This window comes from Pseudophryne corroboree, chromosome 2, assembly GCF_028390025.1.
Source record: "Pseudophryne corroboree isolate aPseCor3 chromosome 2, aPseCor3.hap2, whole genome shotgun sequence".
Taxonomy (NCBI): Eukaryota; Metazoa; Chordata; class Amphibia; order Anura; family Myobatrachidae; genus Pseudophryne; species Pseudophryne corroboree.
The window spans coordinates 609744786-609870381 of record NC_086445.1 but is presented as its reverse complement, the minus strand read 5'-3'; the positions used below and the strand labels follow the sequence as shown (position 1 = coordinate 609870381).

Here is a 125596-nt window from a genome sequence, read left to right as displayed (position 1 = left end):
ATACAGCACACACACAGGGAATGCTCTGATAGAGGACAGGACCCCACTAGCCCTTTGGGGAGACAGAGGGAGAGTTTGCCAGCACACACCAGAGCGCTATATATATACAGGGATAACCTTATATAAGTGTTTTTCCCCTTATAGCTGCTGTATAGTTAATACTGCGCCTAATTAGTGCCCCCCTCTCTTTTTTTTAACCCTTTCTGTAGTGTAGTGACTGCAGGGGAGAGACAGGGAGCTTCCCTCCAACGGAGCTGTGAGGGAAAATGGCGCCAGTGTGCTGAGGAGATAGGCTCCGCCCCTTTTTCGCGGACTTTTCTCCTGCTTTTTTATGGATTCTGGCAGGGGTTAAATGCATCCATATAGCCCAGGAGCTATATGTGATGCATTTTTTTTGCCATCCAAGGTGTTTTTATTGCGTCTCAGGGCGCCCCCCCCCCCCAGCGCCCTGCACCCTCAGTGACCGAAGTGTGAAGTGTGCTGAGAGCAATGGCGCACAGCTGCAGTGCTGTGCGCTACCTTGTTGAAGACAGGACGTCTTCTGCCGCCGATTTTCCGGACCTCTTCTGCCTTCTGGCTCTGTAAGGGGGCCGGCGGCGCGGCTCTGGGACCCATCCAAGCTGGGCCTGTGATCGTCCCTCTGGAGCTAATGTCCAGTAGCCTAAGAAGCCCAATCCACTCTGCACGCAGGTGAGTTCGCTTCTTCTCCCCTTAGTCCCTCGATGCAGTGAGCCTGTTGCCAGCAGGTCTCACTGAAAATAAAAAACCTAATCTAAAACTTTCACTAAGAAGCTCAGGAGAGCCCCTAGTGTGCACCCTTCTCGTTCGGGCACAGAGATCTAACTGAGGCTTGGAGGAGGGTCATAGGGGGAGGAGCCAGTGCACACCAGATAGTCCTAAAGCTTTCTTTAGATGTGCCCAGTCTCCTGCGGAGCCGCTATTCCCCATGGTCCTTACGGAGTCCCCAGCATCCACTTAGGACGTTAGAGAAATGTGAACACTTGCCTGCCGTACTGTGTAAAATGGAGGCACGTGCCTGCCGCAATGTGTAAAATGGGGACACTTTCCTGCCGCAATGTGTAAAATGGGGGCACGTGCCTGCCGCAATGCGTAAAATGGGGACACTTGCCTACCGTGCTGTGTAAAATGGGGACACTTGCCTACCGTGCTGTGTAAAATGGGGACACTTGCCTACCGTGCTGTGTAAAATGGGGTCGTGTGCCTGCTGTAATGTGTAAAATGAGGACTTTTTTTTTTTTTTATCGTGTGGTGGCCGTGATGATGAGATCAGATGAGGCCACACCCATCTTAAAGTCACACCCATTTTAACGAGGTCACGCCCCCTTGGCGGGAGCGCACGCATCTTTGGCGCGCGCATACTTTTCCTCTTTATATCTATGAGGGGGGGGGCGCATTTTTTCTTATGTGAATGGGGGGGAAGGGCGCATTTTTAAATCTCGCACTGGGAGCCAAATTGGCTAGAAACGGCCCTGCCTGTCCTCCACTCCACAGTATTTTCTTTGTAATAAATGTAATCTTAATCTGTTGCCCAAAGTACCCTGTTAACTGGCAATGACATTTCCGCATGTATTCAGTCAGTATGATCCATGTGGCTGCACCACCCCTTAATATCCATTGTGAGAGCAGCCATAATCACTATCGGCACAAATTTGCACCTGGGTGCAAATTGCCAAATCTTTGTGTATACTTACCCAGTGTCGGACTGGGGCTTGTATTGCCCACCGGGGGAATACAGTGGTAGGGGCCCATGTTTAGGGGTGTGGCCAGCCACCACATAGGTTTGCCTAACCATTTTACAAGTGTTGGTCCCCTAGATAAATATATACAGTAAATACTGTGGTGCATGCAGGATAATGTACTGTACCAGATTAATAACAGTACAGTCTGAAACCTGATCCCTAGAGGAGGAGGAGGGCCCCCAGGCAGTAGGGCCCACTGGTGGTTTCCCCTGTACCCCTGTGGGCCAGTCCAACCCTGTACTTGCCTCTGACGAGGCTCTGATGAGACTGCAATTCCACCTACATGCCCACATCAAGCTTTTACTAAATGTGAATGTCCTGTTGCCACCCAGTCACATCCAATTAGCCGCTAGGTGAGATCCGTTTGACCTTCGCACTACTCTGGACAGCCCAGCAGAGATCCATAAATGCCCCTCATAAATATGCATAGTGCAACTAAATCAGGTCCTTCTTATTCCTCCTCCAGCATACTTTATTATTATAAAGTTTTATTTTTACCTATAACATGCACCACTAGAGAGCCATACATTACATAGGATCCCTTCACGTAAAAACGACTTTTACTTATCCTGGATCAACGACATTATGGGCAACAAATCAGGTAGCAAAGGGGCAAAAAGGCCAATTTCTACAAATGTTAATAACTACTTGTAGTTTTTTGTAAGGGCTGGATGATTTGGGGCCAGTGAAAATCCACAAATTCTACATAAAAGACACTTGAATGTGATCATGCACTAACAAGGTAAAATTCCTTGCCTGAACACTAATAAAATACAATTAAAAAAAAAAAAAAAAAGCTCAGAGTGTGGAATTTTGTCCTCCAATGAATTTAACTACTACACTACTACACAGGTTCTCAAACTCGGTCCTCAGGACCCCACACAGTGCATGTTTTGCAGGTCTCCTCACAGAATCACAAGTGAAATAATTGGCTTCACCTGTGGACCTTTTAAAATATGTCAGTGAGTAATTAATACACCTGCGCACTTGCTGCGTTACCTGCAAAACATGCACTGTGTGGGGTCCTGAGGACCGAGTTTGAGAACCTCTGCTCTACTATATAAGAGTGACTATTTATGGGAGATTTAACTTGCTGCAAGGTTTCATTGGAACTGTACTCAAAATAAGGCCAGGGTTACCCTGGAAGAGAAACATAGCATATTTATTCTTGCAGTCAAGAATCCCTGCCGCAATTATAAATAGTCCTGATCACAATGGGGATATTAATTTTTATATGAATTTCCCCGCTATATATTAAATATTCCAGTTTCTGCATGAAGTGTCAGTTTATGAAACTCCTTGGCATCTGCGGGAGGCTGCGGCAGAGGGATGTCAAGATCCCTCTACTCTGAAAATGCCTCCATAGTCAAAAAGTTTTTTTTTTGAGATTGGTGCATAGAGGACAGACCTAAAGCTCTTATTAGCCTTTTGCATGATATTTCTGTAAAATTAGGCTTTTGTTACCCAGCTCAGATACTTTAATCATATAGAAACTGCAGTTTCTACATGGTTTTAAGTAAAGGGGAATGATACATATGCACCTTTTGTCGCATAGTAAAAAAAAAAAAAGTATAGGGTGTATTCTATACAGGATTCTAAAGTACACTAGTCCACCTCACTGTTGACTGGGGCATGAAGGGCCCACTGAAAAAATTCAGTGGTAGGGGCTCATGCTTAAGGGGTGTGGCCTGCCACTACAGACGCTTGGCTAACCGTTAGGTTAATTTTGGTAAAGTCTATAGAAGCGAACCAAATACCCATGTTTTATTAGTGGTCCTGCTCCATCAGGTTACATGTATTATAACAATGTCTAATTCCATTGCACAGTCTGGAATCTGACTCCTAAAGGAGTAGGGGTGCCTACAGGCAGTGGAGCCCATCGTGAATTTTCTGTGTACCCTTATTGGCCAGTCCAACCCTGATCCACCTAAAGCATGTATAGAGTACTAGAGATATGAATAATTAATAACCAACTAATACAAATAATTTCCAAACAATATAATAGTTTTTAAATATAAAAGTTGTGTGTTCCCTAGAGTCAGATATAGGATACTATAATGAGACAAAAAAGAAGAATCTTTATTATGGGCAAGCTTAATGGCAAAATTAATCCACACACCCTCAGCTGTGTATTCAATGTATGTGATTTCTCATTGATGATGATCCCTGCATCTCTGTGCATTAAGCCACACACACACCCTCAGCTGTGTATTCAATGTATGTGATTTCTCATTGATGATCCCTGCATCTCTGTGCATTAAGCCACACCCCCCCCCCCCCCCTCAGCTGTGTATTCAATGTATGTGATTTCTCATTGGCATCCTGCAAACTACAACTCCTAATCTGAATTCACACTAATGTACTGTATAATTTAGCAGTATATGTAAATGTATTTGTATAATATTAGTACTCAGGCTTGGACTAGCCCACAGGGGTACAGGGGAAACCACTGGTGGGCCCCACTGCCTGGGGCCCCACCTTCTGCTCTAAGGATCAGGTTCCAGACTGTGCACTTGACTTCTACATTAGACATATGTTACCTTATACTGGACTATGGTGTATTTTCTACAGTGCATTGCTGTTATTAATCTGTTACATTATCATGCATGCAGCAGCTGAATTTACTGTATATATTTATGATGGGGCCCAGTCAAACCAATGAGGTGGCAGGCCACACCCCCTCTGCAGACTGGCCACAACCCCAACATGGGCCCCTACAACTGCATTCCCCCGGTGGGCCCTACATGCCCCAGTCCAACACTGTTAGTGCTTGCTTGTAGCTGATATCTCTTCTGAAGAATGTAGTTTATTGAGCATACATGGACTGGTGTTTACTTAACACAGGGTAATTTAAGTCCTTTGATTAGATGTCAAATTGGCTTTAGCTGAAGCCTTTGTTAATTAGACCTAGTATATATTTGCATTCCGTTATGGGGCAGTTGTCTGAGTTTGGAAATATAATATACGAAGTTTGGAAATTACAAAGTTAGGAAAATTTTAAAATAACAGTTAAACCAACAGTTGAACAAACATTGAAAAACATTGGAAACCAGGTAATTTCACAATTTAACTTGCATTTTCCTTATGCACTTGCCTAACTATCTATACTTCTATTTAAAAAAAAACATGTACCACAAACTGTTTTTCCTAATAGCACTTCATGGTATCCTCTATAAAATGGCAACATCCTTCACTATTCCTGTTATTCATAACTCTGTACACATTGCAGCCTCATTAATCCACTCCGCTCTTATTAACACTCATGAGCTTTTAACCTATCTATGTACACTAACTGTAATATCCTCAACCTGTCACCATAAGAAACTATCACACACCTCCCCCAACTATACATATCTCTGTCGTCTTCTGCTTCTACTAGCTGGTGACATATCCCCAAATCCAGGTCACATCCACATACCACGCTCACATTCAGATGATTCACAACAGAATATAAATCCAACAAACCTTATAGACATCACGTCTCCCATCCCCTCCAAGTCACTAAACTGTGCTTTATGGAATGCACACTCTGTTTGCAACAAATGAACATCTATTCATGAACTGTTCATAAAAAACCCTCAATATGCTAGCTATAACAGAAACATGGCTCACACAATCAGACACTGCCTCCCCTGCAGCACTGTCACATGGTGGCCTACACTTCACACACACACACACACACACACACACACACACACACACACACACACACACACACACACACACACACACACACACACACACACACACACACACACACCACACCATTTTACCACCTGTTCCCTCACTCACATTTCCATCATTTGATTTCTATCTATCGTCCACCTGGTAAACAGAAAAAGGTTTCTGGAAGATTTTTCTGCTTGGCTCCCTCACTTTTTTATCCTCTGACATCTCCACCATTATTATTGGTGATTTCAATATCTCTATTGACAGTCCACAATCTCCCCATGCCTCCAAACTACTCTCTCTAACCACCTCTTTTGGCCTCTCCCAATGGAATGACTTCCCTACTCATCAGGAGGGCCATTGCCTTGGTCTTGTATTCATCAGATTATGCTCTGTTTCTGAACTCCCTAACACTCCTTTCCCTCTCTCCGATCACAACCTTATCACCTGCATGCTCTCCTCCATTACTTCAAACTCAATGTCCCTGTAGTCTACCAAACCGCCTCTAACCTGCAGAAATATTAACGCTATTAATTTTCAACAACTATCTACCTCACTGCAACCACTGCTCTCACCTATTTCTACATTCACCTCTCCTGAGACTGCTGTATCGCACCTTAACCAAACTCTAGAAACAGCACTTTATGAAGGGGCTCCGGCTACCATCACACTCCACATAGACTTAGATGTCAACCGTGGCACTCTAAATACACAAGACACCTACAAAAACTCTCACTTAAAGTAGAACGCCAGTGGCATAAATCTCGTAGTTCAAGTGACTCTCACATATAAGACCGTGTACCACTCCTATCATAGTGCTCTGGACACTACCAAACAAACATATTTCCAATCACTCATCTCTGCTCAAGCCTCTAACCCAAAGCAACTTTTTAATACATTTAAATAACTTCTTGTTCCTCCCTCACCCAACCCACCAGCCACTATCAGTACGCAAGATCTTGCTTCCTATTTCAAGGACAAGATTGATAAGAACCGAAATGAAATGGTATGCTCTTCCACAGCCAGTGACCTGCTCAGTTCTCTTCCTGAACCCTCTAAAACCTTCTCTTCATTTGATCCTACAAATGAAGATTTCTTCTCATCTGCCTACTCTACTACCTCTTCCCTTGACTCTATACCTTCACAAATTAGTAAAGCTCTGTCTGCTGTGCTCATCCCAACCTTAACTAAAATCTGTAATCTCTCTCTGTCTACTGGTATCTTTCCTTCTCTGTCCAAGCATGCAGTGATTACTCCTATTCTGAAAAAAACAAAACTCTGACCCTAATAGGCCCTACACACTGTGTGATATTACTGAAAGATATGGACAATCTTGTTCATTAACGAACAATATACTGTTAATATCTTTCAGTGTGGAGGCACCAACAATGAACAATGCACAGCCCCGCGCTCGTTCATCGTTGGTGCCCCGTCGCTTTTGCATGCAGGTCAATATGGACGATCTTGTGCATATTTGCATGCACTGCTATAGAGCCGAGGGACGGGGGGAGTGAAGAAATGTCACTCCCCCGTCACCTCCCCCCCTGCCGCCAGGTCGCTCGTCTGCCGTATCGGCGGTTGGGCAGCTCGGCGGCGGGTCGCAGTTTGTAGGGCCCAAGTCTCTCTCTCAAGCTACTGTCCCATCTCTTAGCTCCCATGCCCCTCCAAACTACTTGAGAGACTTGCCTACACTCGCTTCACACACTTTCTTAACTCTCACAGCTTACTGGACCCACTTCAGTCAGGGTTTCGTGCCCAACACTCCACAGAGACAGCATTGACTAAGGTAGTGAATTATTTGGTCACTGCTAAATCTAAAGGCCATTACTCACTACTTATTCTCCTTGATCTCTCTGCTGCTTTTGATACTGTTGACCACTCTCTTCTCATACAAACACTACAATCCCTAGGTCTTCAGGACACAGCCGTTTCTTGGTTCTCATCCTACTTATCTAATCGCTCCTTCAGTGTTCGTTTCTCTGATTCCACCTCCTCTTCGCTACCTCTCCCAGTTAGAGTACCGCAAGGCTCAGTCTTAGGTCCTCTGCTTTTCTCTATCTATACCACATATCTTGGCAAACTAATCAACTCTTTCAGATTTCAGTACCATCTGTATGCATATGATACTCAAATCTGCCTATCCTCCCCAGATTTGTCACCATCTGTATTGGGCTGTGTCACTGAATGCCTTTCTGCCATTTCATCTTGGATGACATCTTGCCACCTCAAACTTAATACTTCCAAAACAGAATTAATTATATTTCCACTGGCCAATAGTAGTTACCAACCTGATATCTCTATCACTGCTGAAAACTGAGCAATCATCCCTTCCTCACATTCAATCTGTCTCAAGATCATGTAACATACATCTAAGAAACATATCCAAAATACGACCATATCTTACACAAGACACAGCAAAAACTCTAATCCATGCTCTCATTATCTCCCACATTGATTATTGTAATAGTCTCCTGACTGGTCTTCCCAAACGTAGGCTCTCACCACTACAATCCATTTTGAATGCAGCTGCAAGGCTAATCTTCCTCGCTAGATATTCATTGTCTGCAGATCCGCTCTGTCAGTCCCTCTATTGGTTACCGGTATTCTACCGTATTAAATATAAAATATTTTTACTTACATACAAGGCTATTATCCAAACTGCACCAACATACATCTCTTCACTCATCTCAAAATATCTCCCTACCCGTCCTCTTCGCTCTGCACAAGATCTGCGTCTCTCATCCACACGCATTACTTGTTCACACTCAAAATTACAGGACTTTATATGGGCTTCACCCACTCTGTGGAATGACCTCCAAAGCACAATAAGACTCACCTCTAGTCTCCAAACTTTTAAACGTTCCCTGAAAACTCACCTCTTCAGACAAGCCTATCAAATTCCAGACCCACCCACATAACCTTCAGTGCTTCCCTATCTAATTACATCCTCTCTGTACAGTCCACATAACATCACATATCTTGTCTGTCTTTACTCTCACACCCTCCGGACACTTGGCCAACATTGCTGGGTGATCATATCATACAAACCATTAAGAACCTAGCAATCTGGTGGACTATTATGCAATAGGTAATATCTATCCTTGAGTATCAATGCCTATTTCCCTATCGATTGTAAGCTTGCGAGCAGGGCCTTCCTACCTCTATGTCTGTCTGTTTTTACCCAGTTTTTTTCTATTACTGTTGTTCTAATTGTAAAGCGCAACAGAATAAGCTGCGCTATATAAGAAACCGTTAATAAATAATAAATTCAATTCAATTATGTTTAAAGTAGACACACTTTCTGTCCAGCAAGGGGGGTCATTCCTAGTTGTTCGCTCGCAAGCCGTTTTTAGCAGCTTTGCACACGCTAAGCCTACGCCTACTGGGAGTGAATCTTAGCATAGTAAAATTGCGAACGAAAGATTCGCAATATTGCGAAAAGACATCTCTGTGCAGTTTCTGAGTAGCTCCAGACTTACTCGGCATCTGCGATCAGTTCAGTGCTTGTCGTTCCTGGTTTGACGTCACAAACACACCCAGCGTTCGCCCAGCCACTCCTCCGCTTCTCCAGCCACTCCCGCGTTTTTCCCAGAAACGGTAGCGTTTTTTCCCACACGCCCATAAAACGGCCTGTTTCCGCCCAGGAACACCCACTTCCTGTCAATCACATTACGATCGCCTGAACGAAGAAAAAGCCGTGAGTAAAATACCTAACTTCATAGCAAATTTACTTGGCGTAGTCGCAGTGCGATCATTGCGCATGCGCACTAAGCGGAAAATCGCTGCGATGCGATGAAATTTACAGAGCGAACAACTCGGAATGACCCCCAATGTTCTTTGATATCAGGGCAAGAAGATGTGTGCATTACACAGCAGAAGTGGCCAACTTCACTTTCCTTTCACAGTAGTCTCCTCTTGCTCTCTCATCACCATCCTCTAGGTATATAATGACGGTGAGAAAACAGAAGCATAAGGATCATGCACACTGGACTCTTTACACACACTACTTTAACTTTTATACAGAAGCTACAATTGAGAGAATATCTTGCAAGAACTTAAGGTGATATATACATCAATGAGGGTTTCAAGCTGTTTTGTCTCTATGGCTTCAAAGGGGTGGTATTCAGTATGCCAGCTGTTGGGATCCTGACGCACAGTATACCGGCGCCGGAACCCCGACACCCGGCATACCGTCACCTATTCTCCCTCTTGGGGGTCCATGACTGTGTACGCAGCGAGCCCGCAAGGGGCTCAATTGCACTCGCCTTGCTGCTGGCATTCCGGCGGTTGGGATCCCGGCGCTGGTAAGTCATACCACACCCCTTCAAAGTGCACCCCAGTAGGGATGTGGTCATTAGGTCGACCACTATTGGTCGACATGAATCACTAGGTAGACATGTACTAGGTCGACAAGGTCATTTATTTTATTTTTTTACTTTTTCATACTTCACGATCCGTGGACTACGATTGGGAATAGTAACCTGTGCCGAGCGCAGCAGTAGCAGAGCGAGGCACCTTGCCCAAAGCATGGCGGGCGAAGCGAGCCATGCGAGGGAACACTGTGCACTAATTGGGGTTCCCCGTCACTTTACGAAGAAAACGACACCAAAAAAGTAAACACACATGTCGACCTTTTCCCATGTCGACCTTGTCCATGTCAACCTAATGACCATGTCGACCTAGTGACCATGTCGACCTAATGCATGTCGACCAATAGTGGTCGACCTAATGAATGTCGACCTAATGACTCATACCACCCCAGTAAGTTCTAATGCTTAATTTATCTCCATGCAACGCTGCGTATATAAAAACAAAACCTCTGTCAAGCGATTACAGCAGAGGTTCCCTAACGCGGTCCTCAAGGCACCCCAACGGTCATGGTTTTAAATGTATCCATGCTTGGCCACAGATGACTTAATTAGCACCTTAGTTAATTTGATTTAACCATCTGTGCTGAGCCATGGATATACCTAAAACCTGGACTGTTGGGGTGCCTTGAGGACCACGTTTGGGAACCTCTGGATTACAGCTTAAAACTGTATGCCAGTAAATAAAATAAATGGTTTTCTTTGCACTTTGAGATGCAACAAATGTAAAACAACTGGATACAAAAAGATTTCTTGTATCAATTTACAGACTATTGCTTTTCTGTGAATTCCGCTTACACATAAGATTAACAGATTTAACAGATAAAAGATTCCATTCAGCTATATAAGGGATGTGTTTTTTTGTATCAACATAGATGTTCACCCATCAATGAAAAATTATGATATGCTTAGGATCTGCACAACTTCTTGAATTTAAACACTACTTTTTTTTTTTTCAAAAAAATTATTTTCTATATCTGGTTACAATCTGTATGTATTGTCCAATTTAATGTTATCCTTGTTTTGACTATCAAACAAGATACCCAGAATTGTGGCAAAATCTTGCTTGATTGTCTTAGGTCCGTACACATTAGACGATGTTGCTCTGTGAGCGACGTCGTCTAATGTTTTCCCCTCCCGGGCCGGCCAGTCGGCGGCCGACTGTACACACTGAGCGATATGACCGCTCATATCGCTCAGCGACGTCGCTCAGGGAGGGGCAATATGAGCGACGTTGCTCATTTTATCGGCAAGTGTGTATGGGCCTTTAGGGTAGTCTCACTATGTTTATCTAAGTTATTGTTGATGAGAAATAAGACAGAATTGTAAAGATCAAAATACATAGTGGAAGTGATACAAACATTACAATTGGCCTAATTCGGACATGATCGCTGCAGTGCGTTTTCGCACAGCAGTGATCAGGTCTGAACTGCGCCGGCGCCACAGTGCGCCAGCACATGCCAGACAGCCGAAGGCTGTCTTAGCCCTGTGATCGCCTCTGCCTGATTGACAGGCAGATGCGGTCACTGGGCGGGAGGGGGTGGGCCAGCGGTGTTTGGCCGCCGTTTAGGGGGCACAGTCTGGGCAACGCAGGCGTGTCTGTTGTAACGTCACATGCAGCCGTTGTGACCTTCACAGCGACAAGTAGCACCTGCCAGTGCGCTGGCAAGTTGCTACTCTTCCAGTACAAAAGCGCAATGCTTTTGTACTTGTGTGGGGGGTCGGGCCTGACATGCGGGGCGGACTAGTCCTGTGCTGGGCATCCCCCCGCATGTCAGTGTGCCTGATCGTAGATGTGCTAAATTTAGTACATCTATGATCAGGTCTGAATTAGGCCCAATGTGTGTTGCCTTGACGACCATTGTTTAGACCATGTTTAGTTAACACCATAGACTGTTTTTGCTTTCCTTTGTGTGCAGTGTGAATTAGAGGAAATAAATATTTTCTGAGTACCTTTGTAGTGGATTGGAGCTTCATTATACAGAAATTTAATATTTAACCCCCATCACCCCATATTTTACTGAATAAAACTATAAACTTAAGTTTTACCTTTTAAATAAAATTTGATTTCACTTTGCCATTAAGTGTTACCATACCCTCCAACATTTTAAACATAAAAATCGGTACAAATTAGGAAAGGGGGCGTGGTAACCGGTAAAGGGGGTGTGGTCACGCCCCTTATCCTATACTTTCAATAGAAGTTTGGAGAGCCAAAAATCTGTACAGACCATAAAAAAAAAGGTACTGTACCTGCCAAAAAGGTACAGTTGGAGGGTATGCGTTACCCTAACAAAGAGTCTTCTCTTCAGTACCATGAGGGTAATTCAGACTTGATCGTAGCAGCAAATTTGTTAGCAGTTGGGTAAAACCATGTGCACTGCAGGTGTGGCAGATATAACATGTGCAGAAACAGTAAGATTTGGGTGGGTTATTTTGTTTCTGTGCAGAGTAAACAGTGGTGCTGAGAGAGGGAGGGGGAGGGTACAAATTCCCCTGGCCCAGGTCTGATGGAGGAGCCCAGTAAGGGCCCCGAGCTTTCTCCCCCTTAACTGGCAGCAGGAGGTACAGCTCTTCTCCTAAGCCCAGCACACACTGCTGAGCTGGAGTGTGGCCATGGTGGCGCTTAAAATACAATTTTTTCAGTATATTTTCAAAGGGTCCATGAATAGGTCACAGCCCCTGAAAAGTACCTGGGCCCAGCCAGACTCTCTATTGCCCTTTATGTGTGTGTAATATCTATCTATCTATGCATACCTCCCAACTTCCCTGTTATTGAAAAGGGGGCGTGGTCTTGGTTGTGGCCTTGTGCGAGTGGGCGTGGCCTTGCCAAACGGCCCATTTTCCTGCCTTTTGGGGGCATGCCCAGCGCTCCCCGAGCAGCTGGGCAGCCCCCGCTCCCCTCCTAGCACTGAATACATGCCGTGCACGGGCGCACAGCATGTATTCAGTGATCACCGGCTGGCTTTGCAGAGCAGAACAGCGGGTGATCGAAGGCTCTCCCAACAGCCACCCCCTCACCTGCCCGCGGGACACTGCTGCCCGCTGGTGGGACAGCGGGACAGGATCCGAATAACGGGACTCAGTTGGGAGGTATGTATATGCCATGGCTTGCACTCTGTCCAAAATACTGTGCAATTTCCCGGGTGCCCTTAGTGGGATGACAGGTAGTATAAGCAGAAATACTGTGGCACTCTTGGGACTTACTAATGTAACAATATATTCTGGTGATGATCACTAATGTGCAAGTCAACATTTCAGTTTATTCAACTTTAATCATAGTAAGGAGGGGCCCCGGGAGGTTACTGTACCGGGGCCCAGGATTTCTCTTGGCAGCCCTGAGAGTAAATACTGGCTGCTTTATTTTTACACTGCAATTTAGATTTCAGTTAGAACACACCCAAATTATTTATCAACAGTTTCTTATATAGCGCAGCATATTCCGTTGCGCTTTACAACAGTAATAGAACAAAACTGGGTAAAAACAGACAGACAGAGGTAGGAAGGCCCTGCTCGCAAGCTTACGATCTATAGATCTAACTCTCTCTGCACATGTTATATCTGCCCCCCCTGCAGTGCACGTGGTTTTGCCCAATTGCTAACAAACTTGCTGCTGTGATCAACTCAGAATAACCCCCATGGTTTTGCACAACTGCTATCAAATTTTCTGCTACGATCAGGTCTGAATTACCCCCCATGTCCACTAAATATTTTTACTAGTTCCCAACTACTATAGTCTAAAGCAGGGGTGGGGAACCTTTTTTTTCTACCAAGGGCCATTTGGATATTTATAAATTCCTTCTGGGGCCATACAAAAATGATCAACTTAAAAATGAGCCTGCCCCCAGTAGATATGCCCCCAGTCAGTAGTTATGCCCCCAGTAGATATACCCCCAGTCAGTTGTTATGCCCCATTAGATATGCCACCAGTCAGTTGTTATGCCCCATTAGATATGCCCCTTAGTATCGATGCTTACACACGCACGCACGCACGCACACACACACACACACACACACACACACACACACACACACACACACACACACACACACACACACACACTAAAATAAGATTTTACTTACCGGTAAATCTATTTCTCGTAGTCCGTAGTGGATGCTGGGGACTCCATAAGGACCATGGGGAATAGATGGGCTCCGCAGGAGATAGGGCACTTTAAGAAAGAATTAGGATACTGGTGTGCACTGGCTCCTCCCTCTATGTCTCTCCTCCAGACCTCAGTTAAGGAAACTGTGCCCGGAAGAGCTGACAGTACAAGGAAAGGATTTTGGAATCCAGGGTAAGACTCATACCAGCCACACCAATCACACCGTATAACTCGTGATAAACTTACCCAGTTAACAGCATGAACAACAACAGAGTGTCACGATCCAGGTATCTGGACGCCATTTCTTACCCATCAGATGCCTCCTAAGGCTGGCTCAGCGCTCCAGGACCGGATCCCATCTGTTATCCTAATGTTCACATTCCTGCATCCTCTCCTGTCTCTCTGAGACGCTGTCACAGTAACGCCTTATTACATCTGGCATGGCGTCTCCCGCGGCCTCCGCCGCCGTCCCTGAGCTTCTGCATGCAGAGTGTCAGAGTGGCGATTACGTCAGCCGCGGCCTCCGCTGTGTCCGCGTGGTTGGATGTGCACTTGTCAGCCTGGCGTCTCCTGTCTCCAGTGGCCGGCGCCGCCATTACTGTTTTCATTACCACATGGATTACAAACCAAACTTCCCTCCAAGTGTCTGCATGGGCGCAGCCATCTTGGATTCTGTCAGCTGATCATTTCCTCCAATCTGTTGTCAGTATTGTTAATCTGCATAATTGCCTAGCCAATCCCTTCCTTGCTGCAGGTATAAATACACTGTGCCTGAGCAAGGAAGGCGTCAGTGCTTTGGTTGTCAAACCTAGTTCCTGTTTGTCTCTCTCCTGTGATTGTCTTCCAGGTTCCAGCTCCTGTCTCAAGACTTCCACCATAGAGACCCGCACCAGCATTCCACCTGCGGTGTAGCCTGACTCTCCAATCCATTGTGGATTCATCTGTTTCCAGCTACAACATTACCTGCTTCCAGCTCAGCTTCCAGCAGAGTACAGCTTCCCTTAAAGGGCCGGTGTCCTTTCTACACTTTACCACTCTCCACCGGTATTATTATTTCTCCGCTCTCAAGTTCTACATTTCAGTTCATATTTCATCGCTCCCAAGTTCATTTATTATTTAACTGGTTCCAGCCAGTATCCACTCCGTGCTAACAACAGTCTGGTTCCAGCCAGTATCCACAGCAGCTGTTTTACCTTCAGCAACCCAGCTTTTCCTGGAACACCAGCTGGCACAATCCTGGGTTATCTCCATTGCTACAGTCGGGCCTGGTAAGGACTTTCCATCTAGAAGATCATAAGAACTATCTCACACTACCAGTGCCCTGTGGCTCCTGCCATCCTGTAGTACCCAGGAACTGTATTTATTATTTGCTGACTTTTACGTTTTCTTTTACTGCTGTTGTGTTGCGGAGTTGTCATAATAAACATCATTGACTTTTATCTAAGTTGTCGTGGTCACGCCTTCGGGCAGTTATTATTCATGTTACTTACATGTCCAGGGGTCTGATACAACCTCCCAGGTTCCGGTACATCTCAGCCCCTACAACTGAGGCTGCCTCCCGTCAGCTCAGGCCCTCAGTTGTGACAGTAAGCACTGACCTAATGAATCCAGCCGGAGACCAGGATCAAGCGGCCAGGCCGATGCAAGAACTGGCAGCCCGACTAGAACATCAGGAGGCTGCACAGGGCCACATCATCCGCTGTCTCCAGGATCTCTCTACTCGGCTGGATGGGATTCAGACAACTCTCCGTGGATCAGGCGCATCTGGTGCGTCAACCACAGTGACTCCAGCTATAACCCCACCCACCTTACCCATTTCTGCTCCACGTCTTCATCTTCCAACGCCAGCAAAATTTGACGGATCTCCAAGATTCTGCAGGGGATTTCTCAACCAGTGTGAGATTCAGTTTGAGCTACAACCTGGCAATTTTCCCAGTGACCGTACAAAAATTGCCTACATCATCTCTCTTCTCAGTGGCTCCGCCCTTGACTGGGCATCACCGTTATGGGAGAGGTCCGACACCCTGCTATCTTCTTACACTGCATTCGTGTCAACTTTCAGGCGCATCTTCGACGAGCCAGGCCGGGTAACCTCAGCTTCATCCGAGATTCTCCGTTTACGCCAGGGGTCACGTACTGTAGGACAATATCTGATACAGTTCCAGATCCTGGCATCCGAACTGGCATGGAACGACGAGGCCCTGTATGCTGCATTCTGGCATGGCTTATCTGAGCTTATTAAAGATGAGTTAGCTACCAGAGACTTACCTTCTAAGTTAGATGAGCTAATCTCACTCTGCACGAAAGTTGATTTACGTTTCAGAGAGAGAGCAACTGAGCGTGGAAGATCATCTGCTCCAAAATCTTCTGCTCCTCCTCCTCGTCAACTGTCACCATCTAAAGATGAGCCCATGCAAATTGGCCGTTCCCGTTTAACTCCTGCTGAGCGCCGAAGACGTCTCTCTGAGTCTCTTTGTCTTTACTGTGCAGCTCCGTCTCACACCATCAATGCCTGTCCCGAACGTCCGGGAAAACTCCAAACCCTAGCTCGCCCAGGAGAGGGCCGGCTAGGAGTAATGATCTCCTCTCCATCTCCTCATGATTGTAATCTCCCAGTCTCGCTTCAAGTTGCTCAACGTTATCGGAACGTCATTGCTCTCCTTGATTCCGGAGCAGCTGGGAACTTTATTACTGAAGCCTATGTTAAACGGTGGTCCCTACCCACCGAGAGACTTCCTTCCTCCTTTTCCTTAACTGCCGTGGATGGCAGTAAAATTTTTGATACTGTTATTGCTCTAAGGACTCTACCAGTTCGTCTGAGAGTGGGAGTTCTTCATTCCGAACTTATTTCACTTCTAGTGATTCCAAGAGCCACACATCCTGTGGTCCTGGGCCTTCCATGGCTCCGTCTTCACAATCCTACAATTGATTGGACGACTACGCAAATCCTGGCATGGGGTTCCTCCTGTGCAGAGACATGTTTGTTTAAAGTATTGCCTGTCTGTTCTTCCTCCCCCAGGTCGTCTGATGTTCCACCTCCTCCATATCAAGATTTCACGGATGTGTTCAGTAAAGCTTCTGCTGATATCCTTCCTCCTCATAGAGAATGGGACTGCCCGATTGATCTCGTTCCAGGGAAGGTTCCACCTCGAGGCCGAACTTATCCGTTGTCTCTGCCTGAGACGCATTCTATGGAGGAATACATTAAAGAGAACCTAGCAAAAGGGGTTCATTCGACCTTCTTCTTCCCCAGCCGGCGCAGGCTTCTTTTTTGTAAAAAAAAAAGATGGTGGTCTGCGGCCGTGCATCGACTACAGAGGTTTGAACGACATTACCATCAAGAACCGTTATCCTTTACCCCTGATTACTGAGCTCTTTGACAGAGTTAGCGGAGCTACCATCTTTACAAAGCTGGACTTGCGAGGTGCATACAATCTCATCCGGATCCGTGAGGGTGACGAGTGGAAGACCGCCTTTAACACCCGTGACGGACATTATGAGTACCTCGTCATGCCCTTCGGATTGAGCAATGCTCCAGCTGTCTTCCAGCATTTTGTCAATGAGATTTTCAGAGACATTCTATACCGTCATGTCGTGGTCTATCTAGACGATATCCTAATTTTTGCCAACGATTTAGAGGAACATCGTTTTTGGGTTAAAGAGGTTCTGTCCCGTCTCCGTGTCAATCATCTCTATTGCAAATTAGAAAAATGCGTCTTTGAAGTCAAGTCCATTCCGTTTCTAGGGTACATTGTGTCCGGTTCCGGACTAGAGATGGATCCTGAGAAACTACAAGCAATTCAGAATTGGCCGGTACCCTTAACCCTCAAAGGGGTCCAGAGGTTCTTAGGGTTCGCCAATTATTACCGAAAGTTTATACGAGACTTTTCCACCATTGTGGCGCCTATTACTGCTTTCACCAAGAAGGGTGCTAACCCGTCCAAGTGGTCTGAAGAAGCCATGCAAGCTTTTCATCTTTTAAAACAGAGGTTCATCTCTGCGCCTGTCCTGAAACAGCCTGACATCGACTCTCCTTTCATCCTAGAGGTGGATGCCTCCTCCGTTGGAGTAGGAGCGGTGTTATCTCAGAGGGCTAAAGATGGCCATTTACATCCTTGCAGTTTCTTCTCCCGGAAGTTCTCCCCAGCTGAGCGCAACTATGCCATTGGCGACCAGGAGTTGCTAGCCATCAAGCTCGCTCTAGAAGAGTGGAGGTATCTGTTGGAGGGAGCTTCTCATTTAATCACCATACTTACAGACCACAAGAACCTTTTATACCTGAAGGGCGCACAATGTCTCAACCCTCGTCAGGCCAGATGGGCACTTTTCTTTTCCAGGTTCGACTTTAAACTCCAGTTCTGTCCGGGCTCTCAGAATCGCAAGGCCGATGCCCTTTCCCGCTCATGGGAGCAAGAAAATGAGTCAGAGTCTTCAGACAAGCATCCTATTATAAATCCGTTGGCATTCTCCACGGTAGGGATGGACTCTACGCCCCCATCAGGGAAAAGTTTTGTGAAGCCGATGCTAAGGAAGAAGCTCATGCATTGGGCCCATGCTTCCCGTTTTGCCGGACATACAGGTATCCAAAAAACCCTGGAGTTTATCTCTAGGTCCTATTGGTGGCCAACTCTGAAAAAGGACGTCTTGGAGTTGATTGCATCTTGCCCAAAGTGTGCCCAACATAAAGTATCCCGCCAGTCGCCTGCGGGGCAACTGGTTCCACTATCCGTTCCCCGTCGACCATGGACCCACTTGTCGATGGATTTCATTACAGACTTACCCATGTGCAACAAGTTCAATACCATCTGGGTGGTAGTTGACCGGTTCACCAAGATGGCACACTTCATTCCTCTCACCGGTCTTCCGTCAGCTTCCAAGTTGGCTCAAGTATTCATACAAGAGATCTTCCGACTCCACGGTCTTCCTGAAGAAATTATCTCAGATCGAGGAGTTCAATTCACAGCCAAATTCTGGCGAAGTTTATGTCAAGTCCTCCAAGTCAAGCTAAAGTTTTCCACGGCTTACCATCCTCAGACCAATGGTCAAACCGAGAGGGTGAATCAGGACTTGGAGGCCTTCCTCCGCATCTATGTGTCCTCCTCTCAAGATGACTGGGTTCAATTACTTCCCTGGGCCGAGTTCTGTCATAACAACCAGTATCATTCTTCATCTGCTTCAACACCATTCTTCACTAACTTTGGATTCCACCCTAAAGTTCCTGAGTTCCAACCGCTTCCAGCAACTTCTGTTCCCGCAGTGGATATCACCTTGCATCAGTTTGCCAATATCTGGAAGAGCGTACGATCAGCTCTGCTCAAGGCATCGTTCAGGTACAAGAAGTTTGCGGATAAGAAGCGTCGAGCAGTTCCTGCTCTCAAGGTGGGTGATCGGGTATGGTTATCCACGAAGAATTTGAGGTTAAGAGTTCCCAGTATGAAGTTTGCACCTCGCTATATCGGTCCTTTCAAGATTGAACAAGTCATCAATCCTGTTGCTTACAGACTCCAGTTACCTCCCTTCTTAAAAATACCCAGGACATTCCATGTTTCCCTGTTGAAACCGCTGATCTTGAATCGGTTTCATTCCTCACTTCCTCCAACTCCGAAAGTCCAAACTCAACGAGGCGTTGAGTATGAAGTGGCCAAGATCCTGGACTCACGTCACCGTTACGGTCAACTACAGTATCTTATTGACTGGAAGGGTTACGGCCCTGAGGAACGTTCATGGACCAATGCTTCCGATGTCCATGCTCCTGCCTTGGTCCGGAGATTCCATTCCAAGTTTCCTCAAAAGCCAAAGAAGTGTCCTGGGGCCACTCCTAAAGGGGGGGGTGCTGTCACGATCCGGGTATCTGGACGCCATTTCTTACCCATCAGATGCCTCCTAAGGCTGGCTCAGCGCTCCAGGACCGGATCCCATCTGTTATCCTAATGTTCACATTCCTGCATCCTCTCCTGTCTCTCTGAGACGCTGTCACAGTAACGCCTTATTACATCTGGCATGGCGTCTCCCGCGGCCTCCGCCGCCGTCCCTGAGCTTCTGCATGCAGAGTGTCAGAGTGGCGATTACGTCAGCCGCGGCCTCCGCTGTGTCCGCGTGGTTGGATGTGCACTTGTCAGCCTGGCGTCTCCTGTCTCCAGTGGCCGGCGCCGCCATTACTGTTTTCATTACCACATGGATTACAAACCAAACTTCCCTCCAAGTGTCTGCATGGGCGCAGCCATCTTGGATTCTGTCAGCTGATCATTTCCTCCAATCTGTTGTCAGTATTGTTAATCTGCATAATTGCCTAGCCAATCCCTTCCTTGCTGCAGGTATAAATACACTGTGCCTGAGCAAGGAAGGCGTCAGTGCTTTGGTTGTCAAACCTAGTTCCTGTTTGTCTCTCTCCTGTGATTGTCTTCCAGGTTCCAGCTCCTGTCTCTCCACCATAGAGACCCGCACCAGCATTCCACCTGCGGTGTAGCCTGACTCTCCAATCCATTGTGGATTCATCTGTTTCCAGCTACAACATTACCTGCTTCCAGCTCAGCTTCCAGCAGAGTACAGCTTCCCTTAAAGGGCCGGTGTCCTTTCTACACTTTACCACTCTCCACCGGTATTATTATTTCTCCGCTCTCAAGTTCTACATTTCAGTTCATATTTCATCGCTCCCAAGTTTATTTATTATTTAACTGGTTCCAGCCAGTATCCACTCCGTGCTAACAACAGTCTGGTTCCAGCCAGTATCCACAGCAGCTGTTTTACCTTCAGCAACCCAGCTTTTCCTGGAACACCAGCTGGCACAATCCTGGGTTATCTCCATTGCTACAGTCGGGCCTGGTAAGGACTTTCCATCTAGAAGATCATAAGAACTATCTCACACTACCAGTGCCCTGTGGCTCCTGCCATCCTGTAGTACCCAGGAACTGTATTTATTATTTGCTGACTTTTACGTTTTCTTTTACTGCTGTTGTGTTGCGGAGTTGTCATAATAAACATCATTGACTTTTATCTAAGTTGTCGTGGTCACGCCTTCGGGCAGTTATTATTCATGTTACTTACATGTCCAGGGGTCTGATACAACCTCCCAGGTTCCGGTACATCTCAGCCCCTACAACTGAGGCTGCCTCCCGTCAGCTCAGGCCCTCAGTTGTGACACAGAGCATCAGATAACCCTGATGTAACCATAACATAACCCTTATTTAAGCAATAACCATATACAAGTATTGCAGAAGAAGTCCGCACTTGGGACGGGCGCCCAGCATCCACTACGTACTACGAGAAATAGATTTACCGGTAAGTAAAATCTTATTTTCTCTAACGTCCTAGTGGATGCTGGGGACTCTGTAAGAACCATGGGGATTATACCAAAGCTCCCAAACGGGTGGGAGAGTGCGGATGACTCTGCAGCACCGAATGAGCAAACACAAGGTCCTCCTCAGCCAGGGTATCAAACTTGTAGAACTTTGCAAAGGTGTTTGAACCTGACCAAGTAGCCGCTCGGCAAAGCTGTAATGCCGAGACCCCTCGGGCAGCCGCCCAAGAAGAGCTCACCTTCCTAGTGGAATGGGCTTTTACTGATTTTGGAAGCGGCAAGCCAGCCGCAGAATGAGCCTGCTGAATCGTGTTACAGATCCAGCGAGCAAGTTTGCTTTGAAGCAGGAGCACCCAGCTTGTTGGATGCATACAGGATAAACAGCGACTCAGTTTTCCTGACTCTAGCCGTTCTGGCTACATAAACCTTCAAAGCCCTGACTACATCTAGTAACTCGGAATCCTCCAAGTCACGAGTAGCCACAGGCACCACAATAGGTTGGTTCATATGAAAAGATGACACCACTTTTGGCAGAAATTGTGGACGAGTCCGCAATTCTGCCCTGTCCATATGGAAAACCAGATAGGGGCTTTTATGTGACAAAGCCGCCAATTCTGACACACGCCTAGCCGAAGCCAAGGCTAATAGCATGACCACCTTCCACGTGAGATATTTTAACTCCACGGTTTTAAGTGGCTCAAACCAGTGTGATTTCAGGAAACTCAACACCACGTTAAGATCTCAAGGTGCCGCTGGAGGCACAAACGGGGACTGAATATGCAGCACTCCCTTTACAAACGTCTGAACTTCAGGAAGAGAAGCCAGTTCTTTTTGAAAGAGAATGGATAGGGCCGAAATCTGGACCTTTATGGACCCCAATTTTAGGCCCAAAGTCACTCCCGACTGTAGGAAGTGAAGGAAACGGCCCAGCTGGAATACCTCTGTAGGGGCATTCCTGGCCTCGCACCAAGCAACATATTTTCGCCATATACGGTGATAATGTTTAGCGTCACGTTCTTCCTAGCCTTTATTAGCGTAGGAATAACCTCATCCGGAATGCTTTTTTCTGCTAGGATCCAGCGTTCAACCGCCATGCCGTCAAACGCAGCCGCGGTAAGTCTTGGAACAGGCAGGGCCCCTGCTGCAACAGATCCTGCCTTAAAGGCAGAGGCCATGGGTCCTCTGTGAGCATTTCTTGTAGCTCTGGATACCAAGTCCTTCTTGGCCAATCCGGAACAATGAGTATTGTTCTCACTCCTCTTTTTCTTATGATTCTCAGCACCTTGGGTATGAGAGGAAGAGGAGGAAACACATAAACCGACTGGAACACCCACGGTGTCACCAGTGCGTCTACAGCTATCGCCTGAGGGTCTCTTGACCTGGCGCAATACCTCTGTAGCTTTTTGTTGAGGCGGGACGCCATCATGTCTACCTGTGGCAGTTCCCATCGCCTTGCAATCTGCGTGAAGATTCCTGATGAAGTCCCCACTCTCCCGGGTGGAGGTCGTGCCTGCTGAGGAAGTCTGCTTCTCAGTTGTCCACTCCCGGAATGAACACTGCTGACAGTGCTCGTACGTGATTCTCCGCCCATCGAAGAATTCTGGTGGCTTCTGCCATCGCCACCCTGCTCCTTGTGCCGCCTTGGCGGTTTACATGAGCCACTGCGGTGATGTTGTCTGATTGAATCAGCACCGATTGGTCGCGAAGCAAGGTCTCCGCTTGACTTAGGGCGTTGTATATGGCCCTTAGTTCCAGGATGTTGATGTGAAGGCAAGTCTCCTGACTTGACCACAGACCCTGGAAATGTCTTCCCTGTGTGACTGCCCCCCACCCTCGGAGGCTTGCATCCGTGGTCACCAGGACCCAGTCCTGAATGCCGAATATGCGGCCCTCGAGAAGGTGAGCACTCTGCAGCCACCACAAAAGAGACACCCTGGCCCTGGGGGATAGGGTGATCAGCCGATGCATCTGTAGATGCGATCCGGACCACTTGTCCAACAGATCCCATTGAAAGGTCCTCGCATGGAACCTGCCGAAGGGAATGGCCTCGTATGACGCCACCATCTTTACCAGGACTCTCGTGCAGTGATGCACCGACACCTGTTTTGGTTTTAAGAGGTCTCTGACCAGTGTCATGAGTTCCTGCACCTTCTCCGTCGGGAGAAAAACCTTCTTCTGGTCTGTGTCCAGAATCATGCCCAGGAAGGGCAGACGCGTCGTAGGAATCAGCTGCGACTTTGGGATATTCAGAATCCAGCCGTGCTGTTGTAACACTTCCTGAGAGCGTGCTACACTGATCAGCAACTGCTCTCTGGACCTCACCTTTATGAGGAGATCGTCCAAGTATGGGATAATTGTGACTCTTTGCTTTCGCAGGAGCACCATCATTTCTGCCATTACCTTGGTAAATATTCTCGGGGCCGTGGACAGACCAAACGGCAACGTCTGGAATTGGTAATGACAATCCTGTACCACAAATCTGAGGTACTCCTGATGAGGTGGATAAATGGGGACATGAAGGTAAGCATCCTTTATGTCCAGAGACACCATAAAATCCCCCTCCTCCAGGCTTGCGATGACCGCTCTGAGCGATTCCATCTTGAACTTGAACCTTTTCAGGTATATATTCAGGGATTTTAAATTCAATATGGGTCTGACCGAACCGTCCGGTTTCGGTACCACAAACATTGTGGAATAGTAACCCCTTCCCTGTTGAAGGAGGGGAACCTTTACCACCACCACCTGCTGGAGATACAATTTGTGAATTGCAGCTAACACTATTTCCCTCTTTATGGGGGAAGTTGGCAGGGCCGATCTGAGGTAACGGTGAGGGGGCATCACTTCGAATTCCAGCTTGTATCCCTGAGACACAATCTCTATAGCCCAGGGATCCACCTGTGAGTGAACCCACTTGTGGCTGAAATTTTCGGAGACGCGCCCCCACCGGGCCTGGCTCCGCCTGTGGAGCCCCAGCGTCATGCGGTGGATTTAGTGGAAGCCGGGGAGGACTTCTGTTCCTGGGAACTAGCTGTATTGTGCAGCTTCTTTCCTCTACCCCTGTCTCTGGCAAGAAAGGATGCACCTCGGACTTTCTTGCCTTTCTGTGAGCGAAAGGACTGCATTTGGTAATACGGTGCTTTCTTAGGTTGTGAGGGAATATATGGCAAACAATTTGACTTTCCAGCCGTAGCTGTGGAGACCAGGTCCGAGAGACCGTCCCCAAACAATTCCTCACCCTTATAAGGTAAAACCTCCATGTGCTTTTTTGAGTCGGCATCGCCTGTCCATTGCCGAGTCCACAGGACCCTTCTGACAGAAATCGACATAGCCTTTATTCTAGAGCCCAGTAGGCTAATGTCTCTTTGGGCATCTCTCATATATAGGACAGCGTCTTTTATATGCCCCAGGGTCAGTATTATAGTATCCTTGTCCAAGGTATCAAGATCCTCCGATAAGGTATCTGTCCATGCTGCTACAGCACTACACATCCAGGCCGACGCAATTGCCAGCCTTAGCAGGGTACCTGAATGTGTATAAATGGATTTCAGGATACCCTCCTGCTTTCTATCTGCAGCATCTTTTAGGGTGGCCGTATCCTGTGACGGCAGGGCTACCCTCTTGGATAAGCGTGTTAAAGCTTTGTCTACCCTAGGGGCGGATTCCCAGCGTAACCTGTCCGTTGGCGGGAAAGGATACGCCATAAGCATCCGTTTGGAAATCTGCAGTTTCCTATCTGGAGATTCCCAAGCCTTTTCACATAACTCATTTAACTCATGTGAAGGGGGAAAGGTCACCTCTTGCCTTTTTTCCCCATACATATAAACCCTCTTGTCAGGGACTGGGGTTTCCTCTGTGATGTGTAACACATCTTTCATTGCTATAATCATGTAGCGGATGGCTTTAGCCATTTTAGGCTGCAACTTTGCATCATCGCCATCGACACTGGAGTCAGTATCCGTGTCGATATCTGTGTCAACAATTTGGGATAGTGGGCACTTCTGAGACCCTGACGGCCTCTGCGCTGTAGGATCAGGCATGGGTTGAGACCCTGACTGTCCCAAGGCTTCAGCTTTATCCAACCTTTTATGCAAGGAATTAACATTATCATTTAAAACCTTCCACATATCCATCCAATTGGGTGTCGGTGGCGACCCCACATTCATTTGTACTCGCTCTGTTTCCACATAGCCTTCCTCGTCAAACATGCCGACACAAGCGTACCGACACACCACACACACAGGGTTTGCTCTATTTGAAGACAGTTCCCCCACAAGGCCTTTTGGAGAGACAGAGAGAGAGAGTATGCCAGCACACACCCCAGCGCTATATGACCCAGGAATCACACAGTAACTTAGTGTTAACCCAGTAGCTGCTGTATATCAGGTTTTTTTTCACCAAATTTATGTGCCCCCCCCTCTCTTTTCACCCTCTTTCTACCGTGATTCTGCAGGGGAGAGCCTGGGGAGCTTCCTCTCAGCGGAGCTGTGGAGAGAAAATGGCGCTGGTGAGTGCTGAGGAAGAAGCCCCGCCCCCAGTATATATGCTGCTTTTTGCCCTGAGGTTCCCAATTGCTGCCCAGGGCGCCCCCCCCTGCTCCCTGCACCCTACAGTGACCGGAGTGTGTGGGTTTAGTGTGGGAGCAATGGCGCACAGCTGCAGTGCTGTGCGCTACCGCAGATGAAGACTGGAGTCTTCTGCCGCCGATTTCGAAGTCTTCTTGCTTCACACGCCGGCTTCTGTCTTCTGGCTCTGCGAGGGGGACGGCGGCGCGGCTCCGGGATCGGACGACCAAGGGTGCGTTCCTGTGTACGATCCCTCTGGAGCTAATGGTGTCCAGTAGCCTAAGAAGCAGGACCTATCTTCTAGTGAGTAGGGCTGCTTCTCTCCCCTCAGTCCCACGTAGCAGAGAGTCTGTTGCCAGCAGATCTCTCTGAAAATAAAAAATCCTAACAAAATACTTTCTATTTAGCAAGCTCAGGAGAGCTCACTAAGGTGCACCCAGCTCGTCCGGGCACAGATTCAAACTGAGGTCTGGAGGAGGGACGTAGAGGTAGGAGCCAGTGCACACCAGTATCCTAATTCTTTCTTAGAGTGCCCTGTCTCCTGCGGAGCCCGTCTATTCCCCATGGTCCTTACGGAGTCCCCAGCATCCACTAGGACGTTAGAGAAAAGAAAAAAAAACCACAATACTCACCAGCCCCGCTCCTGCTTCCGGACCGTTGCCCTCCGCCTGGCCGCTCGCTACTCAGAACTATGGGAGAGAAGTCATGACATCTCTCCCATAATACCGCTCAGCAGCACACGCACACTGCCAGAGCCGGAGCTCAGGAGTGAGCTCCTGCCTCCGGCTGCTACTGAGGGTAAGAAGCAAGGCGCCCACTAGCATACCTCCCAACATGACCCTCTCCAGGAGGGACAGAATGTTCTGCTCCTGGACTTCCCCCCTTAATTTATAATTGCCATCACCTATACTGGAACACATGTCTTGTACATTAACCTATTCAAACAGGTGATGGCAATCATAAATTAAGAGGGAAGTCCAAGAGCAGAACATTGTGTCCCTCCTGGACAGGGTCATGTTGGGAGGTATGCACTAGCATACCTCCCAACATGACCCTCTCCAGGAGGGACAGAATGCTCTGCTTCTGGACTTTCCTCTTCATTTATAATTGCCATCACCTGCGGTGAAACACCTTTCTTATCTATTAACCTGTTAAAAACAGATGCCGGCAATCTTAAATTAGGAGAAAAGTCCAGAAGCAGAGCATTCTGTCCCTCCTGGAGAGGGTCATGTTGGGAGGTATGCACTAGTAACAAAATCTCAGCGAGCGCCCGGCTAGGTGAGCCTGGCCGGGCCGGATCAAGTGGCTCTGCGGGCCATATACGGCCCTCGGGCCTGAGGTTCCCCACCCCTGGTCTAAAGCATGGAACTACACATCCCAACATGCCCTGCCTTAGTTTTAGCATACCTTAATAGCAAAACTGTGGCAGGGCATGATAGGATGTGTAGTTTCACAGCAGCTGGAGGGCGACAGGTTGAAGACCCATGGTCTAAATCTCTAAACAATCTACAACACGTATGCGTTCATTTATGCAGTTACAATTTAGTTTTAGGCTTACTGTCAATCTTAGTTATTCAGCGACTGCTAAACAAAAAAAACCTCCCACGTCACATTCGTATAACCTCCACTAAGGTGTGAAGAACCTCTGCTATTACTACCATTTATGCAACAACAGTTTACAGGCTGCAGAATATTATTCATTTCAGTACAACACCTTTTGGGGGCGCTAAACCCGGAAAGGACACATTTTGTCACCTCTATGGTAGGGTCAGAGCTTGGTAGATGCTAGAATCAAGTGGGCTAAGGGACCTTTTCCGTAAGGGGGAGGAGTTACGACACAAGGGGGAGGACCTAGGCCAGCGGGATAGTTCCTCTACTATCCACGCCACCAACTATTACCTTTAGTAATTAGGTGGTGAGCGAAGCGAGCCACCGTGCCCGAAGCGTGGCGAGCGAAGCGAGCCCGCGAGGGTACTTTTCGGGTACCCTGTTCGCCCGTAGCTCCTTCCCCTGGTGACGTAGCTCCTCCCCTCAATACGTCACAAGGTCCCTTCAGCCCCTCCGATATAGAACCAACCGTCAGAGCTTGTCGCTGTTCCTGTCACGTGACGCAGCCTGACGTCTTTCTGCAAGTGGTGAAGGAATAGATGCTGACATTTTGTTGGAGCCAAGTTTTTAAAGCACACTCTGTAGAGTATAGGAAAAGAGACGTCAGCTACGGAGACAATTATAGCGGTTAGTAGTTTGGTCTCTTGTAAATGTGAACTGTGCAGTCTTTCTGCCTGTAGTCTTGGCCATGGTGATGGTAGTTTAACTCCGGAAGAAGCCAATTTAGGTGAGTCCGTCTCTGTTTTTATTATTTGTCCGCAGCACGAGCTGGGCCAGAGCCGGGGTGGTGAATTATGTGTCTGCAGACTGCGGTCACGTGTTTTAGCTTGTTGTTAAAACGGGTTACGGCTCTATTGCTATGATCAAATACAATGTGAATGGGTAATCGAGCTCTGTGTATACCAGGCCTTACGGGTTTTTCTCTTAACTAGCCTGAAGAGCAGCAGTGTGGGCAAAATATCAACGTTAAGTTGTTACTGCAGGTTTGGCATAGGTACAACCGTTTGGCATAAGATGTTATATCATATTTTGTATAGGCTTTGGTAATGAGAAGCCCCATATTACCAGGGTGAAGAGGTTGTCACAATTGAATAATATAAAAGCTTTAAAAAAGAATAATAAATAAAATATATATATTTATAATTCCTCCACCCCCGTAAAACAGAATGCACAGTTGCCAGTACTTGAATGTCGGTTTCTGAGGCGACAGATATTATGTAGATGCTTTTAGGCACATTACTTGTGCTTTACTACTGTACTTTGGACTCGTATCTCGTCGAATGGTCGACATTCCCAAACTGTTGACAGGTTCACAGTGTCGACATGTGAAATGTTGCCATGTGAAATGTTGGTAGTTTCATCATGCTGACTGTTCTGCTGCTGGGGAGGTTAGGGTTAGGTTGCGCGTGTGTGGGGGGGGGGGGGGTTGCGATGGGGAGAAGGGAGAAGTACTCGCCAGAGCTTGTAGCATCACAAATCCACGCTGAAAGTGACTGTCACATGGCCGCTGGGACCTGGAAGAAGACACTACAGCCGCCAGGGTCAGTTTGTTGACAGTTCATCATGTCGACATATGATCCAGGTAGACATTATAAATGTCAACATGGCACTGTTGACATGCAAAGCATGCCGACATGCTAGATGTTGACAGTTCAACCCTGTCAGCATTCTCCTGTCCACTCTGGGAGTAAAGCTGGTCAGATATAATGCCTGATAGACATTTTATCTGACAGCCTCACACCTCGGATATTATGCACATACATTGTGAGATATCTATCTATAGCCACAGGCTCTCTGCATTCCTCCCCTAGGGAGGAGACCTTTCACCCAGTAACGGAAGTGCGGCCGACAAGTTTCTCTTTAAACTTCTTATTTCTTCTAACTTGCTTTTTAATAGTCTTTGTATGTTCTTCTCTCCATGCTTAGATATGACCCGTTCAAAGCAGACTGGGAATCACAAAAGTGACAAAAATAAAAAAAAGGCAAAACTTTGGAAAACCAAACGGCGGGTAAAAGATTTGGACCAGATTCATGAAGATCTTCGTCCACAGAATGCCCATCGTTTACTGAAACAGGAAATCGATTACAATGTTCCTGGTAATGCCCAGCACTACTGTCTACATTGCGCGTGAGTAACATTTGATGAAAGTATCTAATAAACTCATGCCTTGCTAGCATGTGAAAAGCAACCTGGTGCCACCTCCCTTGGCATCATACATATAGCTACAGCAGACTTTAAAAAAAATGTTTATTCTGTATCTAAAAAGATTTAGGGGGGAATTCAGTCAGCCTGAAAAACCTCGGGAGTTTTTCACGCTTGTGCACAAAGTCCCCCCCCCCCTCAAGATATTCTTCTACTGTCAGTTTATTCTTTTTACCTTTTGCTTCTCTGAAAACCCTAAGAACAGCAGTCGAGGGTTTTTTTCATACTCAATAGCTAACAGTGTTTGTGAAGGTTGTCACAGTACTGTAATTGTTGTACACTGCCTAGTGCCATATTATGTATTGTACTTTCTGCTGCGGTGTACACTGGGGTCCAAAAGGATTAACATTGGGGTGTAGAGTAGGATCTTGATCCGAGGCACCAACAGGCTCTCAAAGCTTTAGACTGTTCCCAAGATGCACAGCGCTGCCTCCCCATAACCCTGCCTCCGTGCACAGAAGCTCAGTTTGTAAGTTGGTGCCATACAGTAAGCAGGCAATCAACAGGGGGGCTGCCTCTTGCAGCCCATTTATAGCTTAATTTGAAGAAAGAAGAAAAGAATACTTTCAAGATTTCAAGGGCTGCAGCGTTTAATGTCAGATAGACATACTTTGCTGCAGCTCCATCACCCCCTGCGGCGCTGTATACTCCCGCGCCCTGGTTGCCGGGTAACTACAGCGGAGGCTCCGGTCTACTTCTGGTTAGTCACACACACCCGCCACTGCCCTCCAGGATCGAGTGGCTGCAGGTACATGGGGAGGTAAGGGGTCTCTTTGGCCACTGTTTAACGCGATCCGGCGCGGCAGTGGGAGGTGGGCCGCGCGCTGGCGTGGACACGGTTACTGGGCAACCGCTCCACTAGCCACCAGGGACACTGGGCACAGGTGGGTGTTTTTCCCTCTAATAAAACCCCATTTCTCTGACGTCCTAGTGGATGCTGGGGACTCCATAAGGACCATGGGGAATAGCGGCTCCGCAGGAGACTGGGCACAAAAGTAAAAGCTTTTAGGTCACCCGGTGTGCACTGGCTCCTCCCCCTATGACCCTCCTCCAAGCCTCAGTTAGATTTTTGTGCCCGAACGAGAAGGGTGCACACTAGGTGGCTCTCCTGAGCTGCTTAGTGAAAAGTTTAGGTTTTTTATTTTCAGTGAGTCCTGCTGGCAACAGGCTCACTGCATCGAGGGACTAAGGGGAGAAGAAGCGAACTCACCTGCGTGCAGAGTGGATTGGGCTTCTTAGGCTACTGGACATTAGCTCCAGAGGGACTGATCACAGGCCCAGCCATGGATAGGTCCCAGAGCCGCGCCGCCGGCCCCCTTACAGAGCCAGAAGACAGAAGAGGTCCGGAAAATCGGCAGCAGAAGACGTCCTGTCTTCAACAAGGTAGCGCACAGCACTGCAGCTGTGCGCCATTGCTCTCAGCACACTTCACATTCCGGTCACTGAGGGTGCAGGGCGCTGGGGGGGGGCGCCCTGAGACGCAATAAAACACCTTGGATGGCAAAAAAAATGCATCACATATAGCTCCTGGGCTATATGGATGAATTTAACCCCTGCCAGAATACACAGAAAAACGGGAGATAAGGCCGCCGAAAAGGGGGCGGAGCCTATCTCCTCAGCACACTGGCGCCATTTTCCCTCACAGCTCCGTTGGAGGGAAGCTCCCTGGCTCTCCCCTGCAGTCACTACACTACAGAAAGGGTTAAAAAAGAGAGGGGGGCACTAATTACGCGCAGTATTAAATAATACAGCAGCTATAAGGGGAAAAACACTTATATAAGGTTATCCCTGTATATATATAGCGCTCTGGTGTGTGCTGGCAAACTCTCCCTCTGTCTCCCCAAAGGGCTAGTGGGGTCCTGTCCTCTATCAGAGCATTCCCTGTGTGTGTGCTGTGTGTCGGTACGTTTGTGTCGACATGTATGAGGAGAAAAATGATGTGGAGACGGAGCAGATTGCCTGTAATAGTGATGTCACCCCCTAGGGGGTCGACACCTGAGTGGATGAACTGTTGGAAGGAATTACGTGACAGTGTCAGCTCTGTATAAAAGACAGTGGTTGACATGAGACAGCCGGCTACTCAGCTTGTGCCTGTCCAGACGTCTCATAGGCCGTCAGGGGCTCTAAAGCGCCCGTTACCTCAGATGGCAGATATAGACGCCGACACGGATACTGACTCCAGTGTCGACGGTGAAGAGACAAATGTGACTTCCAGTAGGGCCACACGTTACATGATTGAGGCAATGAAAAATGTTTTACACATTTCTGATAATACGAGTACCACCAAAAAGGGGTATTATGTTCGGTGAGGAAAAACTACCTGTAGTTTTCCTGAATCTGAGAAATTAAATGAGGTGTGTGATGATGCGTGGGTTTCCCCCGATAACAACTGATAATTTCTAAAATGTTATTGGCATTATATCCTTTCCCGCCAGAGGTTAGGGTGCGTTGGGAAACACCCCCTAGGGTGGATAGAGCGCTCACACGCTTGTAAGAACAAGGGCTCTACCCTCTCCTGAGATGGCCGCCCTTAAGGATCCTGCTGATAGAAAGCAGGAGGGTATCCTAAAATGTATTTACACACATACTGGTGTTATACTGCGACCAGCAATCGCCTCAGCCTGGATGTGCAGTGCTGGGTTGGCGTGGTCGGATTCCCTGACTGAAAATATTGATACCCTAGATAGGGACAGTATATTATTGCCTATAGAGCATTTAAAAGATGCATTTCTATATATGCGTGATGCACAGCGGAATATTTGCCGACTGGCATCAAGTCTAAGTGCGTTGTCCATTTCTGCCAGTAGAGGGTTATGGACACGACAGTGGTCAGGTGATGCGTATTCCAAACGGCATTTGGAAGTATTACCTTATTAAGGGGAGGAGTTATTTGGGGTCGGTCTTTCAGACCTGGTGGCCACGGCAACAGCTGGGAAATCCACGTTTGTACCCCAGGTCGCCTCTCAACATAAGAAGACGCCGTATTATCAGGCGCAGTCCTTTCGTGGGCAAGCGGACAAAAGGTTCCTCATTTCTGCCCCGTGACAGAGGGAGAGGAAAAAGGCTGCAGAAATCAGCCAGTTCCCAGGAACAGAAGCCCTCTCCCGCCTCTGCCAAGCCCTCAGTATGACGCTGGGGCTTTACAAGCAGAATCAGGCACGGTGGGGGCCCGTCTCAATGAATTTCAGCGCGCAGTGGGCTCACTCGCAAGTAGACCCCTGGATCCTTCAGGTGATATCTCAGGGGTACAAATTGGAATTCGAGACGTCTCCCCCTCGCCGTTTCCTAAAGTCGGCTTTACCGATGTCTCCCTCTGACAGGGAGGCAGTTTTGGAAGCCATTCACAAGCTGTATTCCCAGCAGGTGATAATCAAGGTACCCCTCCTGCAACAGGGAACGGGGTATTATTCCACACTGTTGTGGTACCGAAGCCGGACGGCTCGGTGAGACCGATTCTAAATCTAAAATCTTGAACACTTACATACGGAGGTTCAAATTCAAGATTGAGTCACTCAGAGCAGTGATTGCGAACCTGGAAGAAGGGGACTACATGATGTCTCGGGACATCAAGGATGCTTACCTTCATGTCCCAATTTACCCTTCTCACCAAGGGTACCTCAGGTTTGTGGTACAGAACTGTCACTATCAGTTTCAGACGCTGCCATATGGATGGTCCACGGCACCCCGGGTCTTTACCAAGGTAATGGCCGAAATGATGATACTCCTTCGAAGGAAGGGAATTTTAGTTATCCCTTACTTGGACGATTCCCTGATAAGGGTAAGATCCAGGGAACAGTTGGAGGTTGGTGTAGCACTATCTCAGGTAGTGTTGCGGCAGCACGATTAGATTCTCAATATTCCAAAATCGCAGCTGATTCCGACGACTCGTCTTCTGTTCCTAGGGATGATCCTGGACACAGTCCAGAAAAAGGTGTTTCTCCCGGAGGAGAAAGTCAGGGAGTAATCCGAGCTAGTCGGGAACCTCCTATAACCGAGCCAAGTCTCAGTACATCAATGAAAGGGTTCTGGGAAAAATGGTGGCTTCCTACGAAGCAATCCCATTCGGCAGATTCCACGCAAGAACTTTCCAGTGGGACCTGCTGGACAAATGGTCCGGGTCGCATCTTCAGATGCATCAGCGGATAACCCTGTCACCAAGCACAAGGGTGTCTCTCCTGTGGTGGTTGCAGAGTGCTCATCTTCTAGAGGGCCGCAGATTCGACATTCAGGACTGGGTCCTGGTGACCACGGATGCCAGCCTGCGAGGCTGGGGAGCAGTCACACAGGGAAGGGATTTCCAGAGCTTATGGTCAAGCCTGGAGACATCACTTCACATAAATATCCTGAAGCTAAGGGCCATTTACAATGCTCTAAGCTCAGCAAGACCTCTGCTTCAAGGTCACCCGGAGTTGATCCATTCGGACAACATCACGGCAGTCACCCACGTAAACAGACAGGGTGACACAAGAAGCAGGAGGGCAATGGCAGAAGCTGCAAGGATTCTTCGCTGGGCGGAAAATCATGTGATAGCACTGTCAGCAGTATTCATTCCGGGAGTGGACATCTGGGAAGCAGACTTCCTCAGCAGACACGACCTCCACCCGGGAGAGTGGGGACTTCACCCAGAAGTCTTCCACATGTTTATAAAACTCGACAAGTATTGCGCCAGGTCAAGGGACCCTCAGGCAATAGCTGTAGACGCTCTGGTAACACAGTGGGTGTACCAGTCAGTGTATATGTGTTCCCTCCTCTGCCTCTCATACCCAAGGTACTGAGAATCATAAGATGGAGAGGAGTAAGCACTATATTCGTGGCTCCGGATTGGCCAAGAAGGACTTGGTAACCGGAACTTCAAGAGATGCTCACGGAGGATCCGTGGCCTCTACCTCTAAGAAGGGACCTGCTCCAGCAAGGACCCTGTCTGTTCCAAGACTTACCGCGGCTGCGTTTGACGGCATGGCGGTTGAACGCCGGATCCTGAAGGAGAAAGGCATTCCGGATGAAGTCATTCCTATCCTGATCAAAGCCAGGAAGGATATAACCGCAAAACATTATCACCGCATTTGGCGAAAATATGTTGCGTGGTGCGAGGCCAGTAAGGCCCCGACGGAGGAATTTTCAACTAGGTCGATTCCTACATTTCCTGCAAACAGGAGTGTCTATGGGCCTGAAATTGGGGTCCATTAAGGTTCAAATTTCGGCCCTGTCAATTTTCTTCCAAAAAGAACTAGCTTCAGTCCCTGAAGTTCAGACGTTTGTAAAAGGGGTACTGTATATACAGCCTCCTTTTGTGCCTCCAGTGGCACCTTGGGATCTCAATGTAGTTTTTGGGTTCCAAAAGTCACATTGGTTTGAACCACTTAAATATGTGGAGTTAAAATATCTCACATGGAAAGTGGTCATGCTGTTGGCCCTGGCCTGGGCCAGGTGCGTGTCAGAATTGGCGGCTTTATCCTGTAAAAGCCCTCATCTGATTTTCCATTCGGACAGGGCGGAATTGAGGACTCGTCCTCAGTTTCTCCCTAAGGTGGTTTTCAGCGTTTCACCTGAATCAACCTATTGTGGTGCCTGCGACTACTAGGGACTTGGAGGACTCCAAGTTGCTAGACGTTGTCAGGGCCCTGGAAATATAGGTTTCCAGGACGGCTGGAGTCAGAAAATCTGACTCGTTGTTTATTCTGTATGCACCCAACAACCTGGGTGCTCCTGCTTCTAAGCAGACTATTGCTCGTTGGATTTGTAGTACAATTCAGCTTGCACATTCTGTGGCAGGCCTGCCACAGCCAAAATCTGTAAAAGCCCATTCCACAAGGAAGGTGGGCTCATCTTGGGCGGCTGCCCGAGGGGTCTCGGCTTTACAACTTTGCCGAGCAGCTACTTGGTCAGGAGCAAATACGTTTGTAAAATTCTACAAATTTGATACCCTGGCTGAGGAGGACCTGGAGTTCTCTCATTTGGTGCTGCAGAGTCATCCGCACTCTCCCGCCCGTTTGGGAGCTTTGGTATAATCCCCATGGTCCTTACGGAGTCCCCAGCATCCACTAGGACGTCAGAGAAAATAAGAATTTACTTACCGATAATTCTATTTCTCGTAGTCCGTAGTGGATGCTGGGCGCCCATCCCAAGTGCGGATTGTCTGCAATACTGGTACATAGTTATTGTTACCAAAAAATCGGGTTATTGCTGTAGTGAGCCATCTTTTCTAGAGGCTCCTCTGTTATCATGCTGTTAACTGGGTTTAGATCACAAGTTATATGGTGTGATTGGTGTGGCTGGTATGAGTCTTACCCGGGATTCAAAATCCTTCCTTATTGTGTACGCTCGTCCGGGCACAGTATCCTAACTGAGGCTTGGAGGAGGGTCATAGGGGGAGGAGCCAGTGCACACCAGGTGACCTAAAAGCTTTTACTTTTGTGCCCAGTCTCCTGCGGAGCCGCTATTCCCCATGGTCCTTACGGAGTCCCCAGCATCCACTACGGACTACGAGAAATAGAATTATCGGTAAGTAAATTCTTATTTTTTTCATAGCCCGCAGCGGGGAGAAGGCCTAACCTGTAACCCCTCCCCCAGACCCAGGGCGCCATTTCTGTGAATGTTACCGCCTTGGAGCTGCATATCTCTCCCTCACTCCCTGTCAGCAGCCATCACTACGGAGCTGAGCTGTTCCTGGGATTGCTGGGGCAAATCCTCCTCTGTAAAGCCTGATCGCCAGCGCTGTGCATTTTACAGGACACTTAAGTATTCTACCTGTCACTGGGACAGTGTTAGTTAAGAAAGAGTGCATACATTCAGGGCTGTGTGGTGCAAACACCCTGTGATATACATCCAGTATCTACTGTGCTTTGTTACAGCTATTGTTACATATATAGCCATACTGAGTATTACTTTGTATTGCTAGTCCAGTGCAGTTTTATGGTGCATAATTTCTGCATGGTACGCTTGTGACTATATATGTGTGTGCATGTAGCTGCTGCGTGGCTGCCATATCGGGTATTTCACTCAGCGTGCTACTCCTATATTCCATAAACTGAGGGGGCGAAATGTATCAGGTTTTCTGTATAATGTAGGTTTTTCACAAGTTATACTTGCTGTGTATTTTTCCTTGTGATTTATAGTCACCATATATCTCTTGGATTCCCGGTTTGTGCTGACACAGTCACAATTCACTGGGAGTTCTTGCTAGGTATATTGCTGCTAAGAATTGTACCGGGTTGCCCAATATTGTGCTTACTGTTATGTCAGCTACATGAGGCGACGGAGCTGGGGCTTCTCCCACATTGCGTGGTAGTGATGCCGCAGACATTTTGGAGGATAATATGGCAGCGGAGAGTTCAGGTTCAGGGGGTTCCTTACCCCCCAGTGGGTCCGTAGCACCGGGGGCAACAAATGACCCGCCTTGAGCTACCTTTTCCACGCTGTTAAACACACTTGTAACTAAACTGGCGCCCCCTGTGGGACCACCTGTGCCACTGCAGCAGTTCATGGTCCCTGCAATTAATCCGCCATGGACAGATCAAATCTCCACTCAGTTACAGCACCTAAACCGGTCACTGACTAAATCTAAATCTTACTCTCGCCCGCCTAAGACGTCTTCTAAACAGGCCATTACCTCCTCACAATCCACTGCTATCCCGGACACATCCTCTGAGGAGGATGGTGCATATACTGACCCCAGAGACACTGACTGAGATGCTTCTGATGGGGAGGGAAAGTCAATGGTGGATGTCCCTGATTTGATTGAGGCTATCGGGCTCATTCTTCAGGTCTCTGATGAGCCTGAGGCTGTCTCTAAAAAGCCGGACAGATTTAAACGTAAGAAGGTGGTTAAACAAGTTTTACCTCATTTTCAACACCTGGCTGACATACGTCAGGAGTCCTGGAAAAATCCGGGGAGACTGTTGGCTCGCTATCCTCTTTCTGCGGAGCTTTGTAAAAATTAGGAAACTCCTCCACCCGTAGATTCTCATGTGGCTCGTATGGTAGTTTCCTCTGCTCTGCCAGTAACTACTGTCACCTCTCTGAAGGAACCGACAGATAGACGCGTGGGGGGTTGTTTGAAAGTGATTTACACCCTAACGGGGGCTGTGCATAGGCCAACCATTGCAGCAACTTGGGCTGCTGAAGCTGTTGAGGCGTGGGCTCAGGAGCTAGAGGCGGAGCTGCCTTCTAATGCATCTGAGCATGCTTGACAATGTCTCTCGTATATTACCACGGCTTCTCTATACCTTAAGGAGGCGGCCTCCGAGGCTGGGGTGCTGGCGGCCAAGGCTGCTACTACGTCCATCTTGGCCAGACGTATCCTTTGGTTGAGATCTTGGTCGGTGGATATAGATTCCAAGAAAACCCTGGAGGTGCTTCCTTTCAAGGGAGACATTCTCTTTGGAGAAGACCTCAATAAGATTGTGGCTGATCTGGCTACTGCTAAAACAGCTTGCCTACCTAGTATGGCTCCTCCCACGCAGAAGGCTAAAAGTACTTTCCCTCTGCCCTTTGTCCTCCCAGGTAAAGTTAAAGGTCAGGCGTATCCAAAGCAAGCTCGTGCTTCCAGACCTGCCAAGCCCAGACAGAAGCGAGCCTGGGCTGCCCGTCAGCCTGCTTCCAAAATTGACAAGCCTGCTGCATGACGGGGCGGGCCTGCCTCTGGGGGATTTTAGGTTGGGGGGCCGACTTATAGGTTTTGCCCAGGAATGGTTGAAGACCACTTCTGATGCCTGGGTAAGGAAAGTCGACACTCGAGGTTACGCCGTACCCTTCAAGAATCGTCCCCCTCATCGATTTTGCCTGACAGATGTTCCTCTGGACCCGACAAAGGCAAACGCTCTTCATTCGGTGGTACATTCCTGGCTCAGAGAGACAAGGGGTACTATTCAACGCTGTTTCTAGTCCCGGAACCGAACGGGTCCTCACGGCCTATTCTCAATCTGAAGTCCTTGAACAAGCATGTGCGGGTGTCCAAGTTTCGTATGGTAACTCTGCGCTATATTGTTCTGGCCTAGGGACTATATGGTCTCCTTGGACATACAGGATGCCTACCTGCATATTCCTATTGCAGTATCTCATCAGCAGTACCTCAGGTTTGCGGTGGGCAATGTTCATTACCAATTTCGGGCGTTATCCTTTGGTGAAAACTCGGGGAGCCGTTGTAAAACCAAAGTAATGGCGGTCATGACTGCTACTCTCCGCCGTCAAGGGGTCAGGATCCTACCGTACTTGGACGATTTGTTGTTACTGGCAAATTCCCCAGAACTTCTCCTGTGTCATCTAGATCTGACGGTCCAGTTCATGAAAACCCACGGGTGGCTGATCAACTGGAAGAAATCCTCCCTGGTTCCTGCTCGGAGCATGGTACACCTGGGAGTGTTATTGGATACTCACAACCAACGGTTGTTCTTGTCTCAGGAGAAAGTCCTGAAGCTTCAGGACAGGATATGATGCTTTCTATCACGTCCGCAAGTGTCGATACATTCGGCAATGCAAGTGCTAGGTCTCATGGTGTCGGTTTTCGACATGGTGGAGTATGCTCAATTCCATTCTCGCCCTCTGCAGAAGTTAATTCTGACCAAGTGGGATGGCCTGCCTCACCGAATCAGATCTCACATGATCTCCTTGTCTCCGGAGGTCCGCCCGTCACTGAGCTGGTGGGTACTGGACCAACGATTGGGCAGGGGCCATCCCTTCTGGATATCCAACTGGGTCCTACTAACGATGGATGCCAGTCTGAGAGGTTGGGGCGCGGTGTTGGAACAACACTCTCTTCAGGGTCAGTGGACCAAGGAGGAGTCTCTACTCCCGATAAATACTCTGGAACTGCGGGCAGTGTTCAATGCGTTGACAATGGCCCAGCATCTAATACAGAACAGACCTGTTCAAGTACAATCGGACACGCCACCACGGTGGCGTACATCAATCATCAAGGCGGCACTCGAAGCCGCATGGCAATGAGGGAAGTATCACGGATCCTTCAGTGGGCAGAACGCCATCTGCCGGCCATATCCGCAGTGTTCATTGCGGGAGTCCTAAACTGGGAAGCGGACTTTCTCAGTCATCAGGACGTACACGTCGGAGAATGGAGCCTCCATCCAGAGGTGTTTCAACTTCTCGTGGACAAGTGGGGCTTTCCAGATGTGGACCTGATGGCATCTCAACACAACCACAAGGTTCCGGTCTTTGGAGCACGGACAAGGGATCCTCATGCAGCGTTCGTGGATGCTCTGTCAATCCCATGGAACTTTCGACTGCCGTACGTGTTCTCTCCCGTGTCACTCCTGCCTAGAGTAATACGGAAGTTCAAGCAAGAAGGAGCAAACCTACTTCTGATTGCTTCAGCGTGGCCCAGACAGCACTGGTTCTCCGATCTACAGGGCCTCTCGCTAGATCGTCCCCTTCTACTTCCACAACGACCAGACCTCCTCGTTCAGGGCCTTTCTGTTTACCCGGACTTGGCCCGTCTGACTTTGACGGCATGGCTCTTGAAGCTTCCGTCCTGAGGGCCAAGGGTTTTTCTGAGGCGGTCGTTCAAACTATGTTGAAGCATCTTAAGCCGGCTTCTGCTCGGATTTACCATAGGGTCTGGAATGCTTACTTTACTTGGTGTGCGTCTCACAATCATGACAATCAAGTTTAGCACGGCCAAACTGTTGGCTTTCTTACAACAGGGCCTGGACTTAGGCCTTCGTCTGGCCTCCCTCAAGGTTCACATTTCTGCCTTGTCGGTTTGGTTTCAGAGAGAGATTTTCGCCCTTCCGGATGTTCATACATTCACTCAGGGTGTGTTGCGGATTCAGCCTCCTTATGTACCTCCTGTGGCCCCTTGGGATCTGTCGGTGGTATTGGAGGTTGGAGGCCTTGCAAGAGTCTCCTTTTGAACCTCTTGCCTCTGCTGACCTTAAGTTGTTGTCCCTTATGGTGCTGTTTTTGCTGGCTATTGCTTCAGCTAGAAGGGTCTCGTACTTTGGTGCCTTTATCCTGTAAGTCCCCCCCCCCCCATCTGATTTTTCACCATGACCGGGCGGTTCTTAGAACGCACCCGGGTTATTTACCCAAGGTGGTATCTTCCTTCCACCTTAACCAGGAGATTGTGGTTCTGGCCTTTAATTCTCCTGAGTTGTCTTCCAAAGAGAGGTCTTTGGATGTGGTATGGGCTCTCCGTATCTATGTGAAGAGAACGTCCTCCATTAGGAAATCTGATTCTCTGTTTGTACTGTTTTGGTTTTCACAAACGTGGCTGGCCTGCTTCCATGCAGACTATGGCCAGATGGATTAGAATGGTGATTGCGCATGCTTATGTACAGGCTGGTCGTCCAGCTCCTGCTACCATCAAAGCCCATTCTACTCGGTCGGTTGGACCTTCTTGGGCGGTCCACCGTGGTGCGACCCTTGAACAATTGTGCAAGGCGGCTACATGGTCCTCGGGGGAACACGTTTATAAGGTTCTATGCCTTCGATACTTCAGCCTCCCAGGATGCTTCCTTTGGACGCCGGGTTCTTGTGCCCGCTACAGTGCGTCCCTTCCCATAAGGAACTGCTTTAGGACATCCCCTATGTTAATCCTTGTGGAGCCCAGTGTACTCCGCAGCAGAAAACGAGATTTATGGTAAGAACTTAACATTGTTAAATCTTTTTGCGAGGTACACTGGGCTCCACAAGGCGCCCACCCTGACGCACTTAGCGGCTATGCCACACCAACCCAAAGAAGCTGTCACCCTCTCCTGTGGTGAGTGTGTGGTGTAATTGGCTACGAGCGTTTGTCGTCTCTAGTACCTGCTACTGCATTGGGCTGATTAACGAAACTGAGCTCATGTGCACGGAGGCGGGGTTATAGAGGAGGCGCACTGTGCATCTTGGGAACAGTCAAAGCTTTGGGCCTGTTGGTACCTCGGATCAAGATCCTACTCTACACCCCGATGTTAATCCTTGTGGAGCCCACTGTACCTCGCAGAAAGAGATTTAACAACGGAAAGTTCTTACCATAAATCTCGTTTTTCTCCGGCAGGGTCCACAGGTTATCCACAGGATAACAATGGGATATGATGAAGCGACAGCGGATTTGCACCAATCGGTCAAAGCTTTTCCGGCCTCCCAGCATGCAACGGGCCCATCCATATATTCCCGCCTCCTTGCTCGGGCAAATAATTTTTTTTGTTTGATGCAGCAGGAGCCGGACCATGGTCAGAGGGCTGCTGGTTTTTAGCAGCCCTAGGCTTTCTTATTGTATTTTTATAGTCTTACTATTTTTCTGCGTGATCTTTCTAAACAGCGTCTTATACGTACCTTAGATAGTCGCTCCAATAACTCTCCGCTGGGTCGCGGCAACGCTTACCCACGAGTACAGTGCTGTTTCGGCGGGCGTCTGTGTCAGCTATACTAGCAGGTCCAGCAGACGTTACCAGGCTGTGGCCGGAGCACGGGGAGAAGGTAAGGCATCGGTTCCGCTTAGAGTGGGAATACGGACACAGCCGCATTGTTTTGGGAGGAGACCACCAAACAGTCGCTGACGTGGCTGCCACCTCGGCTGCACCAGCGCTAGGCCTTTGGGATCAGAGGCTACAGAAATAGTATGAGGCCACGATCCCTAGGATTGATGGCAGCAGTGGGGAGTCAGACACTCTCCTGGTCGATTTCCCCCCCCCCCCGTTCATGTTCACCAGTTTCCTCCGAGTCTCCCGCTTTCGTCTCCGATGCTGTAAACGAAGGGGACCCAGTCGCAGCATAGGCGGCTGTGTGACTGGTGCGTCCGTGTTCACTATAGGTTCATGGAGCGGCAGTGTACACTAGTAGCGTCTGGATCCACTCAGCGTTCGCTAACGTATTGATCGGTCCTGGAAGCGAGTTGAGTCTCCCTGTATCCCACTCTACTGAGTACGTGTTATACAGCACTATGTCTCTACCCTTTGAGGAAGAATAGTTAGATAAGTGCCTATTGCATATGAGTCTGTGTACATTTACTGTTGTTTCTTTCGCATTGCGTCTGAATACGTTAGATCTGCTTAAACATGATGCAGTAATATGTTCTCCTACATACTTAAAATGTAGTTGTAGTTGATGGTGTGCTCATATTGCGTATTATACCAATGTATAACATATGACTGACTGCTAGTGTGATTGCTGACTTTACTATATTTCTGTCAGTTTGTTTATTCCGATCCTCAATGCTGGTACATGGGTAGGGTGATTACAGTCGCAAATTCTGTAGTGCACTGTGGAAGTGTTGATTATTTATCATGTCTAAGATCGGCAAAGGTGAGGAAGGTACACTCACAGCAACACCAACACTCATATCATGTTTGTCTTGCAAAGCTGTGTTATCCTCTCAGGATATGGTTCATGATGGTTTGTGTGCAAATTGTTTTAGTTTTCACCAGGGGTTAATGAAAAATACAAGGCAGATTCAGGTGCAGATGGATCCACCTTGGGCTATGTTTGCACAGACTTTATCCAGTATAGCTGAACAGATAATTCCTCCAACTCCTGTACCAGGGATAGGTTACACTATTAACCCTTACAGGCAGCTCCCCACCTATAGTGTATCACTACCAGCATCAGCTTCTCAAAAAAAAAACAAGCTGATAAGCCGTTGGTAAGTAAATCTTCACCCTCACAGGCTACACATGATTCAGATGAGGATTCATCGGAAGATGAAAGCTCAATAAATTCTACTTCGGCATACAAAGAGGAGGAGGAAGGTCTCGGCTCAGTGGATATAGCTGAGTTAATTAAAGCAATGAAAGCCATTCTATCCTTAGAGGATTCAGCAGAGCCTGTGTTAAAAACCAAGGCACCTGTGTTTAAACGTCCCAAAACAGTTAAGACTGAGTTTCCAGGGTCAGATCAGCTGACTGAAATTATGGAAGAGGCTTGGGCTACGCCCAATAAGAAGTTTAGAATTCCTAAGAAATGGAATTCCAATTATCCTCTTCCAGCTGGGGATTGTTTAAAAAGGGAGGTGGCTCCTAAAGTAGATACGCATGTAATTTGATTAGTGCGAAAATCTACATTAACTTTGCCTTCAACATCATTAAATGAGGTCATGGATAGGAGAGTGGATGGTTTTCTAAAAAAACATTTTTTCCCTGTCTGGGGCAGTCATAAGGCCAGCCATGGCTTCCGCTTGGATGGCAAAGGCAGTGGCTGCCTGGGCTGATGCATTGGAGGTGGATTTTTCTATAGCTTCTAGAGAGCAAAAATCCCATATAGCTCATATAAAACAGGCTGCAATGTTCTGGAAGAAGCAGCATTGGATAGTAGTATTGCCTCCAGGGCATCTGCTTCAACAATAGCTGCTCGCAGAGCAGTTTGGCTACGTACGTGGAAAGCTGATTCAGAATCTAAGAAGATTTTGGAATCTTTTCCCTATTCTGGAGATATTCTTTTTGGTAAAGAATTGACAGATATTTTGGAGTCAGAAGCAGACTCCAAGATGGTCAAGTTTCCTTCCACATGCAATTTCAAACCTAATGTTCTGGCTTTTCGGCCCTTTCGGTCTCAAGGAAAAGCTAAAGGAAAAAGTGATGGCAAGCAGCCCCAATACAACAAGTCTGGTAAGACTAAAAACATAGGGCTACCAAAGGACCGGTTGGGAAAACAGATCATAAGCCATCAGTCTGATGGTGCTGGCCTCCACCTGGGGGACCCCAGGGTGGGGGGCTGACTTCTTCAGTTTGCACAGATCTGGCAGCAGTCTTCAACAGATGCCTGGGTGCAGGAAGCCGTATCTCCAGGTTATGCTTTCAAGAAGCACCCTCCTCGAAGGTTTTCTTGTACCAGCCCGTCTCGGGTAGAGATGAAGGCCAGGGCTTTGTTAGAAGCAGTTTAGAAATTGCTTCAGTCAGGAGTAGTCATTCCAGTTCCTCCTGCACAACGGGGACAGGGTTTTTACTCCAACCTGTTTTTAGTTCAGAAGCCAAATGGGTAATTTCGGCCCATTCTCAATCTCAAAATACTGAACAAATACATTTGGGTACCTCGGTTTCACATGGAGACGTTACGTTCCATCATTTTGGGCATGGATCCAGGGGATTATATGGTATCCCTGGATATACAGGATGCTTACCTACATGTTCCTATAGCACTGTCCCATCAGTGCTATCTCAGGTTTGCTATCCTCCAACAGCATGTTCAGTTCCAGGCCCTACCTTTTGGGTTAGCCACAGCTCCCAGAGCACTTACCAAGATTATGGTGGTAATGGCATCTTATCTCTGCCAGCAGGGGATAAGAATATTTCCATACCTCAACGATCTTTTAATCCTGGCAGAGAAGCAGGAATTGCTCTTATGTCATCTGCAACAGACAATAACGTGTCTGCAGAACCACGGGTGGCTCATAAATTTGGTAAAATCGTCTCTGGTTCCGTCACAATGGATGACTCACTTGGGGGCTATACTGGATTCAAGGCTTCAGAGAGTAATTTTACCTCTGAACAAGATATCCAAGGTCCAGTCAAGGATTCAGGACTTGTTACACAGTCAAAAGGTATGCATTCACGCAGCAATGCGCGTGATGGGTTTGATGGCGTCAACATTCAGCATGGTGGAGTATGCACAATTCCACTCGAGGCCTCTGCAGCGTCTAATTCTTGCCAAATGGATGGGTTGCATCAGACGATAAAAACACAGACTATGTTTCTTACGATAGAAGTAAGGTCATCCCATCTGGGTAAGGGGAGACCCTTTTGGATATCAGATTGGGAAATTCTGATGACAGACGCCAGTCTCCAGGGCTGGGGAGCAGTGTCAGGAAGGATGTGTTTTCAGGGGCAATGGACCAAGGAAGAAAGTTGCCTGCCAATAAACATATTGGAACTTCGGGCCATGTACAGGGCACTGATTCATTCAAAGGACATTCTTCGGGGGGAAAACCAGTCCAGATCCGCTCGGACGGCAGTAGCGTACCTCAACCATCAAGGAGGAACTCGCAGCCGAAAAGCGATGAAGGAGGTAAGTTACATACTAAAGTGGGCAGAACTTCATCATCCAGCCCTGTCCGCAGTGTTCGTTCTGGGAGTCCTAAACTGGGAAGCGGACTTTCTCAGTCGACACACCATTCAGGCAAACAAATGGGCTCTACACCCGGAGGTCTTCCAGACTCTAGTAGACAAGTGGGGGTTGCCAGAGAAAGATCTCATGGCATCCCGTCTGAACAACAAAGTGCTCACATACGGGTCAAGAACCAAGGATCCCAGAGCGATCTTGTGGATGCCCTGTCGAAAATCCCATCTCACCATCTGGCTTATGTGTTTCCTCCAATCACCCTATTACCCAGGGTGGTGAGAAAGATAAAGCATGGAAATGGTGCCGTGATACGAATAGCTCTGGCTTGGCCCAGAAGACATTGGTACACAGATCTGCAGAGGATGTCGCTGGATGTTCCACTTCTGCTCCCTCAACGTCCAGATCTACTGATGCAGGGTCCTTGTTATCAGAGACATCTGCATCGACTGTCTTTGACGGCGTGGCTCTTGAAATCTCTATCCTGAAGTTAAGAGAATTCTCACAACAGGTAATTCCAACTATGCTAAGAGCAAGGAAACCTTCCTCAGCTTGCATTTATCACCGAATATGGCAAACCTATATTCATTGGTGCAGTGAATGGAAAATGGACCCTAAATCTTTCAGAGTTTCCAGGGTCTAAGCATTCCTTCAGGCAGGAATGGATAAAGTTTGAAGGTGGTTTCCTTGAGAGTGCAAGTACCAGCATTGACTGACTGTATGGTTCCAAAAGAAAATTGCCAATTTACAGGATGTGTGTACTTTTTTCCAGGGAATGCTGCGCATTCAACCTCCTTTTGTTCCTCCTACAGTACCTTGGGACTTAAGTCTAGTCCTGAAAGCCCTTCAAGTTGTCCCGTTTGAACCACTTAACAAAGTGGATCTTAAATGGTTGACAGCTAAAGTTCTCTTTCTACTGGCTATGGCATCAGCTAGAAGAGTATCAGATTTAGGGGCATTATCATGTCATTCCCAATTTCTGATTTTTTTTTTATCCAGATAAAGCAGTTCTCAGAACTAGATCTGGGTATCTTCCGAAAGTGGTGTCTAAATTCCACCTTAATGAAGAAATTGTAGTCCCGGCTTTCCAGGTACCAGGCCTTTCTGCGGGAGATGCATCACTGGACGTGGTCCGTGCATTAAGGTTCTACGTGAATCGTACCAGTGCCATCAGAAAGACAGATTCTCTCTTCATTCTTTACGGATTTCACAAGAGAGGATGGCCTGCTGATAAGTAGACGCTGGCAGGATGGCTTCGGATGACTATTTCAGAAGCATATTCTTAGGCTGATCTCCCGGTTCCGGCTAATGTCTCTGCTCACTCTACTCGTAAGCTAGGTCCATCTTGGGCAGCACAACATGGTGCTTCAGCAGAACAGATATGTAAGGCAGCCACATGGTCTTCCATTAACACATTCATTTAGACATTATGCCTTGGATACCTTTGCCTCTCATGACGCTGAATTCAGCCGAAGGATTCTCCTGTCCAATCAGGAGCGTCCCCACCACTAAATTGCTTTGGGAAATCCCATTGGTATCCTGTGGATAACCTGTGGACCCTGCCGGAGAAATATACGGTATGGTAAGAACTTACCATTGATAACAGTATTTCTCTGACGTCCTAGTGGATGCTGGGAACTCCGTAAGGACCATGGGGAATAGCGGCTCCGCAGGAGACTGGGCACAACTAAAGAAAGCTTTAGGTCACCTGGTGTGCACTGGCTCCTCCCACTATGACCCTCCTCCAAGCCTCAGTTAGATTTTGTGCCCGGCCAAGGTTGGATGCACACTAGGGGCTCTCCTGAGCTTCTAGAAAGAAAGTATAGAATTAGGTTTTTTATTTTCAGTGAGACCTGCTGGCAACAGGCTCACTGCAGCGAGGGACTAAGGGGAGAAGAAGCGAACCTGCCTGCTTGCAGCCAGCTTGGGCTTCTTAGGCTACTGGACACCATTAGCTCCAGAGGGATCGACCGCAGGCCCAGCCTTGGTGGTCGGTCCCGGAGCCGCGCCGCCGTCCCCCTTACAGAGCCAGAAGCAAGAAGAGGTCCGGAAAATCGGCGGCAGAAGACATCAGTCTTCACCAAGGTAGCGCACAGCACTGCAGCTGTGCGCCATTGCTCCTCATACACACTTCACACTCCGGTCACTGAGGGTGCAGGGCGCTTGGGGGGGGGCGCCCTGAGCTGCAATAAAAACACCTTGGCTGGCAAAAATACCACAATATATAGCCCCAGAGGCTATATATGTGGTAAATACCCCTGCCAGAATCCAGAAAAAAGCGGGAGAAAAGTCCGCGAAAAAGGGGCGGAGCTATCTCCCTCAGACACACTGGCGCCATTTTCTCTTCACAGTGCAGCTGGAAGAAAGCTCCCCAGGCTCTCCCCTGTAGTTTTCAGGCTCAAAGGGTTAAAAAGAGAGGGGGGCACTAAATTTAGGCGCAATATTATATATACAAGCAGCTATTGGGGAAATTTCACTCAGTTATAGTGTTAATCCCCACATTATATAGCGCTCTGGTGTGTGCTGGCATACTCTCTCTCTGTCTCCCCAAAGGGCTTTGTGGGGTCCTGTCCTCAGTCAGAGCATTCCCTGTGTGTGTGCGGTGTGTCGGTACGGCTGTGTCGACATGTTTAATGAGGAGGCTTATATGGTGACGGAGCAGATGCCGATAAATGTGATGTCGCCCCCTGTGGGGCCGACACCAGAGTAGATGGTTAGGTGAAAGGTATTAACAGACAGTGTCAACTCCTTACATAAAAGGGTGGATGACGTAACAGCTGTGGGACAGCCGGCTTCTCAGTCCGCGCCTGCCGAGGCGTCTCAAAGGCCATCAGGGGCTCAAAAACGCCCGCTCACTCAGATGGCAGACACAGATGTCGACACGGAGTCTGACTCCAGTGTCGACAAGGTTGAGACATATACACAATCCACTAGGAACATCCGTGACTTGATCCCGGCAATAAAAAAAATGTGTTACACATTTCTGACATTAACCCTCTAAAAATGGGTTTTTATGTTGGGGAGAAAAAGCAGGCAGTGTTTTGTTCCCCCATCAGATGAATGAATGAAGTGTGTGAAAAGCGTGGGTTCCCCCCGATAAGAAACTGGTAATTTCTAAAAAGTTACTGATGGCGTACCCTTTCCCGCCAGAGGATAAGTTACGCCGGGAGATATCCCCTAGGGTGGATAAGGCGCTCACACGGTTGTCAAAAAAGGTGGCACTGCCGTTTTAGGAACGGCCATTTTGAAGGTACCTGTTGATAAAAAGCAGGAGCCTATCCTGAAGTCTGTATTTACACACTCAGGTACTAGACTGAGACCGGCAGATCGTGCTGCTGCAGCATGGTCGGTGACCCTGTCAAACATGAGAACATATTAAAGACGTCGTCTTATATATGAGGGATGCACAGAGGGATATTTTGCCGGCTGGCATCCAAAATGAATGTAATGTCCATTCTGTCAGGAGGGTATTAGAGACCTGTCACTGGACAGGTGATGCTGACTTTATAAGGCGCATAGAGATTCTGCCTTATAAGGGTGAGGAATTATTTGGGGATGGTCTCTGGGACCTCGTATCCATTACCTCAGGTTTCGTCACAGACTAAGAAAGCACTGTATTATCAGGTACAGTCCTTTCGGCTTCAGAAAAGCAAGCGGGTCAAAGGCGCTTCCTTTCTGTACAGAGACATGGGAAGAAGGAAAAAGCTGCACCAGTCAGCCTGTTCCCAGAATCAAAATTCTTCTCTCGCTTCCTCTGAGTACACAGCATGACGCGGGGGCTCCACAGGTGTAGCCAGGTACGGTGGGGGGCCGTCTCAAAAATGTCAGCGATCAGTGGGCTCGCTCACAGGTGGATCCCTGTTTCATTCAAGTAGTATTTCAGGGGTACAAGCTGGAATTCGAGATGTCTCCCCCCCGCCGTTTCCTCAAATATGCCTTGCCGACAACTCCCTCAGGCAGGGAGGCTGCGCTAGAGGCAATTAATAAGCTGTATTCCCAGCAGGTAATACTCAAGGTGCCCCTACTTCAACAAGGACGGGGTTACTATTCCACACGGTTTGGGGTACCGAAACCGCATGGTTCGGTGTGACCCATTTTATATTTAAAATCCTTGAACACATACATAAAAAAATTCAAGTTCAAGATGGAATCGCTCATGGCGGTTATTGCAAGCCTGGACGAGGGGGATTACATGGGATCCCGGGACATCAAGGATGCTTACCTGCATGTCCCCATTTACCATCCTCGCCAGGAGTACCTCAGATTTGTGGTACAGGATTACCATTACCAAGTCCAGACACTGCCGTTTGGACTGTACATGGCACCGAGGGTGTTTACCAAGGTAATGGCCGAAATGATGATACTCTTCGAAAAAAGGGAGTTTTAATTATCCCGTACTTGGACAATCTCTTTATAAAGGCAAGGTCCAAGGAGCAGTTGCTAGTCGGGGTAGCACTATTTTGGAAAGTGCTACAACAGCACGGTTGGATTCTAAACAGTACAAAGTCACAGCTGGTTCCTACGACACGTCTACTGTTCCTGGGGATGGTTCTGGACACAGAACAGAAATAAGTGTTTCTCCCGGAGGAGAAAGCCAAGGAGCTGTCATCTCTACTCAGAGACCTCCTGAAGCCAAAACAGGTATCGGTGCATCATTGCACGCGAGTCCTGGGAAAAATGGTAGCTTCCTACGAAGCAATCCCATTCGGCAGGTTCCATGCAAGAACTTTTCAGTGGGACCTGTTGGACAAGTGGTCCGGATCACAGCTTCAGGTGCATCGGCTGATAACCCTGTCTTCAAGGACCAGGGTATCTCTCCTGTGGTGGCTGCAGAGTGCCCATCTTCAAGAGGGCCGCAGGTTCGGCATACAGGACTAGGTCCTAGTGACCATGGATGCCAGCCTTTGAGGCTGGGGGGCAGTCACACAGGGAAGAAACTTCCAGGGGCTTTGGTCAAGTCAGGTGACTTCCCTACACATAAATATTCTGGAACTGAGGGCCATTTACAATACCCTGAGTCAGGCAAGGCCTCTGCTTCAAAACCAGCCGGTACTGATCCAATCAGACAACATCACGGCAGTCGCCCATGTAAACCAACGGGGCGGCACAAGAAGCAGGATGGCGATGGCAGAAGCCACAAGGATTCTCCGATGGGCGGAAAATCATGTGTTAACACTGTCAGCAGTGTTCATTCCCGGAGTGGACGACTGGGAAGCAGATCTTCTCAGCAGACACGACCTCCACCCGGGAGAGTGGGGATTTCATCCAGAAGTCTTCCAAAGGATTGTACACCATTGGGAAAGGCCACAGGTGGACATGATGGCGTCCCGCCTCAACAAAAAGGTATAAAAGTTATTGCGCCAGGTCAAGGGACCCTCAGGCGATAGCTGTGGACGCTGTGGTAACACCGTGGGTGTACCAGTCGGTTTATGTGTTCCCCCCTCTGCCTCTCATACAAAAGGTACTGAGAATAATGGGAAGGCGAGGAGTAAGAACGATACTCGTGGTTCCGGATTGGCCAAGAAGAGCTTGGTACCCAGAACTTCAAGAAATTATATCAGAGGACCCATGGCCTCTGCCGCTCAGACAGGACCTGCGGCAGCAGGGGCCCTGTCTGTTCCAAGACTTACCGCGGCTACGTTTTGACGGCATAGCGGTTGAACGCCGGATCCTAAAGGAAAAGGGCATTCCGGAGGAAGTCATTCCTACGCTGATTCAAGCCAGGAAAGATGTAACTGCAAAACATTATCACCGCATATGGCGAAAATATGTTGCTTGGTGTGAGGCCAAAAAAGGCCCCAACAGAGGAATTTCAACTAGGTCGATTTCTGCATTTCCTACAAGCAGGAGTGTCTATGGGCCTAAAATTAGGCTCCATTAAGGTACAGATCTCGGCTCTGTCGATTTTCTTCCAGAAAGAACTAGCTTCAGTACCTGAAGTTCAGACATTGTAAAAGGAGTGCTGCATATTCAGCCCCCGGTTGTGCCTCCAGTGGCACCTTGGGTTCTCAACGTGGTGTTGAGTTTCTTAAAATCACATTGGTGTGAGCCACTAAAAACCGTGGATCTAAAATATCTCACGCGGAAAGTGGTCATGTTATTGGCCTTGGCTTCGGCCAGGCGTGTATCAGAATTGGCGGCTTTGTCATATAAAAGTCCTTATCTGATTTTCCATATGGATAGGGCAGAATTGAGGACTCGTACCCAGTTTCTCCCTAAGGTGGTATCAGCTTTTCACTTGAACCAACCTATTGTAGTGCCTGCGGCTACTAGGGACTTGGAGGATTCCAAGTTACTGGACGTAGTCAGGGCCTTGAAAAATTATGTTTCCAGGACGGCTAGAGTCAGGAGAACTGACTCGCTGTTTATCCTGTATGCACCCAGCAAACTGGGTGCTCCTGCTTCTAAGCGGACTATTGCTCGCTGGATTTGTAGCACAATTCAGCTGGCGCATTCTGCGGCTGGACTACCGCAGCCAAAATCTGTAAAAGCCCATTCCACAAGGAAGGTGGGCTCATCTTGGGCAGCTGCCCGAGGGGTCTCGGCTTTCCAACTTTGCCGAGCTGCAACTTGGTCAGGGGCAAACACGTTTGCTAAATTCTAACCCTGGCTGAGGAGGACCTGGAGTTCTCTCATTCGGTGCTGCAGAGTCATCCGCACTCTCCCGCCCGTTTGGGAGCTTTGGTATAATCCCCATGGTCCTTACGGAGTTCCCAGCATCCACTAGGACGTCAGAGAAAATAAGATTTTACTCACCGGTAAATCTATTTCTCGTAGTCCGTAGTGGATGCTGGGCGCCCATCCCAAGTGCGGATTGTCTGCAATACTTGTATATAGTTATTGCCTAACTAAAGGGTTATTGTTATGAGCCATCTGTTGAGAGGCTCAGTTATATTCATACTGTTAACTGGGTATAGTATCACGAGTTATACGGTGTGATTGGTGTGGCTGGTATGAGTCTTACCCGGGATTCAAAATCCTTCCTTATTATGTCAGCTCGTCCGGGCACAGTGTCCTAACTGAGGCTTGGAGGAGGGTCATAGTGGGAGGAGCCAGTGCACACCAGGTGACCTAAAGCTTTCTTTAGTTGTGCCCAGTCTCCTGCGGAGCCGCTATTCCCCATGGTCCTTACGGAGTTCCCAGCATCCACTACGGACTACGAGAAATAGATTTACCGGTGAGTAAAATCTTATTTTCTGCTATGTCCACAGGGATCCCACCCTGACGCACCTGATTTGAGGATCCTTTTACTCACTAACCTCTTCCTTCTTGTACGGAAGGGTGTGCATGTGTGTTCTTATCGCCTGATTATCTATGATGCTCCTGCCTTGAGCTTTGGAATACAACTAACTTGCCTGAGCAAGGAGGCGGGGATATATGGACGGGCCTGTTGCATGCTGGGAGCCTGAAAAAGCTTTGACCGAATGGTGCAAATCCACTGTCGTTTCATCATATCCCATTGTTATCCTGTAGACTTAGGAGAAATACCATCATATCCCATTGTTATCCTGTGGACTTAGGAGAAATACCGTTATCAACTGTAAGTTCTTATCATAACGTACCGTATATGCTTGAGTATAAGCCGACTTTTTCAGCACCTTTTTTCTATGCTGAAAAAGCCCCCCTCAGCTTATACTCGAGTCAACGGCTGCAGCGGACGCCGTGGGCTGTGTGGGCGTCCGCTGCAGCCGGCTCCAGGGACAGACACTAGAGGTCATTATTGACCTCTAGTGTCTGTCTGTGCGGCGTTGCTATGGGAGAGACGTCATAACGTCTCTCCCATAGAGATGATCGGGTGCCGGGAAGCGGGCGCCGGAGCGGGCGGCCAGACGGAGCGGGCGAACAGACTGAGCGGAGCAGCGCAGCAGCAGAAGAAGCGGTCGGGAAGCAGGAGCGGGGCAGTGGTAAGTATTGTTTTTGTGTGTGTTTGTAAGCAGCGATGGGGGCACAGCAACAGGGGGCAAAGAAAGAGGGGGCACAACTACTGGGGGCAAAGAAAGGGGGCACAACTACTGGGGGCAAAGAAAGAGGGGTCATAACTACTGGGGGCAAAGAAAGAGGGGGCACAACTACTGGGGGCAAAGAAAGAGATGGCATAACTACTGGGGGCAATGAAAGAGGGGGCACAACTACTGGGGGCAAAGAAGGGGCATAACTACTGGGGGCAAAGCAACGGGGGCATGTTTTTATCTGGCACTGTGGGGGGATATCTGTCACTGGGGGTATATGTGGCACTGGGGGCACAACCCTAGCAACAAGCATTACCCCCTGGCAACAAGCATAACACCTACCGCATGAAACCCCTGGCAACGAGCATGACACCCTGAGCATGAAAACCCCTGGCACCGTGCATTTCCCACCCTAGGCTTATACTCAAGTCCGTAATTTTTCCCAGTTTTTTGTGGTAAAATTAGGTGCCTCGGCTTATATTCGGGTCGACTTATACTCGAGTATATACGGTATATGTCTAGCAAAGGCAAGGCTCACAAGGAAGCTGCTGCTCCTGTGCTGGTCTCATGCAAATCCTGTTGAGTAGGATTTTCCCCTCAGGACATTGTACAGGATGGTTTTATATGCAGCTTGCTATATTCCACCTAACCAGTCACCGCCCCAACCCCTGTGCAGGATCCCCCTGGGCTTCCTTTTCACAGATGCTAGCACAGAATGACCGCTTAGCAACCCCCACAGTAGCTTTCCCTTTGGGATTCTCCCAGCAGGTGCACCCTGCTATTCCAGTTACAGGTATGCCGCTTTCCACTTCCGTACAGAGCTAGGCTACTACTTCTGCTTTTCAGCAGATGTTACAGGGTGAAAACCCATTGCCCACTAAAGCCAATAGGTGTGCTGTGCCATCCTCATAGTCAACGCAGCTTTCAGATTCTTATGAGGCAGATGTCTCTCTCACAGAGTCTCCCACAGGAGGAAGAGCCTCAGTCTACCTTAGATGTATCAGCGCTTGTAAGGGCTGTCCAATCTGTTCTTTTACTAGAAGAGGAGGAGCCTGCTACTCCACCAAAAAAGGTCCAGCTGTTTAAGTGCCATAAGGTTAAGGCTGAATTTCCTCAGTCAGCATCTTACTGAACTCCTGTGCGAGGCTTGGAATACTACTGGTAAAAAGTTTCAGCTGCTAAAGTGCCTGGCTTTGTATTACCCTATTCCCAACGACTGATTGTGCTAAGTGGGAGGTTCCCCCAGCTGTGGTTTGCTGTCCTTTGGCAACATTTCCCGTTTCGGGCACTGCCATTTAGTCTTTCTACTGCTCCCAGGGTGAAATGATCCACCATTAATTTTTGCATTTCGAGACTCAAACTGCACCATGAAGAGTAAAACACATTCAGAGCAAATCTGATAAAAGATTATTTAAAAGTACCAATCCAGTGAAGAATATAAGGTTATTTTAAAGACTATATAGTTTCCCTTCATCCCAACCTGCCCAAAGTTTAATCACTACCAATTCTGGTAAGGGGTAAATTGTGTTATGGTGTTATTGCTAATGGGAGAGACATTGCTACAGGGTAACAACTGATGTACTCCACTGATTGCCTTTATATTGTATGCACTTTATGTGAATCATCTGGACCCTGCACTTATTTGTGGAATAATCTGAAAGTGTACTTGTCATATTCCTGCCCATGGCCACACTCAGTATCTTTGGAACCCAGGAGTAGATGTATGAATTGGGGAGCACACATCCCAGGAACTGTAGAGGGCTCTTTATGATCTTAACCAGAGGGATGTCTGCTAGGCTTGCAGTGATACTTCTACAAAGTCTTCCACATGGAAGTGTCTCTGGACGCCTTGGCACAGTTCTTTAGATTGTATACAGTATCAAGTACATGTTCTAAAGCCGGGTGTGCACACACCTAATGGCTGTAGAGTCCGTCTTGAAGACTCTGCAGTCAGGACAGGCTGTGGCCTGTGTATCCTGCCCATCTGGGGTTGGGAAAGCCAGTCAGAGCTGAGCCTCTGCCTGTAGTAGACTGGGAAGGCTACCAAACTCTGGGACTGAGCAATGTGTTGCTGAGAAGAAGCCAGGCCAGTGAGCCTTGAGTTTGAGGAGGCTAGGAGGTACCTTACTGTACCTGTGAGAGAAAGGACTGAGACTGTGAGTAGCTGTGACAGCCAAGCCATACTGGAGCATGTGATAGATCTGCAAAGAAGCAGGCAGACTGGGATATTCAATTTGCCCCAAAGAGACATTGGGAGTAAAAACCCCAGATGTTTCTTCGGGTGCTGCGGTCTGGCTATTTAATTAGCTCGGCCAGTGTTTTCGGGTGAAATGGCCCAGTTTTTGGATGAAACCGGGACTGTTATCGGGGATTTTGCTTCGCCTGCTGAAGGCAGGTGAAACAAAATCCCTGATAAGCCGCGGCATGCTACGGCTTATCGGGGTTAATTGCTGTCGAGGTAATTAAACATCGGTGAGAGACTTTGTGATGCAGACTTGCTGCCCAAGGATAGTCAGGGGTGAAGAAGTGAGTCAGTGCCCTGGATGGGGGGCTAGGTCGTTTTCATTTGAATTAATTTATTCTGACCGTAAAGCATTATTTTATTTATGTTTGGTTCCAAATTAAGCACTTAGACACTGCACCAATACACCTCTCTACCGAGCTACTTACCCTGTGTTATGATTTACTGTGGTACTAAACTATTCCTGGTATTCCTTTTTTCCCTTTCTTTATATACTAGGACTAGTAAATGGGATCCGGTCTCTAGGTCGACCACTATTGGTCGACAGGGTTTCTAGGTCGACAGGGTGTCTAGGTCGACAGTTCAAAAGGTCGACATGACTTTTTCACAATTTTTTTTTCTTTTTTTGAACCTTTTCATACTTAACGATCCACGTGGACTACGATTGGAATGGTAATCTGTGCCGAGCGAAGCGGCAGTGGAGCAAGGCACCTTGCCCGCATCCGAGGGGACACGGTGCACTAATTGGGGTTCCCGGTCACTCTGCGAAGAAAACGACACCAAAAAAACATAAAAAACTCATGTTGACCTTTTGACCTAGAGACCCTGTCGACCTAGTTACTATCTACCTTCCATACCATACCCCTAGTTTAGAGTTTTTGTTTTCTGCTTTATGGTTCACTTGCAGAGGCCCCTGGTGGCTGTTTACCTTGTAACAGTATGAAAAGAGTTGTTAGGAGAATCATATTTATTCCTTTAGTCCAATATCTTGGCAAAGACCACAATACAAAATAGGAAAAAAATCCTAATTACAACTGGGAAAACGTTTAAGACATGAACTTGCCTACGAGAGCCACAGTGAACATTGCAGGAGGCTTCTGTAATACAAACCAGTAGTGGAAAATGATGTATGTTTGTTGTCAGAGTCATTTTACAGAGTGCTCTTTCTATGGCTTATAAAGGACTCGCGTTAATCATGTCTTATCCTTTTTGTTAACAATCTGTCAACATGCTGAAAAATCTCTAGGGTTAATATTTATATTCCAACAAGACAGTGACCCAAAGCATATAACATTGGCGTGCCTTAATGACGCTCTTGGAGTAGTCCAGTCAGCTCAGAGCTAGACCTGGAAACCTTTGAACATGTTTAGAATGATAAGAAAATTGCTGTTCACTAACTGTCCCTATCCAACCCAATAGATGTATAAAAGACTAACTCAGTACTCAAAGTTGTAATTGCATCCTCCTATCCAGTATTAACAACTAAAAAGGAGCTGAGCGCTTTGTATTCAGTTGACTTATTTTATTTTGTTCTTTTTGTATTTGTTTTGTTTATTTGACATCACGTATTTTTTGGTGAACAGTGGTAAGAATTTAATGGTGTAATAAGTCCATTTTAGTTTATGATATATGCAAAGAAATTGTAAAAATCTTTATAGCTACTATATTGGTGAACAGAGTCTCAAAGTCTGACCTTCTGACTAGTAACTGAGAACTATGGAGAGGAGGAGCTTCTATTCTTATCCTATCTCCACTGATGACACCTACTAGTAAACAAAGCCACACATTCCAGTAATATGTCTGATCACAAAGTAAATAATACAGGAAAATGCATCTCTCATGGTATTTATTAACCAAGCACAAAAGAACAATTGAAAAGTAATGATTACCCTAGTTTGTGTGTACATTTAGTAGGGAATACAGGGGGTGATTCAGACCTGATAGCTGGGCTGCTAACTTTGCTGTCCTGCCTTCAGATAGTCGCTGCCCCGGGGGGAGTGTAAATTCGCAGTGCAATTGTGCGATCCCATGTGTACGCCGAGCTGCAAACATCCACTCTGTGCAGTCTCTGCGCAGCCCAGGACTTACTCCTACAGTGCGATCAGAACAGGCTGATCGGGGGCCGGAGCTGACGTCAGACACCCGCCCTGAAAATGCTTGGGCATGCCTGTGTTTTTCTGGACACTCCCAGTAAACGGTCAATAACCACCCACAAATGGCCACTTCCTGTCAATCACCTTGCGAATGCCCATGCGATCAGAATTTTTGCACCATCCTGTCGCTGACTAGTGATGCCTGTTGTTGTCTGACGCACGTGCGCAGTTATGACTTGATCTCCCGCTGTGCGAAAATGCACAGCAGTGATTAGGTCTGAATCACCCCCATAGATGATGAGCTTTAATGGGACAGGGACTGATATGAATGGGCGAAAATTAACGTACTGCAGAATTTCTTTGGTAATGGAAAAAAAATAATCATTCTCTATGTAGAATATAGCTGAGCATTATTTATATACAATTTATTTAATGATAAAGCTTTATATATAATTCTTGCTGTTTGTGAGTAAACTCCAACAGATTCATGTAGGTGTTAGCCATAACTTTTTTGTACGGTCGTGTATAATTACACTGTTGGAGTTTAAGAAACCTATATCTAAGGTGGCGCTGCTATTTAGGGAGATTAATATAGTAATGTTCTGCAACTGCATGAAGTGTTAATGCATTATTTATTTATTTATTTGAGTAAATGTTATTTCTCTTACGTCCTAGAGGATGCTGGGGACTCTGTAAGGACCATGGGGAATAGACGGGCTCCGCAGGAGACATGGGCACTAAAAAGAACTTTAGATATGGGTGTGCACTGGCTCCTCCCTCTATGCCCCTCCTCCAGACCCCAGTTTGATACTGTGCCCAGAGGAGACTAGGTGCACTACAGGGAGCTCTCCTGAGTTTCTCTGAAAGAAAGAATTTTGTTAGGTTTTTTATTTTCAGGGAGCCCTGCTGGCAACAGGCTCCCTGCATCGTGGGACTGAGGAGAGAGAAGCAGACCTACTTAAATGCTAGGCTCTGCTTCTTAGGCTACTGGACACCATTAGCTCCAGAGGGAGTCGGAACGCAGGTCTCCCCTCACTGTTCGTCCCGGAGCCGCGCCGCCGCCCTCCTCACAGAGCCGGAAGATAGAAGCCGGGTGAGTATGAGAAGAAAGAAGACTTCAAAGGCGGCAGAAGACTTCATGATCTTCACTGAGGTAACGTGCAGCGGTAAAGCTGCGCGCCATTGCTCCCACACAGATCACACACAACAGGCACTGTACGGGTGCAGGGCGCAGGGGAGCGCCCTGGGCAGCATTATTAACCTCAAGGGACACTGGCATATAAAATAGATACTGCAGAGGCAGTATATTAATAAACCCCCGCCAGTATAAATAATTTGAGCGGGACCGAAGCCCGCCGTTGAGGGGGCGGGGCTTGATCCTTCCAGCACTAACCAGCACCATTTTTTCCACAGCACACTGCAGAAGCTGGCTCCCCGGACTCTCCCCTGCTGAACACGGTTACAGAGGGCATAAAAGAGGGGGGGGGGGGGGGGGGCACATGTAATTGCGCACTGAAGTGTATTTATATTTCTCTAACGTCCTTGAGGATGCTGGGACTCCGTAAGGACCATGGGGAATAGACGGGCTCTGCAGGAGATAGGGCACTTTAAGAAAGCTTTGGATTCTGGGTGTGCACTGGCTCCTCCCTCTATGCCCCTCCTCCAGACCTCAGTTTTACACTGTGCCCAGAGCAGGATGGGTGCACTGCAGAGAGCTCTCCTGAGTTCTCTGCCTAGAAGCATTTTTGTTTGGATTTTTTCTCAACTTTTTACTACTTTTTCACAGGGAGCACTGCTGGCAACAGGCTCCCTGCATCGAGGGACTGAGGAGAGAGGGGCAGACCTTCTTGTCTAAGATAGGCTCTGCTTCCTCGGCTACTGGACACCATTAGCTCCAGAGGGGGTGAACGCAGGTTCTTACTGGGCGTCCACCCCCGGAGCCGCGCCGCCGTTCTCCTCACAGAGCTAGAAGAACAGAAGTCAGAAGTCGTCAGGCGGCAGAAGCCTTCAGCTTCACTGAGGTAACGCACAGCACTGCAGCTGTGCGTCATTGCTCCCATACACCTCACATACTCCGGTCACTGTAAGGGTGCAGGGCGCAGGGGGGGGCGCCCTGGTCAGCGATATAAACCTCTGGTATGGCAAAAGACAATATATATGTACAGGTGGGCTCTGTACATGTATATAAAAGAGCCCCCGCCATATTTTAGTAAGTATGAGCGGGACAGAAGCCTGCCGCCGAGGGGGCTGGGCTTCTCCCTCGGCACTCACCAGCGCCATTTTCTCTCCACAGCACTGCTGAGAGGAAGCTCCCCGGACTCTCCCCTGCTTACACACGGTGAAGAGGGTGTTTAAAAGAGAGGGTGGGGGCACATAATTTGCGGTTTACATATTAACAGCGCTGCTGGGGAAAAACATTTTGTGTTGGTCTCCAGGGTCATTGCGCTGGGGTGTGTGCTGGCATACTCTCTCTCTGTCTCTCCAAAGGGCCTTGACAGGGATACTGTCTTCAGAAAAGGGGTTCCCTGTGTGTGTGAAGTGTGTCGGTACGCGTGTGTCGACATGTTTGACGAGGAAGGCTCGCTTACTGTGGCGGGGGAGTGTTTGAATGTCAGGTCGCCGTCGGCAACGCAGACACCGGAATGGGTGGATATGCTGAATGTCTTGAATGCAAATGTCAATCTATTGCATAAAAGGTTAGACAAGGCAGAAGCTAGGGATCAGTCAGGTAGCCAGTCCATGCCTGTCCCTGTGGCGCCAGGCCCTTCGGGGTCTCAGAAGCGCACCATATCCCAGATCGATGACAGATACAGACACAGATACTGACTCTAGTGTCGACTATGAAGATGCAAAATTACAGCCGAGGGTGGCAAAAGGTATTCGGTACATGATTATTGCCATTAAAGAGGTTTTGCATATTACTGAGGAACCCCCTGTCCCTGACACCAGGGTACACATGTATAAAGAGAAAAAGCCTGAAGTCACTTTTCCATCCTCATTTGAATTAAGTGAATTGTGCGAAAAGGCTTGGGAATCTCCGGATAGGAGACCACAAGTTCCCAAAAGGATTCTTATGGCGTATCCTTTTCAACAAACTGATAGGATACGCTGGGAATCTTCGCCTAAAGTGGACAAGGCGCTGACACGCTTGTCCAAAAAGGTGGCACTGCCTTCTCAGGATACGGCTTCCCTCAAGGAACCTGCTGATCGCAGGCAGGAAATTACCTTGAAGCACATTTACACATTCAGGTACTATTGCTAGACCGGCTATGGCGTCGGCCTGGGTTTGTAGTGCGGTTGTGGCATGGGCAGATTCCTTATCTGCGGAGATTGACACCTTAGATAGGGATGCCATTCAAATGACCATAGAGCATATCAGAGATGCTGCCTTGTATATGAGAGATGCTCAGAGAGACATTTGTTTATTAAGCTCCAGAATAAATGCTATGTCTATTTCTGCTAGACGGCTCTTGTGGACCCGGCAGTGGACGGGAGATGCCGATTCAAAGCGGCATATGGAGTCCTTGCCTTACAAGGGGGAGGAGTTGTTTGGAGACGGCCTCTCGGACCTTGTCGCTACGGCTGGTAAGTCGAATTTCTTACCTTATGTCCCCCCGCAGCATACAAAGAAGGCACCTCATTATCAAATGCAGTCCTTTCGTTCCAATAAAGACAAGAAGGTGCGGGGATCGTCCTTTGTTACCAGAGGGAAAGGCAGGAGAAAGAAGCTGCACACAGCTAGTTCCCAAGAGCAGACGTCCTCCCCTGCGTCTGCAAAGTCCACCGCATGACGCTGGGGCTTCCCGGGGGGAGGCAGATCTGGTGGGAGCTCGTCTTCGGTTTTTCAGCCACGTCTGGGTTCACTCGCAGGTGGATCCCTGGGCATTAGAGATTGTTTCTCAGGGATACAGGCTGGAATTCGAAGACTTGCCTCCTCGCCGGTTTTTCAAATCTGCTCTGCCGGCTTCCCCGTCAGAGAGGGAGTTAGTGTTGGCAGCAATCCAAAAATTGTATATTCAACAGGTGATTGTCACAGTTCCTCATCTCCAGCAGGGAGAGGGATAATACTCAACCCTGTTTGTGGTCCCGAAACCGGACGGTTCGGTCAGACCCATTTTAAACCTAAAATCTCTGATCTTGTACTTGAAGAGGTTCAAGTTCAAAATGGAATCACTCAGGGCGGTCATCGCCAGCCTGGAGGGGGGGGGGGATTGGATGATGTCCCTGGACATAAAGGATGCATACCTTCATGTTCCGATATTCCCCCCTCATCAGGCGTTCCTGAGATTTGCAGTCCAGGACTGTCACTACCAATTTCAGACGTTGCCGTTTGGGCTTTCCACGGCCACGAGGGTTTTCACCAAGGTAATGGCGGAAATGATGGTGCTCCTGCGCAGGCAGGGGATCACAATTATCCCATACTTGGATGATCTCCTCATAAAGGCGAGATCTCGGGAGAAGTTGCTGGACAGCGTGTCTCTGTCCATGAAGACGTTGCAGATACACGGCTGGATTCTCAATATACCGAAGTCCCAGCTAGTTCCTACAACGCGTCTGACCTTTTTGGGCCTGATTCTAGACACAGACCAGAAAAAGGGTTTTCTTCCGATCAAAAAGGTTCAGGAACTCATGGCCATTGTCGGGAACCTATTGAAACCAAAGAAGGTTTCAGTGCATCAGTGCATGCGGGTCCTGGGGAAGATGGTGGCTTCATACGAGGCCATCCCTTTCGGCAGATTCCATGCGAGGACTTTTCAATGGGACCTCTTGGACAAGTGGTCCGGGTCCCATTTACAAATGCATCAAAGGATCACCCTGTCTCCCAGGACCAGGGTATCTCTCCTGTGGTGGCTGAACAGTGCTCACCTACTAGAGGGTCGCAGGTTCGGCATTCAGGACTGGGTCCTGGTGACAACGGACGCAAGCCTCCGAGGCTGGGGAGCAGTAATACTGGGAAGAAATTTCCAAGGTCTCTGGTCAAACCTGGAGACTTGTCTCCACATCAACGTCCTGGAGTTGAGGGCCATATACAACGCCCTTTGTCAAGCGGAGAACTTGCTTCGGAGAAAACCAGTTCTGATTCAGTCAGACAATGTCACGGCAGTGGCTCATATAAACCGCCAAGGTGGAACAAGGAGCAGAGTGGCCATGGCAGAAGCGACCAGGATTCTACGCTGGGCGGAAGGCCATGTAAGCGCGCTGTCGGCAGTGTTCATCCCGGGGGTGGACAACTGGGAGGCGGACTTCCTCAGCAGGCACGACCTGCATCCGGGAGAGTGGGGACTTCATCAAGAAGTCTTTGCACAGATCACAGATCGGTGGGGACTGCCTCAAATAGACATGATGGCGTCCCGTCTCAACAAAAAGCTAAAGCGGTATTGCGCGAGGTCAAGGGACCCTCAGGCGGTAGCGGTAGACGCTCTGGTGACACCTTGGGTGTTCAGATCAGTCTGTGTTTCCTCCACTTCCTCTCATACCCAAGGTGTTGAGAATAATACGAAGAAGCAGGGTCAGAACAATCCTCATTGTTCCAGATCGGCCACGGAGGACTTGGTATCCAAAGCTGCAAGAGTTGCTAGCAGGGGATCCGTGGCCTCTTCCTCTAAGGCAGGACCTGCTGCGGCAGGGGCCCTGTCTGTTCCAAGACTTACCGCAGCTGCGTTTGACGGAATGGCGGTTGAACGCCGGATCCTAGCGGAAAAAGGAATTCCGGAGGAATTCATTCCTACCCTGGTCAAGGCTAGAAAAGACGTGACGTTAAAACATTATCACCGTATATGGCGGAAATATGTTTCTTGGTGTGAGGCCAGAGTTCCATTTGGGCCGTCTACTTCACTTCCTTCAAACAGGAGTGACTTTGGGCCTAAAATGAGGGTCCATAAAGGTACAGATTTCGGCTTTATCCATTTTCTTTCAAAGAGAATTAGCCTCTATTCCTGAGGTACAGACTTTTGTGAAGGGGGTGCTGCATATTCAGCCTCCCTTTGTGCCTCCGGTGGCGCCTTGGGATCTTAACGTGGTGTTACGTTTCCTCAAGTCACCTTGGTTTGAACCACTCAAAACTGTGGAGTTGAAATACCTCACGTGGAAAGTGGTCATGTTGTTGGCATTAGCTGTGGCAAGACGTGTTTCCGAATTGGCGGCTTTATTACATAAAAGCCCATACTTGGTTTTTCACGTGGATAGGGCAGAGTTGAGGACTCGTCCTCATTTTCTGCCAAAAGTGGTCTCATCTTTTCATGTGAACCAACCTATTGTCGTGCCTGTGGCTACACGGGACTTGGAGGATTCCGAGTCCCTGGATGTAGTCAGGGCTTTGAAGATTTATGTGACCAGAACGGCTCGGATCAGGAAGACTGAAGCTTTGTTTGTTCTGTATGCGGCCAACAAGATTGGCGCTCCTGCTTTAAAGCAGACTATTGCTCGCTGGATCTGTAACACGATTCAGCAGGCGCATTCTACGGCAGGATTGCCGTTACCGAAATCGGTTAAGGCCCACTCCACTAGGAAAGTGGGCTCTTCTTGGGCGGCTGCTCGAGGGGTCTCGGCATTACAGTTGTGTCGAGCAGCTACTTGGTGGGGGTCTAACACCTTTGCAAAGTTCTATAAGTTTGATACCCTGGCTGAGGAGGACCTCATGTTTGCTCAATCGGTGCTGCAGAGTCATCCGCACTCTCCCGCCCGTTTGGGAGCTTTGGTATAATCCCCATGGTCCTTACGGAGTCCCAGCATCCTCAAGGACGTTAGAGAAAATAAGATTTTACTTACCGGTAAATCTATTTCTCGTAGTCCGTAGAGGATGCTGGGCGCCCGTCCCAAGTGCGGACTTCTTCTGCAAGACTTGTATATAGTTATTGCTTACATAAGGGTTATGTTATAGTTATCGGTTGATCCGTGGCTATGTTGTTCATACTGTTAACTGGGTAGTTTATCAGAAGTTGTACGGTGTGATTGGTGTGGCTGGTATGGATCTTGCCCTTAGATTTACAAAAATCCTTTCCTTGTACTGTCCATCTCCTCTGGGCACAGTTTCCCTAACTGAGGTCTGGAGGAGGGGCATAGAGGGAGGAGCCAGTGCACACCCAGAATCCAAAGCTTTCTTAAAGTGCCCTATCTCCTGCGGAGCCCGTCTATTCCCCATGGTCCTTACGGAGTCCCAGCATCCTCTACGGACTACGAGAAATAGATTTACCGGTAAGTAAAATCTTATTATATATATTACTATAAAAGCGCTGTACTACTGGGATTTTATTCCAGTCTGGTGGCGCTGGGTGTGTGCTGGCATACTCTCTCTCTGTCTCTCCAAAGGGCCTTATTGGGGGAACTGTCTCCATATAGATATATCCCTGAGTGTGTAGGGGTGTCGGTACATGTGTGTCGGCATATCTGAAGCGGAAGGCTCATCTGAGGAGGAGGTGGAGCAGATGATTGTGGTATCTCCGTCGGCAACGCCGACACCTGATTGGACATGTGGAATGTTTTAAATGCAAATGTGACTTTATTACATAAAAGAACGGACAAAGTAGAGTCCAGGGAAAAAGCAGGGAGTCAATCCATGGCTTTAACTGTGTCACAGGGCCCTTCAGGGTCTCAAAAACGTCCCCTATCCCAAATAGCAGACACTGATACCGACACGGATTCTGACTCCAGTGTCGACTACGATGATGCAAGGTTACACCCAAGGGTGGCCAAAAGTATTCATTATATGATTATTGCAATAAAAGATGTTTTGCATATCACAGATGACCCCTCTGTCCCTGACATGAGGGTACACATGTTTAAGGAAAGAAACCTGAGGTAACATTTCCCCCATCTCATGAGCTGAACGCATTATTTGAAAAGCTTGGGAAACTCCAGACAAAAAACTGCAGATTCCCAAAAGAATTCTTATGGCGTATCCTTTCCCTGCACAGGACAGGGTACGGTGGGAATCCTCGCCCAGGGTGGACAAGGCTTTAACGCGCTTATCCAAGAAGGTGGCGCTACCGTCTCCAATACACACAGATACCTTGTCAGCTGATATTGATACCCTAGAGAGGGATACCATGTTGTTGACCTTAGGTCACATCAAAGACGCGGTCATATATGAGAGACACTCAGAGAGACGTCGGGCTACTAGGTTCAAGGGCCAACGCCATGGCGATCTCGGCTAGGCGAGCACTGGGGACCCGCCAATGGATGGGTGATGGCGACTCAAAGAGGCATATGGAAGTTTTACCTTACAAGGGTGAGGTTTTTATTTGGGGAAGGTCTCGCGGACCTGGTTTCCACAGCTACCGCGGGTAAATCTGCTTTTTTGCCTTATGTTCCCCCACAGCAAAAGAAAACACAGTATCAGATGCAGTCCTTTCAGTCGCATAAGTCCAGAAGAGGTCGGGGCTCTTCCTTCCTTAGTAGAGGGAAAAGAATGCCTGCTACGGCCAGTTCCCAGGAACAGAAGTTCTCCCCGGCTTCTACTAAATACACCGCATGACGCTGGGGCTCCACTGAGGGAGTCCGCACCGGTGGGGGCACGTCTTCGACTCTTCAGCCACGTCTGGGGTCAGTTGGACGTGGATCCTTGGGCGATGGAAATAGTATCCCAAGGCTACAAGCTGGAATTCGTGCCTCCTCGCCGATTCTTCAAATCGGCTTTACCAGCTTCTCCCCCAGAGAGGGAGATAGTTTTAGCTTCAATTCAAAAGCTGTGTCAACAGCAAGTGATTATCAAGGTTCCCCTAATACATCAGGGAAAAGGGTACTATTCAGCCCTATTTGTGGTCCCGAAACCGGATGGCTCGGTCAGACCCATTCTAAATTTAAAATCCCTGAACCTGTACTTAAAAAGGTTCAAGTTCAAGATGGAATCGCTCAGGGCAGTTATCTCCAGGCTGGAAGTGGGGGGGGGATTTTATGGTGTCACTAGACATAAAGGATACATACCTTCACTTACCCATATATCCTCCTCATCAGGCATACCTGAGATTCGCTGTACAGGACTGGCATTACCAGTTTCAGACGTTGCCGTTTGGGCTTTCCATGGCCCCGAGGGTGTTCACCAAGGTAATGGCGGAAATGATGGTGCTCCTGCGCAGGCAAGGAGTCACAATTATCCCGTACTTGGACGATCTCCTGATAAAAGCGAGATCAAAGGAACAGTTGCAGAAAAGCGTGTCGCTCTCCCTGAGAGTACTACAGCAACATGGCTGGATTCTAAATCTACCAAAGTCACAGTTGGTTCCAACGACTCGACTGTCTTTCTTAGGCATGATTCTGAACACAGAACAAAAGAGGGTTTTTCTCCTGATGGAAAAAGCCCAGGAACTCCAGAACATGGTCAGAGACCTGTTAAAACCGAAAAGAGTGTCAGTCCATCAATGCACTCGAGTACTGGGGAAAATGGTGGCGACCTACGAGGCCATCCCCTTCGGCAGGTTTCATGCGAGAACTTTTCAATGGGACCTTCTGGACAAGTGGTCCGGGTCCCACCTTCAAATTCATCAGAAAATAAGCCTGTCCCCCAGGGCCAGGGTGTCTCTCCTGTGGTGGCTGCAGAGTGCTCACCTTCTAGAGTGTCGCAGGTTCGGCATTCAGGACTGGGTTCTGGTGACCACGGACGCGAGCCTCCGAGGATGGGGAGCAGTCACACAAGGAAGGAATTTTCAGGGACTGTGGTCAAGCCGGGAGGCTTGTCTACACATCAACATACTGGAATTGAGGGCCATATACAACGGCCTACGACAAGCGGAGAATATTCTTTGCGACCTACCGGTTCTGATTCAATCAGACAACGTCACAGCCGTGGCTCATGTAAACCGCCAAGGCGGGACAAGGAGCAGAGTGGCAATGGCGGAAGCCACCTGGATTTTGCGCTGGGCAGAAAATCACGTAAGCGCTCTGTCAGCAGTATTCATTCCGGGAGTGACCAACTGGGAAGCAGACTTCCTCAGCAGACACGATCTCCATCCAGGAGGTGGGGACTTCATCAAGAACTTTTTACAGAAATAACAAGTCTTTGGGGACTTCCTCAAATAGACATAATGGCGTCACGCCTCAACAAGAAGCTTCGGAGGTATTGTGCCAGGTCAAGGGACCCTCAGGCAGTAGCGGTGGACGCCCTGGTGACACCATGGGTGTTTCAGTCGGTCTATGTGTTCCCTCCTCTTCTTCTCATCGCAAAAATATTGAGAATCATATGACAGAAGAGAGTGCAGACAATACTCATTGTTCCAGATTGGCCTCGAAGGGCCTGGTATTCAGATCTTCAGGAACTGCTCACAGAAGATCCATGGCCTCTTCCTCTCAGGGAGGACCTGTTGCAGCAGGGGCCCTGCGTGTTCTAAGACTTACCGCGGTTACGTTTGATGGCATGGCGGTGAACACCGAATCCTAGCCGGGAAGGGTATTCCGGAAGAAGTCATCCCTACTCTGATAAAGACTAGGAAGGAGGTGACGGCGAAACATTATCACCGTATCTGGAAGAAGTATGTTTCTTGGTGTGAAGCCAAGAATGCTTCTACAGAAGATTTCCATTTGGGCCGGTTTCTCCACTTTCTACAGACAGGAGTGGATATGGCCCTAAAGTTAGGGCCGAAATCTGTACCTTAATGGAGCCTATCTATATTCTTCCAGAAAAAATTGGCTTCTCTTCCAGAAGTCCAGACTTTTGTAAAGGGAGTGCTACACATCCAGCCCCCTTTTGTGCCCCCAGTGGCACCATGGGACCTTAACGTGGTGTTAGAGTTCCTAAAATCTCACTGGTTTGAGCCTCTTCAAACGGTTGAATTAAAGTTTCTCACTCGGAAGGTGGTCATGATGTTGGCCTTGGCATCTGCAAGGCGGGTGTCCGAATTGGCGGCCTTGTCTCATAAGAGCCCCTATCTCATTTTCCATGTGGATGGAGCAGAGTTGAGGACTCGTCCTCAATTTTTACCTAAGGTGGTGTCATCGTTTCATATGAACCAACCTATTGTGGTGCCTGTGGCTACGGGAGACTTGGAGGATTCCAAATCCCTTGATGTAGTCAGGGCCTTAAAAATTTACGTAGCCAGGACGGCTCGGATTAGGAAAACAGAAGCTCTGTTTGTCCTGTATGCGGCCAACAAGGTTAGCGCTCCTGCTTCTAAGCAGACTATTGCTCGCTGGATCTGTAACACGATTCAGCAGGCTCATTCTACAACTGGATTGCTGGTACCAAATTCGGTAAAGGCCCATTCCACTAGGAAGGTGGGCTCTACTTGGGCGGCTGCCCGAGGCGTCTCGGCTTTACAGCTTTGCCGAGCGGCTACTTGGTCGGGTTCAAACACTTTTGCAAAATTCGACAAGTTTGATACCCTGGCTGATGAGGACCTCATGTTTGCTCAATCGGTGCTGCAGAGTCATCCGCACTCTCCCGCCCGGTTTGGAGCTTTGGTATAATCCCCACGGTCCTTACGGAGTCCCCAGCATCCTCTAGGATGTAAGAGAAAATAAGATTTTATATCTACCGGTAAATCTTTTTCTGCTAGTCCGTAGAGGATGCTGGGCGCCCGTCCCAGTGCGGACAAAATTCTGCAAGACTTGTATATAGTTGTTGCTTACATAAGGGTTATGTTACAGTTAAGATCAGTCGTTGGCTGATACTGTTTTGTTCATACTGTTAACTGGTTACGTATATTCCAGGTTATACGGTGTGGATGGTGTGGGCTGGTATGAATCTTGCCCTTAGATTAACAAAAATCCTTTCCTCGTACTGTGGGTCTCCTCTGGGCACAGTTTCTCTAACTGAGGTCTGGAGGAGGGGCATAGAGGGAGGAGCCAGTGCACACCCATTCTAAAGTTCTTTTTAGTGCCCATGTCTCCTGCGGAGCCTGTCTATTCCCTATGGTCCTTACGGAGTCCCCAGCATCCTCTACGGACTAGGAGAAAAAGATTTACCGGTAGGTTTAAATTCTTATTTGTATCTGTGTGAGTTTAAATTGTCAAAGCATTGTGAAATACAATTATCTGATTTGTATTTTACAGTGCTTTGGCAATATGAAAGATCACAGCTGTGATATTAGTGCTTGGATTCATAGACATCAGCCAGTTGATTTTAAAAGGCTGTTTTGAATCCAGGGCAATTTAAATAAACCTCAGGTTAAAAAATAAAACAAATGTTCCAAACTGACACTATCTTTCTTCCTAATAGGATCTGCACCACTCATAAAAGACTGAGTAGATATTTCTTACTATCCCACATTTCTTTTGCAGGGTAAATCACCCTAAACTTTGGGGGTACTTTAAACTCTGTGCTCCCTCTAGTTTAAACTATACCAGCCTGGAGCAAATATACACCAGAATGCTGCCAGCGTGTGAGTCTTATCACCAAATGCACACTACCGGCTAATGGCGGCTCCAGTGATTTGGAGTCCAAAATGACAAAAATGCTGAGATACCTAATTATCTGAACTGTAGTCTTTCTGGTGTTTGTGATTGGTGCCATAGTTGAGAAGCAACATATTTGAGGACAGGAATAATATCAGCATAGCAGGGGGCAGTATATCCACTGATGAACAATGTGTGGTTTCTCCTCTCATTTTCAGAAATTTAGTTTCAGTACTTAGTTCTGGCACTGGAATTTCCACATGACAAATAAACACTGTCTTTGGAATTTACATCAGAAATGGCAATCTTAAGTGGTTTTAGTGGGTACAGGTTCCCGTTATTAGCATAGAAACATTTGGCTCTCCACATACTACAAGCCTTGCAATCTCAATCACGTTCATAAGCCAACATAAAGTTGATCACATATCAAATAATTCATGACTGCTTTATGTGGCTTGGTACCACCCTGAACAAAGGGGTCAACTCTTTCTCTAACGTCCTAGTGGATGCTGGGGACTCCGTAAGGACCATGGGGAATAGACGGGCTCCGCAGGAGACTGTGCACTCTAAGAAAGATTTAGTACTACTGGTGTGCACTGGCTCCTCCCTCTATGCCCCTCCTCCAGACCTCAGTTAGAATCTGTGCCCGGACAGAGCTGGGTGCATTTTAGTGAGCTCTCCTGAGCTTGCTAATAAGAAAGTATTTTAGTTAGGTTTTTTATTTTCAGAGAGCTTCTGCTGGCAACAGACTCTCTGCTACGTGGGACTGAGGGGAGAGAAGCAAACCTACTAACTGCGGCTAGGTTGCGCTTCTTAGGCTACTGGACACCATTAGCTCCAGAGGGATCGAACACAGGAACCTAACCTTGGTCGTCCGTTCCCGGAGCCGCGCCGCTGCCCCCCTCGCAGAGCCAGAAGACAGAAGCCGGCGGGTTGAAGCAAGAAGACGTCAAAATCGGCGGCAGAAGACTCCTGTCTTCATATGAGGTAGCGCACAGCACTGCAGCTGTGCGCCATTGCGCCCACACTAACCAACACACTCCGGTCACTGTAGGGTGCAGGGCGCAGGGGGGGCGCCCTGGGCAGCAATTAAGTACCTCCTGGCAAAAGCAGCATATATACAGTTGGACACTGTTATATGCATGAGCCCCCGCCATTAATTTCACACAAAATCGCGGGACAGAAGCCCGCCGCTGAGGGGGCGGGGCCTTCTTCCTCAGCACTCACCAGCGCCATTTTCTCTCCACAGCTCCGCTGAGAAGAAGCTCCCCAGGCTCTCCCCTGCAGAATCACGGTAGAAAGGGTAAAAAGAGAGGGGGGGGGCACATAAATTTAGCGCATGAATCATATATACAGCAGCTACTGGGTAAACACTAAGTTACTGTGTGATTCCTGGGTCATATAGCGCTGGGGTGTGTGCTGGCATACTCTCTCTCTGTCTCTCCAAAAGGCCTTGTGGGGGTCCTGTCCTCATATAGAGCATCCCCTGTGTGTGTGGTGTGTCGGTACGCGTGTGTCGACATGTTTGACGAAGAGGGCTATGTGGAGGCAGAGCAAGTGCAGATGAATGACGTGTCTCCGCCGACGGCGCCGACACCTGATTGGATGGATATGTGGAAGGTGTTAAATGATAATGTAAACTCCTTGCATAAAAGGCTGGATAAAGCTGATGCCTTGGGACAGTCGGGGTCTCAGCCCATGCCTGATCCTACAGCGCAAAGGCCGTCAGGGTCTCAGAAGCGCCCACTATCCAAAATTGTTGACACAGATATCGACACGGATTCTGACTCCAGTGTCGATGAGGTTGATGCAAAATTACAGCCTAAAATGGCTAAAGCCATCCGCTACATGATTACAGCAATGAAGGATGTTTTGCACATATCAGAGGTAAACCCTGTCCCTGACAAGAGGGTTTATATGTATGGGGAGAAAAAGCAAGAGGTGACTTTACCCCCTTCACATGAGTTAAATGAATTATGTGAAAAAGCGTGGGATTCCCCCGATAGGAAACTGCTGATTTCCAAAAGGTTACTTATGGCGTATCCTTTCCCGCCAACGGACAGGGTGTGCTGGGAATCCTCCCCTAGGGTAGATAAAGCGCTAACACGCTTATCTAAGAAGGTGGCCCTGCCGTCACAGGATACGGCCGCCCTAAAGGATCCTGCAGATAGGAAGCAGGAAAGTATCCTGAAGTCTGTTTATACACATTCAGGTACTCTACTGAGGCCGGCAATTGCGTCGGCCTGGATGTGTAGTGCTGTAGCAGCATGGACAGATAATCTGTCTGAGGAAATGGATACCTTCGACAAGGATACCATTTTACTGACCCTGGGGCATATAAAAGACGCTGTCCTATATATGAGGGATGCCCAGAGGGACATTTGCCTACTGGGCTCTAGAATAAATGCAATGTCAATTTCTGCCAGAAGGGTCCTCTGGACTCTGCAATGGACAGGTGATGCCGACTCCAAAAAGCACATGGAGGTTTTACCTTACAAGGGTGAGGAATTGTTTGGGGACGGCCTCTCGGACCTAGTTTCCACAGCTGCGGCTGGGAAGTCAAATTTTTTGCCATATATTCCCTCACAGCCTAAGAAAGCACCGTATTACCAAATGCAGTCCTTTCGATCACAAAGAAGCAAGAAGGTCAGAGGTGCGTTCTTTCTTGCCAGAGGCAGGGGTAGAGGAAAGAAGCTGCACCATACAGCTAGTTCCCAGGAACAGAAGTCCTCCCCGGCTTCTACTAAATCCACCGCATGACACTGGGGCTCCACAGGTGGAGCCAGGAGTGGTGGGGGCGTGTCTCCGAAATTTCAGCCACCAGTGGGTTCGCTCACAGGTGGATCCCTGGGCTATACAGATTGTGTCTCAGGGATACAAGCTGGAATTCGAAGTGATGCCCCCTCAGTTACCTCAAATCAGCCCTACCAGCTTCCCCCATGGAAAGGGAGGTAGTGTTAGCGGCAATTCACAAGTTATATCTCCAGCAGGTGGTGGTAAAGGTTCCCCTCCTTCAACAGGGAAGGGGATACTATTCCACAATGTTTGTGGTACCGAAACCGGACGGTTCGGTCTGCCCAAATTGAATTTGAAGTCCCTGAACATTTATCTGAAAAGATTCAAGTTCAAAATGGAATCGCTCAGAGCGGTCATTGCAAGCCTGGAAGAGGGGGATTTTATGGTGTCTCTGGACATCAAGGATGCTTACTTGCATGTCCCCATTTATCCACCTCATCAGGAGTACCTCAGATTTGTGGTACTGGACTGTCATTACCAATTCCAGACGTTGCCGTTTGGGCTCTCCACGGCACCGAGAATATTTACCAGGGTAATGGCGGAAATGATGGTGCTCCTTCGAAAGCAAGGGGTCACAATTATCCCATACTTGGACGATCTCCTCATAAAGGCGAGGTCCAGAGAGCAGTTGCTGATCAGCGTAGCACACTCTCAGGAAGTGTTGCAACAGCACGGCTGGATTCTGAATATCCCAAACCCGCAGCTGATTCCTACGACGCGTCTGCCCTTGCTTGGCATGATTCCGGACACGGACCAGAAGAAGATGTTTCTCCCGGCGGAGTAGGCTCAAGAGCTCGTGACTCTAGTCAGAGACCTCTTAAAACCGAAACAGGTGTCGGTGCATCGCTGCACGCGAGTCCTGGGAAAGATGGTGGCATCATACGAAGCCATTCCCTTCGGCAGGTTCCATGCAAGGATCTTTCAGTGGGATCTGTTGGACAAGTGGTCCGGATCGCATCTTCAGATGCATCGGCTGATCACCCTGTCCCCGAGGGCCAGGGTGTCTCTTCTGTGGTGGCTACAGAGTGCTCACCTTCTCGAGGGCCGCAGGTTCGGCATACAGGACTGGGTCCTGGTGACCACGGATGCGAGCCTCCGAGGGTGGGGGCAGTCACTCAGGGAAGAAACTTCCAAGGGTTGTGGTCAAGTCAGGAGGCTTGTCTGCACATAAATAGCCTGGAACTAAGGGCCATATACAACGCCCTGAGTCAAGCAGAGCCTCTGCTTCGCAACCAACCGGTGCTGATTCAGTCAGACAACATCACCGCAGTGGCTCATGTAAACCGCCAGGGCGGCACAAGAAGCAGAGTGGCGATGGCGGAAGCCACCAGGATTCTTCGTTAGGTGGAGAATCACGTGCAAGCACTGTCACCAATGTTCATTCCGGGCGTGGACAACTGGGAAGCAGACTTCCTCAGCAGGCACGACCTCCACCCGGGAGAGTGGGGACTTCATCACGAAGTTTTCACTCAGATTACAAATCGATGGGAACTGCCACAGGTAGACATGATGACGTCCCGTCTCAACAAAAAGGTATTGCGCCAGGTCAAGAGACCCTCAGGCGATAGCTGTGGACGCACTGGTAACACCATGGTTGTTCCAGTCGGTCTATGTGTTTCCTCCTCTTCCTCTCATACCCAAGGTGCTGAGAATCGTAAGAAAAAGAGGAGTGAGAACAATACTCATTGTTCCGGATTGGCCAAGAAGGACTTGGTACCCGGAACTGCAAGAAATGCTCACAGAGGACCCATGGCCTCTGCCTCTCAGACAGGACCTGTTGCAACAGGGGCCCTGTCTGTTCCAAGACTTACCGCGGCTGCGTTTGACGGCATGGCGGTTGAACGCAGGATCCTAGCGGAAAAAGGCATTCCGTAAGAAGCTATTCCCACGCTGATAAAGGCTAGGAAGGACGTGACAGCAAGACACTATCACCGTATATGGCGAAAATATGTTGCCTGGTGTGAGGCCAGGACGGCCCCTACAGAGGAATTCCAGCTGGGCCGGTTCCTGCACTTCCTACAGTCTGGAGTGACTATGGGCCTGAAGTTGGGGTCCATAAAGGTCCAGATTTCGGCCCTATCCATTTTCTTTCAAAAGGAACTGGCTTCTCTTCCTGAAGTTCAGACGTTTGTTAAGGGAGTGCTGCATATTCAGCCCCCTTTTGTGCCACCAGTGGCACCTTGGGATCTCAACGTGGTGTTGGGTTTCCTGAAATCCCACTGGTTTGAGCCACTTAAGACCGTGGAGCTAAAGTATCTCACGTGGAAGGTGGTCATGCTATTGGCCTTAGCTTCGGCTAGGCGTGTGTCAGAATTGTCGGCTTTGTCATGTAAAAGCCCCTATCTGGTTTTCCATATGGACAGGGCAGAATTACGGACTCGTCCGCAATTTCTGCCGAAGGTGGTGTCATCTTTTCATTTGAACCAACCTATTGTGGTGCCTGCGGCTACTCGTGACTTGGAGGATTCCAAGTTGCTTGATGTAGTCAGGGCTTTGAAGATCTATGTAGCCAGGACGGCTGGAGTCCGGAAGACTGACACGCTGTTTATCCTGTATGCATCCAACAAGCTGGGTGCTCCTGCTTCAAAGCAAACCATTGCTCGCTGGATCTGTAGCACGATTCAGCAGGCTCATTCTGCGGCTGGTTTGCCGCATCCAAAATCAGTGAAAGCCCATTCCACAAGGAAAGTGGGCTCTTCTTGGGCGGCTGCCCGAGGGGTCTCTGCATTACAGCTTTGCCGAGCAGCTACTTGGTCGGGTACAAACACATTTGCTAAGTTCTACAAGTTTGATACCCTGGCTGAGGAGGACCTTGTGTTTGCCCATTCGGTGCTGCAGAGTCATCCGCGCACTCCCGCCCGTTTGGGAGCTTTGGTATAATCCCCATGGTCCTTACGGAGTCCCCAGCATCCACTAGGACGTTAGAGAAAATAAGATTTTACTTACCGGTAAATCTATTTCTCGTAGTCCGTAGTGGATGCTGGGCGCCCGTCCCAAGTGCGGACTTTCTGCAATACGTGTACATAGTTATTGCTTAATAAAGGGTTATGTTATGTGGGCATCCATTGTTGATGCTCTGTTGTTGTTCATACTGTTGACTGGGTAAGTTTATCACAAGTTATACGGTGTGATTGGTGTGGCTGGTATGAGTCTTACCCTGGATTCCAAAATCCTTTCCTTATAATGTCAGCTCTTCCGGGCACAGTTTCCTTAACTGAGGTCTGGAGGAGGGGCATAGAGGGAGGAGCCAGTGCACACCAGTAGTACTAAATCTTTCTTAGAGTGCCCAGTCTCCTGCGGAGCCCGTCTATTCCCCATGGTCCTTACAGAGTCCCCAGCATCCACTACGGACTACGAGAAATAGATTTACCGGTAAGTAAAATCTTATTTTTACCTGGACCCTGAGGGGCAAAAGAGAAAGCATCTGGGAACAGAGAGATAAATGGGGACGTGTTCTCTTCTAATACAGCAATGGAAGTGGTAACTGCTTATCTATATTACTGTATTGTTATGTGTGGATTATGTTGTGTTAAATGGATTACAAATATAAATCTGTTATTCGATTAATTGTATAGTCCATTCTGTGTGTTTTATAACACATAGGGGTCTATTTAATAAGCCTTGGATGGAGATAAAGTGGACGGAGATAAAGTAACAGCCAATCAGCTCCTATCTGCCATGTTATCAGGCTGTCTTTGAAAAATTACGTGAGCTGATTGGCTGGTACTTTATCTCCATCCAAGGCTTAGTAAATAGCCCCTATAATGGAGTCTGTGTAAAGGCCAGTACTGACGGGAGTGATGTGTGCTGAGCGAGTGACAACGACAACGGGGGGGGCGTTCACTTCAATTAGCGCTAAAGTGAGCGACCCGCTAGATTGAGCCTTCAATCAGGCTCAATCTAGCACTGGCGATAGAGATGCGCAGGGCCGCGCATCGCTATCACTGGGGGGCATACACACAATAGATCCGTGCTTATAATCTAAGCCAGGCATGTCCAAACTGCGGCCCTCCAGCTGTTGAGAAACTACACATCCCAGCATGCCCTGACACAGCTTTAGCATTCCCTGACAGCAAAACTGTCAGGGCATGCTGGGATATGTAGTTTCACAACAGCTGGGTGGCCGCAGTTTGGACATGCCTGATCTAAGCAATCAAGTCAGATTGCTAAGATTTTAAACACAGATCTCTCCGTGTGTACCCCCCTTAAGTGTGCTGTCGTTATAGGGTCAATATGTGTTTACTACAGGGCTCAACAAATTCAGGCTGCCAGGTTGACTAAGATTTTACTCCTGGCAACTAGGTTGAAAAGAGTCAGGTACTAATAAAGCTAATTATCAAAGAAAAAAGCGTCTTTTTTTGTTTGTGTTTATGGCGTTATTGCTGCGATTATGGAGTGCTAATTTATGTTTATAATTAACTCCACCTGTGGACCTTTTAAAATGTGTCTGAGTAATTAATACACCTGTGCACCTGCTGGGTTACCTGCAAAACATGCACTGTGTGGGATAATGAGAACCGAGTTGCAGACCTATGTTCTAAAATAAGCAATGTGATTAATGTGTATTAATACCATCTGTGATGCACTGTTTTGTATATTTTGTGCAGGTGTTAATACTGAACATATTAATGCTTATACAAAATATTGGGAAACTATCTGCGTGCATTCTTCATTATAAGTTCATGATATGAATATCATGGTTTCTGCAAATAGAGATCAGGAAAACTAGTTGCATTTCTTTGTTACGTTTCAATTTTTCCTTTTGCAAGTGGTTAATTATAAATAGTTATTAATTTATCATTAGCGTGTCTCACTCAGCATTACTGATATCAGTAAGAAATAGCAGTTCTTAACAGCCACAAATAAAATCTCCTATATATTTACCTCTTCTGAATGTGATGTGTATTGAGAGTAGTGGCTTTAAACGGTTTGTTGTTAGGAGTGCTTGTATATTTCAATGGCAACATTTATTTTCTTGTGATTTTAGTTTTTTTTAAGATGTAATCACATTGGACTGTTACTTTACATCATTTTATATATTGTATATTCATGTCTGTGATACTCTATTACCTAATTTAGTTTCAAGAATATACTTTTTTTACTTATAACTTTATCAGTATGAGTTCCGCACTATACTTCTTCATAGTACTCACATCACATAGGGTGGATTGGTGTTTGGCCACCTGGCAATCAAATTGTAGTATTGTATGTACTACTCTTTTAGCAACTGTGCTATGTGTTGCTTACAAGAGGTTTAGAATACTTTGTGTGTTTTGCATATGGATGTGTATGTATTTATTGTAAGTATGTTTTTATTATATTTACTTTGATGGGCTGTATATATTTATTTATATACTAACTAACAAATGTTTGTAATTTTTCAGAAGATACTTTGTGGACCTGAAGACTCTGAAGGAGCATTTCAAAACCAAAATTCACAAGCGCAGGTAAGAAATGCCTTCCCATACAGTATATGCTGAAATCAGTGTCCATCTAGCATGTTTAACATACAGAAACTTGCATAAGCATGTTCAGATGAATGCAATTAGATATGAGAAGTTTACTGAACTTTAGGTGTGGCTTCCATGGCTGAGAAGTGAGGATTGGTGATTTTACTGTGGATGTTATTTATCTATTACAGGTTGAAGCAGTTAAAAGAAGAGCCATATACTCAGGAAGAAGCAGAAAGAGCTGCAGGGATGGGCTCTTACATACCCCCAAAACAAATTGAGATCCAGACACAGGACGTTGCAATGGAATAATTGTCTCTTGCCATACATTTAGACGTGTGGTCTAAATGTATGGTACCCTTTTCTTTTCTAGTGGACACTGGGATTCTTTAGTGAATAACTACTTTTTTCAGGCTGCTGATTACAGAAGATATCCCATTATCCTTTTGAGCTACTACATTCTGACTTTCAACTTGCAGTAGATAAAAATAAACAATGGTATTTTGAATTGTATTCTGCTAGCCAAGCCTGATACCGCATGTGCCATGTTTCACATTCTTGTTTATTTTTTTGTAGTACCAATAAAGTTTTTACTAAAGCTCATCTTTGTTTTATGGGACTCTCTCTAAAAGTATATTTAAATGTAAAAATCGTAACTAAACCACGAAGTGAACTACATCTAAAATATACCTGTTATATTGGTGTCTTATATATATGGCTGCTACTTGGATCCCATCCTGCAGTTAAATAGTCTGAAAGCATTGTGCTTAGCTGTGATTATTCATCTGTTCATGGGTTATGTAACAAGATGACCTATTCGGTGTATGGGCGTGAATGAATATGAAGCTTGCTCAGTGATCCATAAACATAACTGCTTGTCACTTTCAATCACGTCTGTTCACTCATTTTGCACGGATGCACAAATAAAGCTGCTGTGTTTAACCTTTGCACTACCGTCCTTCCTGTAATAAAGTGAATTTGTTTATGTGGCATATGTATTTAGACTGAATGCTTAGAATATGAGTAAGAGTGGATGACTGGAGTGACATTTTCTACATAGACTTACACTATATTTTGTATTGGAGAAGGATGGAATATGTGAATGACTCCATATTTCAAAAACAAACAAATTAAGAGAGCTATAAGTGGAAACTTAAGATCTGTTAAAATGTATTTTGAATACATAAAGTTAATTTATTAGACATGTTTAACATAATCCAAACTTGATTAAGCAATTTGACTTGTTTAACATTCCGTGACATTTTTTATAATTTAGCCTTGTGCAAAGTGCATTAAAATAGTGTAGGAAAGGTAGTTCTATAAATGGCCAAATTTATCCAACTGATACAGTCTAGTCCCAGCATTTTGTATTATGATCTTTCTTTCTCTTTTAAGTTATACAACATACATGACTTACAGTGGCAATAAAAATGATTAATTTTTGCAAGAAGCAACCAGATTGGTAATGTCAGAAAATAATTAGACTGATATTGTTTGCAATCTAAAAATAAAGTCATTATAGATCTCAATTGAGACGCCATGCTGACTTAATCCTCCTCAATCTTTTATTATATACAGTATGATGGGGTGTTCATGATTGAAATAGTATACCCCATGTCTATGCTATCTGTGCACGTACATTCCTCAAAATACATTCTCTCCCATGTTCTGTGCCTCGCCACCTTTCCATCTGATGGCACCCTTTTCTCCAGGACCACCAAGGGCTGCAAAGCTGTAATTATCTACCATTTACATACAGTATTCTCCAGCCTTTCCACCATAAAGCCTCCAGGTCTCATGGCGTTGTCATCTTTGTCAGTGTGATGGGGGAAGGCTGGACTCTTGCACTAGCTGACGGACACTGTAGTAGGATAGTCCAAGGCCCATAAGGGCAAGAAGAAGAGCAAGGCGATTCGCTAGTCTGTCCTTGGGCTCTGTTGCCAATTCTCCAGAAACCTGCAGCTAAAATAAACATAATACATACTGTATATAAAACTTTAGTAAATCGGGCTCTAAAATATGCCCTATCTGTATCACACATTGATATTTCTACATATTTCTGAAAACTAGATACATGAAATTTATTTTGTGTTTTATCACTGTTTGTGGTAGAAATAGAAAATCTCATTCAGCATCACTTTTCTGTTTCTCCGTGTGAAGTCTTACTATTCAGAAAACCTGTACCTGAAGGCCACTTTAATAGAACAAATTGCCTGTATACAGATATTACCTGCAGCAGACGGAAGTACCCAGGGGTGAGCCGTCCAAGGCGGATGATCATTTTGGGAGCAGGGTCTTCTATAAATGTTTACTGTTTGGGCACTGGCAGGAGGCTGTCTGATAAAGAGTACTGTGGAAGAATGTTGCATTTTGTAAAGACAGACTTATAAATACACATATACAGTAATAAAGTCACTGCCAAAAAAATATAAAAATCATATAAATCTATTTGGAATGCTGATAAACGAGAGCAAATGACTTTATGGCCAATAGCTCTCTAAAATATGAACATTACAGCACCTACCTGTTCCATTAGTTGCCTCTTCTATTATACTTGTTGCTGCTTGTTAAATACTGTTGCTTAAGATCAATTTTTCTTATGTCCTGTAACCTATTTTTAAGGTTTATAATAAACCGTTCCCCTTACATGTTGTACAGTACTTACACTTGCCGTTCTACAGTTTTTTTTTTTTTTACCCTTGAATGATCGACAAGGGCTAGCCGTACTACCTGCAAAAATGTATCTCTATTCACGCAGTCCACTGTCGTCTCCTATATATTTGCTTTCTGGTTAAAAAGGCGAGAGATGCTGCGGTCCTCCATTTATCTACCCTTTATGACCATCCCCCTTGTTATAACCTCAGCGCAGCCCCTCCCAAAAAAAAGAACAGCTGTCAGAAGAGATCAAATCCGTGGATGTGAAAACAGCCAGAGGGTAGAATGTGGGTAAAACAGCTTGGGAGAGAAGTGAACGAGAAAGGAAAAAGGATACCTATTATAACTATTGCAGCATTTCTAAATTTGTGTTAGCCATCTTTAAATTATGTTTACAAATGTAAATTTACAATGTGGTACATGAAATGGTGATGTGTTAACAGTATGTAAAGAACATGTTTACAATTACTTAACACATACTGTACTGTCGCCTAAGAAACTGACCGCTAGTCCATTATTATCACTAATGAGGTTGATGAATTTGAACAAATTGTTCCAGATTAGCAGGATGCTAGGTACAGTTTCACTGCTGCTAGTATAGCTATGTAGAATAAATAGTGTAGGGCAATCTGCATCCATCATTGCCTCTACCCCATTTTGATACTGCTGCTATATTTCCTAATTTCCAAGGTTGAGGTTTTCAAAATATATGGTAGACCTAGAAAACGGGGAAAGAAATACCTCCAAAAACAACTGTCAATTTTAAATAAATGAGGATTGACTGAGTATTGTTTATATCCTGCTCTCTGAATAATAATTCAGTAATTTTGAATTGCTTTTTGAACATGATTACATTTACAGTCTTTTAATCGTTGATCATCCACTGCATCTCTAATCCTCCATATCATCCATTTGCTGGCAGACTTCACAAATTACTAGTGTATTCATTCCGGCTCTCATTTTCCTAAAGGTGTGAGACTATGTGTGTGTTTTCTGTTGTTGGGATCAAAATTTGAGCTCAGAGGTCATGAAAAGGAAACAAGACAGCACAAGTTTCATGATAGCAGAACAACATGTTGGTAATTCCATAAAACAGGGAAATGCTCCCCCATATACAAAGTGAAATACATTATTCACATTACAATGCATATAACAGTCTCAAACTCATGCAAAACCCTAAAAAGACCTGCAAAGATAATGTAATACAATTATGTTGTGTTTTGATTAAACTACCGATTAGGTAAAGCCATAAAATTATTTTTACAGTGATCATGTGTCACGTTTATAGCTCTTCTTTCAATTTTGTAGGGTTAATATTTTAGAGAATGAATATGACATGGAGTTTTCAGGGACTTATCATGGCCAGCAACCTATAATTAGGGTTGAGAGGACTCAATCTTTAGTGTAATGGAACAAATTAGAAGGGTGCATGTCTACATGAGGTGAACTTGACCATACCATTATTAGACCTATACATAAATTCTCATAGATATATAGATATATATAGATGTCCAAGCAGTCGCCACTCCAGATTAAATAAATGTAACGCCTGGTGCCTTCTCGTGCAGAATTATCCACTGTATAAACACGTAGAATTGAGCGGCACTCTCAGGACTATAATAAAGAACGGGTCCTCAGCCCATCAATAGTTTGCAACGTTTCGGTAATTTTATTTCAACCGTCGTCAGGCATAATAACATATAAACAGACAATCTTACCTTTAAATAACATACAGAAAACACTTGTACTGGCCACAGGATGCCCAGAGCCCTGGACTTCCTCTGACATCCGTCAGAGCTGACCTCATCAATTAACACTCCACCGTGAGACAAATGGAACACTGGAGAAAGTAAAACAGACACATAGTCTATTACTATATAAGTGAATCCATCTTGTACAGAGAAACTTATGATAACAAAGTAACAATAAATGAAACGATGTTATCAATCAAGGTACATAGCAAGAAAACGGAGCCATAATAATAAGAAAAACAATCTTATAGAAAGCTGCTGAATGATAATGATTCATTCAGTCCGTTAGGAGTAAGGGTGTTCAGCCGATAAATCCAATGCGTCTCACATTGTAATAACTTTTTATTTCTATCGCCACCTCTTTTGTTAGCCGGGATGTGGTCTATCATTCTGTAAAGTAGACTGGATAAAGTGTGATTAAACTGTTTAAAATGTTTGGCAACAGGCTGGTCTATTGATTTACCTTCAAGAATTTGCTTGATAGCACTGCGGTGTTGTGTCATGCGTTCTTTAAAAGTGCAGGAGGTCTTGCCAACATAGAAAAGCCCACAAGGGCACCTGATGTAATATACAATAAAATCTGGAAGTACATGTTAAACTGTGAGTGATTTTAATGGCTTTACCAGACTCGGGATGATAAAGTATCCCCAGTCTCCATGTACAACCAAGGCATCGAAAATTACCTGGTTTCCTGCTTAAAAAATGAGCTGGTTTGGTGGACTTAAATTCAGAGATGTCAGAATGTACTAATAAATCACGTAGATTGCGTCCCCTACGATAACAAGGTGTTAATCGTTTGGAAGCAAGAGAGGACAGTGCTTGATCAGCCTGTACTACGGGCCAATATCTCTAAGCACATCTAGTTAAATGTTTGCTAGCAGTGGAGAATTGATTAACAAAAATCATCTTATCCTGTACTTTTTTTGTGGTACTGGCATCCTGTTTAATTTTAGGGGCTGCTAATGCTCTTTTCTTAGCATCCTGTAGTAATTTATTAGAATAACCCCGTTCAAGGAATTTGGAAATAAGTTTTTCCATCTGCAATAATTCTTCTGATGTATCACTGCAAATGCGGTGTATCCTTAATAGCTGTGAAAATGGTAAACCCTGAATCAAAGATGAGGGATGATGGCTAGAGGCCATGAGAAATTTGTTGCAATCTGTAGGTTTAGTATAAACAGAGGTCTTAAAACCTACAGAATTGCGGGTAACATTCACATCTAGAAAGTGTATACTCTCCTTCTGTATGTTAAATGTGAACTTAATATTCTCGTCACGTGAATTTATCTCAGACATCATGGTAATAAAACCCTCCTGGGTACCAGTCCAAATCATGAATACATCATCTATGTACCTAGTAAAAAAAAGCAATGTTCTTACTATATTCTGGTACATCAAAAAACAAGTTTTGTTCCACGTTAAACATGAACGTGTTAGAGCGCAATAAGTCCAGCGGCACCCGGATGTACAAAGTCACGATGGCACAGGTACGTAATGCAACGTTTCGATGTTTTATTCTATATGGTCTTCAGGCAAATGACATACAATAACAAAAAGCAACTCACCTTATATCCCCACCATGTGTGAAACGCCGTCCGCGGTTTCTGGAACCAGGAAGTATGGCGCCCACAGATGATGTCATATCCTGCTGTCCGTTACCACGGTGATTAGCGCTAATAAAAACAAAAGTGACAATAACCAAGGGTAACGGTACCTGATCACAAAAAGCATGTAATCAATCATGTATCAAGAGATTGTATAGCAGATCAAGTCACAAACGAGTACAATGCTCGATATTACATAAAAGAAAGATCCCTGTATATAACAAGAGGTAAGTATTTTATATAAAGGCATGCAGACCAAGACTGTCATTAAGTCCACGGGGTGACAAAGTGTCCAACCGGTGGATCCATCTAGATTCACATCTCAACAATTTGAGTGAACGGTTCCCATCCGGCAGAGATAATGGTATGTGATCAGTAAACATATATCTGAGGTTGGCCATGTTATGACCAGCCTCGGCAAAATGCTGTGCAACTGGGTGTTCACTTCTACCAGTCTCAATAGCTGCCCTAATCGTCCCTCTGTCCGTTACCACGGTGATAAATCTGTGTCTAATCAACTTTGGCCCATTGTGAGTTCCGACAAAGAACTGAATTTGAGTAACAAGACCCTCATGCCCTGCTATACCAAGGGACGTAGTATCCGAGACTGGGTGGTTAAAACGGATATTACCAACATGTCTGGTGCACCAGTTACACATTTCCTTAGTAGACGTAATAGGTGCTATAAATGTATTAATTGTGTAACATGTCGATATCTTATAGTTGGTGAAAGCTTCTGCCACCCGTTCAGTGGTAAGAGGTTTTTCATTAAACATAAGGTGACATGCATGACCATGTTTATTGTCTATTTCATTAAGTGTCTCTGTGGACTACACTATGTCGGTAAAACTGATAGAACCCTACGTGAATGAATGACGGCACATCGCTCTACCATTAGGGCAGCTATTGAGACTGGTAGAAGTGAACACCCAATTGCACTGCATTTTGCTGAGGCTGATCATAACATGGCCAACCTCAGATATATGATTATTGATCACATACCGATAGTCTTGGTCTGCATGCCTTTATATAAAATACTTAACTCTTGTTATATAGAGGGATCTTTATTTTATGTAATATCGAGCATTGTACTTGTTTGTGACTTGATCTGCTATACACTCTCTTGATACATGATTGATTACATGCTTTTTGTGATCAGGTAGAGTCTTGCCCTTGGTTATTGTCCCTTTTGTTTTTATTAGCGCCGATCACCGTGGTAACGGACAGCAGGATATGACGTCATCTATGGGCGCCATACTTCCTGGTTCCGGAAACCGCGGATGGCGTTTCACACATGGTGGGGATATAATGAGTTACTTTTTTGTTATTGTATGTCATTTGCCTGAAGACAATAGAATAAAACATCGAAACATTGCATTACGTACCTGTGCCATCATGACTTTGTACATCTGGGTGCTGCTGGACTTATTGCGCTGATATTGGACTCCTGGCTGGGGAGGATCAGCAGCAGGCACCGGAGAGCTTACTTCATGAAAGGTGTGCTGCCGTAATTTGCTTTTATATATATATATATATATATATATATATATATATACACTGCTCAAAAAAAATAAAGGGAACACTTAAACAACACAATGTAACTCCAAGTCAATCACACTTCTGTGAAATCAAACTGTCCACTTAGGAAGCAACAATGATTGACAATCAATTTCACTTGCTGTTGTGCAAATGGAATAGACATCAGGTGGAAATTATAGGCAATTAGCAAGACACCCCCAATAAATGAGTTCTGCAGGTGGTGACCACAGACCACTTCTCAGCTCCTATGCTTTCTGGCTGATGTTTTGGTCACTTTTGAAAGCTGGCGGTGCTTTCACTCTAGTGGTAGCATGAGACGGAGTCTACAACCCACACAAGTGGCTCAGGTAGTGCAGCTCATCCAGGATGGCACATCAATGCGAGCTGTGGCAAGAAGGTTTGCTGTGTCTGTCAGCGTAGTGTCCAGAGCATGGAGGCGCTACCAGGAGACAGGACAGTACATCAGGAGCCGTGGATGAGGCCGTAGTAGGGCAACAACCCAGCAGCAGGACCGCTACCTCCACCTTTGTGCAAGGAGGAACAGGAGGAGCACTGCCAGAGCCCTGCAAAATTACCTCCAGCAATCCACAAATGTGCATGTGTCTACTCAAATGATCAGAAACAGACTCTATGAGGGTGGTATAAGGGCCCGACGTCCACAGGTGGGGGTTGTGCTTATAGCCCAACACCGTGCAGGACGTTTGGCATTTGCCAGAGAACACCAAGATTGGCAAATTCACCACTGGCACCCTGTGCTCTTCACAGATGAAAGCAGGATCTCACTGAGCACATGTGACAGACGTGACAGAGTCTGGAGATGCCAAGGATAATGTTCTGCTGCCTGCAACATCCTCCAGCATGACCGATTTGGCAGTGGCTCAGTAATGTGTGGGGTGGCATTTCTTTGGGGGGCTGCACAGCCCTCCATGTGCTCATCAGAGGTAGCCTGACTGCCATTAGGTACTGAGATGAGATCCTCAGACCCCTTGTGAGATCATATGCTGGTGCGGTTGGCCCTGGGTTCCTCCTAATGCAAGACAATGCTAGACCTCATGCGGCTGGAGTGTGTCAGCAGTTCCTGCAAGACGAAGGCATTGATGCTATGGACTGGCCCGCCCGTTCCCCAGACCTGAATCCAATTGAGCACATCTGGGACATCATGTCTCGCTCCATCCACCAACGCCACGTTGCACCACAGACTGTCCAGGAGTTGGCGGATGCTTTAGTCCAGGTCTGGGAGGAGATCCCTCAGGAGACCATCCGCCACCTCATCAGGAGCATGCCCAGGCGTTGTAAGGAGGTCATACAGGCACGTGGAGGCCACACACACTACTGGGCCTCATTTTGACTTGTTTTAAGGACATTACATCAAAGTTGGATCAGCCTGTAGTGTGTTTTTCCACTTTAATTTTGAGTGCGACTCAAAATCCTATATGGGTTAATAAATTTGATTTCCATTGATAATTTTTGTATGATTTTGTTGTCAGCACATTCAACTATGTAAAGAACAAAGTATTTAATAAGAATATTTCATTCATTCAGATCTAGGATGTGTTGTTTAAGTGTTCCCTTTATTTTTTTGAGCAGAGTGTGTGTATATATATATATATATATATATCAAAGCAAAACTGATAGGAATATTTTACCACCTGACATATATGAACTGCATCCAATGAGCAACCATAAATAGTGGTTATTTTAATTTTAAAAAGGTTTACCCATTACAGGCCATGAAAACATACATTATTACATACAATAAATACATACACATTTTGTCAAAAAGACTTTCTCAGGGGTAAATCCATATACTGCTACATATTATGAGCAAACTCCCCTCCAGAATGGGTTAGGGTTGTCTGTTTTTTTTTCTATTTATACTGGGATATTGAATATACTATAGTCCCGTATTGGCATGATCCACTGAATTGACAATCAATTCTGGAGGGGAGTTTGCTCATAATACGTAGCAGTATATGGATTTACCCCTGAGAAAGTCTTTTGACAAACCGCGTTGGGTTTCTGAATTTCCATCTGCAACATCCCATTGAAGGCCATTTAGCCAACCGCAAGTGAACTTTACTTTGAAAAACCAATGTCACTGGAATGTATGCCCAATATTTATGTATTTATTGTATGTAATTATGTATGTTTTTATGGCCTGTAATGGGTAAGCCTTTTTTAAAAACAAAACAAAACTTTATTAGGTTTTTTTTACACAGGAAAGAAAACCAATTAGTACAGGGAGCAATACATAATGGTAACACTCATAACCATACATGATGAAATAAATAGTAAAGTCCCTAACATACAGAAATACAAATCATAAAAAATAAGAGGAGGAGGAAAGAGAAGAGGAGGAAAAAGGGGGAGGGAGGGGGCAAGGGTAAGGAACCTCAAGCATTATTAGTCACTGATTCTAACAATTGGGTGAACCAACAACATTTAAATGTCCAAAGCGTAAGAATGAAGTATGGTACAACTGAAAGAGCAATACATTAATAAAAAAGCATCTATCAAAATCGATATAAAATATAAGATAGGGAGAGCAGGTCACTATGTTGTGTCAGACATCCCTCGAGTATTCGGCTGTATACCAGCAGTAAGATTACGTTTGAGAGACCAGCTACTAGTTTCAAATACCTGCATAACTTTGTCTCGAGTAGGGGAGTCAAGTGATTCAACAAGGGGGCCCCATTTCTTATAGAATGAGATTACACCAAATTCTAGAGCTGGAAAAATGGATTGTCTATCATAATAAAGAGTTTTCAATAAAAGGGATTTAACCACTCCCAAAAAAAGGGTGGGTGGGACTAGTCCAAACACATAAAATTGCCTTCCTGGCAATTATTACCATATTGGTCAAAAAGGGGATGAAGTTAGGACCATTAGAGCCTAAAGAACCATGTTTAAAATTTGCGCATTATAGTGCAAGGGGTTCAGCTTGAAGTTGTAAATGAAAAATAGAATTGATATAGTTTGTTACTTTGCCCCAAAATTTACGAATTTTCGGCCATGACCACATGATGTGAAAAAAGGTTGCGTTCTGGCGTTTACACTTTAGGCAATCTCCTTACTCCCCTGAAACCATATGCTTTCTTCTGGCCTATGAGATATACACCCTATTAATTGTGTTGATGTGAACCTCTTGTAACCAGGTGCATTGCAAATATTTCAATGTGGATTCGAAATGATCAAGTAATAGGTCAGGAGAGAATATAGAGGGAACATCTCGCTCCCATGCTGCTACATTCTGCTTCCAAACTGTAGTAGGTACTGATCTTGTCAGTTCGGCACTCAAGTATTTTGTCTAATATGGGAGTAAAACAATAAATGCTAAGAGTGATTGTATAGGATCAGGTGATGGCAAGAGCGATAGCCGTGAGGTAATTGACTTAGCATAATGAGAAGCTTGGAGATACATAAAAAACTGTTGGCGTGGAATCTGGTAGGTGGCCTGCAAGTCAGAAAACTGTAAAATCGTGCCGCCAGGGTCAAAAACATCGCTTATTTTTGAGATACCCTTTAATATCCAGTGTGAGAACATAACATTGTTTAACCCCCGGGGTGAATTGAGGATTCCCACAAAAGGTATAGATCGAGACGCAGTTTACGGCCTAGAGAGCTTAAAACAAATTGCCTTCCATGCCACATATGTGTCATGGAACATAATATTATTACAAATATTGGGGGGAATAAGGCGTTTTGGGGTGTGAAGCAGTGCTGCTGCAGAAAAGGGGGCAAAAAGAGCCGCTTCAGACAAAGCATGGGTATATATCTCCCTACCTAACAAACAGTCGCTGATATATCTGAAAAATATGGAGTTAGTAAACAGTTTAATGTCTGGGAGACCCAAACCACCTTAAATTTGTGGAGCAATAATTTGGTAAGAGCTATGCGGGGATGTCCTCCCTTCCATAAAAAAGTGGTAAATAAATGTAAACAGTGTTTGATATCAGTTGGGGATAGGGCGATAGGTAGCATTTGAATCGGGTAAGACAATTTGGGGAATATTATACTTTTAATCAAAGCTATCCTTCCCAGCAGTGACAACGGTTATAATTTCCATGAGACCAGTAATTTTGCAATTTGAGAGATGACGGGGGAGAAGTTAGAGCAATATAAAGCTGACAGTGACAAAGGGCTAATTATACCTAAGTATTTAAAATGAGTACGGGTAACACGGAAATGACTGAACGCGGGGTCTAAAAGGTCAGAGACACTAAGGATCGGTAGCGGTAGAAGTTCAGATTTATGTAAGTTGACTTTATAACCCGCAAATGACCCAAACATAGACAGCAGCGATATTATATTTGGAATGGAGGTTTTGGGATCTGAGACAGAAAGCAGCATATCGTCTGCAAAGAGGGTTCATTTTAAACAGGGACGGCTCCAGGCCTACTAGAACCCTGAGTGAGAAAATGTAAAAGTGCCCCCACCCACCTGGACGTGGCCTCCTGGGAAAGTGGGCGTGGCCTCACAACTTCATATTATCACACTACAAATAAATATATTTCTCCCACGTCCTAGAGAATGCTGGGGACTCCAAAAGGACCATGGGGTATAGACGGGATTCGCAGGAGACATGGGCACTTTAAGACTTTAATGGGCGTGAACTGGCTCCTCCCTCTATGCCCCTCCTCCAGACCTCAGTTAGATTCTGTGCCCAGAGGAGACTGGTCACACACTAGGGGAGCTCTACAGAGTTTCTCTAAAAAAGACTTTTGTTAGGTTTATTATTTTTAGGGAGCACTGCTGGCAACAGGCTCCCTGTTTCGTGGGACTGAGGGGAGAGAAGCAGACCTACTTCTGCGAGTTCAAAGGCTCTGCTTCTTAGGCTACTAGACACCATTAGCTCCAGAGGGTCTGATCACTTGGTATAACATAGCTGTTCGTTCCCGAAGCCACGCCGCCGTCCCCCTCACAGAGCCTGAAGTAAGAAGCCGGGTGAGTAGCAGAAGCAAGAAGACTTCAGAGGCGGCAGAAGACTTCAGTTCTTCCTTGAGATACCGCGCAGCGCTGCTCCCACCCATACAAGGCACTACATGGGTGCAGGGCGCAGGGGGGCACCCTGGGCAGCAATAAAACCTCTAACTGAGACTGGCAAGTTGGTATACAGTGCATAGGCACTGTATACAGACCCCCGCCAGTATAAAGAAAAGCGGGACACAATCGCGCCATTGAGGGGGCGGGGCTTCATCCTCCAGCTCTAACCAGCGCCATTTTATCTCCACAGCTTGCTACAGAGACGCTGCTCCTGGCCCTTCACTGCTGTCACAAGTAAAAGGGTGCAAAAAACAAGGGGGGGCCACAGCAATTTGGTGTTGGTTACTATTATATAAAAGCGCTTATAGGTCTGGGGCATTATTTAATTCTTTCAGACCGGTGAGGCGCTGGGTGTGAGCTGGCAAACTCCCTCTCTGTCTCTCTGAAAGGCCTTACTGTGGGTCTGTCCCCTATAGCCCAGTGTGTTTGTGGGTGTCGGTACGCGTGTGTCGACATGTCTGAGGCTGAATGTTCTTCCCAGGAGGAGGCTGTGATGGCTGAACAGAATGAGGGAGTGACTCCGTCGGCACCGCCGACTGCTGATTGGGTAGAGATGTGGAGTGTTTTAAATACAAGTGTGGCTTTGTTGCACAAGAGGTTGGACAAATCTGAGGCTCAGAACCAAGCATGGAGACAATCCATGGGAGATGTTTTGTCACAATCTCAGACCCCCTCAGGGTCCCAGAAACGTTCATTTACCCAGATAGCAGACACAGATACCGATACGGATTCCGACTCCAGTGTCGACTATAATAATGCCAAGTTACATCCTAAGGTGGCTAAGTATTCAGTACATGATTGTGGCAATAAAAGAAGTGTTACATATCACAGAAGACCCCGCTGTTCCTGAGACAAGGGTCTGTATGTTTAAGGGAAAGAAACCTGAGGTAACGTTTTCTCCCTCTCATGAACTGAACGCTCTTTTTGAAAAAGCTTGGGAATCTCCTGACAAGAGACTACTGATTCCCAGGAGGATTTCTATGGCGTATCCATTTCCTTCGGGGGATAGATTACGGTGGGAATCCTCCCCTACGGTGGACAAAGCTCTGGCGCGTTTGTCCAAGAAGGTGGCACTACCGTCCCCGGCAGTGCCAGATTAACGTTGACATGGGCCTGGAGCTGAAATTTCTGAAGGGCCTATTGTGTGCTGCCACAGTGGGTGTGACTAGTGATATGAGGGGCATAACCAGTTATGTGGGGGTGTGCCCTGCATTAATGGGCTGTGGCTAGCACCTTCCCTCAGTCACCTCGTTTGGTCTCTCCACTTTGTTTAAATCCACAGCGTAATTTGAAAGTCTACAAATGAAAAAGTAAACACCACTTGTTAATGTGACATAAAAAAAAGAAAAATGGCACTAACAGCCTTATTCAGCATCAGTAGCAGTTTTTGCTAAATCGCTACTACAAATCTCATGCTGGGGGCCGACCAGCACAGGGCAAAACCACCAGGCATGAGAAGTGCCGCCCTGTGCTGCAATCACAATCTAATTGCAATCGTATTGCAAGAATCGCAAGAATAAGGGTTGCCCTTCTGCCTGACGCTTCCATATGTCCTCTTCCCGACCTGTCGCTTCGATATCTCCACCTCCCGACCTGACGCTTTCATATCTGCTCCTCCCGACCTGAAGCTTTCATATCTGCTCCTCCCGACCCGACGCTTTCATATCTGCTCCTCCCAACCTGACGCTTTCATATCTGCTCCTCCCGACCTGACCCTTTCATATCTGCTCCTCCCGACCTGAAGCTTTCATATCTGCTCCTGCCGACCTGACGCTTTCATATCTGTTCCTCCCGACCTGACCCTTTCATATCTGCTCCTCCCGACCTGAAGCTTTCATATCTGCTCCTGCCGACCTGACGCTTTCATATCTGCTCCTCCCGACCTGACGCTTTCATATCTGCTCCTCCCGACCTGACGCTTTCATATCTGCTCCTTCTGACCTGACGCTTTCATATCTCCTCCCGACCTGATGCTTTTATAGCTCCTCCCGATCTGACGCTTTCATGTCTCATCCTCCCAATCTGACGCTTCCATATCACCTCCTCCCAACCTGGCGCTTCCATATCTCATCCTCCTAATCTGATGCTTTCATATCTGCTCCTCCCGACCTGATGCTTCCATATCTCCCCCCGACCTGACGTTTCCATATCTCCTACTCCAGACCTGATGCTTCCATATGTCCTCCTCCTGACCTGACGCTCCCACATGTCCTCCTCCCGACCTGACTCTTTCATATCTCCCAACCTGACGCTTTCATATCTCCTCCCGACCTGATGCTTTTATATCTCCTCCCGACCTGATGCTTCCATATCACCTCCTCCCAACCTGGCACTTCCATATCTCATCCTCCCAATCTGACACTTTCATATCTGCTCCTCCCGAACTGACGCTATCATATCTAGTCCTCCCGACCTGATGATTCCATATCTCCCCCTGACCTGACGTTTCCATATCTCCTACTCCAGACCTGATGCTTCCATATGTCCTCCTCCCGACCTGACGCTCCCACATGTCCTCCTCTCGACCTGACGCTTTCATATCTGCTCCTCCCGACCTGACACTTTCATATCTCCTCCCAACCTGACGCTTTCATATCTGCTCCTCCCGACCTGACACTTTCATATCTCCTCCCAACCTGACGCTTTCATATCTCTTCCCAACCTGACGCTTTCATATCTGCTTCTCCCGACCTGACACTTTCATATCTGCTCCTCCCGACCTGACGCTTTCATATATCCCCCTCCCGACCTTACGCTTTTATATCTCCTCCCGACCTGACGCTTTCATATCTGCTCCTCCCGACCTGGCGCTTACATATCGCCTCCCGATCTGACTCTTCCATATCGCCTCCTCCGGACCTGATGCTCCCGTATGTCCTCCTCCCGACCTGACGCTTCCATATGTCTTCCTCCCGACCTGACGCTTCCATATGTCTTCCTCCCGACCTGACGCTTCCATATGTCTTCCTCCCGACCTGACGCTTCCATATCTCCTCCTAATCTGACGCTTCCATATCTCCTCCTCCCGACCTGACGCTCCCATATGTCTTCCTCCCAACCTTACGCTTTCATATCTGCTCCTCCCGACCCGATGCTTCAATATCTCCTCCCGATTTGACGCTTCCATATCTCCTACTCCCGACCTGACGCTTTCATATCTGCTCCTTCTGACCTGACGCTTTCATATCTCCTCCCGACCTGATGCTTTTATAGCTCCTCCCGATCTGACGCTTTCATGTCTCATCCTCCCAATCTGACGCTTCCATATCACCTCCTCCCAACCTGGCGCTTCCATATCTCATCCTCCTAATCTGACGCTTTCATATCTGCTCCTCCCGACCTGATGCTTCCATATCTCCCCCCGACCTGACGTTTCCATATCTCCTACTCCAGACCTGATGCTTCCATATGTCCTCCTCCTGACCTGACGCTCCCACATGTCCTCCTCCCGACCTGACTCTTTCATATCTCCCAACCTGACGCTTTCATATCTCCTCCCGACCTGATGCTTTTATATCTCCTCCCGACCTGATGCTTCCATATCACCTCCTCCCAACCTGGCACTTCCATATCTCATCCTCCCAATCTGACACTTTCATATCTGCTCCTCCCGAACTGACGCTATCATATCTAGTCCTCCCGACCTGATGATTCCATATCTCCCCCTGACCTGACGTTTCCATATCTCCTACTCCAGACCTGATGCTTCCATATGTCCTCCTCCCGACCTGACGCTCCCACATGTCCTCCTCTCGACCTGACGCTTTCATATCTGCTCCTCCCGACCTGACACTTTCATATCTCCTCCCAACCTGACGCTTTCATATCTGCTCCTCCCGACCTGACACTTTCATATCTCCTCCCAACCTGACGCTTTCATATCTCTTCCCAACCTGACGCTTTCATATCTGCTTCTCCCGACCTGACACTTTCATATCTGCTCCTCCCGACCTGACGCTTTCATATATCCCCCTCCCGACCTTACGCTTTTATATCTCCTCCCGACCTGACGCTTTCATATCTGCTCCTCCCGACCTGGCGCTTACATATCGCCTCCCGATCTGACTCTTCCATATCGCCTCCTCCGGACCTGATGCTCCCGTATGTCCTCCTCCCGACCTGACGCTTCCATATGTCTTCCTCCCGACCTGACGCTTCCATATGTCTTCCTCCCGACCTGACGCTTCCATATGTCTTCCTCCCGACCTGACGCTTCCATATCTCCTCCTAATCTGACGCTTCCATATCTCCTCCTCCCGACCTGACGCTCCCATATGTCTTCCTCCCAACCTTACGCTTTCATATCTGCTCCTCCCGACCCGATGCTTCAATATCTCCTCCCGATTTGACGCTTCCATATCTCCTACTCCCGACCTGATGCTCCCATATGTCCTCCTCCCGACCCGACGCTTCCATATCTCCTCCCCCTGACCTAACGCTTCCATATCTCATCCTCCTGTCCTGACGCTTCCCCATCCCCTCCTCCTGACCTGTCACTGCCCCATTTCTATTGCACATATCCATTAAAATACTGAGCATGTGCATAGAATTGAAATTTGTATTGTATTTAATGCATCAGATCCTTCTGTCTTCTTGTATTTGTCTGGAGCCACTGCAGCCATTGTATATAAAGTGCCACTGACTGTATTTGTCTCTTCATTACTAAACAAATGTACAGTATCTTAGTAAATCCCAAACTGCCCCCTATTCCCTCCAAACCTACCAAAAACATGGTGCCTCCAATACAATTTACTATCACAACTCCCCTGAGCGTCCTTTACTTACTATTAATTTCACTGCCTCTTCTATTCCGCTCCTCTTCAGTTCGTGCTTCTCCCCACTCAGCTGTCTGCAGGGCTGGCTTCTGGCTCCTCTTCCCCACTGCGTAGACACCATGAGGCTGCAGGAAGCTCGGCTGGGCACTGAAAACCGACAGGAGCGAGCAGCTGGGTAATAGCATCAAGCATACATATGTATGCTTTGGATTCGGAGTGCGGCGACCCCACAATTGTTCCGGCAGAGGCGTCACCTGTGGCATGACTGGGGAAAGGGGAGCGGCAGGCCCGAGAGGCAGCCGGGGCCTCATAGCATGGTAATTACGCCACTGCCCCTAGCTGCGCCCATGGGGTGGAACCTAGGTGATGTCAGCAGCACAGGGAAGATTTGTGAATCTCTTCACTGCGCCACTATTTTTAATGCCGGGACCTGACTCCATGATAATTGTGTCATTCTCTCGGCGGGGAGGGGAGGTGACGGCCAGCAGGGTTTTCATGGTGCTCTGGGCAGACAGCCGCTGGCAGCTTTTGATAGGAATTTTTTTTTCCTGTCATCGCTGCCAGGCTTCTGTGGGCCTATTTTCATAGGGAGGCCTGGAGCTGCAGCTCCACCCGCCCCATTGTTAATCCGGCCCTGGTCCCCAGACACGGCAGTACTTAAAGATCCTGCTGATCGTAAGCAGGAAACTACCTTGAAATCTATTTATGTCACTACGGGTACGCTGCTCAGGCCGGCCGTGGCATCGGCATGGGTGAGTAGCGCTATTGAAAAGTGGGCAGATCACTTGTTATCTGAAATAGACACCCTGGATAGGCAAAGCGTGCTTTTGACGCTGGGTCACATCAGGGACGCTGCAGTCTATCTAAAGGACGCTGCGAGAGATATTGGCCTCTTGGCTTCAAGGGCCAATACCATGGCAATCTCGGCTAGGTACAGCTACCGCGGGTAAGTCGTCCTTTTTGCCTTTTGTCCCTCCACAGCAAAAGAAAACCCCTCAATACCAGATGCAGTCCTTTCGGTCTCATAAATACAGGAAAGGACGAGGGTCCTCTTTCCTTGCTGCTAGAGGTAAGGGAAAAGGAAAAAGATCGCCGGCTGTGGCAAGCTCCCAGGAGCAGAAGTCCTCCCCGGCTTCTGCCAAATCCACCGCATGACGCTGGGGCTCCGCTGCGGGAGTCCGCACCGGTGGGGGCGCGTCTTCAGCTCTTCAGTCAGGTCTCGGTTCACTCGGGCCTGGATCCTTGGGTGCTGGAAATTGTGACCCAAGGATACAAACTGGAGTTTCAAGATGTGCCTCCGCACCGATTTTTAAAATCGGCCTTGCCAGCTTCTCTTCCAGAAAGAGAGGTAGTGTGTGCGGCAATACAAAAGCTGTGTCGGCAGCAAGTCATTGTCGCGGTACCCCCGTTACAGCGGGGGGAAGGGTTTTATTCAACCCTGTCTAGAAACCGGATGGCTCGGTCAGACCGATTCTGAACTTAAAATCCCTCAATCTGTATTTAAAAAGATTCAAATTCAAGATGGAATCTCTCCAAGCAGTGATCTTCAGTCTGGAAGGGGGGGGGGGGTTATGGTGTCAGTCGACATAAAGGATGCTTACCTACATGTCCCCATATATCCTCCACATCAGGCGTACCTGAGGTTCGCTGTTCAGGATTGTCACTACCAATTTCAGACGTTGCCGTTTGGTCTTTCCATGGCCCCAAGGATTTTCACCAAGGTAATGACGGAAATGATGGTACTCCTGCGCAAGCAAGGGGTCACAATTATCCCGTACTTGTACGATCTCCTGATAAAGGCGAGATCACAGGAGAAGTTGCTAAAAAACATTGCGCTCTCCCTGACAGTTCTGAAACAACATGGCTGGCTCCTAAATTTGCCAAAGTCGCAGTTGATTCCGACAACACGGCTGTCGTTTTTGGGCATGATTCTGTACACGGAACTACAGAGAATTTTTCTCCTGTTGGAAAAAGCTCTGGAACTCCAGAACATGGTCAAGCAGCTTCTGAAACCGGCAAGAGTGTCGATTCATCAATGCACTCGAGTGCTGGGGAAAATGGTGGCGGCCTACGAGGCCATTCCGTTTGGCAGGTTCCATGCAAGAACTTTTTAGTGGGACCTGTTGAACAAGTGGTCCGGGTCCCATCTACACATGCATCGGAAGATAAGCCTGTCCCCCAGGGCCAGGATTTCTCTCCTGTGGTGGCTCCAACTTTCTCACCTTGTAGAGGGTCGCAGGTTCGGGATCCAAGATTGGATCTTGGTGACCACGGATGCAAGTCTCCGAGGTTGGGGAGCAGTCACACATCTGCTGCGCGGCCTACCCGTCCTGATTCAGTTGGACAACATAACAGCGGTGGCGCACATAAACCGCCAAGGCGGAACAAGGAGCAGAGCGGCGATGGCGGAGGCCACAAAGATTCTTCGCTGGGCGGAAAAACATGCAAGCGCTCTGTCAGCGGTCTTCATTCCAGGCATGGACAACTGGGAAGCAGACCTTCTCAGCAGACACAATCTCCATCCAGGAGAGTGGGGTCTTCATCAAGAGGTCTTTGCAGAAGTGACAGGTCATTGGGGAATTCCTCAAATAGACATGATGGCGTCTTGCCTCAACAAGAAGCTTCAGACGTATTGTTCCAGGTCGAGGGACCCTCAGGCAGTAGCTGTGGACGCTCTAGTGACACCGTGGGTGTTTCAGTCGGTCTATGTGTTCCCTCCACTTCCTCTCATCCCAAAGGTGATAAGGATCATAAGAAGAACAAGGGTTCAGGCGATACTTGTTGTTCAAGATTGGCCACGGAGCGCCTGGTATCCGGATCTTCAGGAATTACTCATAGGAGATCCCTGGCCTCTTCCTCTAAGAGAGTATCTATTACAGCAGGGGCTGTGCGTGTTCCAAGACTTACCGCGGTTGCGTTTGACGGCATGGTGGTTGAACGCCAAATCCTAGCTCGAAAGGGTATTCCCGGAGAGGTCATCCCACTCTACTGAAAGCTAGAAAGGAGGTAACGGCGAAGCATTACCACCGTATTTGGAGAAAATATGTGTCTTGGTGCGAATCCAAGAAGGCGCCTACGGAAGAATTTCAGCTGGGTCGTTTTCTCCATTTTTTGCAAGCTGGTGTGGATGCGGGCCTTAAGTTAGGCTCCCTTAAAGTGCAGATCTCGGCCTTATCTATTTTCTTTCAAAAGGAATTGGCCTAGCTTCCAGAAGTACAGACGTTCGTGAAGGGCGTGCTGCACATCCAGCCTCCATCTGTGCCCCCAGTGGCACCATGAGACCTTAACGTGGTGTTACAGTTCCTTACATTGCATTGGTTTGAACCTTTACAAAAGGTTGAGTTGAAATTTCTCACTTGGAAAGTGGTCATGCTATTGGCCTTGGCGTCCGCAAGGCGGGTGTCAGAGTTGGCGGCTTTGTCTCACAAAAGCCCCTACTTGGTTTTCCATGTAGATAGAGCGGAGTTGAGGACTCGTCAACAATTTCTCCCAAAGGTGGTTTCTTCGTTTCACATGAACCAACCTATTGTGGTACCTGTGGCTACTGAAGCCTTGGCTGAGTCAAAGTCTCTCGATGTGGTCAGGGCTTTGAAAATGTATGTAGCCAGAACGGCTCGTATTAGGAAAACAGAGGCGCTGTTTGTCCTGTATGCTTCCAACAAGGTTGGAGCTCCTGCTTCTAAGCAGACTATTGCACGCTGGATCTGTAATACGATTCAGTTTGCTCATACTACGGCTGGATTGCCGTTACCGAAATCAGTGAAGGCCCATTCCACTAGGAGGGTGGGCTCGTCTTGGGCAGCTGCCCGGGGTGTCTCGGCGTTACAACTTTGTCGAGCAGCTACTTGGTCGGGTCCAAACACTTTTGCAAAATTCTAGCCCCTAGCTGATGAGGACCTCATGTTTGCTCAATCGGTGCTGCAGAGTCATCCGCACTCTCCCGCCCGGTCTGGAGCTTTGGTATAAACCCCATGGTCCTTTTGGAGTCCCCAGCATCCTCTAGGACGTAGGAGAAAATAGGATTTTAATACCTACCGGTAAATCCTTTTCTCTTACACACAATGGCCCTCATTCCGAGTTGTTCGCTCGCTAGCTGCTTTTAGCAGCCGTGCAAATGCTAAGCCGCCACCCTCTGGGAGTGTATCTTAGCAGAAGTGCGAACGAAAGGATCGCAGCGCTGCTGGAAAAAAAATTGTGTAGTTTCTGAGCAGCTCCAGACCTACCTTGCGATCACTTCAGACTATTTAGTTCCTGTTTTGACGTCACGAACACGCCCTGCGTTCGGCCAGCCACGCCTGCGTTTCCCCAGGCACGCCTGCATTTGTATCTGTCACACCTGCGTTTTTACACACACTCCCCGAAAACGGTCAGTTACCTCCCAGAAACACCCACTTCCTGTCAATCACTCTGCGGCCAGCAGTGCGAGTGAAAAGCGTAGCTAGATCTTGTGTAAAACTGCATCGGCTTTTGTGAAAGTACGTGGCGCGTGCGCATTGCGCCGCATACGCAGAAGTGCCAAGCGCTGCACAGCGAACAACAGCAGCTAGCGATCAACTCGAAATGACCACCAATGACTCCAGTATAGTGCCAGATACACATGTCTCCAGTATAGTGGCAGATACACATAATGTCTACAGTAGTGCAGTGCCAGATAGACATGACATACCCTGCAGCAGTGCCAGCTACACATGACATGCCCCCCAGCAGTGCCAGCTACACATGACATGCCCCGCAGCAGTGCCAGCTACACATGACATGCAGCTACACATGACATGCCCCTCAGCAATGCCAGCTACACATCACATGCCCCGCAGCAGTGCCAGCTACACATGACATGACCCGCAGCAGTGCCAGGTACACATGACATGCCCTGCAGCAGTGCCAGGTACACATGATATGCCCACCAGCAGTGCTAGCTACACCTGATATGCCCCCAAGCAGTGCCAGCTATACATGATATGCCCCGTAGCAGGCCCGGTACACATGCCCCACAGTGCCAGATATGTCCCCAGTGTCAGATACACATGCCCCAGTGTCAGATATGCCCCCCAGTGCCAGATATTCCCACAGTGCCAGATACACATGCCCCACAGTGCCAGATACACATGCCCCACAGTGCCAGATACACATGCCCACAGTGCTAGATATGCCCCCAGTGCCAGATACACATGCCCCACAGCGCCAGATATGCCCCCAGTGCCAGATACACTTGCCCCACAGTGCCAGATATGCCCCCAAAGCCAGATACACCTGCCCCACAGTGCCAGATATGTCCCCAGTGCCAGATACACATGCCCCACAGTGCCAGATACACATGCCCCACAGTGTCAGATATTCCCCCCAGTGCCAGATATGCAGATATGCCCCCAGTGCCAGATACACATGCCCCACAGTGCCAGATATACCCCCCAGTGCCAGATACACATGCCCCACAGTGCCAGATATGCCCCCAGTGCCAGATACACATGCCCCACAGTGCCAGATATGCCCCCAGACCCAGATACACATGTCCCCACACAGTGCCCCCCCCCCCCCCCAAGTGCTGCTCACTGCGCTGCTGCTGCCGATGGTCTTCTTGGGCGGGGAGGCAGCTGCTCCTGCTGTGTGTGAGGACGGGGAGGAGAGCACAGCGTTCTCCTTTCCCTCAGTTTCCAGTGGGTGAGCGCACTCAACTAAACCACCTCAGTGCGCGCTGTGCGGTGCCAGCGTCTGACGCTGCACAGCGCGCACTGAGTAGTTTTGCATAGTACCGCCCACAGCACAGAGTCAGCCAGTGACTGCTGGCTGGGAGTGGGACTCGGAGGCGGACCAGGGACGGATGCTGCTGGAGCCACACACAGACACAGGACCAGGCTCCAATATGGCGGTGCCAGCGTGCGGCGCCCATTAAGGGTGGCGCTCTGCTCGTCCGCTCTATTAGAACACGCCTGGAGCCGGCCCTGATTTTAAATCAGAATGACCCAAGGTAATCCCTTTAAAGCTGTCAGACTATAGCAAGCGGTTCCAACGCAATTGCAAACAATAATGGGGACATAGGACATCCCTGCTGAGTGCCTTGATAAATCTGGAAAGGAGAAGAAAGATAGCCATTGCTGGACACCTGGGTAAGGGGGGAGGAGTAAAGAGATTTCAGCAAAGAGATAAAATTCCCCGGGAATCCAAACCTCGTAATAGTGTGAAAAAAATTATCCCAGGTAACTAGGTCAAACACCTTCTCTGCGTCCATAGAAATAATAGCCTGATGGGAAGGGTTCGCAGAGAAGGCGGCTGACTGTAGCACCGCGATCACCTTACGTATGTTAACAGTGGAGTGTCTACCCCAGATAAAACCGATTTGGTAGGGAGCAATAACAGAAGGCAAAATCAATTTCAGTCGTTCAGCCATAACTTTCATTTATAGTTTATAATCAACATCTAATAAAGATATTGGGCGATATGAGGACGGTATTTCAGGGTCACGTCCTGGTTTAGGAAGTACCTTGATTATCGCAGAATTAAAATGAAGGGGGACAACATAATCAGAGAGGATAGTATTAAAAAAAGCAGTGAGAGGGGCAGTGATTTTACTGTTTAGCATTTTGAAAAACTCCCCAGAATACCCATCAGGGCCAGGTGCTTTCATTGGTTTCAGGTGTTTTATGGCAGCTTCCACCTCTTCAACTTTAATAGGGGCTATTAGCATATCAGCATGGGCAGAAGAAATCAGAGTATCTGCATTATTCCAAAAGGCTGATTTTTGGGTCAGATCGATAGTGGGGTGAGAATAAAGGTCTTCATAAAAATCCCTGAAAAGGTTAACTATATCTTGACGTTTATGTTTTATATTACCAGAAGGAAGGATTTCGAAGAGTCAAACTGGAAGCTGGAGCAGTGTGATTGCATAATAAATTAGAAAGTAACTTGCCTGTTTTATTTCCATGTTTATAGTAATGGCAATGTTTACGAAAGGTATGCCTGGAGGCTAATTGATCCATAACCCCCTCAAAATAAACCTGGTCTTTCAAATATACTGAGCGAGTAGAAGGGGAGGGCCGGGTCTTATACACTTGAAACGAGGATGTGAGCTTAGTTTGTGCTTGGATATAGAGACTTTCACAATCCTTCCTATGTTGAGCCGTATAGGCCATAATTTCCCCACGAAGAACAGACTTCACGACTTGCCAAAACAGGGCAGGTCTTGGATATGAACAGCATTACTATGAGCATAATCCAGCCATTTTCCTTCAAGCATGTTCCTGAATTTTACAGAGTTGGCTAAGAAGGATGAAAACTACCAAGGCTTATAGGATCCACTATCAACAACTGGAGTGATTGTAAACCATACAAGTGCGTGGTCGGATAAGCTAATAGGCTCAATATTGGAGGCGTCAACCCTAGAAACAAGTGTATCAGACAGCAAGATATAATCAATACGTGGGTGAAAAGACCTCCACACATCAATGAGGCATAAATCAGAGGCCATTTCGGGAATGCCTAAAACAGGAGGTTTACAAAGCATAATGGGAGGGTGCTGGCGATCCATAAAATCCGTGGCTACCAATAAAGAAGAATCACGAAATACAGTCAGGGGGATATCCAATTATCCCCGTTAAAACATCGGAAAAAAAAAAAAATTCTCCCGAAAACACACAGGTTCAGAGAAACCTGTGTGTTTTCGGGTGAAACAGCCCCGTTTTCGGACGAAAACGGGGCTGTTTCCGGGAATTCTGCTTTGCCTGCTGGAGGCAGGTGAAACAAAATCCCCGATAAGCCGGCGCGTGCCGCGGCTTATCGGGGCTAATTAGATAGCCTCCGGTGGGACAATTAGCCCCGGGGAAAAAACGGGGCTAATTGGATATCCCCCTAAGTTTGGCTAGAATGGTTTGAAAAAATTTCTTTGAGTATACATTAGGTGCGTAAATATTACATATTACAAACCTATCTGTCTGTATAGACACTTCTGAAATTACATATCGGCCCATAGGGTTGGCTATAGTGGTATGAAGTATAGGGGCTAGTTGTCTCTTAATCAAAATAACCACCCCACGCTTTTTAGAAGTAAAGGCAGCAAAGGAAAGTATAGAATAACCCATAGTGTTAAGCTTTACGATTTTTGGGGAGAAGAGGTGAGTTTCCTGCAGAAACACTACATCCACACCCAGTTTCCTCACATAGGAAAGGATTCTCATGCGTTTAATGGGGGAGTTTATCCCTCCCACATTCCACGAACAGATCTTTAGGGGGGCCATATCAATGCATTAACCAAAATAGAGAGCTGGCTTTTAAAGTAAAACAGGGACATAATGAAAAAAAAAACAGCAGAATTAATCCATAAGAAAAATAGAAAATTGTGCAGTTTGATACCATACTTGGAAAAGCAATGAGAAGATGAACCAACGCAATAGGACATATCAGTACTTTTGCTTGAAGGGAGAGGAAGGGTAAAATAAAGACAAACTTGAAGCAAGACATAGAAAAATAAAAACAAACAAAACACAGAAATAATCAATGCAGAGAATTAATTTCCCTGCAGCCAACAGGCAGACAGCAGACTTCTGGGAAAATACACTTAAGAGTCCTCAGGCGGTACACAAAGACACCACGCAAGGAATCCGAGCAAACAGAGATTGGATAGGGAGAAGGGAGAGGGGAGGAGGTGTGGGCTACAAGGAGCCGGAGCAGGAAAAAAAATAGAAATCCCACTCTTCAAACCACTTCAATACAAACAAGTACATTATGGAAAAAGTTGTAAGGTGAAGCTACATACTACCAATAGTAGGACCAGCACCAAAACAACTTTTTTTTTGTATATAAGAAAGAGAAAAGAAATTCAATAATTTAAATAACAATAGTAGATAATAATAACCAGGGGTACCCCTGCAACAGAGGGTACACAACAAAAAAAGAAAACCACACAAAAATGCCACTCAAGTATTATAATACATTCATATGATATCAATACTGTACAAATCAAAGTGGCAGAAGATAAGCAAACTGTATATGGGAAAAGAAAATCCAAGAAGGAGAAACTTGTCGAAAAATGCAAAGGGCAAAACGTCTGTTATTTTTAAACAGTTCTGAGCAAAGACCAGAAAAAGCTATCCGGGCATGAGTGACTTCGGTCGAATAATCCTGAAACAGGAACAACTTGTGGCCTTCCCAGGTAAAAGACCGATTGCATCTGGATGCCTGCCAGAGCACCTTGCAGTGAAGGAAATGTAAACATCGGAAAATAGTCACTCTGGGTCTAGAATCTTTACCATTCCTGGGAGGCCCGATGCGGTGTGCTCTCTCGATGACCATATCTGCACAGGAATCACTCACATCCAGTAAATCAGACAAAGATGAGGTAATAAAGTCAGTCAGAGAATCACTTTTAAGTGACTCAGGAAGACCCACTAGTCCAGTGGTTTCCAAACTTTTTTGAATCTTGGCACCCTAGAGTATCAGAATTTTTTTCACGGCACCCCTAGGGCAAAAATTTCTTATTTAGAAAGAAATATTAAATTAAGTAAATTGTGTTTATATGTCATTCTTAGGCTCAGTTGTGTGGTGAGGGACAAGATTTGCTTCTGTTTGTCCCCATATTTTATGACTGACAGCTACTAGCACTAGTTTTTCCTATTAATTGACCATAAATAATTTGAATTGGCCCTGAACCACCAATCCAAGGCACCCCTGCAAGTGTCCCGAGGCACCCCAGGGAGCCACGGCACACAGTTTGGGAACCAATGCACTAGTCTCAGATTGTTCCGACGTGAACAATTTTCCATGTCATCCACTTTACTGAGCACTTGCACATGCTGTTTGTACAAAGAATCATACTTCTGCTTGAGCACAGTTACATCGTGGAAGGTATCACCAAGCCGATTTTCGGTGATTTGGACCCTCTTAGTGAGTTGCACAATGTTATTATTAGCTTCCATTAGTGCCTGCTTGATAGAGTCTGAGTCTGCCTGTTCTTGCATTAGGGGAGCCATAGTCTCTCTTATAGCTTTCACAATGTCTCCATATGCAGCTAAAGCTATAGGCATGCCATCCACAGGCTGAGGGACAGGAGAGGCATGGAGCATTTCTGGGAGGGCTGCAGGGGATCCAGGCTGTGAGGAGACAGCAGCAGGAGTGGCAGGCACAGGAGCCGCAATAGCGGGAGCCACGCCCACCATTTTGGATAGGCATTTTTGTTCCTGGCACTGGTGCTGCTGTCTGGATGGCATGAGAGTGGGGAAATACCTCTCCATACACCGGGGAGGTGTTCCTCTGACCTTTGATATTGCTGGTCCGGCCAAAATCGCCATCAGAGGGGGTTAAAACAGAGTTCCCGCTGCAGCTTGTGAGGAGCTGGGTTAGGCAGCTTCCATCATTGTTGGTGGCATGGCCGGAAGTCTGGGTAAACCTTTTTAAAATTAAAATAACCACTATTTATTGTTGAACATTAGATGCAGTTCATATGCATCAGGTGGTAAAACATACCTGTCCCTGTTAGCGCCCTCAGATGTTGCTTATCCATTTCCCATTTTGGAACCCCCACTAACAGGGGTCTCTACTGAGGTGCAGCTTAGGTATTTGCTAACGCAAGACAAGGTATATATATATATATATATATATATATATATATATATACATACATACACACACATACACGATGTGTGGCTATTACATAATCAGACTGATAATATAATTAAACATAAATTATACTAAGTAAATTTCCATTATATGTCATCACATTCTGCATCCACACACCACTGCATTCTTATTTTCCATTGTTCACAGCTGTGCTGTAGCTCATTATCTGTCAGCTGTCTCAGCAGCTCCATTGTTTTCTTCTTTACATAAGAACAATTAACATGGCTTTGAATTTGGATTTGGTTTGACGTGCTTTCTTCATTCTTGGTGGTGATAGTATTTTCCAGTTCATGGACTGTCATTTTGTCTCAGGCTCTTACTGGAATATCCATGTTCCATCGTTCCATCACACGTAATAACTTTATTTAAAAAATGCAAATCCGCTTGAATTTGTTCCAAATTGCTTCCGGCAGTGAGTAGCCTTGGAACCATCTTAGCACAAACTTTTATCATGTTAAGAGCTTGATGCAAAACAATTTTCACAATTTTTTCCACATTTTTGTTTGTTTTTGATGTGTAAGGCCTGCAGGGACATTCATCGTTTTTGACGTCTTCATTACTGTCAGTATATCTCAAACACAGGAGCACGTGACATACAATCTGCCCCTTAAGCCTAGGTTAGCATGGGGAAAGAGTCTGTGGGTGTTTTGTTCATTTTAACTAAATATTTTAAGTTAAGACGTTACTCTAGTTTTGAACCAAGCATTTATATGATGCAAGGGTAAAACATAACTTCTTTGACTGCTATGAGACAGCAAACTATCTGTGTGCGAGGGGTGAAACTTGCAAAACTATTTTGGGATAGACTTAGGTCAATGGGGGTAATTCAGACCTGATCGCTCGCTAGCATTTTTTGCAGCGCTGTGATCAGGTCAGAACTGCGCATGCATATGCACCGCAATGCGCAGGCGTGTCACATGAGTACAAAGCGGATTGTTGCTGTGTGATGGCTTTTTTACGAAGAGTCCATTCGCACAGCTGATCGCAGGGAGATTGACAGGTAGAAGCCGTTTGTGGATGGCAACTGACCGTTTTCTAGGAGTGGTTGGAAAAACGCAGGTGTGTCCAAGCGTTTGCAGGGCGGGTTTCTGACGTCAATTCCGGTTTCCGGACAGGCTGAAGTGATCGCAGCAGCTGAGTAAGTCCTGGGCAACTCAGAAACTGCACAAAGTTTATTTGTACTGCTCGGCTGCACATGCGATCGCACACTTGCACAGCTAAAACACACTCCCCTGTAGGCGGCGACTATCTGATCGGAGCGCTGCAAAAAACTACTAGCGAGCGATCAGGTCTGAATTACCCCTAATGTTCCCCAACTCCCTTTTAACTTACACAGTAAGGTTTTTTTTTTTTTTAGAAGTACAGTATTGTTATTTAATAGCTACACCTATTAGTATTTATCTAAAGTAAACGACAAATTGCACTACTCCTAAGGGTTATGTGTTAGCTATAGAGGTTGGGTTTAGGTAGGAAATGCTGCCAAGGGTATAAAGTTCCTATATGTATCCTATAGTCAGTTTGTAACACACAATATAAATGCCTACACCAAGCCTGCATTATGCTTACTGTGCACTCTAGGTTTTCTTTTGTTATGTCTGTACAGCTTGTCTATCGCTGTATTTCTTAAATCTTCTGTATTATGTGCATTGTTTTTGATGTCTGTAAAGCGCCTTGAGTCCTGTTGGAGAAAGAGCGCTGTATGAATAAATTTATTATCATTATTATTAAAAATACATGTGAAAATATGCACAATAACTTAAATGCACTCAGTAAATATACATTAAAATTACATGACTAACGATTTAAAAAAAATGCCCAGCAGTATAGGTCATACAGTGATGCTAGCACACTTGTTGGGCACCTTATGTCTGAGTTTTCCTTCTCAGAACATGGCATGCATGTTGACAGTGCTGTGTTTTCTTGGGGTGTATTCTGTGGGATTAGCACTTCCCAGTTTGTGGATCAGTGCTCCGGCATGTGTGCTGTGAAATTCCAGCTGTTTTAGATGGTCCTTGTTGTGTTGGGTATAGTCATATGACAAGGAACCTCTGGCTTCTGTAAAGTTATAGGCAGCCAAATTCTCAAAGTGGTGCACAGTGTGCTTCTGCTGAAGTTCCCGATTGCTGTCCCAGAACAGTTTACAGGAGCAGCTGAATATGTGTGTGAGGCCATACGAGATGGCATTTCAAGGTGGCTTCCAAAGTTTCAGATACGGCTGTCTCGGCCTGAAGGGCTATTTGGCTCTGCACCTAGACTGCAGATTTGGAATAAAAACATTCCTTGGAAGCTCTTCTGTTTGGTGGGGGCGTTCTTTTTGGACCAGAACAGGACGCCATTATGACCTAGGCTACATGTGGAAAAAGCACCTTTCTTCCTGCGGCTGCCCCTAAACAGCGGTATCTATGTTTCTGATCTTTTAATTTTCTACTTCCATGGTGGAGCATCTACTAGAGGTCAGTTGGCCAGGGGCTGCTTCTTCACCAGAAGGGGTTTGACATCAAAGGGCAGATTTGCTGGTGCCATCTGACACCAGTCAGAGGTTGCTCTGGCTCAAAGAGCATTGGGTGGAGTCATCTTCAGACACCTGGGCGCAGAGCATTATTTCCAGAGATTACATCATTGACCTCAGGGGTCCACCACCATGCATTCTTTTGCCACCACTCTTCCCCGGTATGCAGAGAAAATGGTGGCACTGAATCATGCTATCAATTGTTTTTGAAAGGGGTCATTGCTCCAGTACCTTCACTGGAACGGAAGCAGGGGTTTTACTTCAACTTGTTCCTTGTTTGGAAGCCGAATGGCTTATTAAGGATGATTTTTATTTTCGTGCCCTGAACATGAGGATGTGGGTAGATCATTTTTGGATGAAATCTCTTCGATCAGTGATCACCTGTTAATTATTGAATTCAGGTGATTCAATCAGACCATAGGTGTATAAAATTAAGCACCTAGCCATGCAGTCTCCATTGGCAACCTTTTGTGATACTAAATACGTAATTCTGAGAGCCCAGTGACTTCAAGCGTGGTATTGTGATAGGATGCCAGATTTGCAATAAGACGGCTCATGAAGTTACATCCCTGCTGGATATTCCACTGTCAACTGTAAGTGATGTTATTAGAAAGTGGAAGCGTTTAGGAACAACAACAACTCATCCACAAAACACAAGACCACGTAAAATCACAGAGCAGGGTCAACGAATGTTAAGGCGCATATTGCGTAAAAGTTGCCATCGCTCTGCTGATTCCATAGCTGAAGAGTTCCAAACTTCCACTGGCATTAATGTAAGCACAAAAACTGTGGTGGGAGTTTAATGGAATGGGTTTCCATGGCCGAGCAGCTGCATGCAAGCCTCACATCACCAAGTTATATGGAGTGGTCGGATGGAGTGGTGTAAAGCACACTGACACTGGACTGTTCATCAGTGAAAACGTGTTATATGGAGTGATGAATCACACTTCTCTGACAGTCAGATGGATGAGTCTGGGTTTGGCGGATGCTGAGTGAACATTACCTGCCTGACTGCATTATGCCAACTGTGAAGTTTGGTGGAGGAGAGTTAATACTATGGGGCTGTTCTTCAGGGTTTGGGCTAGGCCCCTTATCTCCAGTGAAGGGCATTCTTAATGCTTCAGCATGCCAATACATTTTGGACAATGCTATGCTTCCAACTTTGTGGCAACAGTTTGGGGAAGGCCCTTTTCTATTCCGACATGACTGTTCCCCAGTGCACAAAGCAATAGTGGTTTGATGAGTTTGGTGTCATGAACCTGACTGGCCTGCCCAGAGCCCTGACATCAACCCCAGTGAGCACCTTTGGGATGAACTGGAACGGAGATTGCGAGCCAGGCCTACTTGTCCAACATCAGTGCCTGACCTCATAAATGCTCTACATAATGAATGGGCAAAAAATTCCCACAGAAACACACCAAAATCTTGTGGAAAGCCTTCTAAGAAGATTGGAAGCTGTTATAGCTGCAAAAGGGGGACCAACTCCATATTAAAGTATATGTATTTGAATACAATATATTACATTCCCTGTTGGAGTAATAGTCAGGCATCTGAAAACTTTTATCCATATAGTGCATGTACTGCACATAAGGAAAATTATTGCACACCCCTCCTATTGTTTTGATCCGTTCTGTTTCCCAGTGTGCTCTTGTAAAATGACCATGCATGTTCTGTTTGGGATCAATGATAAATACTGGAAGGTAGTCTACATCTATCCTGTGGTTTTCATCTATGTCATTATATTAAAAATAAAAATAAATTAAATTTGAAATGGAGAGAGCAAGGATGCGCTAATGGTTTTAAATACAATAGAGGTAAAGATCAGTTAGATTTTTAGTTTTTTTATTACCTGAATAGTCCATTTTTTCCCTCATCTCTATCCCCTGGAAACTCTTATCTTTTAGGAATCAATTATATCTAGAGTATAAGAGGCTGATGTATTAAACAGTGAAAAGACTGGAGATGTAACCAGCCCACATTTACTTAGCATTTATCAAGTACATTATGTAAAATGCTATCTCAAAGCTGATTGGTTGCTAGGGACAACTACTCCATTGGTCCACTTCTCCACTCTTTTCACTGCTTGCAACATCAACCCCTAAAGGCCCCCATCCACTAGTCCGATTTGGGCACTTTTCTTCAGATTTCAACGCATCTGACCGAAAAATCTGAAGAAAAGTGTCACATTGGATGGCTCTTCCGATTCTATATGCAGTCCCATGTCAGATATGTCTGAACTACAGATTTTTTGGGCTGCCCCAACTATTTATCTGAATCTGAAGAAATCAGCATCGGAGTGTTTTTTTTACTTCAGATGTATCTGATCAGATTCATCTGAAGTGTCACTTGACTGGCATCTCCCTGGCCACTCCCACCCACCACAGAATGCGGCGGAGGCAGCAGCAGCATCATCAGATCAATCACATGTAGCATGTGTGCATCAGATAGACCTGGCACATGATAGATCGCATCAGATATATCTGAAGTGAATGTAGTGAAAATTAAAGCCAGGGTCCGATCCGATTCATGGGATGCTCCCGGGAGAGTTCAAGAGAAATCTGATGCGATCTGCAGTTCAGACAAGTCTGAGTAGTGGATGGTCACATTTATGGTGCCCATACACTTGTGCGATGCGACATCGTGGGGCATCGCACCGGCAGTTCAGGTGCGATGAAATCAAGCCTGAACTGCCAAAGTGATTACCATGCGATCATGCGATAGATCGCATGGTAATCACGTGATGGGCATGTCACCGCCCAGTGGGAGCGGCCTCTGGCCACTCCCGGCGGGGGCCCATCGCGCATCGCAGTGCGATATATCGCATGTGTTTTTAAAACACATGCGATTGCACTGCAATGCGATAAATATTAAGTGCAGCACATACTATCATGAGACGCGATATTCGAGCAGCGTGCCCACGCATCGCGTCGCATGGTACCTTAAATGTGCATACAATCCTTCGATTTCTCTCACAGATGCGGTTGAAATCGTAGGATTGTATGCCATATCTCACAAGTGTATGAGCTACAAAAGTCGTCCCTCAACTATGCATGTGCTCTTTGTTTTAAGGTAAACATTTAGAGGAAACAGATGAATGTACCTGTGTACCAAATTACTTAATATTGTATGTATATTGGGGGTAATTCTGAGTTGATCGCAGCAGGAATTTTGTTAGCAGTTGGGCAAAACCATGTGCACTGCAGGGGAGGCAGATATAACATGTGCAGAGAGAGTTAGATTTGGGTGGGTTATTTTGTTTCTGTGCAGGGTAAATACTGGCTGCTTTATTTTTACACTGCAATTTAGATTGCAGATTGAACACACCACACCCAAATCTAACTCTCTCTGCACATGTTATATCTGCCTCCCCTGCAGTGCACATGGGCCCTCATTCCGAGTTGTTCGCTCGGTATTTTTCATCGCATCGCAGTGAAAATCCGCTTAGTACGCATGCGCAATGTTCGCACTGCGACTGCGCCAAGTAACTTTACTATGATGAAAGTAATTTTACTCACGGCTTTTTCTTCGCTCCGGCGATCGTAATGTGATTGACAGGAAATGGGTGTTACTGGGCGGAAACACGGCGTTTCAGGGGCGTGTGGCTGAAAACGCTACCGTTTCCGGAAAAAACGCAGGAGTGGCCGGGGAAACGGTGGGAGTGCCTGGGCGAACGCTGGGTGTGTTTGTGACGTCAACCAGGAACGACAAGCACTGAAATGATCGCACAGGCAGAGTAAGTCTGGAGCTACTCTGAAACTGCTAAGTAGTTAGTAATCGCAATATTGCGAATACATCGGTCGCAATTTTAAGAAGCTAAGATTCACTCCCAGTAGGCGGCGGCTTAGCGTGTGTAACTCTGCTAAATTCGCCTTGCGACCGATCAACTCGGAATGAGGGCCATGGTTTTGCTCAACTGCTAACAAAGTTCCTGCTGCGATCAACTCGGAATTACCCCCATTGTTCATATATAATTTAACCAATTTAAGTACTAATGACATCACCACATTAAACATAGGTTCAACAGTAATTCTGGATTGTTATGATCTCAGGTTTAGAGTAACAATTTAGTGGAATGTCTTAGTCCTGTCGTTATTTTACAGAAGAGTGGTGTAGTCGGTGCTATAGCTACTAGCCAGTGCAAACACTTGTCAGGAAACCGGTAGAACTTGAGTCTTGTTCAGAAATCCCCCTCCAGATATTCTCAGGCCTTGAGCATGCATGTTAGTTTGTATTTTTGTTATACTAAAAGTGGTAGTGAATGGATCCCAAAGTATGTTTGTTTCATAGAAAAAGACCCGAGAAGTGAAATTTAATAGTGTCTTGGTTAGATAAACTTGTGTAAATATCATTTTAAAATCAAAGTAAGACAAATTCAATACCAAAACACGATATCACATACATTTAACTCTATCAACACCAGTGCCTGGATAACAAGTAATACATATTTTCTGTGTAGTAAACAAATCTAGTGAAGTGTGTCATTACAATGTGAGTTAAAACACAGAGTGGGTTCTGAAATACTGTACATTTCTTTTGTGAAGTGGAAAATAAACGAACAATGTAGACTTGCAAAGATTGGAATGCATTTGGGATGATAGCGAGGCCAAACTTTGCCATGTCAATTAAAATTGTTACTTTAGAGTAGCGACGGCATTTGGAAAACAGTTGCCTGCCTAATTTATAATACCATGCATACCAATACTGTATATTTGTAAAGCACAAATATATTTATGTATAAACAGCTATAGGTGCCAGTATAGTTCACATTTATGACCACTGGAGCAAGTTTTGCAGATTGTAATAACACTGTGCCTTATTGTACAAAGTTCAAAGTCAATAGTGAACATACAATTCATTGCAATGAACCACAATATTCACTTTTGTTATTATAAGCTTATGATATTTAATTTACAAATACTACTCTAATAATATGGTATACATGTTTATTGTACTCCCATTTTTCTGTCATTGGTGAGATCTCATCCCAAAAAATTGCCATTCTTGTGTTTACAATACACTAGAGTTAAAACTGTCAGTAGAGGCAACACTGGCAGCCCTAAACATCTAAGGCTGGAAATATAACACGATCGGAAAAAATATAATAAAGAATATTCTTGACCATTCAATAATATCACTCCCAAGCACCTCTATATCTGGTAGATCCACTTGGTTAAAAGAAAGCTAGAAACTAGCTTTTTAACTATTAACACAATCACTGTAACACAATTTATAGATCATTCATTGTCTATGTATTATAATGCAAGCAAAATGACGATGATGTAGCATAGTCAATATAGAAAGAAGTGTGAATAAGTCTGTCTGCTAGAGAGTGTTTTGTAAAATAAGGTGAAGCACAGTAGCTGTCCTGGTCATGTGACATGACCTTGCCCTCTAGAGGAGAACCATTATTAATAGTACAGAAAAGAACTCTGTGCTATAATCCTACTGTTAACAGACAAGGCTGATGAGAAGTAAAACTTCGTCAAAGACAGATTTAGAGACTCTGTGTGAGAGATAATGCACACTACTGTGGTATAGAGCATACTGTATATGCTATGGGAATATTTACAGTACAATAAATAGCACATGAACTTTAGAATTGTCAGTGAATTAGTGTGGCAGATGTCAATAGCCAATTACACACTTACCAAATTGATCCAGAGGATGAGTCCACACCACTTGATTGAAGAAATGAAGCAACACTTATTACAATTTATGAAAGCTATGTCTAAATGTATTTCTGTAACTGGAGGATAACTTAGCAGAGTGAGAGCTTTGCTTAGCTGTGCATGTAGGGTTTGTTGTCAGTGTGTTTGCAAGCTCTAGTCAATTTTACTTTCAGCAGCCGTCCAGTCTTGGTATGCAAGGGGAGGAGTATGTATGCATACATGTGTATATATATAAATATATATATATATATATATAGCTCTATCTTTATAGTGTAAGCAAGACAGATGTTCTCACAAGGCCATTATAATAATCGGCTTGTCACATATTGCTACTTAGTGCAAATGTTTGCCACTACCTGTTTGCCTGCAAATTTAATGTTCACAGAAAAAATGTGGCACTAGCCTGTCTATATTTCCTTTTAGTTACAATGATATTATTGTAAATTCACATGTATTCGAGACATTCAATATAATATATAATTACAATAAACTGCACTCTGAATGGTTACTTATTAGGTACACTTGTACAGCTGCTCAATAGTGCAAATATGTAATCAGCCAATCATGTGGCAGAAACTCAATGCATGAAGGCATTGGCCGGGATGTAATGAAGTCCGGCGGCTGTACGGGATGCCGGCCAAGCTCGGAGGTTTTTTTTAAAAGGGGCAATCATGTACAAGGCTAAGCATGCCTTGTACATGATTGCCCTTTTAAAAAAAAGTGAGTTTAGCCGGCATCTCGCACGGCCGCCGAACTCGGACTTTACTATAACCCCATTGTCAAGAAGTTCCCTTATTGTTCAAGCCAAATAACAAAATAGAGTATCCAGTCTTTAGGTCAACATCACTTAGGTCGACATTCATTAGGTCAACATGGTCACTAGGTCGACATGGCAAAGGTTGACACATGAACAGGTCGACATGAGTTTTTAAATATTTTTTCTTCATTTTTTGAACTTTTCCATAGATCCACGTGGACTACAATTGGAAATAGTAACCTGTGCTGAGTGCAGAGAGGCACCTTGCCCAAAGCATGGCGAGCGAAGCGAGGGGACATGGTGCACTAATTCGGGTTCCCGGTTATTTTACGAAGAAAACAACACCAATTTTTTAAACTCCTGTCGACCTTTTTCCATGTTGACCTTTCACATGTTGACTTAATGACTGTCAACCTAGTCACTGTCGACCAATAGTGGTTGACCTAATGACTGTTAACCTAGTTACTGTCGACAAAATGATTCACCCCCCCAAAATAGGGAGTAAATGTAATCAAAGTGATCTTGACCATGGAATGATTGTTTTTGTTGGATGGGGTGGTGCTTGAATATCTCAGGAACGGCTGTTCTCCTAAAACTCATGCTAAACATTCTACAGATTTTACAGAGAATAGTGTGCAAAAAAAAAAAAAAAAACCCTTCCAGTATGCAGTAGTTCTGTGGACTAAAATGCCTTGTTAATGATAGAGGTCAGGGGAGAAAGGCCAAATTGTTTTAAGTTGACAGGAATGCGTCACTAACTCAAATAACCATGTGTTACAACTGTGGTGTGCAGAAGAGCTCTCTGAACACACAGCATGTTATACCTTGAAGTGGTTGGGCTGCAGTAGCAGAAAACCACGCTGGCGGGTTCTACTCTTGTCAATGCAGGAATCTGAGGCTACAGCGGGAATTTGCTCACCAATATTGGTCAGTTGAAAACTGGAAAAAACTCTGGCTGGACAGATGAATCACAATTCCTGCCAAATCTGCCATAAATGACATGAATCCAGGGATCCATCCTGCCTTATGGGCCTTGTCGAAGTTGAAAATATTATACACACCTGCATCACGTGCAAACACCACACAGAGTGGCTTCCGTGCGGGTGCTTGTTCTGCCGTGCTTGCGCATACCCGCACGTTGCGTACATTGGCTCATGAAGCCCTGCGTATTAGCGCATCGTATGAGTAAATACGGTAGCATACGCATTCGCATGGAAAAGCCACAAAGACATATCTGATATTTAAACCACATAGTGCATAATTTACACATAGCCCACATACACCACACCAGCGAGTTACATTTGCTTCAGAGGTATAGCAACAAAGGGATTCAACTTTACAGGATGTGAGGGGACAGAATTAGGGTAGGATGTGGTGTTTGGTATCCAGATGTACAGTATTTCAAGGGCAATATTCCGATCGCAGTTTGCAGAATGTAGCATGTTCCTGCGCATAGATATGCGCCGGAATACAATATTAATATCACACTGTAATTACTGTACTCTTGATATTCGGCAGGAACCCAGTGGAGGACACCTGCAAGTACACCTGGACCAGGCATCGCCCACCTATTCAAACCGACCTATGACCCCTCATGTACTGTAAATGACCAGCCCTTTGACCTATGAAAGAAGAGATTACAGTTTCCTTTGTACTATGTTTTGGACAAGTGTATAAAAGCCAAGCCTCCTGGCCAGTCCCAGTCTAATTCTCTGAAAGTCATCTTGCTAGACTGACTGAGGACCGGATCCGGGTGGCGCAGGCGAACAAACGCATGTATCCATTGGTTGTAGCTTTCTCTTATATTGTTGTATTTCTGTTGTACCCCCTTTTTAAGTAAATATTTGTTGCTGCGTTGGACCACAACATAACATATACAATTGGTGTCGCATTCCATTCCTGTTAGGGGTTTAAAGTGTATTCACCCACACGTGCAGCTGCATTGTGCTCACAGCGTGTCGGCGTGCCTACGCAACGTACATACATTCTTAGAGGTTTTTCGCATACACGTAGCGGCCACAGCAGCCCAAACACTTGTGAAATAAGGTGCTGATTTTTCCTAGAAGTTAAATGATAAGTTATTTCTCATCCTACAAAACTTCCAGTGGGTAGAGACCAGAAGCTGGTAGGCACCTCACTGGGTACGCAGTGGTCACTATTGGAGTGAGTCATGGTACGGCCAGCGGAGAAGGACTTGGTGGGAGAACTCTGAGGACTTTCACCGTCTGCTTGTATTGTTCATTTGGGGATTGTGTTTAAAAAGCACACAATGGGAGCCAAGTGCACAAGCGAGAGGCGTTCGGCAGCCAGGGTTCAGGCTGGAGAGCTGAGGCCAAGAGGGTCCGCTCGGTTGATAATGTGTGGGAAGTATGGTCCACACGCAGAGGCTTTTTGTGATGAATGGGTATGTATGACTGCTGATGATAGGGCATCATTCCCTAGGAAGGGTAATTTTGAACCAGAGGTACTGCAGAATGTAAGGAATAGAATATGTTTGATCAAGTCTAAGAAACAAAGGATCAGACGTAACTACTGTTTAAATATATGGCAACAAAAGGTAGATGTGCAAAGGGAGCTGGCTCGCACGGCAAGTTCCAAACCTGAAATGAATGTGATTGCGAGCTGTCGAAGTCGAAAATATTTCAGTACACACATCACGTACAAACTACACACAGATGGCCTCCGTGCGCGTACTTGTTCTGCCGTGCGTGCGCATATTCACAATTTGCATATGGTCGCTCCCGTGGTCCTGCGTAGTAGTGCGTGGTATGAGTAATTACGGTAGTGTTTGTAATCGCATGGAAAAGCCATAAAAAACACATGACATATTTAATCCAAATAGTACACAATGTACACATAGTCTCCCTGCACCACACCAGCGAGTTACACATGTTTAAATGGTACAAGAACAAATGGATTCACCTTTACAGGATAGGAGGGGACAGAACTAGGTTATAAGGTGGTGTTTGGTATCCAGCTGTAGGGTATTTTAAGAGCAATATTCCGGTGTTAGTTTGCAGAAGATCGCACGCTCCTGAGAATAGTTATGCACAGGAGCAGAATATAAATATTAACTGTATTTATTAGACACTCGATATGCGGTGGGAACCCAGAAGAGAACATCTGCAACTGCACCTGAAACAGACATCGCCCACCTATTCAAATCGACCTATGACCTCTCCTGTACTGTAAATGACCATCCCTGTGTCCAATGGACAAAGGGATTACAGTTTCCATTGTGTTAGGTTTTGGACAAATGTATAAATAGCCAGCTGCAGGCCAGGTCACTCTCTCAATCTCTGAAGGTCATCACCCTTGAAGACTGAGGACCGGACCGGGAAGCGCAGGTGAGACCAAACATATGTACCATTGACTGTAGCCATTTTCTTATTGTATTGTATTGTTGTTATTGTAACCCCCTGCTAGTAAAGAACCGTTGGTGGGTCAGATCCCAACATAGTCTTTGAAATACAAATTGGTGTTGTGTCTCTTTTTCCCTGCTAGTGTTATATAAGTGTAATCTAGTCACACGTGTAGCTGCAAAGTGCTCACGGCATGTCTTTGTGTGTGTATGCACCACGTGTACTTTGTACGACCATCGTGCCGTTTGTACGCAAAGTGCGTACACGGTACGGGGCTTTGTACGCAAACTGGGTAAAAAGTACGTAGGCTAAGGATTGATTACAGCGCCGCAGCGGCTCCATTTAAAGTGTATTGAATGTCTTTTTAAAGTGTTGCTTTTAGTCCTGTAAGAAATCAACATTTACAATTGGGCGCTCGATCCGGTTTTTCACATACTCAAAGGCTAGCAGGTCATATCAGACTTTTATCTATCAGCAAAGGGTGGAAAGATATCTACGTTAAACCTTTTCCTGGTTGTTGGATGTTCTAAAAACCCTATTTGTGTGCTGATTAGACTGCGTCTGCTCTGTCTGGTCTATAGAGGTGCTGATAGAGCCCGGAGTTAAACAGGAAAAAAGCTATTTAAAAGTCTGTGTAATTTTGGAGCCAAGAGCGTACACAAAGCGTACCAATAGTTTGCAGACTCTCCGATACATTGTTGCCATAGGGTAGTAATCATTCTTAAACCTGTGTGAAATCGGATACATTTGTTTGCTATATAGATAAATTTGAAATAAATGTATTTAAGGGAGTAATTATAAGAAAACACAAAACGCAGCTCTTGCCCAGTCGTAAAGGGTTATACGGAACAAGTGTGGGGTGTGTTAAGTGAGTAATTATAGTTTGTATTGGTCACATTTATAGAGATTGTGTGATTTGTTTTATTGCGGACGCACGTTTGGTACACGTGGTCCAGACAAAGTACAGGAGAGCGCGTGTGGCGTAAAAGGCACGCTGGTCGCGTGTTTACGCAAGGTTGCATAGGAATACGGACGCTAAGTACAAAGCACACGATATTCGTTCAATTAAGGTGGGATAGTAGACATTTAATACAATAGCACATAACTATCCGATTTCAAAAGCAGGTTACTCTAAATTTAGTTTAAAAACTGTAAGCACCTCTGGAAAAAAGCTGCTGACCTAAAGGGAGTAAACATTTTCTGTACAGAAAAACAAGGTATATTTGAGTGAGTGAAAGCGGAGTGAGATGATTTGAATCCCGGAAATTCGGGTCCCGTGGGTACACCAAGTGAGTGGAGACTTGGTGGCGTGAGGCGGCTGACTCACGTTAATAAAGGTAGAGATAATAAGCAAACCATGAGGTGATTTGTAGAGGAGCGTAATATAGGATTGTGCATTGTGCAGAAGTATAAAAATTGTGAATTGAAGTTTAAAGGTTTTGTATTACGCTCCGGCTGAGGTTTCGCAGCTTGTGATTCAATTCCAGTGGTCGTAGGGCGGATAGGTAACAAGTACCTATACGCTGTGCGATTGGACCGCATGTTTGTGGGTGTGATACATAGCGCAACTTGATACCCTTTTTACGAGCTTTTGCGTAAAATCGCGGTATCATTATCGCTGTGTAGAGCATACGCAAGCGTGATTTGTGTAAGTCAAAAAGGGAAGTTTTCGCTGGTCTCTCTCAGTAAAATCTTCAGCGGTGGATATTTGCTGGAAGAGGTAAGTTACTCCTAAAAACTTCCAGTGAATAGAAGCCAGTTAGGGCCTCAGTTGGTACGCGGTGTTCACTATTGGAGTGAGTCGTGGTACGTCAGCGGAGAAGGAGCGAGTGAAAGCGTTAGGTGTCTTTCACCGTCTATTGTATTGTGCATTTGGGGATTGCATTTATAGGCAAAAAGTCCGCGATGGGATCCAATTGCACAAGCAGTGGGCGTTTGGTAGCTAGGGTTCAGGCAGAAGAGTTGGGACCGAGAAGGTCAGAATTGCGGCCGAAAGGGTCAGCAAGGTTTATTATGTGTAAAAAATATGGTTCACACACGGAGGCTTTTTGCAATGAGTGGGTACGAATGACTGCGGAAGATAGGGCCCCATTCCCAAAAGTTGGTAACTTTGAATCAGAGGTGTTACAGAACATAAGGATTAAAGTATGTCTGATTAAATCCAGAAAACAAAGGGTCAGACATACAAATTGTTTAAACCTGTGGCAGCAAGAGGGGGAGATGCAAAAGGAACTGGCTTGCACAGCAAGTTTCAAATCTAGCGGGAAAGCAATTGCGAGCGCACCACCACCACCACCATATATTGATGGGGAGAAATTGGCTACAAGCAATGGTGCATAGGTAAAGGATAGGAAAATGATTGATAAATGTGTTAACCCTAACCTTAACCCTTGCCAGTTGTATCCCGTTCTAAATTTTCCTCAGGACTGTGAGCAGGAAGATGAGCCCAGCACGATATCAGAACTCTCTCTAGCAGCCACCATACAGGACACCCAGGTGGGCACGGCCCAACCACCAAGAGTTGTAGCAAGGCTCCCTAGTGGAGGGATAAGTGAGGTCATGTCCACAGGTAATTACGGCACCATACACTATGCAGAGACAATAGCTCCCCACATTATAGAGTCAAGCCAAAATGATGTAGTTAAATTAAATCCTGTCAGGGTGATTGTAGTTCCCAATGGGAAAACTGACACTCAGGGGGTGACTCCCATCAGGAACATTGCCATGCATTGTCCCTGGTCCCGGGCAGAGTTAAGGTCAATAATGTCAGAATTTCCCGATCCCAGGAAAGATCTAGTCGGATGCCAGAGATTCATTAAAGAGTTAGGTAACGCCCATGAGCCCACAAATAAAGATTGGCGAACAGTGCTACGGGTGTGTTTACCCTCAAATATTGACATCCCAAAATTCATAACGGATTGTAAGTTAGATGCAGAGGTACCTCTCACTGATGAATACAATCAGGAGAATGTACGGCAAATCCACCTGCAATTAGGAGTGTATTTCCCTACTGTTGTTAAATGGAATAAAATCTTCTCCATAAGACAAAAGGAAGGTGAAATGGCATCTGAGTATTTCCATCGAGCACTGCAGGAAATAGCTAGATATACTGGGATCGAGGATATTAAGGATAATGCACATCACAGGGAGGTAGCTGTTTCTGTATTAATGGACGGGTTAAAGGAGGCACTGAGAGCAAGGGTGCAAACCTCGCTACCTAATTGGAGAGGTATCTCGGTGGCTGCGTTGAGCGAGTCCGCTGTCAAGCACGATCGGAACATCAGTAAGCACAGGGAGTCGCAAGGGGATAAGCTGATGACGGTGAGTATACAGGCTCTTACAGGAAAACCCCATCAGCCAAAACCCCAGACCCCTGATGGTAAGTCACGGTCAATAGTATGCTTCTATTGTAATAAGGAAGGACATTTTGCAAGGGACTGTAGGAATAAAGGGACACATAACATATACAGACCCCCTAGACCTGAATACGAGCCATACTACAATTCACATAATTGGGATCAGGGACCATATAGGAGAGATTATGAGCCACATAGAGGGGAAACAAGGAGGTATCCACCAAGGAGGGACTGGCAGGCCTCCGAAAAATCACAGCTACCCCCTCACATATTGTAGCTGCCAATGCACTGCGGGAGGGTCCCACTACACAATAGGGATTGGGCCACACCTGTAGTCTGCAGCCAGTGAAGTTGATTGCTAGCCTTGGTAGTGAACCTGAGGTCTTGGTTGATGTAGCTGGTGTACCATTACCTTTCCTTGTAGATACATGGGCGGCCAGATCAGTGTTGAATTCCACATCAGGTGTAAAAACCACGGGTAAAATGATTTCGGCAATGGGAGTAACAGGAATGGTGCAACAATACCCTTTGAGTAGACCTGCAGAGATTACGATAGGGCCCTTGCAAACCAAACATTCTTTTCTGTTGGCTGCATCGGCACTGACTAATCTACTCGGCAGAGACTTATTGTGTAAAATGCGGTGTGTCATATACTGTACTCCTGAGGGTGTCATCTTGGATATACCTGAGAACCACGCTCAAGAAGTGCAAGATATACCAGACACCCCTCAAACGCTAATGTCGCATTCTACTGTTAAAGACACGTGTCCATCAAAGGTAGAGGAAATGATCTCGCAAATACCGGGTTCCCTTTGGACCAAAGATGGACAGGACACTGGATTGATGGCGAATGTAGCTCCAGTAGCAGTACAAGTAAAAGATGGTAGGATAGCTCCAAAAATCCCTCAGTATCCTCTGAAGCCAGAGGTAGAATTAGGAGTGTACCCCGTCATAGAGCGGCTGCTGCAGCAGGGCGTCCTAGTCAGGACGTCCAGCACCGCCAATAGTCCCATCTTCCCTGTGAAAAAGAGTGGGGGGAGGGGTTACAGGCTAGTGCAGGATCTAAGGGGGATAAACAAAATAGTTGAGAGCCAATTCCCCGTAGTGCCCAATCCAGCTGTCATCCTCATGCAAATTCCCTCTACAGCAAAATTCTTCACTGTCATTGACCTCTGTTCTGCTTTCTTTTCTGTCCCTCTTCACCCTGACAGCCAATACCTCTTTGCCTTTACGTACAGGGGAGTACAGTACACCTGGGCTCGTCTTCCCCAAGGTTTCATTAACAGCCCGTGTATTTTCTCCCAGGCCTTACATGACTGTTTACAATCCTTTCAACCTGAGAGTGGATCAGTGCTAATACAGTATGTCGATGATTTATTGTTGTGTTCTGACTCAATCGAATCATCCTTGAAAGATACGAAACAGCTTCTATTTCATCTTTCCCATACAGGACACAAGGTTTCAAAGGATAAGTTGCAGTTGTGCCGGACCAGGGTCAATTATTTGGGACACTGCTTGACACAAGGACTTAGACACCTCACCGCTGATAGAATACAGGCAATTCGCGACATGACTCTGCCACAAACTCAGCAACAGATCCGCACTTTCCTTGGAATGTATGGGTACTGTCAAAACTGGATTCCAGGGATCTCTATACTGGCTTTACCTTTGCAAGAAATGGTCTCTTCGAACAAACCGGAACGGATATCTCACACAGATGAGTCTGAACTGGCCTTTGAGAGACTCAAACAGTGTCTATCACAATCACCTGCATTAGGTATGCCAGATTATGAGAAGTCCTTCGAATTGTACGGTACTGAAAGTGCTGGGTGCACGGCAGGAGTCTTAACACAGAGACATGGTGATGCCAGCAGACCGGTAGCTTACTACAGTGCACAGTTGGACACTGTAGCGCGGTCTCTCCCCACTTGCTTGCGAAGTGTTGCAGCGATAGCTTTGCTGGTAAGTAAAAGCGAGGACGTAGTGTTCGGACACGACTTGACCATCCATACACCTCATGCAGTATCAGCCTTACTAAACTCCGCCCAAACCAGACATGTCTCATCTGCTCGGTTTACAAATTGGGAATTATCACTGATGGCCCCTGTAAACATCACCATTAAGAGATGCAGCTCACTAAATCCTGCAACTTACTTGCCAAGTATACCTGTACAGGCACAAAGGGTGGAGGATGAGAATGATGGTGAAGGAGAATTTAGTGCAGATACTGATACGCATGATTGTATGGAATACCTGAACCAAACTTTCACTGCGAGACCTGACATCAGTGGCAACCCACTGGAAGGAGTAGACCTTACCTTCTACACTGACGGTAGTTGCCACAGACAGACGGAATCGGGAGACTTGTGCACTGGATATGCAGTTGTAGATGATGAAGGTATCATAGAAGCTGAACCCCTAGGCCTACCGCACTCAGTACAAGTTGCTGAGCTGGTCGCCCTAACCAGAGCATGTGAATTGGCCAAGGGTAAGTCAGCTAATATAAACACAGATTCTAGGTACGCCTTTGGAGTGGTGCATGATTTTGGGGCCCTGTGGCGCCTCAGAAATTTCATGATGGCAGCTGGCACACCTGTAGCGCATGCGTCCCACATCAAATAGTTTTTTACAGCAATACAGGAACCAGAGTGGCTGTTATCAAGTGCAAAGCACACACTTACAACCAAGACCCAATTTCACTTGGTAACAGCCGGGCAGACGAAGCTGCTAAATCAGCAGCAAGCACCCCCATACAGACGAACATCCCATCACTGATGACATTTAACACGGTCAACACGCAACAGCTAATTGAAATGCAAAATTTGTGTTCCCTATAGGAAAAGGTGGTCTAGAAATCGAATGGGTACGGTCAGGAGTCCTCAGGACTTTGGACAGGTGGACACGGTAAGCCAGTGGCCCCCACAGCATATCTTCCAAGTCTAGCTGAGGCGGCACGCGGTCTGACTCATCTGGGCAAAGAGGGTATGTGCAAGCTGGTAAGAGCCTACTGGTGTGCACCAGGATTCTCTTCTCATGCAGGTAAGAGAGCAATGACATGTTTTACTTGCTTGAGGAAGAATATTGGTAAGATAATACCAACAGAGCCATCCCATATCCCTCCTACAGATGGACCTTTTCAGGTAATATAAATCGACTTTATACAGTTACCACCCTGTAGGAATTTTAAATATGTGTTAGTATGTATTGATGTATTTTCCAACTGGGTAGAAGCGTTCCCTGCTGCCACAAATACTGCTACATTCACTGCAAAGAAAATTGTGCAAGAATTTGTGTGTAGATATGGTATCCCTAGAATGATTGAAAGTGATAGGGGTACCCATTTTACAGGTGAAGTCTTTCAGGTCATGTGCAAACTGATGGGAATTAATAGCAAGCTACATACTCCGTACCGGCCACAGGCGAGTGCAAAGGTAGAGAGAGTGAACAGCACTATTGAACAAGCTGAGAAAAGTGATGGCTGAAACTGGATTGCTGTGGCCAGAAGCTTTGCCACTAGTTGTACAGCATCAGAACCACTCCCAGGTCTCCGCTTAACTTATCACC

At 46.6% G+C, this 125596-nt stretch overlaps 2 protein-coding genes across 6 annotated transcripts; one reads left to right on the top strand and one right to left on the bottom strand.

The window, feature by feature from the left end:
• The first annotated feature begins 27830 nt into the window (after positions 1 to 27830).
• On the top strand, positions 27831 to 79010 carry ZNF593 (zinc finger protein 593). Of its 3 annotated transcripts, none has more exons than XM_063954747.1 (4): positions 27831 to 27993; positions 29293 to 29494; positions 78342 to 78404; positions 78599 to 79010. In XM_063954747.1, the coding sequence occupies exons 1-4, from the start codon at positions 27906 to 27908 to the stop codon at positions 78717 to 78719; spliced, it is 474 nt and encodes a 157-aa protein (XP_063810817.1). In that variant the 5' UTR covers positions 27831 to 27905; the 3' UTR covers positions 78720 to 79010. The 3 variants fall into 3 exon arrangements, with proteins under 3 accessions (XP_063810817.1, XP_063810818.1, XP_063810819.1); XM_063954748.1 differs by lacking the exon at positions 27831 to 27993 and adding an exon at positions 28000 to 28093; XM_063954749.1 differs by lacking the exon at positions 27831 to 27993 and adding an exon at positions 28193 to 28360.
• Positions 79011 to 79617: 607 nt separating this feature from the next.
• Positions 79618 to 114699, bottom strand: ZNF593OS (ZNF593 opposite strand). Of its 3 annotated transcripts, XM_063954750.1 has the most exons (5): positions 114537 to 114699; positions 107946 to 108057; positions 82781 to 82902; positions 80638 to 80757; positions 79618 to 80369 (listed from the first exon to the last, which is right to left on the bottom strand). In XM_063954750.1, exons 4-5 carry the CDS (start codon positions 80686 to 80688, stop codon positions 80223 to 80225), a joined length of 198 nt encoding a protein of 65 aa, XP_063810820.1. In that variant the 5' UTR covers positions 80689 to 80757; positions 82781 to 82902; positions 107946 to 108057; positions 114537 to 114699; the 3' UTR covers positions 79618 to 80222. The 3 variants fall into 3 exon arrangements, with proteins under 3 accessions (XP_063810820.1, XP_063810821.1, XP_063810822.1); XM_063954751.1 differs by lacking the exon at positions 107946 to 108057; XM_063954752.1 differs by lacking the exons at positions 82781 to 82902; positions 107946 to 108057.
• Between the last annotated feature and the right edge of the window lie 10897 nt (positions 114700 to 125596).

Bases quoted from the DNA above. Each gene is read 5' to 3' on its own strand.
- ZNF593OS (XM_063954750.1), bottom strand. From the start codon at position 80,688: ATGATCATCCGCCTTGGACGGCTCACCCCTGGGTACTTCCGTCTGCTG. The intron at 80,370-80,637 runs GTAATATCTGTA...TGTTTATTTTAG, and splicing joins GGTACTTCCGTCTGCTGCAG to CTGCAGGTTTCTGGAGAATT.
- ZNF593 (XM_063954747.1), top strand. From the start codon at position 27,906: ATGCTGACATTTTGTTGGAGCCAAGTTTTTAAAGCACACTCTGTAGAG. The intron at 27,994-29,292 runs GTTAGTAGTTTG...CTCCATGCTTAG, and splicing joins CTACGGAGACAATTATAGCG to ATATGACCCGTTCAAAGCAG. The intron at 78,405-78,598 runs GTAAGAAATGCC...TATCTATTACAG, and splicing joins ACCAAAATTCACAAGCGCAG to GTTGAAGCAGTTAAAAGAAG.